This window comes from Aulonocara sp. 'chitande type north' Nkhata Bay, linkage group LG22, assembly GCF_057382095.1.
Source record: "Aulonocara sp. 'chitande type north' Nkhata Bay isolate Kocher_YH1m ecotype deep benthic linkage group LG22, A_spYH_male_GT1.1, whole genome shotgun sequence".
In the NCBI taxonomy this organism is placed as follows: Eukaryota; Metazoa; Chordata; class Actinopteri; order Cichliformes; family Cichlidae; genus Aulonocara; species Aulonocara sp. 'chitande type north' Nkhata Bay.
The window spans coordinates 20367834-20512012 of NC_141364.1; the positions used below are offsets into that span (position 1 = coordinate 20367834).

General features: G+C 41.6%; 2 protein-coding genes and 2 long non-coding RNA genes across 8 annotated transcripts in view; 2 read left to right on the forward strand and 2 right to left on the reverse strand.

The window, feature by feature from the left end:
• Positions 1-669: 669 nt before the first annotated feature.
• Positions 670-106276, reverse strand: elmo1 (engulfment and cell motility 1 (ced-12 homolog, C. elegans)). 5 transcript variants are annotated; one of them, XM_086279163.1, is made up of 23 exons: positions 106163-106276; positions 61524-61675; positions 55608-55648; positions 55364-55436; positions 55218-55268; positions 54948-55117; positions 51594-51629; positions 49803-49902; positions 49151-49302; positions 48960-49038; positions 47951-47992; positions 47633-47683; positions 47097-47219; positions 46457-46585; positions 44285-44389; positions 42824-42932; positions 27219-27355; positions 11331-11494; positions 9085-9197; positions 5433-5540; positions 4961-5043; positions 2941-3018; positions 670-2284 (listed from the first exon to the last, which is right to left on the reverse strand). In XM_086279163.1, exons 2-23 carry the CDS (start codon positions 61599-61601, stop codon positions 2084-2086), a joined length of 2223 nt encoding a protein of 740 aa, XP_086135289.1. In that variant the 5' UTR covers positions 61602-61675; positions 106163-106276; the 3' UTR covers positions 670-2083. The 5 variants fall into 5 exon arrangements, with proteins under 5 accessions (XP_086135289.1, XP_086135290.1, XP_086135291.1 ...); XM_086279164.1 differs by lacking the exon at positions 106163-106276 and adding an exon at positions 74187-74375; XM_086279165.1 differs by lacking the exon at positions 51594-51629.
• A 6944-nt stretch (positions 106277-113220) lies between these two features.
• Positions 113221-121671, reverse strand: rp9 (RP9 pre-mRNA splicing factor). Its single transcript, XM_086280646.1, has 6 exons — positions 121344-121671; positions 121109-121139; positions 120867-120996; positions 117787-117878; positions 117307-117368; positions 113221-114361 (listed from the first exon to the last, which is right to left on the reverse strand). The coding sequence occupies exons 1-6, from the start codon at positions 121487-121489 to the stop codon at positions 114151-114153; spliced, it is 672 nt and encodes a 223-aa protein (XP_086136772.1). The 5' UTR covers positions 121490-121671; the 3' UTR covers positions 113221-114150.
• An 11112-nt stretch (positions 121672-132783) lies between these two features.
• LOC147304111 (uncharacterized) lies at positions 132784-136035 on the forward strand. The gene is made up of 3 exons (XR_015127003.1): positions 132784-133489; positions 134613-134641; positions 135062-136035. It is a non-coding gene; the product is annotated as an uncharacterized LOC147304111 (long non-coding RNA).
• Positions 136036-144163: 8128 nt separating this feature from the next.
• LOC147304112 (uncharacterized) overlaps positions 144164-144179 on the forward strand; it is a 2213-nt gene continuing 2197 nt past the window's right edge. The window contains exon 1 of the long non-coding RNA XR_015127004.1: positions 144164-144179. This exon is cut by the window's right edge and continues 518 nt beyond it. This is a non-coding gene — a long non-coding RNA (uncharacterized LOC147304112).

Sequence of the window (144179 nt, forward strand, 5' to 3'; positions counted from 1 at the left end):
TGAGGATTTAACCAAGACATCTGCAGACTGAGATGCACTGGAGAAAAAACCTGGTTAACTCAAGAACCAAGAAAAGGACTGAGGTGAACAGACTGGAAAACACCCACTTAACTTAGTTGCAATATGTCTGGTCCAGACAAGTTGGTTTGGCGAAATCTTGTATCACATATCAAGAGCCCAGAAGAACCCTGGTGCTGGATCTGGGTTTATCAAGCAAACTTTAAAGTTTAAAGCCAAGAATAATTTAGGACCATATTGTGATACTTCATCAAAGTCTGGTAACTTCTCTTAAAATGGTTTTGCGTTAGTGTAGCTGTTTGACACTGATGATCTTAAAGTCTGTGTCCAGATGCAGACTGACACAAAACTCCTTCATATGCCTGTGAATTGAATCCTGCGCCAACATGCGATTTGGTCAGATAATATCGAAGTGCTTTCATTTGTGTTATAGTTAATCTTGTTTTATCTGTTCCATTAAAAACAGATTGCCTCCAGGACCGTTACCTATTAATTATAGCGATGTGTCTTTCATTGTTAAAAGGATTCGGCCTGAGTGACAAATCAGAATAAATGTCTCAGTACAGAGTGAAATTACTATTACTGCTTTTCATCACGAGTCATGTCGTGGACCCTTGCGGTTGTGCTTTGTGAATGAAGAGAGGCACAGTGTAGAGTGGTTACAGTTCTTAAACCTTTAATGTAAACAGCAGTTTTGAGGGGCTTTGAAAAAAATCCTAAAGAAAAAAACAAAACAATCTGAAGGCATTAAATAGGAAGGGGGAGGGGGGAATATATAAATCATACTTAGAAATAACAACCACGATCTGCTTTTAAATTAAAAAAATACATAAACTCTCAATTTTGTGGCCATATGGTCCTGAACATACACAAAAAATGTCAACTTCCCTTGATCAAATACTAACTTACATTTTGCAATACTAACTACCCGGCACGTTCACAATTTTTGTTCTTTTTCGTTTTTCTAAAGCAAAATCACTAAATCGTAGTCATTTTACAAATGATAAACGAAACAAAAGGAAAAAAAGCTAAAATATTGCTTAGGAATGTTGTGTACAGCAGTCTTTACAACGAGAGACCCAAACGAGCGGGAGACAAGTGTGTGTTTGAGCGCGTGTTGCACAATGGTGGCGCTTTTACAGTTGTTCTATGGCAAAGCCACTGTGTAGGTGTGTACAATAAGCAATAAGCAGTGGTGGGATAATTACATTTATATTTCAAAAAGAGGCTTTTTACTGTGGTACAGTGCCTGGATTTCAAGGATTGACTTTTTCTAACAGTCTCTATTACATGTGAAGCAGGGCAGAGTAGACAGACGACACTAGTTTTTCTCTTTCTGTTTTTAAAAAGTATTCATCTTAAAAGGTAATTCAGCCTCTTGGGAAACACTTAGCTGCAACAATTGTCCTACTGTAAGTGGGAATGTGACAGGAAATACTACTGGGAAGTTGACGCCCCCCTCCCCGTTGACGCCCAATCGTCCTTCCCTGCTCTTGAATCCCACAACCACCATCTTGATCCCTATAGCCTTCACCCCCTAGTGACAAAAGCCCTGAGGAACAATAATAACATGAACATAAAGGAAGGACAATCCAATGGAATTTCTAAGCTTTTTTTGTCCACAATATTCTTGAAGCAAAATGACAGTAAGCGCCGCAGCCAAGAAGAAGAAAAGGGTGAATGTCTTCAAACACCAGACACTGGAGGAGAGTGAAGAAGGAGGAGGAGGAGACGTGGGACGACCAACGACAGGCCAAACAAACACTTCCTGGTTTCTCTTCTCCATGGCAACGTGATGACTCTGCATCGACCCCCAAGTCCCTCAAGTGCAAACAGTTATCGTTAATACGCACCATTTTCTCCCTTATAAACATCTAGCAAGAAGCAAGAGGAAAATAGTTCAAGAAATCCTTTTTTTTCTTTCAATCACAGTTCATTTTTTTATATTATATGTTTTGTTTTTGTTTTTTTTATTCTTGTTCCAGTTTATAAGAAAAGGGGACCGGTCCAGTGAATACAGTGGGTTTGGGGTTTGTTTCGGGTTCGGGCTTGTGGGGTCGTACACCTAGTTACAGTCGTAAACGAAGTCATAGTTGCTAGGCTCTTTGGGAATCGGGGGCGGGGCCTCTGGAATCTGGATGTTCTCTAGATCCAAGAGGCGAAGCTTCATCTCCATAGAGAGCAGGGTGTCCATGTCAGATTTGGTGTATTCGCTGGTCATCTCCTTACCCAGGAGGGCATTCAGACCATCTGTCCACACACAATACTGCGGAGAGACGGGCAGAGGCACGTTAATTAGAATATTCATAAGAATGGTTAAAAAAAAAGGTACGGCACAAAGAACAAAACCTCTAAAATCTACTCTGCGAAACAGAGAAAACACCTTAAAAAAAAGGCAAAAAGTTTCTACATTCCTCAGCGAAAGCTTTCAGGCATTACACCTTTGTTTACAGTGAGTTATATTTGGCCCCAATCTATAAAAAACCACCAACATTGCAATTCTATTTGCCACATTCCCCAAGGACTATCAGATATTTATAAGTAGAGCTGTCTTAAAGCCTTTTGGGGCAAACTAAAATGAAGTCAGGCAAACTGGGTCGAGTCATTGTTAAGTCAGAAGTCCAAATAAAGTTCATTCCAAGCCAACGGCAAACAGGCTGGTGCACTATGAACGCTCATCATTTCATATGCAACGTTTAAACAGTTCTAGTTATGCTTTACACGTCAGAAAACATGTTTTTTTCACTTTACCTGCACAAGCTTTATACTTGTTTTTCGATGAAATTATATCTGTCCATAAAGGCATCTTTCCACTATTTAAGTGTCAGCTCTATACCTGCATAAACCATGCATTGGATCTCTATGCGTAATCCCACACGTTCATTCTGTGTGACACTGTCAACAACTGCAGGGTCAGCTTACCTCATGCTTGTCAGGAGCGATAAAATTTAAGTATTCGTCCGACTCGTAGAGGACAGAGAAGGCCAGCTCTAACACCTCCTGCAGAGAGGACAGAGTGAAAAGCAGAGGGAGAATATGAGGCGGAGAAAATGGTGCAAAGACCGAGTGAGAGTGGAGGAGGTGGGACGGAGAGAGAGGTAGAAGCAAAAAAGAAAAGAAGAAGAAATACCAGGTGAGATTTACAGTACAATGCTGCCATACTAGCGCGATGCTGCTCTCCTCCACGTCCCATCACCATCTGTTATATCAGCTGCACATTAACTCATCCGGTACCGGTGAGATATATGTAGGGATCTTTTTATATTAGCTACTGTAAAATAACAGTAGGGGCTGGGGATCGGGGACAAAAAAGACAAATTCACTTCAGTCTCTTTTATGAAATTAACTGGACGGAGAAGGAGGACAGTGTAGTGACAGAGCCAGATTTGTAGATGTATGCAAGTAATTTATCTGTGTCAAATTAGCGTCTGGTTTTACGAAGCCAGTAGGGGATTACTCAGTCAGAGGCTGAGCCTGGAGCCGAGGAGAGCTTAAAAGAATCTGTGGTCAGATTTGACTCAGAGAGGGAAAGAAAAACAAAGTAGTGCTGAGAGTAATTCTATCTACTCTGTGCAGCCGGTTTAAGCTGCACACTCACACAGTGAGCATCTAAAAGGGCAGTCGTTACTATATTTACCCTCTTGATTCAGTAAAGAACCTGTTATAATTACTTAACTCAAAGAACAGCTGATGGAGTGACTGGTTGTTGGATACTGTAGATCAAGTTATTCCTGAGGATGTCCGTGCATTTCATGAAACAGTTGTTGAGCGTTTCAGCGGTAAGCAGGAAATGAGTGTTAAATGAACAACATTGTTAGTTTTTCCAGGTTTATGACCTCAAAGCTAATTCCTCTCTTTTTTGGTGCAATTAAAAGACAGATCGTGTTCATTTGTTACCGCTCTGCTTTTCTTTTTATGAACTTATTAAGTGCATGCACCTTTTACTGGTGCTGCAGCAGTCTTTTTGGTAATGGGTTAATTTAATTTCCTCTTTCCCACAATATATATTTTTTTAAATAATAAATGTGCACTTGCTTTTTAGATGATGATGATTTTTCCCCCCCACATAAACTGGTCCCATTATAAATCGCTGGAACATTGTGGAAATACAGCAAAGCATGCAATCATCCACACTTGTCATATATCCTCCAATCATTTGTGTGATGCTGTAACGTAACATATCTGGAGGAATTTGGGAGATAATATGGAAACACTTCACACTTCTCTATTCTTCCAGTGTCCCACAAACGGTGCACTGCCTGCTCTGCTCTCAAGTCTGTAGAGGTGACTTTGGCTGGTCTTCTAACAGTGAGTAATGAAATGTGCTTATGTTCTCATTCACAAGGCTGGGACAGGCCTGCTAGACAGCCCACAGACCCCCCTCAGGTCATTCTCCTGGACCTGCGCTTATCGACAAGGTAATAAAAGAGACAAAGCAGAGAGGAGGCGTGCTCCTTTGTCTTCAAGGCTATTTATCCAAGATCCAATATATCGGAGTCCCGTGGGTGGGGGCCGAGGGTTTGCAGAGGAAAAGTACGAACGAGGAAGAGCTGATGTGTACACAGATGCAGACATGATGGCTCTTTCACCCTGGTTGAGGCACCGCAGAGGGCGCGCCCAAACGTTACTATCACACCTTCACAGCGAAGAAAAGATGCCAGCACGTTTTTAGCGCCTCTGGCGTAATTGTCGTCTGTAACTAACGGACTATTCGGTGACTTATTTCTACGCGAGGCCTCTGACGGAGACGCCTCTGTGCAGAGCGCTGAGACGCAAGTTATTGTGTTATTTCCTAAAGCGAAATTATGTAACCGACGTCCTCGTTATGCAACTCTCGCATACACAGGAACTCATTCTCTCGCCTGGATACACACCCACCCGCCCACACACATGCACATGTGCACGTGCATGTGTGTGCGCACGTTCACACACAAACACATACCTTGTTTTGCTTCAGGGCTCCCTTTTCCTTCATGTGAGGACAGTCTTTGCCAGTGATAACAGCTTTGATATCAGCCACAGGCACTGCAGAGAGGACAGAAGTGAGTTTACAACAACGACAACAACAACAACATCATCATCATCCTCTTGACAACTGTGCTATTCCATATGGGTTCTTGTTTTTTTTTTTTTTCCTTTTTCCTTCAAGTGATTAAAACTTTAAATTTTCCCCAAATCTGTCACTGTGCAAGGCCCACAAGAAAAACTGATGTTAACACTGTCTGTAAAAAGCCAACTGTTAGTGTCGGTGACTGCTGCTCGTCTCTGAATTCAGCAAGACACACATTTTTGCAGGAAATCAACATAAAATACTGATAAATATTTTCCTCTGCAAGTCATTGGGAAAGCAGTTAAATAGAAATTGTGCTAAAATACTGTAAAAAATCAAACAAACTATTAAAGGTTTTACTCACGTTTGTCCTGTAAAGAGTCATGGGGCACCTCGCCCTGAGGGCTCTCTTCCAGATCTCCGTAGTGCAGGACTTTATGATTCGGAGACAGACGGCAGTACCAAAACTTATCTAGAACAAATGATGAGAAAGACAGGAAGACAGAAGGGAGTAAGAAGCAGATTTAGAGGTGTTATGAAATAAGCAGTAGCTGGCAAAGGCATCACATGGGTATGGATTTGCATGACTCATCAACAGCAGAGAAAATTAGCATGGCAAAAAATATGTGTCAAAAAATAAAACAGCCTTGAGGAAAATCCACAGATGGGCAACGATGATCTCCACTAAGGGAGGGAGGGAGGGATCTGGAGGGGAAACAACAAAACTGGCGGCCTTCTTCACCGAACAATGACTCAACAGCAGAAAACACGGTCGATTCAAGATCACAAAAGGACATCCAGGTTTCTTTAACTCTCACTCAAAAGGCTCAAAAGAGCATGAACCCTTAATTGTGACCTGATTAAACGAAGTGTATATCGGGTCCTTGGCAGAGACATGGGATCCAAGCTACTTTTCTGTGAAGACTGTGGAAATGAGGTAAAAAATGACAGTCTTTTAATATCAAAAGCTAAGGTTCTCTCTAAAAGGCAATCAAAGCTCACATCCAACATTACAAAGGCTGTCAAAGATAAAGCATCAATTATATCAGCTATATACGACAGCAAAATATTATCTGATTTTTTTTTTTAAAAAGTGGCCTAAAATTAGGTGAGCAAAAATTTTTACTGTGCATAGGTTGTCACATCATTGTAACCGTTAAGAGGACCCTTCAAGTCAAAATCGTGTTGGTGTGTTTTTCTCGTGGACGCTCTCCTGAGCAATCCCCCAGCAGCTTCAGCACCAGTTGTGTCTGTACACACTGCTGGTTATTGTCTCCATCAGCAGCCTCTGCCTCCAGCCTGGTGTTTGTCGGCCGTTTCCTGGCAAGGTGGGGCATCGAGCTGAGCTGGCAGAAAGAGTGCACAGACTGGGGAGTTCGGCTCGGTGCGTGCACAGTCCAAATCCTAATTGTTGAAAATAGACAGTCGGTGCTGCCAGGCCATTGGTTCGAGTGGAACTGGTCCACAGGGAGCTGAGAAGAGATCTGCGCAGTGGCTGTGAGGGGATGGGAGGCTCTCAAACTGCTCATCTTAACTGATAGGGTGTGTCTGTGCAGCAGTGCATGCTCGTCTTCTTGCTGTCTTTGATGTTAGACTTATCTCTCGTATCACTTGTAACATTCACAAAGTCAGCAACCAGAACATTGGTGAGCGATAACGTTTAACAGAATTAGGTCAAATTTTAAAGTTTACTTTTGCATTTACACAAAGTGCCTGCAGTATCCTGCACTTAAGACGGCACACATAGCACTCTTTCTAACTTTAAAGTGCCATCAAGCTGACCTTTTAAAAAGTGTTTTCCTGTAATGGGCAGCATGGGGAGTAGAGAGAGGATTCAAATGCACTGAAGTCAGCTTAATTAATATTTTATGTCAGAACGAGAGTCTTTGAAATAATCACACAAGAAGCCGTGGAGTGCTGAGGACTGCGTGAGGGGACAGTAAGAGCCCATCTAACTTACTGCATGTATAAAATAAACACTTCCAGCATACAGAGACTTAATAAAGTAATAACTGGGAAATCTGTCTAAGAAAAGCACCAAAGATAAAGGAAAATTTTGACTAGGTAAGCATGATCGCCTCGTAGTGGCATTGCTTTCTTAAGCTTTGCAAGAAGAGGAGCTTCTCACTTTTCAATGCATGAATTTGCTGTCAGTACCGGCACGAGAACAAAGCCTTAGAGATTTAGATAGAGTGGGAAAACAGATAGGAGCAACATGTATTAATGAAGGAAGAAGTAAATAAAGAATGCATAAATTCACACGTGCAGAGGAAGGATACAAAGCAAGCCACAGAGAGACGCTGATGAATGGGGGTGCAGGAGTGTTGTGGATAAACGGCAATCTCCTCAGAGTCCTCAGAGGCGATATCAGCTACAGCTAGCTTGTAGCAGGCAGATGACTTGGCTATAGTTAGCGCACTGTTGCAGCAGATTAAAGCCGGTGGAACCCCACAGGCTGGTGTCAGATCCAGCAGGGCTCCAAAATAGCTTTACATATACTCGTGTTCTAAAAGGGTCCAGCGTGCTTTCTTTTTGTGTAGGATCCACATAGGCTGCGTGTTCCCAGTTCCACTGAGAAGCTTTCTAGGATCTCTGTGAAGTAATGATGACCATGATATGGTAATATGAGCTCAATCACAGCATGCTGCTCCGGAAAACCTAGACAAGCGTAAATCAGTCGGCCACAAGCAGCGAAGAAGATCAGACACTTAATCCGGCTGACGGTTTCCACCTGAACGTCTGTCCTGAATAATCTTTTTAACTCAATTGTTTTTCTCCCTCACTTCTGTGCTTCTTTTCGACTTCTCCGTTTCCGTCATCCGGCTATGACAACATCTGGATGACAGCTGCCAAGATGAATGCATCAGTGATCAGGTTTTAAAATGCCAGAATAAATTGGTGCATGGAGGGGAAAAAAAGAAAAAAGAAAAAAAGGACGAGGTCTAAACTCAGTCAGTCAGTTTGATTTGCCTTATTGAAAAGTACAGTTCCTGCAGGGTAGCTTCTGACAGCAATGCAATAACAGCGAACCAAACCACATCCTAAGCTTGTCACTGGGCTCCTTTTTTTAATTTAATGTATTTGTAGAGGCAAAAGTGGCAGAGAGGGGTTATGGAAAGGTGGGGGGACAGAAGAGTGAAGGGATGAGGCCTCAGGCAGATTAAATCCTCTGTGAGTGAAGAGCAGTATATTATACCTGCTACTCCTCTCTTTCCCGCTTCTCTTATTCCTCTCTGCTCCTTCTCTCTCGTGGCAGCGAGTGTGAAATGCGATATTAGGTGGAATGATTTGAATGCAAGCAGTCTGCCGGATTTTCAATTTTTATTCCTTTTGCTCTCATCTCCATTGTGCTGCTTTAAATGGGAGCGTCCTAATATCTCCTGAACAACACACTCGTGTTATTCTCTAAAGGCAATACACCGGGTTGATATTTTCACCACATCCTCTGTAGTGTAGAACTGGGGATTATCACAGTCATCTTTCATTCTTTCCATTCAAAGCTTTCCCCTCAAATGTGTCTGAAGAAGAGCAAACAGAAGTGTGTTTACAGGGCTTTTGGCTTTATGCGCCTTTGCATTTGTTAGCGCGCCCTTTCCCTGTATGTGCAGAAGCAAAAGGAGACGGAAGACGCCGCGCGTGCACCTCAAGGCAGACACGCGTGTTCCTGCTTTTCTGTATGCAGCGAGGAGAGAGGCAGAGTTTCACTATGTGTCTGCCTCAAAGGCTCAGAGAGCCAGAAAACTTCTGAGCGATCATGACGGCAGACGCACAGCAGTCCACAGCTTCAAAGATCCCCCTCAGATAAAATATCTCCCGTGGTGTTTTCACATGGAAAAGAGAATAAGGCGATGGAAACAGAGAACAGAAGAAGACAAAGGAGGAAACAGAAGCAGATCTTTTGTGGATGCAAGAGGCGTGGCAGTGGATTCTGATGCGTATGACCAAAAGTCAAGTTTGTAAGGTTGTAAATTCGTGTTTGCTCCTGTGCGCGTACATGTGTAAATGCTGCGCCTCACCTTGCCTCCTGCGACTGCTGATTTTCCTGAAGCAAGTGCCCTCACACAGCCTGTTGAGCCTCTGCTGCTTGATCAGTTCCATGATCTCCGGCTGGATCTTTTCTCTCAGCTCCCTGCCGAAAAACAAGCACACACCCTTGCTTTAAGAGAATTGTTTAAATCCCGTTAACCGCACCCGGTGTGGCGAGCCGGTGACAGCGAAGTCACAAGACCCTCCCAGTCAATAAGATTGTTGGAAATGAAACAGAGAGGGCCAAAACACACAGACATACACTTTCACAGCAAATATGTCACAGCATCTCGTGAGGTTGGATCAGCGGAAACCTGTGTTTCTGAAGCATCTGCTCGATTTCCTCTCGTTTATTCATGCAGCTTCATGTATGTGTGTTGTTTCCGTTGCATACGAATGCAGAGCACACAGCACCGGTCAACATGAATTATGTATATCATCTGCCTGAGCAGTGCCGCTCTCCATCATTATTACAGCCGAGTCCTTTCTCATCACATTTACTATGCATTTGTTTTCTACCGTCGAAATATTACTGACTGTGAGAATTTTATGTTTCGGCGTTCCTGATCGCATCGTCGTCTTCCTTCGGGCTCACTCGCTTATTCCTCCCTTCATCCGTCTCCCTGCTTGGCCCTCCCTAGGCATGTATTTGCCTCATTGGTGATTCCAGTCATTACACCGATCTGTGTTAGGACATTCGCTCTGACATCTTTAAAGAAACAGCTAGTGAGAAAGGCATGGCTGGGAAAGGATGGATGACGATAGCTCGTCTTTACCACTTCATGCGCCGCGCTCATGACTGAGGTCGACACGGGCGAGGCTGCTTTTGCCTGAGAGTTTCAGATTACTTTGTTGCTTCGTCTTTTCGGGAAGCAGCTCCTCAGTTTTAATTTGAATCCATTCACCGAAAATTGAACGTCTTGTACGAACAGACCTCCGCAAAAAAGGCACTGTGGTTGTTAACAAGTGTTTAAATGATGAAAGCAATGAGGCACGGGCCTCCTGGTAATGTACACTTGGCCACTTATTACAATTGAATTAAGGTGTAGATTTTGTACATCTCAAATTACATAAAATAATAAGCTCAGAACGTCTACAAAGACGGGCAGCTTTGAAGTGAAGTGAAAGTGTCGCTTCACCTTCTTTTCATTTAACTCATTCCCCCCAATAATTTGTAGTAGAGAAGTGCGAGCGGTCGCAGCGAGTAAAGCAGGGCTCGTTTAAATATCTGGTCTGACGTGCTCAGCTCATTGTGTTTACAATTCTTAATCGTGCTGCAAAGATTAGAGGAAAACTCCGACGGCAGTCTTTAGAAGAGGCTCTGCGATGCTCAGCTCTTCTCCACAGCTGTGATACAGTTTTAAAGTGTGCCGTTTCATTTTCACTTGGCTTTAAATCACTTCACATAGACTGGGTGCATCTCATCTTTTCCTCATTAATGAAGGACGCAGCAATGAATTGGTGTGTGCTAGATTAACCAGGAAAGTGATTCAAACCAATCTGTTAAATATGATTATATAACAACTTTTGTGCAACTTTCTTTATTTTGTGTTGCTTTTTTCACCGGGTTTAATTGCTTACTAAAGTTTGGTCTCTACCCCTCCAATATTGATTCAATAAGCCCTTGCCTAAGGCATTGTTTACTCTTCAAAGGGACAAGCTCTCTTGATGCAACGATTTTTCAATAGTGCTACCTACTCCATTAAATACAGGCAGGACAAAACAATGCTCTTCATTACCGGACCTGCATCATTGAATGAGTGATCTATTACGGGCTAGCTCTCCGAGCGCAGTGAGCAGGAGGGTCATTAATGGAGTATTCATTTGGAATACCTTTTGCAATCAATTTGAATTTTATGTATATTTTCAATTACAAGAGCAAAGCGCAGACGCAACCTGCTGTGGGCCAAGTTGGAGATCAGGAGAAAAGTACTACAGCTATTTGTAGACACATATTATGCTCTCATGCACTTCCATATACCAGCAGGAATATCACCTAGCTGTAGTTTTCATTGTTTTCAGAGTGGCTTTTCCTGCAAAGCTCTACAACATGAATGAATAAAACATTAGTAGCTACTATTCATATTAAATAAAGCATTTGGCTGCTGCTTTTGAGAGCTTTGGTGTAACACTTCAAACAATATAACCCTCTGTCAAATGCATGCTTTTGTAAGTTTAGAGTTTATGCAAAAAAACAAAACAAAACTCAAACAAAAAAAATGACTGCATGACTCACAGGATGGGGCGGGACTGGAAGTCTTCCTGATTCATCCTTTCTGACTGACGTATCTTCAGGATCTCTGTGTAGCTCAGGTTCTGCAGGCGGCTCTTGAACTGGTCCAGGGAATTAGGCTTGGCAGTGAGTGCTCGCATGATCTGCTCCCTCACCACCTGCATTACCTGCACAGCAGAGCAGAGAAGCAAAAGAGCGCAAGATGAGATTATAGAGGGTGCAGGAGACATAATGGGTGAAGACAGAGAGCGTGTACTACATCTAAAAAGACACAGGAAGTCAAAATCACCCCCCTGACTCTAACCCCACCCAAATTTTAGGCTCAGGGGAGCGTTTCACTCCAAAAGGATTTATGCCTTTTATTTTTTCCAGAACTTGAGCTTCTAATCCAGTCTGGTTCATTGGGCATCAAGTAGAAAAAGAGCAAAGGAGATCAGTTTAGCAGTGGGTAGTCGAATAAAAGTATCGTATATCGGGGAAATACATGACAGAACTTGTTCACAGTATTAAAATTCAGCTAAAACCAGTTTTTTGGAAATGGGTGCATAAGCGTGATAGGAGTGCTCTTCAAAGTCATCAAAAGCATTTCTGGATTATTTATTTTAGAGCATCTGCACACTGTCTGAAGTGAGCAATGACAAAAGAGACAACAGAGCCAGATCAATAAATGACCTCTTTTAACTGCTCGTGCAATAAAAATGAAACGCAGTAATTGATGTGTTGGTGTGCAGCACACGCAAGAAAACTCAAAAAAACACACGCAAGGAAATTCTCTGACAAATGAAGAGCTTACACAAGTTTCTATCATGACATAACAAAAGTGCCAGAAACCATAAAGAATGGTTAAAATCACACAAAAGCTAGGACGAGTAATAAACCAGGTTTATGACAGTAACACGCTGGCTATGCATATAAAAGCTCTTCATCCTTCTCTAGTCACACTGAAGCATTTTAGAAAATGAGTCCTGTGCTCAAACACTCGATGACAGCTGCTTCCATTTAACTTTGTGCTCTGACAAGTGATGTGCAGTTTGCATAATTAGAACGTTAACACTGGTGTGATCCAAAGATCCTGAATTTTCTTGATCTGCGAACGCATTTTCCCAACACACGAAAAAGGAATCTGACTGAAAACGTCCTGAAAAGTTTCAAACAGAACTTTCAAAAAGAGAGCAGCTTTCATTCAAAAACACTTTTTACCGTTTCTCTCTGGCTAAGCACTGCTCCTCCACTAACTGGAGATGATGTGACGGCAGATACGATGACAGATCAACTTTGTCAGAAGCGCCGTTTGAGCCTGCAGATGCTGATTCACTAGATTGAATCACACTGAGGTGATGCAAAGAAATAACGTCCGCCTTCTGTTCTCTTTGATTTGGCTTGATCGAGTGCTTAAGAGCACACTTGTTTCCAGCCTCTGGAGACGCTTTCTTACAAACTTTATTAAATTAGGAGATGATGAGAGTTTGAGATCATGTTTTGTGCTAACACGTGCACAGAACAAATGGATACTTCTACATTCGTGATCGGTGAAATCTTTCAGCTTCCCATTCTTAACAGCTATGCCAAAACCCAGCTAAGATCCCAAACATCGTCTTACGTAATATTATTCTTGTTTGTTTTTACTGCAAAGCGATTACTCATCAACTTGCTAACCTGTGGCCTCACACTACTCAGATCTAGGGGTGAGGGCATTAAAAATAGGTTGGACTTGGTGAAAGTGTAGCAGGCACAGAATAAACCCCAGCTCGGCACCAAAAAACAAAAACACTCCAGATGACGCAGGCGATTGAAGTTAATCCTCTTAGATCAGAATCAGCAGTACTCTGTGTTAAAAAGCATTAAGAGGAGGCCTTGTGGGGAAGTTGGAGCAGCTCAGCAATATTGCCAGAAAAAGAACTTAACCCATGTCTAATTCTAGATCTGATGGAGTCTCGTGGTAAAATGCTGGTATTAAGCTTTCACCACAAAAAAGTATTTTTGTAACCGATTACAAACTTTAATCTGGGGATTAACTTTTGGAATAAAATATGTTTGGAGGCGGTAATGACTGACTTCCAAACTAATGGGCAACAAATTAATCCTGGGAACTAAACACATGCAAAAAGGTGACAAGCACGGAGACAAGGAGTGTCAGGAGGTCAGAGAGGGAGTTACACAGAGCCGCAAGCACACTGGCAATGTTACAGCTGGCCTCTGAAATTAGTACATTTAAGCGACCAGATATGACAGGCCAATAGATTCCTCTGAAGAATCACTTACAGAGCTGAGACTTTGACCATATGCAGTGTGATTCATTTACAAAGCCCAGACACAGACTCGCATTAGTGGATTTGTGGTTTTTCTCTAATATAATCCAAATCTAAGTGGCACTATAACTAATGCAAAACATCAACGACTGTACAAAAGTGCATCCTTCAAATCCCCCCTAACGGAGCGCATAAAAGCCAAAATCAGGATCTTTGGTTGGTCACAAAGAAGCTCCATACTGGATGAAGATAAAGCCCATTTATGCAACGTATTGACCTCATTATTTCATTTTCATAACAATCCCGACAGCTGTGCACGAGGGCTCTTTGAAACCAACATGCTCACTGAGTAAAAATGTTATGATTTACTATATTTAAAAAGAACTGCATGGACAATGTGGCTTCTTCTAGTGATGAGATATGAATCTCTTTACTAACTGATGTGCAGTAGTGCAACATGAACAGGCTAAAAAACGTAAACGCCCCCCCCCAAAAAAAAAGTGTGTCCACTAGAGGGCGAGTGTTGACGTTTTCCCTCTGCACCAGTCGGGACTAAATTGACATAAATCCATGCACATCCATATTCCCACTGTTGGATGACTTCTCCATCTGTTTTTCCATGTCCTGTCCTCACCTGTGCATCCTCATAACATGAATGCCATATTTTCACGAGGTGAAACAGGCGTCCAGGTTGTGACAGGTTTACAGCACCCCGAGACTGCCTTTTGAGCTTCAGCCCCTCACCCCAGCCTCCTCCTCATCCTCCTCTTTGAGCTGAAAATTGCAAATGGATGAAGCCACAACTTGCAATCACGCTACCAGAGATTCATCACTTCTTTCCCCTACTTTTAATCACACCCTCACCGACTTCCCCATCATTTTTTGCACACACACGCCTATAAAAGTGATAATTAAGCCTAAAATGAATTTATTTCCCCATTAGGATTACAAATGAGGTGTCAGGTTGCCATTAAGGAACATTATGTCACTAAGAATCTTTTTAAAAATAAAGAAAATAATAAAACCGTGACAAAAACAGTTGCAGTTGGAATCTGGAGTACACTGAAGACCACCCCTGAAATGACGTTTTCTAATCTTCTTGTCACCTGTAGCCTGCTTTCTCACCTAATCTCAATCTCCAGGGACAGACCGCCATCCAGCTCTGGTGTTTCAGCCCAGCTGTCTCTGGGGATTGTTCATTAATATGCCTTGTTTGCAGTCATGTCTTCACCGGGAAAACAATTCTGTTGGCCCATGTGGCTGCTCTGATGCTAATTAACACTGCGAATATTCATCACATTTAATACGAACACATGGTCCTTTCACAACAGGGCATTATGAATATTTTATCTTCATCCTTCTCTGTTATCCACCGATTGCTCAGAGAGCACCTTGGCAGAGGTGAGATGACGTCAACGCTGAAACAAACTTTTTACCGCCTGAGCTGAGAAATCCTCAGCACCAAATTTAGGCTCCGCTTTTGGAATGGCGTCATCTTAAAGTACACTTTAGATGATTTAAGTGGCCAATCGTTCATCCCGGTCGTCGCCTCTATCTTTATTTCTGCCTCTCTCCATTTTCCCCCTCATGCACTAATCTATTCTAGACAACAGTCAGTGATTCTTACTTGTAGCTCTTTGCAAGAGAGAAGTTGGACAGCAGAGCAAGAGTTGGCAAAAGTAATTAAATGCTATCCCATGAGCCATCAAGTCCATGTAATGAAGAGCTGGCCACTGACGCGTCTACCACGCTCCCATCTCCTCGTCCTTCTCCTTTCTTCTAGTCGGCTTCTCCATCATCGGCCGGAACAAATTACCTTCCCCCTCTCAACGACCAATCGACTGTCACCGCCGTTCCATTTGCCTGAGAGATGCTAATGACATCATTTACCAGCTGCCAGTCAACTGCTCACCCGCCACTCACGCCTGTGTGGTAAAAACTGGAGATTGTCCTGGTAAGACTTTGGTGGGCAAAGTAACAACGCAGTAATCACAGAATAACGACTTCGCTGATAACTCAGTGAAAGCAATCAAAAAGTCGATCTCACACGTTGCCAATGAGGCCGTAAATGAAGAAGACTAACCATGCACGCTTGCTCGCATACAAAAGGAATGTACGCCAGCACGTGTTTGTGCAATAATTATCTGCGCATACAAGTTCATTCCTGTCACATTTGGGGTTTTTAAGTGACTAGCAGAAAAAAAATTAATAAAGGGGATCATTCATTACATTTCTCCTCCCTGCAACGATGTCCCACATTCAGTAAACAATTATCTTCTTGAGAGCTGACCATGATGTCATTGAAAGTAAAACAATGCCACAGAGATGGACATTAAAAGATGCCCGTTTCTTATCACGCTGCCTGGAGAGGGGAGGTGGGTACGGTTTGTATTAAATTTAAAAGCTGATAAAAAGGCAGAGTTTAAAAATAAAGAAAAAATATAAATCTGTATGTGGTTGAAGATTTATAGGTAGGATACGACTTACATCAAAGCTGTAAAACATCCTGGGAAAAAACATCAGTATCGATGATGCAAGCTGCCTAGTTTATTAAATCCATATTAAGACGAGCTTCCTTTGTGAATACAGACATTGTTTCACTCTGGTTTCTGTTTCCGAAATCATAGTGACAGTAATCTTTGCCAACAATGCCAAATGTGCGGTTTCTTGCTCTAACTCAGCCCTGCAGCCTGTGTGAGAAGACGTTTGGGGAGGCACGACAAAACACAGATCTCCGTCTGACAGGAGTCAGACAGCACAAACACACTGGCATAGTGTTGTGCTTTAACTGCTTCGCACTGGTCTGGAGCACTGAAAGCTTGAGCTGAAACAACGACTGCGTGCTAGCTGCTGTCAGTGGCATACATGTGCTGGTTACAGAGGGGACAACTGAAAGGAACTTGAGAGGATATATCTTTAAATATCAGTAATAATTATCATAACTGGGATAGTAATGTTCCCTTTGTGCAAAAGTCTCAAGTCACCCCTCATTTCTTTAAGTATGGAGGAGGTGATGAGAGAGTCTACAGCCATCTGTAAAACACGGTGGAGGCACCGTCATGGTTTGGGGCTGCATTTTAGCCAGTGGTGTTGAAGATCTTTCATCAAAAGTGATGAAATTATGAACGCAGAAAAGTACCATTGGATTTTCCACCATGCAATACCACCTGGAAAGCCTTTGAATGGCAGTGGGTTAATTTTTCAGCATGGCCCCTGACATTTCAATAAATTGCTGCAGCCATTTGCCATTTTCCTGGCAATATCTAAAGAAATAAGGGGTGGCAGAAGTCTTTTGACAGCACTGTATATAAGGAAAATATTAAGAAAATCACTGGAGTTACCTTAAACAAACTGCTCGGCAACAGAACAACGAGGCAGTCACAGCACCACTTCAGCCTTTGGTTTTTCTTAGACTCTACTGACAAACTTTGTCGCGGCTCTATGTTAACTCTGCTGAGAGGATAAGGCGCTAGTCTCATCCATTAAAATTTCAATCATATGCCAAACCCCCCTACAGCTGACATGCAAGGAGTCATGATATCTGGGTATTTCAATGAAATAAAATAGAGTGGTACGGGGTAAATGCAACTTTAAAAGCGCAGGGAAAAGCAGCTCCATTCTCTTTCAGTCAATGCCTCGGGGACCTATTTGACAGCATTACTGCACCACAGAGAAGCACACATACTGTACTGTAGGCAAAACACTTCTACACACTCCCAATGTGCACATTTAAAGTGCACATACGCTGCTGTATTCCTCCTCTCCCAAGCATTACTCAGTAGGAGCAAGCACCACTAGTGCACACAACAATTAGTTGAGTAATTAATGGAAATTCCTAATATTTCCACGTACCCGCAAACCACATCTGAAGACCTTCCTTTCATCGGTTCTAGTCTTCCTTCCACATGAGTGATACTGGGTCGACACCGGCTGTTGCTGTTGGCTGCTGTTGTTGCCATATTTAGAGGGCTAGCAATGCATGCTGAGACAAACTGTCAGAGGAGCTCTTTTTCAACAACCAGCTCTGTGTGAGGCGCAGCACAGCCCATATGGATGACCGCAGAAGAGAGTCGCTTGGGAAATCGCCACTCACTGCAAGTCTATCAAGAAATGCTGATGAAAGCCGAGCGCTGACCTTGGCTTGTGTACAGCGTTGCATTAATGAGTGTATTATTATGACAAAGTTGTTGCTGGAAATATGAACATTCTGCATTAATTGTCCCACAGGCGTGAGTAAATTGGTGGTGATTAACAATCTCATCAAGGACATAAAATCAGGTATTATTTAATTATATGAAGTAATGCATAAGGGGGGGGGGGGGGGGGGGGGGGGGGAAGGGCCTAAGAGCACTCGTTCATGCATGAATGCTGGGTAGACTGAAGTTGTCTGGAAAACTAAATCACACAGCTTCCCCATTAATAATGCAACCAGCTCCTACTTAGGCCAGTTACAGAGCTTTTACACTAAAAGTGCAAGTTTGGCACTGTACAGAAAAGCATATGGAAGACGCTGCAGAAGCCATGCAACAGCAGTGATTTTCTACACACAGTGGGATCCAGACATTGTCAGGACGTAAAGTTTATTGCGCTTCACTTAATTTAGAACGGCGGTGGAAAAATTGATTTGTGCAAAACAGGCTTTATGCCATTACGTATGCAACCACTGTCTCCTGATGCGGCTTGAATAGAAATTCTCACCTGCTGCAGAAAATATCAAATAGAAGGAGGAGAGCAGAGAGCCAAAAAAAACAAAAGAACAATATGAATCCTTGTGCACATGATTTGCTCTTGCATATTTAGTCCAAAGTGGTAATTGCAATCATACATCTTGTCTTTTTGTTGTCGGCAGAGGAAAGTGAGGTACTGAAAAAAAACACCAGACAGAGAGAGATTCTGGGTTTGTCTCCTTTTCCCGCACACGAGTATCAATCCGCAGACAGAGGAGGTGCTTTAAATTAATCACTGATAATTATTCAATATTAATTACAGGGCCTTCAGCACATATGCACAATAAGTCTCACCCACACACAACCAAAACCTTTGTAGAGACTTTTCTTGAAAGAAGACTTTATATACTGCTGACTGCTGGGCACACACACACAGAGACACACAAACACACATAAATAAATGAAGAGATAGATAAATAACCGCATCAAAAGACAAGAAAACTGGAGTTTACTCATCTCTTCCCCTGCTGATTTTCAGTGTGTTGTTGTTGTGAAGATGAGACAAGACTATCTCTATCCTGACACAAAGCAACAAAAACAGCAACAACAAAAAAATGTTAGCTCTGCATCTCTGCCTGTGCAGCTCAGATGGTTTGATGCTAATGACTGATGATCTCTCTGGTCTGATTAGTGAGCTTAGCTTTGGTGTTCTCAGTGTGAGTGGGCCAACGTTGCCTGACATCAGAGATACCCCCTTAGGAACACACACAGTCATGAAAAACTAATGTACTCATAAAAAAAAGAACGAAATCCCAGCGCAGAAACACAGCTAAGCATCCGGACCGTCCTCCTGCTACAAACTCAAACCATGTGGACAACAAAAGCACACACACACACACCAAGCTAACGCAACCTCATGTGCTCTGTAGAAAGACTCAGACACAAATACGCCACTTTGCTGCGGCGCATTTACAAACACACATGTGTGCGCTCGCTTTCACGTGCACCCAAAAAAGCAAAAACAATAAAGAAAACCTTGTTAAGGGAGTGGGAGGTGAAGCAGCCAGGCAGAAAGATATAAATAGCCTGTCTGAATTCAACAATAGAGGTGGTGGTGGTGGTGGTGTAGGGGGAGAAAGGGGAGGGGTCAAGAGACACGACTAAGGAGGAGGAGGAGAGAGAAAGACAAAAAGAAATCGAGGGAAGGAAAGAGGAACGTAAACATCTGCAGAGTTGCTGAGGTACGTAAAGCCAGTGTGCTATAACAAAATGAGGAGGGGTCTCGCTGTGGGAGAGGAGTGGGGGAGGTGCCCTTTCGCCATCAGACGTATCATTTCCATACAAAGCCGGACAGCAGCGGTCACAGTTGTTGGCATATTGATGGTGGTGTGTGCGAGCACTTTTCACCAACTGTCCCGAGCCGCTTTCTGGAATCCAAACATGGCACTCGCCCAAAGCCTTCGTCACCTGCACTCACAATTATTACTGTCACATCACTTCTGACTGGACGCACCGGCACACACTCGATTAATCAAGTATGCATGCATCTATGGGAACCTTCTGGCAAAGTGAAAGAAGTGTCCGCTTGCTAAAGAGCACAGTCAGAAATCATTTGCATTGATTTGCATTAAGCGGCCTTAGCTGATCTGCACCATTAAATAAAGCTGAAATAGTAGCTAAAAACCACATTTCTATGTTCTAAAAAAGCAAGCGATTTATCAGGGTTGGGCTGATGAGAGACTCTCTGAACTGCAGTTACAGTACCAAGGGCTTTTGGGGATTGCTATGTGAATAATCCCACTTGGGATAGTCACTCTTCAACATGGCTGAACAAAGCAGATTATCTACTCTCCTCTATATCACCACAGGCAGGAACAGAAATGTCAAACACCAATAAAAAAAAAAAGGAAAAGAGGCTTTAGCTGAAGTGCTACCTTCACCACGCTCGAGGTCTCTCGTTCAGCTTACTGATCACCGATAACCAGACACATGGATTTCGTGATAGAGCTCGGCTTGTCACTTAGAGAATACAATCATTAACAGGGCTGAAACTGCAAATAAACATTTCCAGTATTGATTTAAAGTAAGACATGCAATGCTTTCGTTCTGAGAATTGATGACTTCAGAATGAAGCTCGATCCAGGACGCAGCTGGCATAAATCCCGGCCCTGGCAAGAAATACTCTGGTAAATCTAGAGTGGCTCAGTATTGCATGTTTATTTTAATTGCTCAAAAAAAATATGACAGAAAATTGAAATGTAAACATATAAACAAGCATGATTTAAGGAGAATCCCACACTGACTGAGCGTATTTTCAAAAATATAGATGGACTTTTAATTGACTGTTTCATGCTGTGTGGGAGACATTTTTTTTTGAAGTGCTTAGAAATGTGTATTGGTTGTGGTAAAACCCTTTTACTTTAATCAGTCATTACCAAACTGGGCCGCAGACTAAGTCGTGACCCTTGATTGTTCGAGACAAATTTCAAACACATGCCTCAAAATTCAGATTGATATCTCAGCGTGTTCACTAGTTACAGGAAACCGTTGTAGAAGACAGAGATTTTTCTTAATTAAATGAACAAACAAAAACCGACTGGGAAAAGGTACAGTTCCCTGAAAGGGTCATGTCGGAAACATGTGTGTAAAATCAAACATGCTGATCTATCCATTATGGCAAAAACCTGTGAATAAAGAAGCAGCTGAAAGATGTTAATACTACTGATTTTATTTCTCTAGCGCCAAATCACAACAACAGTTAACTCAAGGCACTGTAAGGTAAAGACTCGACAATAATGCAGAGAAACCCCGAACAAGCAGATGATTCCCTATGAGCAAGCACTTGGTGAGAGTGGGAAGGAAAAACTCCCTTTTAACAGGAAGAAACCTCCAGCACAACCAGCCCATGGGAGGGGCAGCAATCTGCAGGAACCAATTGGGAGTTAGGGGAGGGTAGTTGGGATAACATGTCAAAGTTTGATGATTTGCTGCAGAAAGGAAGAGGGAGAACTACATCCTACATATAGCATTGGTGTACATTAGCACCAAAAAAGGGCAACAAATCCTAACATTTAAGAGACTTCAAAAAGCGTGATGACTTTAACAAACTACCTAAAGTATCTAGTTCTCGATTTAACTTCAGTTAGTCAGCATATTAATTTCACTGATTAATCATTTCAGCTTTAACCTCAGCAGCGTATAGTTCACCCGACAGCTAAGATGCTATCCATCATCACAATAATAGGGTGAGCAGCACAACATGTGACCGCAATCCTCTCTGCATTGTGTCCCAAACAAATAAAATCAGGTACTGGCAGTACTGCACAGACGCCTGCTCTACAGTCTGGGGCTGACCTCGCTCTAATCCTGTGTCAAACCCCTCTGGCTAAAACACTGGTTGAAGCTCATCCAAGGCTGAGAGAGACAGTGTGGAGTAGAGGAGAGCAGTAGTAGTGGCATTGAATTCCTCTGGTGACAAACAGTGGGTGTTGGTAATGTGGAGTAATCCCATTCACAACAACAAAACCCAACCCCCAACACACACACACACACACACACTCACTCGAACAGGAATACAGATGATGCCTGGAGTCTAATGGGGGGGTAGGTGAACAGGGAAATGTGCGCATGCAGTGTAAGTAGCTGTGGGTGTGAGCTTATAAGACAGATTATATTTGTGTGACCGAGTGTGTGTCTGTTAATGAAAAGGATGCGATCTGGGTCCCGGTCTAACCTGTTTACGCCTCGCCGAGTCTACATGACCCCATCTGTCCCTCCCCTTTTCTCTGCCGCTCTGCCCCGTCCCATCTTCTCCATCTATGCCTGCCTTTTCTACTCCTTTCCTCAATCTCTCCATCCTCCGCCGCCTCCTCCGCATCCAGGCAACAACACAAACAGTCCCTCTTCCTCCCTTACTACCACCTCCCCTCGCCCCATCCGTGCAGGCTAATTGCAAACCAGCCTCTCTTTCTCATTCTCATTTCCATTCTTAGTACTTACATGTCACCTCCATGGTTCCAAGCGTGGTGTGATACTCTCCACAGTGGCTGACGAATCCTCGTGCTTTTGCCAGGAAACGGGAGTTTTTAGAGCTCAGCGAGAGAGGGATGGACGGAAGGACGGACGGAGGGAGCAGATGGCTCCTCGGAAGAGCAGTCAAGCTGACTGTGGACAGTTAGCTTTAGCGTTAGCCACAATAAGGGGAGACTTGTCTGTCAACACAGCTTGTGTACCACCTCCGGTTTGCCTTTTCGAATCTGTTTATCCTACTAAATCAGCTTTCCTGCTTCACTCGCTGTTTCAGCATGTTCTCTTTAATTTAAAAATAAAAAACCCTGCCTTCTTCCCCTTCATAAAACTTTACCCATCTCAATTCTACTATATTTTTGCATGCCTCTGTATTTGCCTTCCTCCCTCCCTCTGTGACTCTAAGAGCATCAGCCAGGCTGCTCTGCTTCACTTAGGTTGATCTCGGGGCTTATGCCCTGATTGGACACACGCCACGATCAGAGACACCAATCGTGGTGCAGCAAGTGGATCACATGATAAGAGTGTGTGCGTGTGTTTGTCTGAGAGCAGTTTGGACGAAGAGGGAGGGAGGAAAGGATAAGAGATGGGGAGAAGGAGGAGGAGGGGTTTTGTGAGTGGCTGCAAGCCGCTACATCACTGAGGGATTTTTTTTCCCAAGAGCCTGAGCAGAGAGAGAGAGATGAAGGTGTTTTTTTCCCCACTCCTGTGGAGAAGAGGAGGAAGAGGAGCGGCGCACAGCACAGACGTTTGGATGAAGGCACGACAGGCAGCTGTACAAGACAGTCTCTGATAGATGCTGTCGCACACACAAACGCAAGCGTGCACGCATGCACACATGCACGCATGCAGCACAGTGGCTCCATCTTACCGACACAGAGCCAGAGTAGTGCAGCACAGCAGAGGTAATTGAACAGCGGTTGCTATGGAAACAGGGGAAACGGTTGCTGACGGTCGGCGCTGTGCCCTGGGAGCATCAGACTTGCCTCTATTAAACATACATACATCATGTACTCACAGCACACACGCCTTTATGCTCTCATGTTTTGTCTTTTTTTTTTTTTTTTGAACATTCAAAAAACCAATAAGGCAGAATGTACAGCTGCTCTGCAGTGGTGCTGTGTGCACGGGCTTAACCGCCATAGTGTTTTAAGCTTCTTTTAAGCCTTGTGCCTTTGTCTTAAATGAGCTTAAATCCACAGTTTGTGTGTGTGTGTGTGTGTGTGTGTGTACTGGGCAGATGCTCCATCGAGCGTGAAGATGCAGCCACTGAAAGAACCATCGAGATTTACTCACACACTTCACATCCAAACGTAGACAAAACCTGACCAAGGATTTTTTTCCCCCAACAAGTATTCAGCACTTCAGAAAGCTGACTGCCTGGCAAATGTAGAACCTACAGGAACATCTAGCCATATGGGAACCTTATCTAAAGTGGACGCCCTCAGAATTACACTTGACACATGGAATTATCCACCCACACATCCATGCGTCCTCTCCAAAGAGGATATACCCTCCTATATACTGTGTGCACATTTGGAGCTGTGGCACACATCTACACACTATAGGTACGGGCTGGTCCTTTTATAGCACAGCCATATCTGCTTGTTCAAGAGAGCGTACCTGGGCTTGAATGTCTGCTATTTACTTATTTATTTGTGAAAATCATTCCTTCATAGGCGATAAAGACAAACGGCAACAAAGACTGATAATCTGCATCCATATACTCCACATCACTCGGCAGAGCTGCATGTGAGAAAGCAAATGTCTGACTCATTCACACGGCATTAAATGGTCTTTACGCCGTGAGCTGCCTCGTACACAAAGTTCACGCAATGCCTCATTACGTCCATGAGAAAATAGCGCAGGTAGCCAGTGGCCATTATGTTTCCTGCCTCCTGCACTCTCTGCAAGAAAGCAGCTGAATTAAAGCAGGACATATCTAGAAAATTTGTCTCTGGCCTTCTCCAAACTATACATTTTCTTGCTCCTTTACTCTTCATTTAAAGAAATTCTCCTACTCTTACTCCTTAAAAACACAGGCAATAATAAAAACAAGACATTTTCCAAATGCTAATACCATGCCTCTTTGCAATTGGCTGAATTACTGCAGTAGATCTCTCGGTGTTAATGATCAGCGGGCTCATGTACTGAGACGTTTGTCAGAGAGATACGTTTAAAACATTCAAAAGACTTTTTATGACTTTAAATGTTAATTTTTTGTGATTTGTAATTTTCTTTATTGCCTTTTAGCGATATATTGGATAAACTGCTTCCACTAAATTGTTTCGTTCTTGTTCAAAGTATCACGTTCTGATTTTAAACTGAGCAAGTTGAGACTTTGCATTTAAAAGGATCTGAGCTTTCCCAGTGTGAATTTTCCTCTTCTCTATCCTTTTGCTTCAGCTACAGATAAAAACAAAAAACTAGATCGTTTTTTACCAAATTAGGTAGAAATGACAACTTTTAAATATCATCAGGTGGGGTAGATGTCTCAAGGCTTCCTTTTAAGGTCATAGGGGAAATAAGCAGAGGATGCAAGCACTGACCTCCACACACCCCATTTAGCTGACACACAGTCCTTGAGACCAAATGGTTTTACTATCAACAGCTACTGCTGAATTTCAAAGTCATGCGCAATGAAAGACGAGGCTGGGGAGGTAAGCATCTTCTGTCTCTATCAGTTGAAACTGATTCTAGCTTCAAGTGAACGATGTGAAGGGAAGGGGACTGGGTAACAGGATCACTAGCCAGTTGTGGTGTTACAATAAGTGTCAATTAGGAGATTATTCCATCACTCTGTGTCTATTATTAAATAAAGCCCAAGTTTCAGTCTATTAGACAATCAGGTGACATAACAAATCTCTTGTGTAACACTGAAAATCACTCATTTTCCATTCGGTTGTGAATGGAAAACAACAGCAGGACAATCACGCTGTCAAATTAACTGGAGATAAAAACACAGCTGCTGGTGAGCACATCAATCGACAGTAGGTGGCTTTGACATTTGCTCGAATGCTAAAAAGGAGTCAACAAGGTTTTTATTGTTTCGGTCTCAACACGGTGTCTTCCTAAAGCCTCTCGCATTGGATCAAAACAAGTCTGGAAACAACACCGACACATTTTCCATATCACTTCTCATTTCCTCTGTGAAAGTTGAACGTGAGAGTTTTCCATCAATTTTCCATCTGAACACCGAGTTACATTTGCGCTGACACTGAGACCGGCTTATGAAACTCCCACTGCCGTCTTCCATCATTTGACTCTGCGACGAAACACCTGAAGATGATGCAATTATTCATGCACACCAACTCCATTCAAATTCAACCAAAAACAAACTTTGAAGATATATTTCGGGGCCGCTTGAGGTCTGAGTTGACAGTTAGAGTGTCACCATTATGCAGCACAGTGTGTGTCTGCTTATGGTAGAGTGAACCACACAGCATCTACCCTTGGAGCTGAAATAAGGGCTGGTTTCTTCAGTGGTAAAGCTCGTACCGGTTTGGCATTTGACGTTGTAATGTAATCGTAACTTCTTTGATAAATTAGAGAAAAGACACAGAGCATCTGCTGTCTGCTACAACTGATGCCCAATTGACTTCACAACATACAATATCTATCATAAACACCTCATTACCAACACCGTCTGGCCATGCACCTACATAAATTTCCCGTGTGAGCCGATTCAACATTAGCCAGCTAACAGGAAGTATGTCATCTTCATCCAAACTCCACTGATCCCCAAATGAAGATGTAGGGCCTTTATATGGGCTCTCTCTGCCAACAGAGAAAGCTAATGTTTTATACCAGAACCAGAGCAGAACAATGCAGGAAAAATATTCCAACATGTGTGCAAGCTTCCTTTCTAAATCTGCGGCATCTTGTTTGAGAAATCACACCTTTCACATCCGTCACATCTTTCAGCCCTTTGTGTCTAAGTTTTATTTTACATATTACGAGAAATAAACGCATCTTAGCAACATTTACCGGCAGTGGGGTGCACAGCCTCCTTGTGTTCTCAGTTTAGCACTGGCTACCATCATCAGCCCCCACTTCACAGGACCTCAGGGGGTCTAAAAGGATATATGGCATTAATAGTTCACTGATATACTCTGAAGCCAGACCACTCAAGGCCTTATAGATGAGGAGGAACTGAAATTGAATCCTAAATTTAATCAGAAGCCCGTGTAACGACATCAGACCTGGCGTGATATGAGAGCTATACGAGGTCTTAGTGAGCAGCCTTGCTGCAGAATATTGAACTGAGTGCAACTGGGTAAATGTTGGAATAATGAGTATCACAAGAGCATGGATAACTGTAAAACTGCAGCATTTAGGTTTGTCATTTTTAAGTGGTGCGCTAAGTTTTGTAAGATGCTCCTTACACCAGATTTCCTCTTATTTAAATGAAAAAATCCACTTCTTAATCCCAGTAGGAAAATACTGGCGAAAGGCAGTGCTACCCCTCGGCCTCCAAGTAGGCACACCTGTGGTATCAGTTTCAAAATCCTCCTAGAGAATTGCATTCACAAGGATTTCAGAAAACAAGGTCAATGACATTCAAACTCATCTGAGATTTTTAGTAGAGGCATCTAGGGTATCAATTTGAAGCTCCTATGTCGCCTCTTTTTTGACTAATTGTATTCACAAACTTAGTCGACAATCCCCCATCAGCCTTTTTGTGCCTGAGGGGTAATAAACTAAAGAGGTCTCCATGCTTAATGAATAAATAGAGCTGTGCATGAACTTTGCAGTAATGATGAAATATACAAGCACACTTACTTGCTTTTTCCAGCTGTGACACATCTATGTGGAAAGCTCAGTACAAAACCAAAACCTAGGCCCAATAATATTCATGAATACTGTGATGTTTTGTCTTCATCTCAACCTTCCTGCTCCCTCAAAAGAAAGAAAGAAAAAGAACAGACACACACACGCACGCAGCATACCTTGTTGAAATCTTCACTTGTGGCTCTCATCTCCTTCCAGGTCTTGTTGAGCAGCTGGATGCAGATACAGAAGAATTCTTCAAAAGCGCGATCGTGGGTGAAGAACATGGGGTGGAAGTCATGGCAGTTTTCACTGGCTGTGGACACAAAAAATACAGATTCTTAAGTACAGAGGAGATAGCTCTAATCTGACTAAACCCAAATAATGCTGCATTTAACTAATAAAAACAAAGCTCAGAAACATGACATACATGACATTTTATATACAGTCTGTATGTGTGCTTGACCCTGTTAGCCGTTGGCCCCGTTTCCACTCTTTATGCTAAGCTACGCTAACTAGAAGACGGCTCAGGCAACATCTTTGATATCCTGACATGATGCCTGGCAAACAGCTTGTTTTGTGCAAATACCACAAGAGCGAATCATCTTACATTAGTCTGGATATTTTGTTTGTAACTGTGACTTCTGGTACCACTGAACTCATCATTAGATTTATAAATATTTTAAAAAGTGTGATCTTGTTAGTTAACAGATAGCCTCAGGCACAACAAAATGCCAAAGGATTAGCCAGTTGCTGAGCAAAGCAAAGGTGCATTTATTTTAACCCAAATGCTCCTTTCAATTAAGGACTGTGGCCTGAAGCTCGAGTCGAGACACCTGACAGAAGCACACTGGGACGGGCATCCCACACAAACAACCACGGCAAATAAACATCACTTAGCTAGAAACATTACAAATAAAATCATACACTAAAGGTTCTGCTTTACACTGACAAATGTGTCTGATGATCACAGAGACGCTTAAGTGTGAAAGCAGAATCATCAGGTTTGTGTATATTAAAGAGGCACCTTGAAAATAATGTAATTTCCACTAGCGACAGAATATTATGGAATATGACACACGGTTCATTAGAGAAAATCTAAGAAGCCTGATAGGGATTGTCTGCTTCAGCGTTGCAGACGTGGCAGGAAGTTGATGTGTTTATAAGGTTATTTCATTAAGAAAAAAAAAAGAAAAACACTACAGAGAAACAGATGCAGTTTCCCAATGAAGCAAAACTGCGTGTTATTGAAAATTTCGCCACTCATCAACTTCAAACACAAAAATGCCCCTCAGAGGCAAACTGTGACCTGCAAACGGCTCCAAGTGGACTACGTCGAGACTTTCCATTTTCCAAAGCCAGAGGTGGTTTGTTTTTTTTATTAGCGGCCCACTGAAGCATTTCAATCCTCACCATTTGTGCGAGAGCATGTACGAAATAAGAACGAGAGGGAAGAGAGAAAGCCGAGGCTCTTGAGTGCCCAAACCGCATTAACCAAGAGCTACAATAACAAGGCTTGACATTCATTTGAACTAAATTCGTCTCCCTCTCGTCTTGCTGAGATGAGTGGCGGCCCTGAGCCAAAGGTTGGTTCATTTAAAGAGTTTCAGAATGGAGCAGCGGGAGCACTCGCCCACCAGGAGCAGCCATGAAATTGGATGGAAGGGGTCAGGCTGCAATTGAAACTTCACAGTATAATGAGTGATGCCCTCAGCCCACGGGCACAGCGACCTGAGCCTTGATTTGAAGCGATAGATGCGAGATTAAGGGGAGGGCGAGAGGGGAATCCGGGGAAATGTGTTACCCGTGCCAGTAGTCAATCAGGAAGCTAATAGAGGTGAGCCAAAACAGATGCTGACTACCTGCTTAGTCTACAGTCTTTCTCTCGGGGACAGGAAAAAAAAAAGAGGAAAGAGATAAAAAAAAAAAGAAAGGACAGATTACAAAAACTCCCTCAATAATCAAGTACAGCCCCCCCCCCCCCCCTTTTTTTTTTTAAACCTGGCAAGGACAAGGTGTCGGGAAGGCTGAAGTTTGAAGTGACCTCTGAGCTAAATGGGTTATTTATTGATAGGACCAACAGAGCCCCAAGGTGCCAAGGTGAGGGGAATTACATGTCAAGGTTTATTCTGGAGATACAGACAGCGAGCTCTCTGGTGTGATGCTGCAGAGATTTGTCCATCTCTGGGTTTTGTAAAGCGTGCTGAGTCGAGGGTGGTTTTATTACCTCCAGAAGCACCGATGCTAAGGGGGGAAAGTAAAACATGGCACTGTGCGGATGGCTCCAAATGGTTATAAAGAGCGCCGTTATCCAAATGCTTACAGAATGCGGATGGTTGAATACAAACACACTTAGCTTAGGGTAAGTGGGAAAAAGCAAAACACCAAAACGTGCACTTTAAGATGCCGTTTAGTCGACATTAGGAACGAGCCTTAAATGGTTCTCATGCGACTGTAGCAGAGAAATGGCTGCGATCCTTAGTCTGTTCATTCGAATTTAAATACATCACGTTTACATATAGATGCTGTTTTCAGCTTTTTGATATTTGATTTTTTGACTGCAGAGTGCTGTAGTTCATATGGAGGGAAATGCTGAACAATTTAGTACTTCCCTTTTTTCAGCTAGCTGAAATGCCACTGAATCATTCTCAACACTGCACAAAGGCACTTAAAATTATCCACCTGAATGGAGCTGGAACTGTGTGAGTGCAAAGTCTTGTTGCCATGATTAGGTAACTAGAGCTTTAAGCCTTGCTAGCCTTAACAAACCTTTGTGTTTTTTTCCCTAACCAGAGCGGCGGTTTAGCATTTTTCTGAGTGACACTATGAACACAATAACGAAATGAAAATAGAGGCGCAATAAAACTGTATTGCCCATTATTCTGACTTAAGGGGCTATGCAGCTGAAATCGATGTACAGTAGTATTTAGCTTCTTGTTACTGCTCGTCTCAAATCATGCACACGACCTCGATTTGAAGCTGAGAGACATCACGCTGTGTGCATGAAAGGAGGAATCCATTAGAAAACTTCTTTCAGTGCACAGGCTGGCATTACTGACCTGACATTAAGGAGTACTGGTGAATGGAGCTACCTTTTAAAAATGTCCTTCTAAAAGGGGAAACCTGCAGAGTCACGCAATAAACTTTTAATTAAAATTTAGAATGGATGTTGAGAATACTCCAAGGTAATTTACTGAGAGACTTGTTTTTAGCTGTGATACGATCAGTTGTATCCATATAAAAAATAAATATACAGTAAAGATCGAAATTGTGATTTTATGTCATATAAGATCCACGTTTTAATCACTTACAATACTGCCTTGCACTGAGTAGCAAAATCAACTAAGATGATAAAAAAAAAATAAAACTACTCTCAACAGCTGCAAGTGAAATCAGAGCCGGGAATCAACGCGAACGGCTTATTTCAGTCTGACTTTTGACAGCAAACAGACTGGATCAAGCCTCCAGGTTTGAAAAGTGAAGCCAATGTCAAAATCTGCATTCATTCAAATGGCCAGAAGGAGGCGACTCTTCTGGTTGCAATCTAATTGATAGAAGTTTATAAGTAAACGATCCCATTTCTCACTTGAATTACGGCTCCACTAAGACGTCTTTTGAGCTAAGAAACATCTCCAAACTGCAAACTTTTTTGTCTAAATCTGAGTTAGAAATGATTATTCATGTTTTATTTCTTCTCGCTTAGATTATTGTAACAGTCTTTGTCTTTGTTTGAGCAAAAAGAATCTTCACCTCCTCCAGTCAGTCAAGAGAGCACATTACACCATTTTTACGCTCATTACACTGGCTTCCAGTACATTTTAGGATTCATTTTAAAATCTTAGTACTGACTTTTAAAGCTTTGAATCATGACGCTCCTGCCTATATTTCTGATCTTTTAGAACCTCGCAGCCTGAGATCATCCAATCAAAGGCTGTTGGTAGTATCCCGAGCACGTTTTAAAACCAGAGGTGATAGATCTTTTAGAGCGGTGGAATTCTCTCCCTCCATCTCTACGTTGCCTGGATTGTATTCATTCTTTTAAACATCATCTTAAGACTCACTTATTTAGACTAGCTTTTAATTAGATTTGTGCTGTATGTTTAATTGTACTGTTTTATGTTATTGTGAAGCACTTTTTGTTTTTTATCCTGTGAAGAGTGCTATATAAATCAATAAAGTAAAGTTAGTAAAGTAAAAATTTTCTTACTGAGTTTAATGTCTCAATTGCTGGTTTCAGCTCTTTTTTATTAAAGCAAGACGTTCATTTTCCATAATAAAGTCCAGACCATTACAACAACAACTTCCTACTTAAGAGTTCATCTGTATTCTACCAAAAAAAAAACTGATTTTTGGTCTTTTTCCATTAAGAAAGTTAGTGTAAATTTCATATTTCAAGTAACATTTTACTCTCTCTCTCTCTCTCTCTCTCTCTATATATATATATATATATATATATATATATATATATATATATATATATATATATATATATATATATATATATATATATGTGTGTGTGTGTGTGTGTGTGTGTGTGTGTGTGTGTGTGTGTGTGTGCGTGTTTTGAAAGTAAATTACACCATGAGTTTATATTTTGATGACTTTATGAAGACTCACATCATTGAACACACACCCAGATACTGAACTCTGCTTGTAGCTGGCTAAACACAGTCTGAAACAGCAGGGCGGCCGTGAACTCATACTCAGTTAAAGTCACAATTTATGACTCTTTCTGGCCAAGCATATGGGGCCACAGCAGACACTTGGAGTGATATTATAACCCAGCTCTAATGAGTATTCTTTGTCCTGTGTGTGTTTCATCCATCTGCATATACAGATGTTCAGTGCCTGTATCGCTCAGAGTAAGTAACAGGACACTATAATGGCTCATTTAAATCATGCTTGACCATATGCTCACATTGGTCAGCAGAACATTGGTTCAATACTTTTTTCAACAGAAAATGATGAAAGAGCATCTTTGGTGGTACAGATAGTTGCCTTTGTAGTGACTGATGCCTGTTTCTTCCTGCTTGAGGCTATGCAAACAATTCTATGCTCTGTTTCAATCACTGCCTGTTAAGCTATTTTTTCCAGATCATTGAAATCCCGAAGAGAACCGGAAGCTCAGTGACATGATAGCTCAATTCTGACCAAAACTGTAGGAGAAACAATGATTTCTATGAACTGCGTCGGTACGGACAGACACCCTGACGTCCAGCTTAGCTGAAGGACTGATGAACTGAGAGAGAGTAACACCCATCACTGGCTAAACGTAGGTCTTCAAATTATTATTAAATCTGAAAGACAGAAACATCTGGGCATGCAGATAATGACCCAAAACAAAAAGCCATTGCTGTGAAAAACCAGAGAGGAAAAACAAGAAGTTCTGCAACTTAAGATGAGGCCCCTATAACAGCTTTGATCTCATTCAGATTAATGAAGAGACAGCGACAGCTGACAGACAAAATATACAAGAAAGAACTGAAGGTATAAATTTAGCTTTCAAGTTAGAATAGAAAAAAGAAGCAAACCAAAACAGCACGATACAAATAGAGACTGCACAGACTGGTTTGTGGAAGCCTCCGCTTTAGCAAATCAGTCTGCCTGCTAAGCTCAAAGCACTCACAGTTGTGTAGGTGCACTGGACCGACACATACCTGCTAATTAGTGCTAAATATAAATAAGTATAGAATTTCACCTACTGTAAAAAAACTGGAGCACACACTTCTCGGACAGTCCGTTATTTCCAGTAAATGCACAGCAAGCCATTTATTTAGAAAACTGCATGAAAAATTCACCAGCACCCTAAACACGTTTTTTTAGTCATGAGGTTCAGTTCAGCGACTCCAATTAGCGGAGGTGAAACTTAGCAGACAGCTAATATCTGCAGATACCTGCGTCTGCAGCCACCGGCCACTAAAAAGATGCATAACCATTAAAAATGTAAACGAGCGAGTTATTAAAAGAAATTCATGCCCATGCAGCTGTCTGGCTACTGAGACAAGTTTTGTTTTTTTTTCTGTACCAGGCTGAAAGCATATTTATTTCTGCTGTAAGCCTTGGCATTTTCACATCTCTGGCCCTTTGAGGAACTGCACTTTTTGACACGTCTGCATCGACTCTGCAGCTTCACAGGCTGCCACTTGTTCCTGACACGTTTTTGCTACATTGTTTTGCCATCTGTGTAGACGCACCATCTTCATCGGCTCTTTTTAAATCATCTATACCAATTGTAATAAAATAATAAGTAGACTTCTGGTGCTGTAGGAGCAAGTTTAGGCTTTTTGAATGAATTTTTAAAAGAACGTTGATATTTTTATAGTTCTTTTCACCAAAGGGAAAGCAATATTATAAAATACTGGAAAATGTATAATTCAGAATCACAACTCGAAGGCGTATGTGAACTTTTTTTTTTTTTTTAACACTGCTTCAGTAGCTCATGGCCTGACTGATAGGATGTTAAAGTTCTGTCAGCAGAGAGGAGTTCAAAGCCATTGGCTGCAGACTAAATTAGACACATCGGTACAGTGATGTTCCACGACATCAACAAATTTAATCATGAAGACGAGGCCACTCAGGGGGCTCGGGCAGTTCTCCTCTCCTTTCATCCATCTTCTGGGACGTGGGCTGCTTTCAAGGGTCACTGTCACGTTCCTAAAGTGGACTTGTGTGCGCGTTTGCGTGTGTACGCCGCCATCACCCGTCATGTTATTAGAGTCCATTCGACGTGATCGCTCCGAGGACTCGGTGACATCGGCTGAAAGCTAATTACTCAACTGGCGACCAAACAGATGAGTCGTGGACATGAGGGAGGTGACTAAGCATTTGCCCAAAGAGAATGAGCGCACATCTCTATGCATGTGTGAGAGGAAGACAGAGGCTGAATGCCATCCTGACATCTGTCAAGGTCTGCTGTGTATTTGTTTGTGTGCATGCGTGTCTGTGAGCGTGCACAAAGCAAGCACAACAACTCTCAGAGTCACCTTGCAGCTATGCCACATGAATACACAGCAAAAAGTGTCATCCCCACTCTAATTACAATACCAGCATGGCCTCATGTCCAACTGTGATGAGGGGAGAGCGTGTGTGAATGTGTGAATGTGTGCATGCGTATGTGTGTGTGTCCAGCAAGCAGCGTCAGCATCATCTTTCGGATCCAGTCACTGTTTGCGTGAGTGTACAGGATGCCAAAGCAGCAGGTACACAGAGATGCAAACCACAGCTGGCTGCATGACTGTGTATTTCTACAGCACAGTGTCACTAAAACCACATAAGTAATGGATATCAGGCTTAAAATAAACACATCAAAGCTAACCTATATGCATCAAAGCGTAGCGTTTCTACTAATATACTGGATCTAAGGGGAGAGAGCTTTTGTAGATCCATCTATGTGCTAGACTGCTACATGAATTCAGCAGGGATTTTAATGATCCTACGAGCCTATTAAGACCCTGCCAAATGTTATAGGGTCAGTGTGTCCCTTTCAAATGCACGGTCAATGAGATTTTGGGGCGGGAATCTATGTGAAATAACAATAAAAACTTTACAATATCTGGGCCAGACCAGCAAGGCTCTGCTCTGATTAAAGTATCTCAATCATGAAACTAATGATCATTAAATAAGGATGCCAGCAGAAAGGGGGTCGCTGGTCCAAGGCTCTGCTCAGGAATGCAAGATTAAAAAAAGAAAAGAAAAAGAGGCAGTGCAAGAGATGCAAGACATAAACGGGAAACCATTTGTTCAAAATATTACATTTGTTTTATTTGGAATCTCCTAACAACAACAACTGTGCCATTATAGGGAGGGATGCAGATTAGATAAGGATGAAAAACAGGGAAAAGTCGGAGCCTCGAAATTCGGGGGCTTTCATTTGCATAACAAAACCACTTTAGCATGTGGTGTTGCTCACAATGGTCAAGAAGCATTAGAGGACAGGGGAAGAGCAAAGGATAGGAGGGTAACAGATGGAGAGAAAGGAAAATGAGACAGAGTGAATCCATCAGCGCTGTGGACTGAGACAGAAATCCAACAAATTTCACAGCATCTGCTCGCACAGACTTCCTTTCTCAGCTACAATGAGGCTTGCATCCAGCTGTGAGTTTTGTGAGTCTGCTGTGCCTGGGTTGCAATTATTAAAGGTACTAAACACAACTTATATCTTAATATGCAAAATATGGGGGCTAAACCATGCACTCTATTATGCCTCGTGCCAGATTCTTCTGAAGGAATATCTCAGATGGCGTGAGTCATGCTTACGTAAACAAACACACAATCTGTCTGCGGCGGTCCAAATGCAAAAAACCAGAATTGTTTGTTAATCATTACAAAACAACAGAAAATGATCCAGCTTACATGCACATATGTGTTCGCGCATTAGTGCGGTATGCACACAAACACAGCCTGCACGAGCGAACGAAACATATTCATACACAGGTACTGTGCATCGAGTAAAAATAATAGACTTATAAGATTGTAGCTGCGTCAGGTGCAAACGATAACGTGCATTTTCCTTTTAATCTGGGAATGCCCTCACTTTTTGGAAAGGAACAAATGCTGCGTAACGCCCCAGGCATGCAGGCCTAGAGACCCAGCAGTGGCCATCTGGCAATCAGTGGTCAAAAAGATGTATTCCCCAATTGGTTTCATTGATTGCTAAAGCCCCATTTACCCACTGGTCACTAAGGAAAAAAGCTTTATTCCCCATCTGGTTGACAACTGGTTGCTGGCAGTCACTACTGTGAAAGTGATGGTAAGGCTCTGTGCTGAAAATCGCCCCATGATTACTTCAGTTAGAGTAGGTTGTATGAAAGACATCAACTGGTCTGCAAACACTTGCAAACTGCTCACCAAGCGGTAGAAACCTGTGAAACCTGTGTCACAAACTGGAAAGAGAGAACTTTTGCTTTTACTTTGAAGCCATATTGTCTCAGTTTAGGTCGTGTTGTACTTTTTCATGTTTCACTACAGCTCGGGGAATAAATGCCAAATATTTGCAGACAAGCCGCATCTTCCATGCAAACTACAACTAGCTAGCAACCACAATTTAACCTCCAAGCGCAGAAATGGCCTCTTTTGAATATTTGATTACACTGATAGAATTTTGCATTTGATCTCATTTTGTATCTGATAGGAAAGAAACGTGCATTTACACCATATTCACATCGTCCTTCATTTTAACAGCACAGAAAACTTTGTCCCGTTTGTAACTCTCAGCTTCCGCAGCAGCTACCTTTTGGTGCTTTTACAACTATATAAAGACGCTAGACCTCAGCGGTTTTGTATTGTCTGATTTCACCCTCGACAGCCTGCCAGTAAGAGGTCTTTTGGGGAAACAGATTGTTGAGAGCATGGTTTGCTGGTAAATTACATCCAAGGACCTCCAAGAGCAAAAAACACATACAAGCAAAATTTAGATCGGCAGCACTTGCGTAGGCTGGCTTATGTTTCATCCACTGAGCCACTTTAGTATATCACAACATGCTGAGAACTGACAGGGGACGGGAGTTTCTGGAAAATGCCAATGATGCTCAAAAATTGAGATTCTCAAGCACCCATCTGTCAAGTTTGTTGTTGTTTGTGCTCTCAAATTTACAATCCGTTTACTGGTGTATGCCCGAGGCTATGAAGTGGAAAACCCTGAAGAATGCTATCCTCCCCCCAGTTAACACAAGCCTGCAACTGACAACTGTGAGAAGTGGCTGCTGACTGCCAAATAGATGCTCATGTCATGACTCGAGGGATACTTGGGATTCTGCGCTTGGCCTTTACATCCTTCTGCCATCATCTCCTCCTGATTCACTGAGGGAGAATTACAAAGGAGGTGGCTTGCAGTGGCAGCTGTGATTTGACGATCGGCTTCCACGTCAATGCACAGCTAAAACTTAATGTTTGTACACTTTAATACTTGTAGTTGGAGAAGTTGCTGAATTTGGAAAATGCCTCGTCAAATCAGAAGTGTGAATAATGCTATCAAAAGTGAAATGACTCAAAATCGATTACTTCTGATGTGCTTGGACTCATGCTAGGTTACAAGTTTTAGGCTGGAAAACATAATCCAAAAGTCTCAAATCAATCCTGCAGAGCAAACTCTGCTGCTAGGCACTAAAAATATCCCAGCATTAGGAAATCTCCAGAATATCAGAAACATTTTATGATGAAAATAAATACCTTGCGAGCTGAGTCACGGATACTTCAAGGACCATTTACCGGTGGCAAGTTTGAGCTTATTCTTGTTTGATATGATTTTCTGAAGTAGTGACACTGTTGAATATTTGGCACGGCTTTATTGCTCTTATGCTGCGTTGGCCTCCCCGCAGCGTGTGACATACGAGCAGGAGGTAGAATTTCATCCCTGAGCAATGCGTCCTCTGTGCTTGTTTTACTGTTTTATGCACCACATGGTGTGTAATGCACGTTCGTCCCTCAGATGTGCTCACGGATAGAAATTAGTTAAGGTACAGATAGCAAAGATAGCGACTACAGACACTAACGTGCCATAGAAAACAATCAGAAACCATAAAGTCGTAATGAAATACATTTTAAAGCTGTGAAGCTGTTTCTTTCCATTTGAAACGGACTGATTAAAAAGCCTGAGAATGTGAGATATGATATTTGTGGCTGCTATTTACTCTTCTGCATGAGTGTATGGCTGCATGTCCCAACATGAATATCCATTTCGCGGCTGTGAGTGTGTGCAAAAACTACATCTCACTGGCACACTGCGGCCCAGTCCGAACACATAGCAGCCTTTTAATCTCACACTGTGTTACCTCTCAAGGGTTGTACGTGTATGTGTGGAAGTGTGTGTGTTGTTTTTTGGGTAACAGCAGGGGAGGTTAATGAGTTTGGATGACTCTGAGTCACCTGCTGGGCTTGGACATACTACATACACACAAGTCCACACACAAACCTTTGAGTGACTGGACTCAACTAGCCATATGTATCACAACAGCCCCGTTACTCTCTAACTAGCGTCACTTAGAGTTTATTAGAATATTAGAAGGCGGTGCAAATATATGAACAGTATAATAAATTTTTGCTTAAAGTAAGAGATACACAGATGAGGCGATATAAACAACAAAACTGAATTAAGAGAATTTTGTAAATGTTCCTTATTGCGATGCTGCTCATGTGCTGAAATGTACAGTGAATTTGACCAAAGTGCTGTACACGGCCTTTTGTTCTGACCTTGGCTGATGGCTTTCTAAAGAAAGACACAGAAACAAACCTGAAGAACATCACGTGACCGTCAGTCTGCCTCTCTCTGTGTTCTTAGAAATGGGGTTTGGTCTCCTTTTGATTTTGGCATCCGTGTCTGCTAGCATGCGTGCGTCCTACCTGGACCCGCCATGCCTCACCACCCAGCTCTCCATCTCAGCACAGAGACGACACACCGTGAATCACCAAGCAGGGCCATTACTCACCATGCCTGGCCTGTTCTAAATAACTTCATAAATATTCCATGGGCCGGCTTAAGCGGGGAGAGAGAAGTCATGGCTCGGCGTCTCAAAGACACAGATTCCATTAGGCCCCGTGTTCCAGCAGAAACACTGTTGGGACAATTAATCTTTTAGGATCCGAAGCGAGGCATCAGAAATGGAGAAATAGAGCCAGGACAGGTATGTATTAATGGAAGTAATTGAGAAAGAGAGACTGGGAGGCAGGACAGAGAGTGACACCTGCTGTTATGAATTATGTAGGCTCTATCAGCGCTGATATAAGCTTGCCTCCTTTGTGCAGATCAAATATGTACAGTGACATCTGAACAACAGCAACAAAGGCAAAATACTATAAGGTCTCAAAACACGGATAGAGTGGAATAGAAAAACAGAATAGAAGAAAGTTTGTTCACCTGAGCGAGGACTAAGAAAACTATCACTGCAGATTCATGAGTGGATTATATAGTATTTCTTTTAGACAATGGTATAATGCTACTTTCTGGTGTGCTTGTGCCATTTTTGTCAAATTCATGGGAAAAGACAGCAACCGAGACCATAAAAGCAGGAGAAAGGACTACAAGTCTGAGCGGGACAGATGTTCTTCAGACACACCAAGAGGGACAAATAAAAAAAGGAGGATGCATGAAAGCAAGAACGAAAATTGAGAAAAGTGAGAAAAATGTGGTTAGAATGAAAGCGCTTGAAGATGCGAGCAGGGAAGAAAGGCAACTTCAGCAGGCCCCGGCAAATCCAGAATCCCTCCGCGTTTCATCCTCGTGAGAAAACAAGAAGAGAGCGTCTGCGTGCCAGAGCCATACTTGCATTTCACACAGATGGAGAGAGAAAATGAGCCACAGAGACGTCGCTGCTGTCACCATTAATCCACGGTCTCTTTCTTCTGCCTTTATCCACAAAGGGATACAGAGCAGATTTTTTAAAAAAAAGAAAAAAGAAAAAAAAAAGCGAACACTTTTTTCCTGTTTTGCAGCTTTGCATCAGCGTGTAGCTCGGTAGCATCAAAGTTTTAGGGAGTACAGCTTTCTCAGTGTATCAATTTCTTATTTATCTTCTGCAGCACTAAGACTGTGTGGTGGAACATTATTCACAAGAACATTTAAGTTACTGTTTTACAGTGATGGATGCAGACGTTCCAGCAGCTCGTGTGCAACTGTGCTTACAGGAGTCAGAGTGGTGCTTTGAGATGAGTGGTGAAATAGCTTAGCAGCACACTCATAATAAAAGCATCACCATGTAGATGGCTGGCAAAAAACAACACCAGCCATTACTAAATTTCTTCATGTTTTTCAGTCTTTGATTGAACTACTGGGCTGTAGCGATGGGGCTGCATAAAAACTTATAAGCTCAACAAGGTTTTTACAAAGCTTTTACAGTTTATCTTGACAGCAGGATGCAAGTCAGCGCTAAAAATCTGAAACCCATTCATCTAATTATCCAGACATTTAGCAAACACATTCAAGCTACCAGTTAATCTTCTAAGAACTAACCAGACTTGCTAGCGTTAATGTGTCGTGTTAATAGCATAGTACAAAATACACAGTAGCAAAACATCAACAACAACATAAAAAAATGTTCACAGCCACAGACTTAATTTAAAATGTAAGTCCTAAATTAAATAGGTGATGTTACTATGGCAACTCCACCTATGTTAGATGCCCTATCCAAAACTGTTTACCAACTGGCCAAACAACGTTGCCATCTCTAGCACCAATGTGGTCTGTCATTTACAGAGGTGGAGGTGTCACCACTTTGAAAGTGACCAATCACATTAGGGCCTTTGGGCTCCGCCCTCCAAACTGTCAAGAGTCAGATTTATTCGTCCATGACTTAGTTTTCATACTTTTTTGTAGTGAACAAGAAACAGACAGTTTTTTCCACAGTACAAACGCTTACAATAAAGAGAAACGTCGCTGTTACATTTTAAGTTACTGGTGGAACAACGCACAACAGTATGTTGGCTTAAATACCATCAAAGCTGATAAAAAGAGAAAAGTTCTAACATCCTCATTAGTGTCAGGTATTTCACTGTTTCTCCAACGAAAGGTCAACCAAATGATGTCAGTGTAGAGCCAAGACTCATTTCTCCACCATCATCTCTCTGGGGAAAGTGCTACACGCACGCACGCACACTCTATTAATGACTAGCCGTCACTCTCTAAGCACCTGCCAGGCCCATGTTACATTTGTCCTACTCGTACGTTCATTAGTGTGTGTTAATATACACAGGGCTAATGGGGTGTGTATGAAAATGCACTTAGCTCACTACAGGAGAAAAGCAATGCAGCTTATGAGTACTCTGGGGCACAGTGGCATCCTCTCATAAGGATTGGACTCATACAATGTTCAAAGAGTGTGAGACTGAGCAAATATTTACTGGAGCTCTGACGGAGATGGATGAGAAGATTAAGATTTAGAGCTCAGTAAATAAAAATATATCGAAATGTTGTCTTTTCTCTCCTGTCCCCAGTGTTTGCCTTGTTTCCTTTCATTCCCTCTACATCCATTTTTTTTAAAACCTTGTACCCAACGATGGCCTACTTATGTATAAAGCCATCGTGTCATGTTTTAACCAGGCGTATGTGCCGTTATCATGTCAGCAGAGCATAATATCGCAGATAGATCGGTCATTCTCTGCAGGTTATGGGTTCACCTTTGCAATTCTTATCTGCCCTCCCATTTCACAAATACATAAACACAGTCTGCTGCATCATAAATATTAATGGTATGTTCAGTGTCCCAGACTAACACCCTCAGTAAAGGGGACATTATACAGCCACTGGGGACTGAAAGGCTGAAAAGTACGAGTCAAGGTCACTGCTATAATTCAACTAGGGCATCCGGTCCTGGAGGGGAATTTTTTTGTGTCATAACATAACAGTATCATCAGCTTAGTCGCATCCTTCGGGCTAAAGAAGAGAGGGACCATCCGGCTCGTTATGAGTGCACAGTTCAAAAGCTGGCATCACGGCTCTTACATTTCAAAGTGAATCCCAAATCTTGTTTTGGGAGGGGGGGAAATTTGGACTGTATTTGAAGGAGAAAGTCTCTCAAAAACAGAAAGTTTTATTTATAATGACAGTCTGGCATTCATCCCAGGGATCCAGCTCTGTTGCATAAGCCCTTCAATTCGAAGCTTAGAAAAAGCCTTAGAGATACACATGTTTCCCTATTTAGGGACAAGTCTGGCTGTTTCATCTGTATTTTGGTACGAATGAGGTCAAACTGATATTTCTAAGAGAGACTGAAGTGAAGAATTTCAGTCTGCTAAGAGAAAAGGCCTAAAGGGCACGTGGAGTGAAGCACTGGATTTAAAAAAAGAAAAAAAAGAGCACTGACATACACGGAATATAAATATAACCCAGAGATCTGCTGCAAAGAATCATCAGGCAAACACAGAGTAGAATGAAAGTGATCACTGAAACATGAAAAACTAAAAGCTCAGCATGTTTTCACACACCACCGGTGCCCTGCACTCACCCAGCCCATCTCTCCCGGTCAGGACGTGTCTACAGGTCATTCGCGGGATAAAAGTAGAGCAGGCAGAATGTGACCAAGGTAGGAAAGTCGGGGATAGAAATGTAGCGTTAGAGCTCAGTCTGGCAGAGATAAGAGCATGTTTAAAATAGACAGGGCAATTACAATACGTTTAAAAAAAGCAGTGTTTCCACACTTTCTTATCTGGTATTGAAACCTAGCTTGGTACTTTTATCGGGACAATTTTCCGACAAGAGTATAAAAAAACAAAAACCTGCACTGCAGCCAACTCCTCTGGAAAAAAAGAATATAAGCAGAAGAAAAGGGCAGATCTGTTTAAAACTGAGCTAAAAATGCCTCCTTCCTCCCCACAGGCAGCAGCAGGGGTCAGTCTGGATTGGAACCGAGACCAGCTCAGCAATTTAAACAAGTAAAGACAGATGAAAAGGGCACATCAATTTGAAGTGGACGTAGGCACAGCGTCTCTTTCTCTGCGCAGTGTGCCGTCCAGAGGCGGCATATTAGGCTGAAAAGGGGCTCCGTGGGGGCGAGGTGCATCACTAAATAATGAACTCCTGGCAGCACAATTACAGGGCATAATGGTTGCTTTCATCTTAACAGTTAGGGGCTGTGTGTACTTGTGTCTCTGGATGTTTGTATTCTTGCACACAACTATATGCATCTCTGCATGTAAAGCATCTTGGGTTTTTTTATGTCTTTATTCAAAGTGTGTGCAAAGTGTGTGCAAAGTGTGTGCAAAGTGTGTGTGTGTGTGTGTGTGTGTGTGTGTGTGTGTGTGTGTGTGTGTGTGTGTGTGTGTGCGTGTGTGTGTGCGTTTGCTGATATAGACTTACGGAGCTCGCCCACTTTCAGTATCTCGCACAGCATCTTGGTCAGCTCGATGCTGCTGCGGCCGAACGGACACTCGTGTTTGTCTTCTCGACTGCTGTTCTCCAAGACAATCTGGAAACAAGAGGTTATAAAATAAGCCAGGCAAGAAATAAGGACTGTATTTCCTCAGGGCTATAAAACAAAAAAAGACATTTCTGGTGAGTGTGTTGCCCGAAGGCTGAAAAAAAAAAGCAAATTGCTCAGACTAATTAAAAAACTGAATGTTTCCTAATTTACAGAAATTTTTTTTTTTTTGTTTTGTTTCTTTTAATTTTTGCTTCTATATATTTGATAGAAAAGTTCATGATTTTTCACTGTAATTTCGGGGTTTTTTTTAATCTATTACTTCATTACTTTGGTGCAGAATGAATAGCAGTGAGTGGTGTTTTTATCAGTAGGAAAAGCCATAATTTATGTCCTCCTTCGTATATTCCAAAGCCATCCAAGGGGCCGGATGGGAGTCTTTGCTGGGCCGATTCTGGCCCACAGATCCTATGTTTGATACCCCAGCTCTATGTGAAGAATAATTTGTAATGTTGCGCTGTGTTCCACTCTGACAGGTTAACTGACAGGAATTAATAGCATTTACTGGGTTTGGTTAAAGCAGATTCACTTGGAAAAGCGAAAAGTCGCTGGTTTAATTCCAGCCTGGGAAACAAATGCCCTTTGGAGTTGTGTCAGGAAGTCTATCCGGTGTAAAATCAAACATTCAGAGCTACCTGCTGCAGTGACAGGTGAGCATTAGCACGCATTGCATTTTTGACACTAATTAGGTGCAGGGGCCTTAAACCCTTTTAAAAGGGTTCAATGTCACACTGAAGGTATTTTACTAATAAACACTGAGGTAGAAACTATAAGTCTTTTTCTTGACCTTATCTGACCCCTTAGAGCTCGTGGATTAACATAAATTAAATCTACACATAAAAGTCATCAGCAAAAAACCCCACTCTAATTACGTGGATGGTGGCAGCACGCCATAACCGAGGCCATCAAGGTCCCAATCATTTTAGCTGGCGACAGTTTCATTTGTGGAATTGAAGGCTGTGTTTTCTCCCACTGTTCGTCTGATAAGGGCTGAGCGGGCACCACTAACGCTTCTCTTTTCCCACAATCGTGTCTAGAAACCGTCACACACATAATGATGAAAGCTGTATAAAATCATGCTGGCTATCATGAAAGGATGACAAAAAGCACTTAATGTCAGTGCAGCATTGTTTAGAGACTGGCGGTGAAAGAAATTAAATAAGTTTTATCGTCAGGGCTGAGAAACCTCGTGAAATGCAGTTTTACTGAAAGATGTGTTGAGAACGAGCCAGAAACTTCAGTGACTGAATGAGCTGGAGGGAAGTGAGGCTTTTGTAGGACACTACAGGAATCTCTGTGCGGCATTTGTGTGTGCGTTAGGGTTGTACGTGCGTGCTTACCCTGATGTAAGCGTCCTGGTGGTGCCTGGCAAAGTACAGCATGTTATCCAGAGCCAGCATGCCTGGAGGAATCTGGGTGAAATCCACAGCTGGATTCACATGGTTCTGAGAAAAACAGAGGTGCAGTGTGAGACATGTTTTTAAACACATTTCACCAAATCTTCTTTTTAACCTTTAATCTCTTTGATATAATCGATTAAACATCCCATTTCCCCTTTTCCCCCCCAGCTGAGGGATCACATGCACAACATAAACACTCCTTCTGTCAGGGAGGAAACTTGGAGTTTTAGGGCCGCATTAGTGGAGCAGGAAGTCATCCTTTTAAAGCCCCTCAAAGCTTTTGATTCCATTAAAGACAATGTTAATAAAAAAAACACTAAACAAACAGTAGAAAAGTACTGAGGAGTGTGTGGGTGTGGATTGATCTGATTTATTCGCAGCAGGCTGGCAGTCTCAAATAACCCACTGTAATTAGATTTAGGTTAAAATAATGCAAAATTATAATTGGTGCAGACTTTATTTTTAAAACTAGAGCTCTGCCCACTTGAAATCTGTTAAGTAAAAACAAATACACCACTTGTCGCTGATTATTAAACAGATACATGATCTTCACACTCATGGCTGATACCCTGTAAGATCTACTACAATGGAAACTACTAAAAAGGTTGTTTTCCAAGCCTTGCTAGGTGTTTATATATATATCTGTCTGTTGAGAGTCTGAATATCTTCTACTAGTGTATAAACACTTAAAATATCTTCCACAGTAGGTGAAATGCAAAAGATTATTGGGCTAAAAGTTGACATTTTGGAGATGGATATCGTAGTTACGACACTAAACTCAAGTAAATTTCGAAATATAGTAAGTAACTCTAACTGGAAGCGAAGGGCCATGGGGAAGGAACAATATGAAATATTAACTTATACTAAAATATTCAACAATATTCAACAATCAGACTCAAAACTTTTAAATAACAAAAACACAGGCACTACTTTTAACATCTAAATATTGCATCAGACATGCAGGAAGAAACCGTTTGTGCTGAAAGTCTGTCAGACGTAATTATTTCCAGACATTGCAGACGACTAACAATTAAATGCACAGATACACGCGAAGACGCGTCACTCCGAGAATCTTCTTGACTTTTAAATGTGACGCAGAATACTGAAGAGGACAGCAACAGGAAGACGAGTAAAGGAAGCGGAGGATGAAAGAGAAATGGAGGACAGTGAGACCTGGCTCATCAGTTTTGTAATTCTGCCTGACAGCAAGCAGACTTATAGGCTTAAACCAGAAATAGACTACGTGGCACATGCATATCTAATCAAATGTGAACAATCTCCCAGCATGTCCAACAATATCTACTGCATAGAAGTTGCGTATATTAGAAGGTAAACAACTTTTCTCAGGAGTGATAAGGCTGATCTAGAGAACGATGAGTTTTATATGTGTGCACGCGGAGTATGTATGTGTGTGTCTGTGCAAACTGAGGTGCACTGAAAGCAGACTAAGGATTTTTAGGGTGGGTTTTCTCCACACAGTGGAGACAAGACAGGCCAATTTGGCCTTATCTCTACTGAGCACACTGCAGTCGGAGTGTGAATGGGAAGAGCCCCGAAACGGCTCTGGGCTTACACCAAGCCACAGTGGCTTTGCTTAAGTTCTTATGCCATAGTTAGACTGCTGCATACAACACAAAAGCAACACATGAACACACACATTCCACAATACTATACTTATTTTGGTACATTGCATCCAAGGCTGTACAAAAAACGTAGCTACTGGGTATGAACAGCAAAGCCAAAGCATAAGCATGATGAGTTTATAGTCACAGGTTAATACAACATGATAGTCCTTTTCTTCTTTTCATTGTCAAAGAACGATGAATCAGTAACCTTTGGGTCACGACTATCCTGTGTAAGTGTGGAACATCCTCAGTTTCTCAGTGAGATCTCCACTTCACTTGTGATATGTGGCTTTCAAAGACCACAGGAGCCAAAATCATTAACTTTAGGAAGTTTTCAAACCAGTGGGTGACATCATGTCAGCTTTGTTTATCTTTGATATACAGCCTGTTATTGCACTAGCTGCGATATGTTTAAAAGAAGCTTTTTTTACCAGGAGGATAACATCAGAGAGGAAGCGGATTAACGAAGCCCTCTAAAAAGACTTACAATAAAGCCAAGCTTTTTGTAGTCGCGGGTGTACATCGACTTGCGTTTCTCAATGCTGCCGCTGTTGTTGGGCTCCAACTCTACGTCGAAGGCGATTCTCCGAAGCTCAAAGATGATGTCTCTCTGAGCCTGCACACACAGAGAGGAATGTTAAAGCGCTGCTCACAAACCCATCAGTCTTTTCTTCCATTTACCACTTTACAGTCTTAAAATCTTTCACCCTCATTCTCCATCGTCTGGGGTCTCGCAGCTCCCTAGGCAATCTGGACAGTAGCCAATTCCCCGATTTAAATATTGAGCCAAAATTATTATTATTTTGGATGCTTCCAGCCCAAACAACCCACGAGCCACTGAACAGAAGATTAATGATTGTAAAAATGGGGGGAGAGGTACAAACACACATGGTAACAGAGTATATACGGCAAAAACAGAGTTTGTACAATTCCAACGAACCTGAAAGTCAGTCTATGATCCATCCAGTCGTTACAGTGTTTTTCTATTCAGGGATGCTTTTAACGTATTAGCAGTCTGTTTGGGATCTTTGTTGAGCTGAGAAATGAAGCCGCTGCAGATGATAATCTACCTCCCTCCCTTTTCACACCCACCACCACCCGTTTTGATTGACTGTCCCACTCCACACCTGGTCCTGAGGATCCATCTTGGTCATCATGCGGTCCTCGAGCAGGTTGAAGTTGAGAACCTGCAGCACGTACAGCTGATGTGCCATCTCATCATTAATGGGCGTGTTGCTCCGGATCACATTCTGCATGGCGTAGAGGACAAATGGGAAAAGTAAAGGAGAGGGGAAAGGGTTTAGGGTCAGAAAGGCGAGAAGTGGATTATGCCGGAGGACGACAAGATATGACAAAGAGGAATAAGAGGATTTGGATGTGAATGGCGAGGATTAGAAGGCAGATGAAGGAAAAGGGGACGGAGAATGAGATTTCACACAGGAGAGAGATGATGAAGAGACAAAAGGGAACAGGTGTGGAAAAAGTATCCACAAGAGATAACGACCAAGGGGGTGAAACAGAGAAAGATGTGGCAGGTGTCATTTTTGTTACAGAAGAGAAGAGGTTGAAACTCGAACAGCAACAGGGAGAGACAAAGACAGAGAGGAGGAGACAGAGGAAGACACTGGAGGGGTAAAGAGGAGAAGGGTATGGGTAGACTTACACTGAGAATGATGGAGCGCAGCTGTTTCTGGGCAAGAATATGGGCCATCTCCTAAAGGGGGAGAAAGAACAGTGGGGAGGAACAGGGAAGAGCGGGAGAGAGAGTGAGACACAACGCCATATCAAGACAAAGCGTCTTAGGATTGTCCATGCTACGATGAGGAATTAAGACGGGTAAAAATGAAAAATACATAATTAATTAATTAAAAAAGTAAGAAAGCCATCCGAAAAAAAGGAACTTAAGAAGGGATACTAAATGCACTAACTGTTGTCTTCTACAGTGCAAACTACAAAGGGTGCTAATCAAGGGTGCACTTACTGTCAGGGGACAATTTAGGATGTCCACAATGTGCTCATCATACTACCATATCGTGTGCAGTGAAGAAACAAAGTCAGAGACAGAGAGACAGAGAGGGTGAGTGAGTGAGTGAATGTGGAGGAGAAAAAAAAAGTGTGAGAGGAGGTTAAAAAAAACATTTTCTGTCAGCCGAGCAGCCTGTGGCGAGAGGGGAGAAAGGGGGGTGGGGGGCAACAGAGTCAGCAGAACGGTGACAGTCTGGGGGTTTGTAATAATAGGTCTACTGATGGTCGAGTCCTTAACGCACGCACACAGACACACAAAACACTCTTGACCTTAGAGGAAAAACAAAACAAAAAGAGTGCAGCCAGCACCTCACATCTTCTGCATCACGCTGAAATAAACGATCAGGATTAGTGTTAGTTTGTGGTCCCACAGCCCCACGTTTTAAAAGCGGCCTGTTCGCAGAAATAACACAAACACGTAACCTGAGCTAAAAGAGAAACAGCTTGCTTGTCCCCTAAACAGAGTCTTATAAAACACAACATCTTCTCTGAGCAAGATCGGTGACAAAAAGTGTTAAATTGATAATAAACAGCCACACGCAGTCTGTTTTCAGCACTGCGGCGAAGCTCGTTTCGGTCTAGCGTGCCTTCAACTTTGTGCGCTGCGCAGGAGAAAGGCTCTGTGTTAGCATCATTCATTATTAATGTCAGAGCGCATCCCTGGACCCTATGATGCTGGGGCAAGGGATCATGTGATGAGCTACAGGGCAACGCGTGACATGTGTGAGAGAGCGTGTGTGTGTGCGGGAAAGACTGGAGAAATGGGAGCATGGTAGCACTTCTTTACACTCAGGTTTTATTTATTGCACTACACTGCAGATGTTTTATAGTTTCGTATACAGATGCATACAAAAGACACAGTTAGACACTGTTAGAGTTGAAAAATGCTGATGACTGCAACATGAAATGATGCACGATACAGTATATGCAGTGTATTTGTGTGTGTGCGTGCACCGCAGCCTCACCTGTCTCTTCTCCTCAGGAGCTTTGAGGAATAAAGCATTGATGACAGCTATAGTGTAGGTCTGAATGTCTTGATCAGTCCTGTGATTAAAACACAGTCCAAATAGGAGGTTAAAGGCATTTATCACTATGAAGCTTTTCAGAAACCAGCGAGCTCGATTAATGTTAAAAAAGAAGAATTTCGTTCACATACCCCTGAAGATGCGGGATAAGCTGTCCAATGGTGATCTCTTGTGCCACCTTGTGGTAAAGATCCTGACTGTTGAGCACCATGGACTCCAGGATCGCCAGGGAGCGCTGCAGCACTGCCGTGTCCATGGCCGTCTTGTTCACGAAGCTGGCAATCTGAAAAAAACAGGGCAAAGCGTTTAGAGGATCTGTCGCAGACACGGTTAAATTTTGCATAGCAATTTTTGATTGAAAATTAAGGCAATAGGATCCTGGAAAAATAGGATGGAAAAGATTTCATAACTTTTAAAAGTTTAAATTCAAACTTAGGTACAAACTCTGAAAACATGTTTTACAAAAACACATTTCATAGAGGTCACAAAGGTAAAAAAAAAAAAAAAAATAGAAACACTTTGAGATGAGGGAAAAAATTAAACACACATCTCATAATGAGTATTTTTGCCTTTAATGTTTATGTCCTGAAAATCGAACCATTGCCAAACACTTTTATAGACATTGAGCTTCGGGACATTATCATAGGACAAGCTTCATTGCAGAGGCTGTAAATGTCATGATGTAAATGTTCGATCAAAGCTTTATTCAGCGAATAACAACAGCACTCTGAATGCCGTTAATAAATCAGGGCTGCCTTTAATGAAACGTTTTCTTGGTCTGACCTTCTTGATGAATGCCACAGAGAAAGTGTCCCAGGAGACGATGCTGTGGTCCATCAGCTCCACAAAGGCCGTCAAAGTGAAGGACAGCAAGTCTCCAAAACTAAAGGGCAGGACACACAGAGACACACGCAAACCATAGGACGCTTCTCTCTAGCAGATGGCTTGGAGCAGTGTATAATCTGCAAAGCCCTGATGGCTTGGACGGCAACAAGGGGCGAGCGGTAGGCAGAATCAGAGAAAATGGTGCATATGAAAATAAATTCAATGCCGCAACCAGGCTGGCTGAAGAAAGACAGAAGACAGGCGGAGGGGGAGAGAAGAATAAATGGGGACAGAGGCTTGAGATGCAGTGCAGACAAACTGGCCTTCGAGAAACAGCAGGGGCCATCAGAAAATCAGCAGGAGCCGGGCAGCACAGGGCGGCGTTCAATCAGGACCAGAAAGCTATGTTATAGAGTGAAGTCATGCAGTTACACAAATATCAAGAGAAATCAATCAGCTCTGCAAGAGTCACAGGGGGCCAAAGCAAGGACCACATTAAACAGCCTCCACTTCATATTTCTGCTGCATGAACTTAATGAGAAAAAAAAAAAATCGCAAATGATGAAATATAGAAGCTTTTACTTCCTCATAAATCACAGCAGTAGGAGTTTCTGGAGTTTCATTACCTTTCTACTTAACTTTTACATGAGTTTTGGGATTTCTGGCCTTTTATTAGTTTCACCAGTAGCTTTTACAGTACTTACAACTGCTTACAACTGGCATTGCTCAGGCAAATACTGTGACCTGGCCTAAACGTGTTGCTCATTGTTTATCTTACACTGATTTACTGTTAGGTGCTTTAGTAGATGCAACATGAAAATATAGCAAACCCCTATGAGGCTATAGTCAAATACAATAAATGTTTGACTAAAAAATGTTGGCATCTTTCCTGAAACTTCTATCGAGAAGAAAAAAAAAAGATACACTTTTTACAAAAGTGAAGATCGCCGTTTTAAACACAACAGAGTGGCATCGACCGTCAAATCAGCAAACCAGAAACCGAAGATAAAATGATAAGAAATGCTTTCAGCACACGGGTCAGTACTGCTGCATGGTACATGATTAGTAACAGTCATTAGTAACCCACAGCTGAAGAATGAAGAGGCCTTTGCAGATGGTACTGGGCATTTTGATGTAGTTACTGTAACTAGTAAATGCTTAATGAAATCGAGGAACACTGAAATTAGAGGATAGATTATTTAAGATAAAGAAAGAGAAGAAAATCTTATTTGACAGATGGATGATGATCCTAATGTGTGATGTCTTCATGTGTGATGTGCTATTGGCTAATAATGTAAAAGTAGCTGAAGTCTAATAGTGAGTGCAGAGACAATCCCCCTCACCCTGAGCACTATTTAGGAAAGAAGACCAAGATTTAATTCAATGTAAGCACCGACTAAAACTAATAAATTAGCTCCGCTGAACCCCAAATGGCCATAGCCATATCTGATCGGGTTTTTATAGATTTCTCACGGCATTACATTTTTAGAAATAAATCATGGCCTTCCAACAGTCTGAGGCAAAGACGTAAGAAGATTATTTTGCCCAAAACCACATGCAAAAAAAAATAAAAATTTAAGTGCAAAACTGATTTCAAAACAGAAGCCTGTAAATGGCTGTGTTAAACACATAATTATAGTAATTCCCCATAAGGCTTTGGGGCCAGAGTCTTCATCATGCAGACTCAGGCAGCAGGTTAGGAAGAGCACAGAGTCAATGACGTTACCCGGGGGGATGGGAGGGGCTTACCATGGCTTCATAATCTTTTGCAGTTTCTGATAGCGCCTGTAAAGAGAAACTTAGGTGTCACAGGTGGGAAACACACAACAAAACCTTAAAGTCTCAGCAGGGAGCAACACAAATCACAATCTTTTAACAATAAGCATCCCTCAAAGAGACCAGACTCTAAGGAGGTCCACTCTCATACACAGAAGAAGGATTCCTTACTGTGCAAAAACAAGTCTCAATATAAACAACTTTAATACACCGACTCAAAATAAACACTTTGGATCGCTAAGGTGCTCAAAGCATGCCAAGCAGAAACGGCTGACAAAGCGGCTTGCTGCAGACCTAATGTGCCACAGGGAGCATAACGAAACGGAGTTTTGCACATTTCAAAAAGCAGAGACCAACTTGTAAATATGTGACAGGTGCAGTGGGAGAAATGCCTTACGCTAAACAAGCAAAAGGAAGCAACATCTGCAGAGAGTTAACTTTCCCTGAATAGATTCGAGATGACAGGTGCACTCATGAAGTTCAGCGATACTACCCATGTGTGCAAAAATCAGCTAATATGAATGAGGTTGTCTCCATGTGCACCTCTGTATTGCTTCAGAGATCTGGCAGTCTGCTTCCGACCACATGCATCTGGGCTCTGGGATTTCAGCATGGATCTCAAACTTCAGCTTCTGTGTCCAACTGATTCAACCTTTATGTCGTGGATCATCACTGCTAGGAAGATCCAGGTCTCAGACTAGACTAGCTGAATAGCTCAAAGACATTTGATAAGCATGCACTGAGACAGGAGGGCAAACATGGGTATGGAGTGAATTCACCATGAATTCATCTCTCAGGGTCAGACTGTTAATTTGGAGAAATCTGATAGAACAGGATTGGTCAGAACGGGACTTCCTGGAAGCGATCTACAAACAGCAGCAGCCCTGGAAACGAGGGCCAGGTCCAGAAAGAGACAACCTTCATGGGATTTAAACAAGGGACATTTTTTTCTGCTCTTAATGGGTGGAGTTGCAGAACTTCTTAATTTCACCTGATAAAATAAACAAAAAACTGTTTTAACAGTGGAGTTTGATTTCAGTATCAGTGTTCCTTTTACTCTGTAAATCCAGTTTTCAAAGGGATGACACTGCTAATAAGGTACAATTCAATGGAATAATGTTTAGAACAGGTTTTGTGAATTTAACAGCCAAGATTATGCTGGGAGCTAACAAGACAAAAACAGAAAAAACATGAATGACAATATCAAGGTGGCAGCATATGTTAAACCTGGTCAAAGAAGACCGAAGTTGATAGTAAGTCTGGCGGTGTTAATCAGTTTGAAGTTGCACTGTACATTCTGAACGTGTGTCAAACCACAGTATGAGTTGCTCCATGTTTTTGTCAGTAGAGGGCAATGTCTGCCTTAAACTTGGAGTTTAGCTGGGCAGCTGATCTACACATGAATATTGTGCAGCATCTTTGGCAGAAGCATCAGATCACAGAACTGCTCTGCCCTCATGAGTAGTCTCGAGCACAGAGCCTCTTGAATAATTACAGTTCACCAAGTTGGTTGGCAGGCACACTAATGAGTGTGTGTGTGTGTGTGTGTGTGTGTGTGTGTGTGAGAGAGAGAGTGTGTGCATTAGCCTCTGATACCTATCTGCATGCCTGTTTCATAAGCTCCTTCTGTTGAGATGGAAATGCAGCAGAACCACTCGCCCTGCTCTCTTTTGCTTACACGCGCCGCTCAAACTCTCAAGCCCTGAATAGGATTTGATGGGAATTTAGATGAAAAACATATTTAATCAAAGGGCCAGGAGCAACAGGAGGAACCTCGGTGCTGCTGTGACAGCTCCTTGCATTAAGATCAAATATTTGCTAATTTGAACATCATATTCAAAAAGGAGAAGAGGCCTCACTGATTTCCTGTCAAGCTGTACCCACAAACACTAGATCACTGAGTGGTTTCTGCTAAGAAAAAGCCATTACATGTCTAACCAGAATTTGAACCTTCATTTAAAAGCAATCATGAGCGTGACAAGACGACACCCGCACAAAAAAACTGCAGTTCTTACTTTGGGTTTTCACTGCTCTTCTGTCGGGACACGCTGAATGTCGTGTGTTTATAACCACGCATTAGGTGCAAAACAACTCCTCGATCTATCGTTTCTCCCCCTGGAAAAAGAAGGGCTGGATAATGGGAATTGCACGAAGCAGAAAACGAGCACGTCTCGCACGGCTGGCCGCTCCTGCCCTCCCTGCCAGTTTGCACCGTCCATCTACTTCTGTGTGATTGCGTGCACGTTTTGCACTCATACTGTAATTCAACTCTTGGTTCTGGCGAGCTCTTTGCACTCCCCACAGCACGCCACTGGCACAAACCCCATCTCCCTCGCCCGCCCACTCCCCTCCCCTGGCATCACGGCTGAGAAGTTTCACCTCAGCGAAAAAAGTCCTCGCTTTAACCTTCAGTTGAGACGGTCTCCAGGGCACTACGCCTGCCCTCCACCCCCCACCTCAACACACACTGTGAGTTTTTGGATGTGCTGAACATGCAAAAGGCAGAGTATTTCCTCTCAGCTGTGTGCAATATCACTATCATGGTCACCAAAGATGAACAGGAGCTGCTGGGCACTGTGTGAACCTGTTCTTCTCTTTGCAGCACAGGGTAGCATTGTTGAACCCGAGGCAAAACTTATGCACAAGGTTAGGGTTTTCATTCAGCGCAAATGTATGACTGATTATTTCATGCAGTGCATATAATGACATTTGCTATATGACCTAATAACATCCGCACAACTCTGCAGCACGCTGAAATAAAAGCGTTCCACATCAAAGGCATCTTCACAAAGATGGCGATGACACGAGACACCAGTAAAATAAATCCAGCTTAACAGAGTGAACTGAGGAATGTCAGTGAATGAGCGGCCAGTCAGCTGCTGTAAATGCTTTGAACTTAACCGGTCAGACTGCACAGTGCAACTCCAAAGATCCCCTTTTATTCTCACTGAAATCGGAGATCCACCTGAATACCATCCAAACCTGCAGCCCTTTTAAATAACGCCGGGGTCTTGTTACAAATTTGTGGTTCGTTACATCAGGCCTGTGAAAAATAATGTCAGCGATATGTGAAATTAAATATGGTAAGATTTGAATTAGGTATCCCATCGAACTGGAGTCTGTGTTTGCTAGTTTTGATGGATCACATTCTTGAGTCAAAGTCTAATATTGCCACATAAATCCAAAATCCAGAGGAAAACATTGGAAGTGTGTACTCTTCCCTGCTCCCTATAACACACATGCACAAACAAAAAAGATGCTGCAGGGGAAAACGGTGCAAACAAGGCAAATCCAAACAGCAAAAGAAACAGTCTTCTTCTCACTTACTCAGTCCCACTTTCCACCATCTGAGTGAGCAGCGAGATACCGTCGAGGTTGATGAACTCCTGGGCAAAGGTGATATCCCGGGACGCGTTAGCCAGGTCCTTAAGAGCCTCCAGCTTGGCGTCCATGCTTGATGACTGGATCCGTTCATGAAGCTGCACTGCCGTCTGGTACTGGAGGGCAAAAGGGAAAAGGAAACAGGACGTGTCCCAGATTGTGAACGATTTCATACGTATTCACAGAATTTGCTTTTTCAAATGGCAAAACACTTACAGGAGAGGTGGTCAAACGAAGGATCGAGCCGTTCTTAATGTCGCTGCGATTCTGTGGAGGATTACAAGGACACAAGCAGAAGTTAGTGTGCACTTCAGGCCTTTATATCCCCCTCTTGGATACAGCAGCTTTGCAGATGAGCAAACCTTTTCTGTGATGTAGAAATTTGTCGCGTCAGCAATCTGCAGAGCAAAGTTTTCAGGGCTCCCCAGGGACCACCTAAAAGGCATTGGATAGAGACAAAATACACTGTGTACTTGGTTTAAAAGTGCATTAAAAACAGCAAATAGAATTCAAGTATGGGGGTAGGGGACAGTTAAATTCTAATCCAAAAGACATGAACTAGTGCATACATTAAAAAAAAAAAAAAAAAAGCAAATGAAGACTTACCCCTCGCATACTTCTTTAATGATGGCTGAGAGAGGCTTTTTCTGGGAATTAAAAAAAAAGGCAAAACTACATTTAGTTCACAGTCTAGTACTGAGTTCCTAAAACAACAGGCAATTCAGAGAGGGCTGCAATTATTTTATTTTGCGGGACTGGCACAATGAGAGGCTGTTCTTCAGGAGCCTGTATTTATCCAACTGCTGATGTGGGATCATCGACCATGGCTGCTGCACCGCTTCATTCATTATTAGTGATTCAGTGTTTCTACAGCGGTGCAGAGTACATCTTTTCAAGAACCACATTTACAATTTCACAGCTAAAAAATTGAATGACGATTCAATGAAATATACAGAAACCCCTCAGTTCCCCAGGAAGCCTAAAACAAGATACTGTCTAAAGTGAAACAAGTTTCTTAATCTAGATCTGGGGACATCTAATAACAGCCTTAGTATACCATCAGTGAAAGATTTAGCATTACAAGTCAACTCATGTTGAGGCCAACCTTCCCCCCCGAGGGGCAAAGGTTACACTAAAACTTTGATGTTTTATGATGCTGACGTCAGCCTGCTTTCACAACAACACGCTGATGTCTAACCTTTGACCTATGATCTTGAAGCATTACAAACTAAAATGGAGTATTTTATTATCTTTAACCATATTATTGGATTAAAACTGGCTGTAAAACTTGAGATTTTATGGTGTCATTGAAAAAATTAAATGTGTGTTGTACAGCTCTCTCCATGCCCTTTCATATGATATATTACTCAGTATGGTTTGTTAAAAAAGTTTTCAGTGTTAACTTTGACCTTGGGTGCTAGCTATAAAGTAGCAGAGCCAAATGCTCAGCTAACCTATGTACTCTGGTCCTCCAGGGCCTGGTATATTGTTGTGAAGTTTGAGAACAGACAAACAAACTGAGCCAATTACACAATGTTTACTCATTACGTAGTTGGGGCAGCACCTTTTTTAAATGACTTTGATCAACCAAAGATAATAAAAGTACAGAAAAACAATATCAGGTTCTGAATCAGGATACTTCATTTTCTGCTGGGCCAATTCTAACCACTCTTTTCTTTAAATTCTTCCCCCCCCAAACGCATGAAGATGGATTCGTTTGAGTGTCTATATATCAAAATATACGAGCATATTGCATTATTGCTTTTCTGGGGATTAGCCCAGACAGTGAGAGAAGCTGCGGTGATGAAGACAGACAGACAAAAGATAACGATGGCAGGATGGTGGGCATATATGACAAGGAAAGAAAGGCAGAGTGGTGACAGAAAAAGAGGGTGGGCTGTTTGTGAACAAAAGGGAGAAGGGGAATAAACAAAAGCAGGAAAAAGTATGTGAAAAGAAAAAGTGTACGCATAAAAGGAGTTTGAGTCTTTTTTTTTTCCTGCTCTCAGTGTACTTATAAAAAGCAATGCAGCTAATAACGAGGACAACAAACAGAGATGGACACAGAAAGATGAAAAATTAGGAGCATGCAAGATGTGTATGAGGAGGGAAGCGAGATAAATAAAAGCAGCGTGTGCACGAGAAATGCACACGCTGCTTGCTTGCCACTGCCATCATCCTCAGGCTCTGTGGGAGATACAGTATGCTGCTAGGCTACATGCATAATCTCTATACAAACTCACGCAAGCACAAACACTCATAAAAGTACTCGACGCTACAACCACGTTTCTAAAAGTTTTCAGCTATTTAAACCCCATATTTACCTTAACCCCCCCCCCCTTCACAAAAACAACATTTTAAATGTTGCATCAAAGACATTTTTAATCATTTTTGGGAAAAATAAATGCTCTTAGAATTTAGTGCCAGTTACATGTTTCAACCAGAGGCATGTTTTCCACTGTGTTGCATCACTTCTTTTAAAAAACACTCAGAAGGCATTTGGGAGCTAAAAGGGACCGATGCTGTAGCTCTGAAAGTGAATATTTTCAGTGGTGACGCTGACAGACATGGATTGCAGAGAGTCCCTCTTTCATTACAGATCATGCTGCAGTAACACGAGCAGAATGTGGTTTGGCATTTCAGGAATAAGCAAACCCTTCCTAGAAAATGTTGCTCCAAAACCTGCATACGTGCAACGTTTGCATGTCGTCCAAGCCGCTGCGCGCTAAGGAGCCATCGTGGATGCTGGCTTGTTATTTTTCCCACGACAGCAACTGAAGCTCAGAGGATGGAGCATTCATGATTAAAAAAGAAAAAACAAATCTGATTTTGATTACTTCCTTGCTTACAGAGATTTCTTCAGCCTCTCAGAATCATTCGGTTTTTGCAGATGATGCAACTTTAGGATTAAAAACTTCATTGTTAAATTGCTGAATTATTTGGCAGCTCTTGACAGAGTAGTAAAACCCTTCCCATGTTAACTTCTCAGTGAATCATCCTCTCTGGTAAACTCTTTTTATACCCAGTCATGCTAATGTGAAATAAGAGAGAAACACAGAGATGCTTCCAGTGACCCTACTTTATATGTTGCCTATTATGTACCTATAAATACAAGCAGTTCTCCAAGCTTTAAACTGACTCTGTTTCCCCGTCTACCATTTCCCTGTCCAACCTCCCACTACATCTTCCTCTCCTTTACTATTACTTTCAACCCACACGAGCCACTTTGTTTAACTTACTGTAAGCCCAGTCGGGAGTACAGTTCAAGGGTAGCACCTACATAACCGGAATTCACTTTGTACAAAGGTGAAAAGCAAAGCTGTTCTCTATAACATCCTATACCACCCACTAGATTTCAGCTCCTGTTACACCACACAATAGTTTATCTAAGGAGTTATTCCACTTTAGCACATTTGGTGGTTATTCTTTTTTTTTTCCCCCCTCCGAGATCATTTATATGCAATAAAGCATGACCCGCTAGAACCTGCTAGCCATTTTTGCACATTCACTGAAGGTATTTAGTCTTATTTCACTCAAGGAAACAGTTTAATACATCCCTCTGGACTTTTCTTCTGTTAACCACTGTGCTTAGATGCGTGCACACAAGCACACACCAAAATATAAATAAATGCCTTTATTTTTAGTTTTCTATCTTTTAACCACAGCAGTGACACTAATATAAAACCAATTTTAGCACATTACCTAAAACTAAGTGGGCTGTTAGTCTTAGAGTTTGTTTCTTGCCCCTTTCCACCTGCAAACATTCCTCTCATCCCTCTACTCCACCAGAAACCCCACCACCCAATCCTCCCCCAGTTTCTCTATTGCCTTTCTGATAAACAAAAAGCAATTAAAAACACTTAAAAACAACTGTCTAAACTTGTAGCGATTCCCCCGCATTCCTACATAAAGGTTGGACTTCTGTGCCTGAAGATGTTTGGAGAGATACAGAAATCACAGAGACACACACCGAAGCAGATGTAGCCTAAACACACTCACGCGTGCACTGCAGAGGCGCATATACAAACAGACAGAAATAATAAAAATACACATATTTGTCGGCATGCACATGGATACAGGCACATGCATGCACACACACAGCAAATGAGCATGCACACGCATGAACAGTAACAACGATCCATGTTGCCACACAAACACACCCACGCACATTTTCACATAAGCAGAATTTTACCTGCGTAAACAAAATTTACACATACAAGTTTTCAGGCATGTACACACACATACACACACACTTTCTCTGGGTATCAAAACAGCTCGAGCTGCAGAAGCCCACTCCCCGTCGCATGAGTCAGACAGCCATATGCTGCTGCAGGGCCTATTGTACAGAGGAGATGCAGAGGGAGGAGGAAGAGGTGGGGGTTGATGGTGGAGGACAAGAGAGGAAGAGGCACAGCGCGCGCAAGTTTCGCAGTCACAACAAAACACGGGGAGGAGGAGTGCGAGGGGGGAGCGAACAAGAGCGAAAGCAAAGAAGGACAAAGAGGAGGAAGGCAACACAGAGGTGGAACAAGAGGAAGATGACAGGGAGAGATAAAAGGAGGAGGAGGAGGAGAGGTGGCTTAAAGAAGTAAAGACAGACCTAAGCAAAGCTAAAGGCAATCTACTCAGACTGGAACAGCGCTGCTGATAAGGGGGGGGGGCATTTAATACAAAAACCACACCCCCTAAATCTCTACTTAAGTGTTTAAAGCACCAGAAGCACATGTACTTCACAGTTCAATACTTCATTCACTAGTTCATCCATTGAGAAGGGCAGTTGTGACTCCGGTTACCACGGTGACTCATAGCTTTTACAATCATTAGCCCATCTGTGAGTCACACAAACAACAAACAGGCCAATTTATAAAACTGTATGTGCAATCAAACAAAGTAACAGCAAAAATGTCCCCCCCACACACACACGGGGTAGTTGCTGTTTGGGCTAATTATTTTATTAGCATGTAATCTAGCGCTGGATAGACCCCGACAATCTGCCGACATACGGCATGGCCATTATCTGTGGGCTCGTAATGGATGCGAGCTGCGTGCAGGCGAAAGCAGCTGCGACGCAAATCTACACAGAAGTGCAGTTTCAGTTTTAAAAAGCACACACCAGTGTTGTTAACTGTTGAGCATAAACGTAGCAACTGCATTATGTAAATCAGTGGAATATATAGCTATGCACTGATGAGGTTTCATAGCGCTTTAGCATTGCAGCTATTTAATGTTACAGTTTTTAAAAAACAAACGATAAAACCCTCCTTACAGTCGTGGAGCTCCACCAACCAATCAAGTTGCAGTTTAGATCTGTGTTTGTCCAGATGCATGCAATATATCAAGTGAAGACTTGGAAGAAATTTAATAGTGAAAACACTGCAGATTGAAGAAAGAGGAAGACCACAGAGGAGATTCATGGATGTAGCAAAAAAGTTCATACAGAGGCTGGAAGAAGAGGACACTAGGGGTAGGGTGAGATAGCGGAAGAGAGTGATGGTGAAAAGAAGAAACCGAAAGAAGGCGAAGAGGGTCGCAAGATCTCCTCACGCTACCGAGTTACAGTGCAATAATCGCCACAAACAGAACATTGTGATGCTGAACGTCTTGGGTAATGGCCCAAACTGCGTGACATCACAATGATCCTTGACCACGACCATTACTTTAAGTGAACATTTGTGTCAGATGAAGCGAAACTCGCTCGAGGAGTTCCTCAGACATCACAGTCAAAAGAACAGGAGGTCACAGAGACCCTGACCTTTGACAGGCAAAGTTAATCCATTATTCCTTTGAGCTTTTGTCCAAACCTACTGAAATTTCCCTGAAGGTGTTCAAGAGATATCACATAATGCCTCTGACCACAGCTGTGACCATTATGTTTTACATTTTAAAAAACAGCATCACTAAGATTCATTGATATTGTAATGTGACAGATGCATAAAGCTTTAACTGAGTTTGTTTTCCATAGCAGACAATGTAAGAGTGAGAAGGTTGCTCACCTGTTTTGTACATGGTGTTGTGCTTTATACCAAATCTCACCTCCAGTCATATGAATACTTTTTGCTCTGACAGTGAGCTAAACAGCCCAGGTATTTACCCACAAACATCCATATTTTTTGTCACTTTTCTTAATGACAGAGCCAGCCTCTTTGCATTCAGTGAAATTTCTTTAAAGCTATGTCAAAGCTGTGACTAACTGTTAAACATCTTTAATCAAGGCCACATCCTTGAGGCTAATTAGTATAATTGATGGGAACAACGCAAAAGCTGCACCAAGCCCTGAGCACATCCGCCCAGCCGCTCCAGAGAGAGACACCTACAAACATCCAAGCGATTTCATTATATACACAGCAACGGATTACTGCGCAATAATGTGTTCATACAAAACACGCACTGTGATTATGGTTTTTAAATCTGCACGGTGAGCGTCACAGACCCCAAACATTTTTTACTGGTTGTGCTGGATTTAAAGGACAGTAATGTCTGCAGGTGAGATGACGGTGTCTTTTGTTGCACTGAGGCACATACCTGGTCTATCTCCATGAGCTTGGGGAATGCCCCCGGCCACTCAATGGCCACCTTGACAATATCTGCCGGCGGCGGCATGGCTCCCAGGGTGGGGGTGAGAGCCTCACTGCCTCACACCTCTGTCAGTACTGCTGAAGATGGCTCATCCAAACCTGTAGGGTAGAGTGAAGGGGAACAAAAAGAAGCAGAAAATGAGGCACATTAGTCACTGATGTTTGCTTGTGTTAGAGTTGTTGAAATTCAAAGACTATTTTAAGGCCAACAAGGACAGCGCTGAAAAATAAGACACAGCGCTCTGGGGGGGTGAGCGCAAGCAAATGAAACTCATCTTCAGGAGAAGCTAGTGAACTGCTAAAACCAATAAGATCACTTTCGTATAGCATTTAAATTTTTAGAGGAAGTTAGTCAACTGACCTACTTACATCAATTTACTATAATTTGTGCACCCACAAGAAAGTAAACACTCTGGCTCTTTTTATTTCGTACCAAGAAATCATCTCAGGTAAGGCTGGCCAACAACAGTGGGGGGTTTAGCATCAGTACCAGTTTAAAAACCACAAATACACTGCATGCTGTTCATTAGCCCACAGCTAGGACAGGCTCTTCAGTTAAGAACTATGCTCTGCATGCTTATTCCTGCAAATACTGGCACTGAAAGTCATACGTGAATGCAGTTAAACTTCTATCGCTTATGCAAACTAAGGCAGGCAGACTTTTTATTTGTCCTCTGAGATCAATTTTTCCAGGGGTAGACTAATTTAAAGTTGGAGTGTGGTACATTTACATATAAATAACCATCCAATAAATTCGAGCCCTTGCCAAACAAGCTCATACAATGCTGATTAAGCCTATCACAGCCACGTAAATCTCTCTGTATTTTGCAAAACGGGAGTTTTAAATGTGGTTACTGCAGTTACTTTCTGTACAAGAATTCAGAAGGACGTTAGAGCAACTAAGTGCATTTACTCCCACTGCCAAAAGGGAAGACAAAAAGTCCACACATCTGGATATATTCAAATTGTTCACTGGTGTTCGAGTCAAAATTCAACTGCTACTCTTGGTTCTATTCTCAATTCAGACATTTTTGTCCAGCAGAAAAACCATAAACCACTCAGCAGCATCTTCCTGTGACTCAAGCAGTGGAACAGTTCAGTTTGAAAGTCCCTTTGGACATTTTCACATAATAGTTCCTGTTGCTTTGGAGAGAGGATGCAACTGCCACATTAAACCACATTAGCATGAACATAAGAGTCAAAAGCAAGCGGTTAAACACGTTAGTAGCGCAGAGCTTCTTCCACAGCCCTGTGCAGTAGCACTTGCTTCAAGGGGTATCCCTTCAATTTAGCATATAAAAGGTCAGTTTACTCATCATGGGGCGCATAAAACAACCTTAAAAAGATCTGAGCAATGTCTTCTGTTATTCTGAGTGAGCTCTGTCAAGTCTGAGTAAACTACTTAAGTGACATGACCCAGATATCTTAGCTTGGATGGATAAAAAGACTTGATTAGCTGCAGATTAAAAAAAAGCTAAAACAAAAAAAAGTTGATCTGCAAAAGGAAAGCAGAAAAACGATGAAGCACAGATTAAAGAAGATGGATGTTAGTACTTGGCTTGGGGATGGGTCACAACGTAACTGAATTTTACAATTATACCTTGAATCTGTACAAGCAACCATGTGAACTCTTGTTCATAAACAAAGCAAAGGCAAAAGACGTCAACACTCACTCCACTTTCATGCAATTACCCCTACGCTAACACTGAACCTGTAATCCTCCTCCCTGACCCCTCCTCACAGCCCTTCAGGGCACCAAAAACGGCATGATATCTCACATAGGAGACGACAGCCAGATCGACCTGAAAGGCTGTGGATAAGCCAGTTTGTGCTTCCACAGCTTAAAGAAAGGCAAATCAGAGTCACCCGGAACCGTGCGGGGAGAGCTGAGCAAAACCACTTCTGTGTCCTTGCAGGGGGTCTAATGAAACCCGCCAGTGGACGAGTCTCGAGTGGGAAATGTAGCATAGAAATCCGCATAATCAACTGAGGAAGGCATCAATAATTTACCTTCTCAGCTTGTCTAAAAAAACTCAGATAATCCTAGTTCCTGGTGAAGAAGTCTGATTACATATTTAATTTGAAAATGCATATTGTATAATGGCTGGCTCAGACTAATTCCTGGGAGAAAACTGCTGAGCGGAATATGGTGTTATTATAGTGTTAATACACATGGCAAAAGCACTTGTGGATGGATGACTGGAGACGTGTTTACAAACACTGACCACATGTAATCTATGCACGTGTGCATTTAAAGAGAGTGTGTTAATTTAAGGACACCGGCCTGACGTTGTGTGTGATTCACCCCATAATAATCCACATAGCCTTTATTCAAGGGCCCGTTGCCATGGCAGCTGCTGCATCAATAGCTTGAGATGTGGATGCATTTTCTTTCCAAACTGCATGCCCATACTCAAGTCACGTTTGTCACAACTTCACAAAAATGAGTCACTCCAGCCCTCTGCGTTGAACGAGCGTGCCTGCTGAAGATTAGAACGGTTTCTTAATGCATGTTAAATACTTTCTGATACACTTTGCCTTCAGTGATGTTCAGTAAATTAGTGTTTTGCTCCGCTTTCCAGCTCTGTAACCTTACGCAGAAAAGATAATGCCACAAAAGATGAGGAAAAACAAAATGGAAAGACAACACTGAAAGAGATCTATGTAAACATCTGGATAAACTGAATTCTTGAATCCTGCTTTTCTATTTGTTCACAAAAATGTGCCTTTTAAGAAAAGAAGAAGAAAAAATTAATTTCAGGCTCATCCTGTTTTTTCCATGTTAAAAATACATGTCCCAAATACAGGAGCCTTACTGTACTAACACATGTATGATTCATTCAGTTGCATTACACAAAGAAACTCGCATTAGTCATCTATGTACAGATAATCATCCCTCTCAAAACTGACCCGAAGTCACAGAGAGACAGAAAATGAAAGCTAGAAATCTGCTGTTCTTGAGACTGCCGTCAACATTTTTAGCCCTGATATTCCAGTGATTTTAATGTTAGTCCACTGTTTAATTTGTCAGTTTCCTCAGGTTAAAATATCACAGCAACGTTTAAGTGAAATATCTCAACAGCTGTTGGATGAAGAGCCATAACATTAGCTAAAGCTTGTACATTCACATGCTCTTCAGATGCTCCCATTTCCAAAGTTTTCCTGATTATTCCAGCACACATACAACACAGTGCATTAAAGACCCTCATGAGATGAAGGGTACATGCTAAACTTTATCCTTTAAGGTTAACACACCATCACAGTGAATCTAAGACTTTAAGTTGACACTGTTTTCTGCACCAACATGTTAGCATTATCTAAATATCAGGGACCCCCAACAGAACCCAGTTGGGGTTTTTTAGGTTCTAAGCCTATATTAACTATTTGATGATATTCGATGGTACTGGCATTTATAACATCTAATAAATGAAATGTGAATAATGAATTGGATAACCATAAAAAAAATGGATGGCTGGATACCAGAGTGCAACGTTGGGTTTTTAAATAATTTCTCTAATCAACAATCCCCTTTTTGTCTTTTAAAAACACTCACAAAAAGTAAATAAGTAAAGCAGTTTATTTGAATGTAATTGTTTCGTATTGCTTTAACTAAACCTACCAGTGCAATTTCTGGGACTTCCAGTTGTAACTAAAGGCAAACAATAAAGTCCACTGGGACATATTTCTGTTGATGTTATCACAGACATAACAGGATCTGATGAGTAACATGAAACTGGAGTGCATAAATGCCAAAGATAGCTACTGTGATATGTTTGCACCAAGACTTAGGCTCAGTTCACCGAGTACCCTGCTGTGATAACACAAAGAAATAACCAAAAATTACAGGAAGATCCATTAAGTGAAGAATTCGAGAGACTTGTTTGTACCTTAAGTCAGAGCACAAGCTCATTCTCCTGACACAGGATTTGGTTTTTCCAATAAGGATGAGAAGTGTGTGCGTGTTTGTGCGTTTGTATCTGTATGTGTGTGTTCCCAGCACCTTGTCATCATCTTCCAAGAACTTCAGATGACTCAAAGATGGACTGCCTTGAGGCATATTGATTGGAAATACACACATGTGCACGTACCAGGCCACACACACGCACACATTATCTAAAGCTTCAATTTAATTGAGAAACACAACGTTTCAACACACATAGCACACCAGAGCTACAAGTGGTCCAGGACTCATTCGATCAACATGTTTTTCTAGCGATCGACACGCCGCGCTCCTGCAAACAGCTTCTTAGAAACAAGCTTTTCACACCAGGATTATGTCTGGCGTCCGTATACGTTTGCCTTCATATCTACAAAAGATCATGATTTACATGAGCCATGTGGTCTGTGTATCAATTCCCTTATCTGTCACTTTGGCATCTCGCTGCAGCCTCTTTACACTGTAAATGGAACCTTGTTATCGCGCTAGCTGCTGTCACAGCTCATCATGTCAGAGCAGGTGATTTGCTGCAACCTGGTTTAGCTGAGTTTGAGTGACTGAGTGTGTTTATTTTACACTCTGCTAGAGGGTTAAGCAGGCCAGCGGGATAAAGAGCTCATTCCATCTTTTTTTATCTTCTGGATCTGACCCCGCTTCTTTTCTCTTCTCTGCTTTTCTACCGCATCTGATGTTTTATTGCTTTCATCGACCTCTTTTTCCACTCCGTGCTCTGCTTCTCTCTCCAGAAACATATTATTTTGCAGAATTTGACCCAAATAATACATATACACTCACCGGCCACTTTATTAGGTACATATATTCAACCGCTTGTTAATGCAAATATCTGATCATCCAATCAAATGGCAGCAACTCAATGGATTCAGGCATGTAGACGTGGTCAAGGCGAATAAGAATGGGGAAGCAGGGTGATCTAAGTGCCTTTGAATGTGGCATGGTTGTTGATGCCAGACAGGGTGGTCTGAGTTTTTCAGAAACTGCTCATCTACTGGAATGTTCCCTCATAACCAACTCGTGGGTTTACAGAGAATGGTACAAAAACTGAACATATCAGAATCAGAATCAGAAAGGGTTTTATTGCCAAATGTTGAGCAGGTTTACAACATTAGGAAATTGCTGCGGTGCTTCAGTGCAAACATGCTGTCATAAATTGCGCTTAAATAGACATGAAAAAATAAAAGTAAGAATAAGAATTAAAAGTGCTACGTAGAAAGATATATACATGAGTGCAGGTGGTGATCAGTGCCAAACATGGAATGATGCAGTGAACACAGCATAGGGTCATGAGTTAGTGGTGGGAACAGTCGTACGTTTATTGTTCATGTGTCCAACAGCAGAGGGGAAGAAACTGTTCTTATGGCGAGAGGTTCTGGTGCACTTTACAGGAAGGGCCAGAGTCGTCTCTATTTTTTGAGGCGACTGAGGTCCTTCAACATCTGCCAGAAAATGCTGAGGATTTTCTATGAGTCTGTTGTGGCCAGTGCGATCCTCTATGCTGTTGCATGCTGGGGGAGCAGGCTGAGGGTCGCAGATGCCAACAGACTTAATAAACTGATCCGTAAGGCCAGCAATGTTGTGGGGATGGAGCTGGACTCCCTCAAGGTGGTGTCGGAGAGGCGGATGCTGTCCAAGATAAAGACAATGTTGGATAACACCTCCCACCCACTCCATGACATGTTGGTCAGTCACAGGAGCACGTTCAGTGAGAGACTGAGATTACCGAAAAGCACCACTGAACGACACAGGAAATCATTCCTGCCTGTGGCCATCTCCCTGTACAACGCATCCACTTAACACACTGTTTGCTGCTACAGCTACACATGTTTCTTTTCCAACTATTTATTTATGAGTGACTTATGTATGTATGTATGTATATATATGTATATATTGTACTATTCTTAGTTAGCGTATTGTCTGTCTTGTCTTAATGTTGGTTTAAAATGGAGCACTGTAACAAAAAATAATTTCCCCCAGGGATCAATAAAGTATTCTGATTCTGATGATTCTGATTCTGAATGGACCGGAGCCTCCTGCCTGAGGGGAGCAGGTCAAACAGACTATGTCCAGGGTGAGAAGGGTCAGCTGAGATCCGAGCTGCACGCCCCAGTGTCCTGGAGGTGTACAGGTCCTGCAGAGATGGGAGTCTACAGCCAATCACCTTCTCAGCAGAGCGCACAACACGCTGCAGTCTCTGTTTGTCCCTGATAGTGGCTCCAGCGTACCACACGGTGATGGAGGAGGTGAGGATGGACTCGATGATTGCGGTGTAGAATTGCATCATCGTCCGTGTTGGCAGGTTGAATTTCTTCAGCTGCCTCAGGAAGTACATCCTCTGCTGGGCTTTCTTAATGACGGAGGTGATGGTGGGCTCCCACTTCAGGTCCTGAGTGATGGTGGTACCCAGGAAGCGGAATGAATCCACAGAGGTGATGGGGGTGTCAGTCAGGATGATGGGGGGGAGTGGAGCTGTGTGCTTCCTGAAGTCCACAATAATCTCCACTGTCTTCTGGGCATTCAGCACCAGGTTGTTGTGGCTGCACCAGGACACCAGACGTTCAACCTCCCACCTGTAGGCAGACTCATCCCCGTCCGAGATGAGCCCAATAACGGTGGTGTCATCTGCAAACTTGATTAGCTTGACAGACTGGTGGGTGGAGGTGCAGCAGTTGGTGTACAGGGAGAAGAGCAGAGGAGAAAGAACACAGCCCTGAGGGGAGCCGGTGCTGATGGTCCGAGAGTCCGAGACATTCTTTCCCAGCCTCACATGCTGCTTCCTGTCCGTCAGGAAGTCGGTGATCCACCGGCAGATGGGATCAGGCACATTCATCTGGGAAAGCTTGCCTCGGAGATGGTCTGGAAGGATGGTGTTGAAGGCAGAGCTGAAGTCCACAAACAGGATCCTGGCGTAGGTTCCTGGGGAGTCCAGATGCTGCAGGATGAAGTGTAGAGCCATGTTGATGGCGTCGTCTACAGACCTGTTGGCTCTGTATGCAAACTGCAGGGGGCCCAGGAGGGGGGCCGTGAGGGTCTTGAGATGGGAGAGAACTAGGCGCTCAAATGACTTCATGACCACAGATGTCAGAGCCACGGGTCTGTAGTCATTTAGTCCAGTGATCCTAGGTTTCTTGGGGACAGGGATTATGGTAGAGGACTTGAAGCAGGCAGGCACATGACATGCCTGCAGTGAGGAGTTGAAAATGCCAGAAAACACTGGGGCCAGCTCGTTTGCACAGTGTCTGAGGGTGGCAGGAGACACGCCGTCTGGGCCGGGAGCTTTCCGAGCATTCACTCTTAAACTGCTTCCTCACATCTGCTTCATGAATATGAAGAGTTGTGGTGGGAGGAGGTGGTGTGAAATCCTCTTTTGTGTGGGGTGAGGAGGGGGGTGTTGTAGGTGAACAGTTTGAAGGTGGTGATGGCTCTATGGAGGGGGGAGAGGTGGGGGAATTAGTGTCTAAAGTGCCTCTATTGTTGGGGCCGTTGGAGGTGTGAAGGCTGCCTGATGGCTCGTCAAAACGGCAGTAAAAGTCGTTGAGGGTGTTGGCTAAGAGCAAGTCATCAGTGGAGTGGGGGGTTTTAGGCTTGTAGTTTGTGATATTCCTAAAACCTTTCCACACAGAGGCCGAGTCATTCTCTGAGATCTGCTGCTGCATCTTCTCAGAGTGCTGATGTTTAGCAATGTCCACTTCTTTAGTGAACCTGTACTTGGCCTCTCTGTAGCAGTCCCTGTCTCCGCTTCTGAACGCCTTTCTCTTTTCCAGCCACAGCTTTTTGAGTTTGGGAGTAAACCAGGGTTTGTCATTGTTATAACTCACCCTGGTGCGTGATGGCACAATGCTGTCCTCACAGAAGTGGATATAGGAGGTGACAGTGTCCGTAAACTCGTCCAAGCTGTTAGAAGCAGCCTTCATTGTGTCCCAGTCTGTAGACTCCAAACACGTGCGAAGCTCCTCCACAGCCTCGTTGCTCCACAGTTTTTTTGTCCTCACGACAGGTTTGGAGAGCTTCAGCCTCTGTCTGTACGCGGGGATTAGGTGGATCATGACGTGGTCAGAAAGTCCGAGTGAAGCGCGGGGCACCGCGCGATAGGCCCCGCTGATCGTGCTGTAGCAGTGGTCTAATGTCCTCTCCTCTCTGGTCGGGCATTTAATATACTGCTTAATATACTGCTTATATTTCGGAAGCTCATGGCTCAGATTGGCTTTGTTATCTACTGAGCCGCAGTTTTCTGGATAGTTGCTGCCAAAGGAGAGTGGCCAGACATCTTTGAGCTACAGTTGCTCAAATAACCACTGAAGGTATGCAGAAGAGCATCTCTGAACGCACAACGTCAAATCTTGAAGCAGACGGGCTGCAGGACAGAAACCACACCGGGTGCCCCTGCTGTCAGCTGAGAGCAGTGTTTAAGAACAAAGAAAAACTGGGAAATTTGCACAAGCTCATCAAAATTGGACAACAGAAGATGAAAAAAAATATACTGACCGGTCTGAGTCTGGGTTTCTGTCACAACATTCAGAATGTAGGGTCAGAATTTGACATGGTACTGTAAGTCGAGGACCAGAAAAGCCTTATTGGATGCTCTCTTTTTAATTCTCTTGGTGCAATCTTCATATTTACACGTTGTATTCAGCACCATGACGCTTATACAATGAACCCGCAGTCTAACTGTTCCAGAGTCAAGCCCAAAGTTATTGTAAGCTTTGAAAGTACATGTGTGCAATTAATCTGTCCTTATACACTCGCCCACCTGCTGTTACCAGGAGGCATTTAGTGCTGGGTTACAGTATCTATCTTCCCCATGATTACATATAAACAGAAGAAGCTAGAGCCTTGTTGATACTGGAATTTTGGAGAGGGTACCAGTTTTCTTTAGAGAGAGAATATTATTTGATTTAAGTAAAAAAATCAGAGAAAAGGATTATGACTGTTTTGCTTTTGAACATTATTTAAACCCAAATAAATGACAAATACAAAAAAAAGACTGAGACTGTGAAATTATCAAAGTACAATTTATGCATCTTTCCATTTATAAGTTTAATTTAATCATATAGTCCATTAAACAGTTTATTATTGTGTGATTCTGTCACCTGCCAGAGGTAGAAATTAAGGAACAAAGCCATCAGTAAAGAGAAGAGAGATGATGACAGCAGAGGAAACAGAGGGGAGAGAAATCTTGTGTTTTGTTAGGCAATACTAGGTTTCACCTCAATAATTCATGATGTGTAATAGGAGGGTCCCACAATCTGTGGAGGGACGAGGGGAGGGTGAAGGTGAAGGCAAGGGAACATGAGTAGGAACAGAGGTAGGAAGGCTACGAGAAGCAACGTAAATGAAAGCGGGGCCGACAGCGTGTCAGAGAAAGTTAAAATGAAGGGTACTGATAATAAATAGAAAGCCAGAGAAAATGTAATAAAAAACAGAAATAAAGCAAAAAAGAAAGTAAATCAGCACATTATAGACATCTGAGAAAGTAGAACAAAAGAAAAGGAGAAACAGAGGGTTAAAAATAGAAAGACAAGGGTTATTATCGCATTATATGGACGTATCAGACCGCAGGATGACTTGTGCTAGAGTATGGTGAGACTGGGCTGCTCCACCAAGAAACTTTCTGTGAGAGCGTCAATGTTGTGACAGAGACCATGAGACGGCACTTTTTAAACACCGTGATGTGTCGCCTAGCAGCACTTGATGAACGTCAGACGCCTTTAACACATTTACCTCAGTGTCGCTCTCAAACTCGGACATTTAAGTGGCATTTAAAGCAGCACGACCTGAGGAGGCTGTTATGTGCAAACACCCTCACCCAGGATCAGGACTGGGCACATTAGAAACTGGGACTGTTGTGGAGGGCCGAACCCTAGGAAAATAAGCCCCCATCCCTGCATTACACAGTCTGATCGGGTAACACTTTTACATAGTTTTTATTTGGTTATTAAAGTCTGGTTAAATACACAGTTTAATAATTAATGCATTTACCTTTTTCTTTTTTAAAAAAAGAAATAATTTAAAGTTGTAAAAAATGTAGCCAAATTTCTCCACTCTCCAAGACAACTCTCTATTTGACTCATCTTACTTGTCATGATTGTAACAAGTTTCTTAACTGCTCATCATTATAACTTCAACCTCTTACAACTTACATAATGGAGATCTGTTATCATTCTGTGGTTCTACTAGAGTTCAAAGAAGTCCCCATTTCTTTCGCTAGGCCTTGGCACAGCACATCACTTATCGTCTGACCAGCTCCTGGTTCGAGAGCCATTCCCACTACCTTTCAGCCACATTTATTCTGATTGGCTGACCCTTGTCAAAAGAAGGCTTGAACAGCAGGTGGGTGGGGCTTGACCGATTGCGATTTATTAAACTTATCAGCAAATAGCTGGTACGTGACATATAATATCATCGTGGTCTTTACTGCGCTCACCTTCATCATACAAAAGAGCAGAAAGGGACTGATTGGAGCGGTCTGAATCAGGGCTTACCTGCACATGCTGAACAGTATTAATTATGCTTCAAGAAAACCAAAACGTGCAAGTACTAACAAGACCTTTTTATCCCCCTATATCCACAAAGACCAAGCAAAACGCAATGTAAATGTAAAAAAATCCTATCATAACACATCTGGTCACCCAAGCTCTTGTGTGCCTGAAGTGTGTCTGCACCACAAGGTTTCACGGTATCATGTGAACTATTAGTGTGGGAGAGGTTTCATGTTTATTGCTTTCGCATGAGAGCTTCAAGAATTGTATATGGAGAGATCAGTAACTTTGTCTTTGTGTGGGTGTGTCTGTATTAGTCTGTGTGCTGGCTGGATTTCAAAAGAACCCCTTCAAGCTCTTCATCTGATGCCTCTACAAAGGGCCCGCCTAGCTGCAGGGGTTAGTGTCTGTGTATATATGTGTGCGTGTGTGTGTGTGCGTGTGTGTGTGTGTGTGTGTGCGTGTCTTCAAATAGACCACCATCTTTTATTTGAGTTGAGACAAAAGGCCACAGTCGTGCTGCAGAGGACCTAGAGTTATTGTCGCTCTAAAGGTGACACCTTTAGACATCTACACACAGTAGATGTTCACGTTACACTTATTGTGAGCGTACATACAAAACACACCCTGTAGTTAAGGTAAATCAACTATGAACACCATCTGACGCTTCATGTTCCAAATATGTTACTTTAACTTGAAATGATTGAATTAACGATACAGAAGTGTGCATAATAGTAGTTATTACAGCTCAGTTACCTTTGCACTATTACTGCTGGCATAAATTAAACACTTCAACCATTTAGGAGGTTGGAAAAAAAAAGAAAACTCGCCTGGCTGGGAATCACTGATGAATAGAGTGTCAACACAAAACAGAGCACAGTCCCAAGAGCCATGAAAGGCATAACAGCAAGAGTACACTTAATCTTAAAATCTTCATGCTTATTTAGTTGTTTTCCCATTCTTCCACAACACACGTATACCTAACACCCAGTCGACAGGAAAAACCACTGATTGGAAGACAAAGGGCTGAGAAAAAGGCTTCAAATAAAGGACAAAGACATAAAGGGTAAAGCTAGGGACAGGGTTGAGAAATGTGGCATCAAGATTCAAACAAACAGGAAGCGTCACGTTCTGAGGGACTTCGCATACCAGCAAGACAAAGAAAACAATCTAGCCAAGTCATTTTTTAAAAATATTTTTATTATGTAATAGACCATTTTCTAAAATTTCTAAAGTCTCTGTGCGACCCATGTGCCTCTCAGCGGGCCTCTGTGTCACAAACCGCCTTTGCTCACACAACACTAGCAGGATATCCTGTCAAAGGTCGCTACCAGCTGCTCGTAGCAACTCTCAGCAGCAGCCAGCCAATCTCTTTCAAGGCAGTTATGCCGCTAACACCAAGCTGACTTTTGCATTTATGAGTTTACATGTGCCACTCAATATATGGGCTCTGTGTTTTTTTAAACATAAATCTACACACACAAGAAAAGAAATGAGCATGGAGCTATGATGCACCACCAAACACAGAACAAACATAGCCTAAGTATAGCGCTCGGAGCAGAGCAAGCTGGCAAATTAAGGTAAACAAGTGAATCAGAAACAATTAGAGGTACTTGGATGATATTCTGTAAAACCAAGTAATAAAAACACGGAAATTATTAGTGATGAGGAGACAAAAAAAACAGAGACAGAGAAATAGAAAAAAAATCTAAGGCAAAATTAGGCCCCAAAGCACAAAACTAATCCTTAATGTTTATCGTGAGGGAACATTCATATTGCCAAGTAATTACTTTCCAATGCAGCAGATTTATCAGCTGTGTAAGCATACACTTTCTTTAGCCAATCCAAAATCATAAACTACTGACACCACATTTCCATCCCACCAAATTACGAGGCCACAAGGCTCAGCTGTCTTTAAACTCGTCCGTTCTTTGACAGCGCAATTCTTCTTTGGTTTGCTGGAGGAAAACCCACGAAAGTTCCCTGTTCTTGGAACAGACATACCAAGACTTTTACCACTCCAGACGGCAAACATCCTACCGCACAATGGCCGTGCTTAAGGAGGTGGCACACTGGAGATTAAAGGAGGCAGGGGAGCACACGGAGCCACACCCTGAGGCCTACTGCATCCTGTGTAGCCTTTTAAAGAGTGAAAAGTACTGAAGACTTGAGGACTCACCCGCAAGACATCCACCAGTACTCTTAGCTTTCTTCCCAATCAACCTGCTTCTTGTGCATGCGACTACAATAACAGGATGGAGAGGGCGACTTCGGTGTGACAATCTGCCTCCAAGTAAAGTGACTTCAGCATCACAAGCCACAAACAAAAAGTTCACCACGGTCTGTGCAGTGCTTCGCCTGAGGCAAAAGAACAACCGACAGAGTGCTGAGACAGAAGGAGGAAGTAGAGGAAGTAGGCGTTTTTCGAGTGAGGAGGAAACAGGTCTGTCTGTTAAAGAAAAAAAAAGCGGTAAATTCAAAGATAAGACGACAACAGCCGAGAAAACTTAAAGCTCACATGCAAGGAAAGACAAACAATGCATCTGTTTCAAGCCTAGGAATTAAAAACACACTCAGTGAGGTGACAGGATTACTTAAGGGTAATTATAGCTTATGAATATGCCATCAGTGCCCCCCTACTCCAGCTCCACTGTGTTAGTCTAAACTGTTGAAGCCTTAATAGCCATCTACAAGCACAACAAATTAAGCCCAAGACTTATTCTGTGTGTATATGTCAGAGTAGACAGCTAACCTATCAGTGACATTTAGCACGCCAAAAATAAAGAGCAAGGTTCGCCCTTGTTCAAGAGCCAAGCTGCTGCTGCATCTAAAATGTTGGCATTAAAACATGGGCTGAGAGTAACGATGAATTCATGTATGGATTCAGATATCATCAACCAGTGCAGCTCACACTTTCACTTCCACCTCTCGCTCCCCCTAATTACCACAGTCTGCAACAACAGAGTGACTCAGATGTTTTATACTGTCACAAAAGATCGCTGATCATCAGGCCAAACGCCTAAATTAAACATTTACAGCTTGTGCAAGACGATGACATCTTCATCTCCAGCTGAGAGCTTAACAGGCCATCTGTGCAAGCGACACATACAAAAAACAGATGTTTGCTCCACCCAGGCTGAGGTCAACTTTGGTTAGAGTCAGCCCCATAAATACAAACAGTCGGGACTCTCGGTTCTTCCAGGGAGCCTCCGAAAGGCGAGCGCCCAAGCGGGAAAACATTTCAGCTCAGCCACAGCGGTGAAAACAAAACATGCCAATTGAAATATATCATATCCTCATTTAAGTCTTTCATGTTCCAAGACACGGAAATATGACCAAGATGACAGGCCTGCATGCGAAATGAGCGGTCATGTGATCGGCCGTGCCGTCAGAGCCTAACTTGGAAACTATCCTGACCTGAGGAAGTGAAAATATTTAGAGGACCTATGTCCTGGCTATAGAGCTAAGAATATCTGGGATATACTCCGACTGTCAGCAAACTGTGACAGAGGGACGAAAGCTAGCAAAGAGAGAAGCACGCCAGAGCTTTATTAATCTGTCCAAACTATCTAAACTCCTCCTTGAATGTCCTGACTTTGTAGTCGCTTTAAGCCCTCATGATTCATCCAGGATGCTACGACATATCTGTCGAGGTTGGCGAACGTGACATTTCTTCCATGTCACCATCTGCTGACTAAAACTCAAAAACTGCACAACACTACTGAAGAAATTACACCACCCCATTCTTTCAGAGTTAAAAGTCTTATGATCTGAAGTCAAACTCTAACGAGCTCATTTTGGCATATTTCCACAAATGCAGTTAATATGCAAATCTCTCTTCCAAAATGGAACAAAAAGTCCAAACCTACACAACCTCAAAAAAAGGAAGAAAAAAAGAAAGAAAAAAAACCACAACGAGGTGGAAATATTTATGCTCGGACCTTTCTGAGCATGTGGACAGACAGCATTTCAGTAAACTATTTTGTGCAAGTGTTTTGAGACGTTTACGTAATGATGAACAAGAATTTAAGCCGCCCGTAAATGTTCCTCGTTAACAGAACAGAAAAGGCGCTAAATGGTACCACCCAAAATTTAAGCATGTAAGTGACGAGGGGGTCGATACTCAAAACTCTTGATTGACCTGCTGCAATGTTTACACATACATTTTTTTTTTTTGGTTAGTTGATTTTATGATCTCTGTGTTAGATCTGAAATGTGTCGAGTTTATCCAAAAGCAGCAGACTGACTGAAGCAGTCTCCTCTGTTTGTGGCTCTAGTCTTGGGCCATTCAGCCTTAGCTGGTTTTTTAAAAGAATTTCAAAAGCCAAAAGCTTTTGAAATTCTTTTAAAAAGTGGTCTTGAGCAATAGTTCTGCAGACTTTCAAAAAGCCTTTTTTACTCACTTTCCTACCAGAGCATTGTCAGTTTAATGTTGTGAGGTTGTTTTTTTTTGTTTGTCTTTTAAATTAAGCCACTTAACACTGAAGCACATCAGAGCACATAACTCCACGGGATGAGCTAGTTTTGTGTCTATCTTTGGGGACTTTTGTAACTAGCAGCCTATCACATACATTTATTTTCCCCCCACTTTTTTACCTGAATTTACTAACAGTCTCAAAAATAACAATGTTTCACAGGCATAAAATAGTATTTTAACACCAAAAAGGTGATTCCCTATTATTATTAAAAAGCTTGTACACTTAAAAAACTTGTATGTTTTTTGGATGGTTTGCCGAGCGCCCTCAATAATTTTGAGGAAGCTGGACAAACAGAGGACAAAAGAAGAAGTAACTATAAATAACTGTTTATACCAGACGAAAATACACACAGTCACAGCAAGACTTCAGACACAAAACCCCGAGGCTTTCATTATTATATCTGGAGACTTTAACCATGCCACACTGGATTCTACTCTGGCTGCTTTTCACCAGTTTGTGAATTGTCCCACAAGGAGCAACAGGACAATTGACCTACTGTATGCTAATGTGAGAGATGCATACAGAGCCACCCCCCTCCCCCCACTAGGGAAGTCAGACCACAACCTGGTTTACCTACAGCCACAATACACACCCCTCGTCCAAAGGCAGCCTGTCACAACGCGCTCCATCCGGAGATGGACCCCAGAAAAGGAGGATGCTCTGAGAGACTGCTATGACACCACAGACTGGGATGTGCTCCTGAGCCCACATGGTGAGGACATAGAGGGGGCGACACACTGTCTTACAGACTACCTCAACTTTTGTGTGGACACAGTCGCCCCTGCTAAGACGGTACGGTGTTATCCTAATAACAAACCGTGGGTAACACACAGGAAGTCAAAGCTGTCCTCAACATGAAGAAGAAGGCTTTCAGGAGCAAAGTGAAGGAGGAGATGAAAGCAGCACAGCGGGAGGTGAAACGCTGCCTGAGGGAAGCAAAGGACACCTACAGGAGGAAGGTGGAGCAGAAGTTGGAGAGGAACAATATGAGGGAGGTCTGGAATGGTGTGAAAACCATCACAGGCCACAACACCAAGAAAAGCACAGTGGGGGGGACTGTGGAGAAGACAAACGAACTCAACAACTTCTTCAACAGGTTTGACCAGCCCACAACCCCCCCACCCTCACCCTCACCTTCACTACAGAGTCCTCTCCCCACTCTCCTGCCTCCCTCGCTTCCCCCCCTTCCTGACACCATGACACCCCCCTCCTCCAATCCCTCTCTCAGCAGCAAGACATCTCCCCCCCTCCCCTCCTCCCAAACATCTCCCAGTGTCACAGTGGATCAGGTCAGGAGGCAACTGAGGAAGCTTCGCCCCAGAAAGGCAGCAGGCCCAGACAAGGTGTGTCCTAGGATGCTTAAGGCGTGTGCTGCTGAACTTGGGGAGCCGCTACAACGAGTCTTCAACCTCAGTCTGCGACTGGGGAGAGTGCCCGCCCTATGGAAGACATCCTGCATCGTCCCGGTCCCCAAAAAGAACCGGCCCAATGAGCTGAATGACTTCCGACCGGTGGCACTGACGTCACATCTTATGAAGACTCTAGAGCGGCTCTTCCTCAACCTCCTCCGACCACAGGTACAACATGCCCAGGACCCACTACAGTTTGCATACAAGGTGGGTGTCGGAGTGGAGGATGCCATCCTGTACCTCCTACACAGAGCCCACTCACACCTGGATGGGGGAAAAGGCACGGTCAGGATCCTGTTTCTTGACTTTTCCAGTGCCTTTAATACCATCCGGCCCTGTATGCTTCAGGAAAAACTGAACAGGATGGAGGTGGACCCCTGCCTGGTGGCTTGGATCTCCGACTACCTCACCGACAGACCACAGTACGTCAGGCTGAAGGACATCACGTCTGACACAGTGGTCAGCAGCACAGGAGCACCACAGGGAACTGTGCTGTCCCCTCTTCTCTTCACCCTGTACACCTCTGACTTCTGCTACAACTCTGAATTATGCCACATTCAGAAGTTTGCAGATGACACGGCCATCATGGGGTGTATCTGGGATGATCAGGAAGAGGAGTACAGAAGTCTGGTGAGGAACTTTGTCGCATGGAGTCACACAAACCACCTGCAACTCAACACCTCAAAGACTAAGGAACTGGTTGTGGACTTCGGGAGGTCCAGAGAAGGTCCACTGCCAGTTCAGATAGAGGGGGAGGAGGTGGAGGTGGTCAACAAGTACAAGTACCTCGGGCTGTGGGTGGACAATAAACTGGACTGGTCATGCAACACAGAGCACCTGTATAAAAAAGCCCAAAGCCGACTGTACTTCCTCAGGAGGCTGAGGTCTTTTAACATCTGCAGGAAGCTCCTGAGGATGTTTTACCAGTCAGTGGTTGCTGGAGTACTTTTCTATGCTGTGGTGTGCTGGGGGAGCAGCACAGCAAAGAGGGACTCATCCAGGCTGGAGAAACTGATCAGGAGGGCTAGCTCTGTGGTCGGCATGAAGCTGGACACTCTGGTGACAGTGGCAGAGAAAAGGACATTAAAGAAACTGATGGACATTATGGACAATGCTGGGCATCCTCTGCACACGGCCATAAACAATCAGAAGAGTCTGTTCAGTGACAGGTTGCTTCTCCCCAAGACAAGAACTAACAGACTTAAAAACTCCTTTGTCCCACACGCCATCAGACTGTTTAACTCCTCTCTGGAGGGGAGAGGGAGGGGAAACAGGAGGACAAAGGAGGGGGGAACAACTAAGCTGCAGTGCCTCTGCACCTCACTGTACAATACCTTGTGCAATACTTTTTGTAAATAGTCAACAGTGCAATAGACTCAATACTTGAAATGTGCAATTCACTTGTATTTTTATTTTTTATTCCTATTTATTCTATTTATCCCCTTTGTATATTTTATTTATATTTGTCTCTGTATTTATATATGTGTGTGTGTGTGTGTGTGTGTGTGTGTGTGTGTGTGTGTGTGTGTGTGTGTGTGTGTGTATATATATATATAACAGTTCTGTAACTGTAACTTCGGTCGTTGCTGTGCTTTTTTTGGAAGTCGAATTTCCCAGAGGAACCCACCCGAGGGATTAATAAAGTTCTATCTTATCTTATCTTATCTTAACAGTAGCTGAAAATTAAAAAATAGGGGAAAATCCAGTGAAGACCTGACACCGGATACATGTGGCCCTTCAGTTGATCTGTGCACTGAAGCCTCATCAGAAATAGTGTCAGGGGAAGGGTGACTGTCAAAGAAGGGAAACAGGCAGAAAATGATGAGGTATGCTAAATTACACAAGAACTGAACTGAAAATCAACAGCAACAAGTCTTATGGAGTAATGAAACCAAGTTTGAACTGTCTGATTCAAATTGTCACTGGTATATATGGAGGTGATGAAGAGTTTACATGCATGACAATGATCCCAAACACACAGAGACTGCAGAAAAAGCATAGCTGGATATAAAAACACACACTGAAACACTATCGGTCATGGATTGGTCTCCCCAGAGCCCCGACCTCAACATTATTTAAGCAGTGTGGGATCATCAGAATGGAGAACAGAACAAAAAGCAGCCAGCATCCAAAGAAAAGCTTTGACTGTCCTTCATGAAGCCTGGAGAACTATGGACTAGACTTTTGCAGAGTACTGTGAGAGCTTAAAATCAGCTATTACTCAGCGGAAAAACAAAGAATTTGGCATATTAGAATACTAATAATTTAAAGCTGATTGTTTCATTTACCAGCTATGCTGACCTATTTCTGAAAAGTAAACAGAAGTTTTCACATACATAGCAGCAAGATGTTGATTAACAACAACACATGGGCAAATATTCAAAACAAGTGTTACTGTTTATAAAATTCAGGAGCTGGATATCAGTCAGCAGCTCTATGACCATGGCCTAGATAACCACTGTTTGCGAGGAATGTGAGCTTGTGGATGCACTTCTTTCTACATGGTTGTAGATCAAAGCGTTAACTGAAAATTTAAAGCAAATGCAGGTTTTAAATAAAGTCAGGGAGGTGCTGACGTCATCCAATTGACTGGTGTTTCAAAAGCTTCTTTTCTTATTCACAGACTTTCTCTTTTTTAAACATAAAATGAATCGGCACATTCCCACATTGTGCTTGCAGAGGAGGTTGTCAGGCCAAGATAATTCCATAACACTTCGGGGGTTCATCTATTATTCAAAGCCACATCCACACTTATTCCACTTAAGAAGAGTAACACGTTTCACTTGCATGATCAAACTACAGCCGTAAATGAACACAAGCTATTAGCCTGCAAAAAAAAAAAAAAGAAAAAGAAAAGAGGAAAGTCCTGGGGTTTGAACGGGGCACTGAGAAAGACAGACTTCCTGCTTTAGACTCTAAACTAGATAAAATGCAAAGAGAGATAACCTGTAATGGAGTTATCGTGCACCAGTAGACCATTCTTACTGGACAAAGAAATGAATTACATCTTGCCAGTCCTTATCATCATTAACAATGCTCCATGCATGCATATGCTAGGTCTGTAAACCATCAAGATAAACAATAATCTACAGTTACGCGATGACAGCGTCAATCAAAGTAATGTTATTAGAACACAAAAATATAGTCGTCATTATTTTTCTACAAATGACGCTTTTAAAGCAGTGTGTCATCAACCGATTAGACCACAGAGAATATTGAGGGTGGAGATGAGACGGAGACAGACGATCTGCTGTGGTGGTGACCCCTAAAGTGACCCGCCAGAAAAAGAAGCAGAAGCAGAAACAGCAACAGTCTGCAAAACCACAGAAGCAAAATTAATAGGAACAAAATTTTCGACAGCAGCTCCTTAATTGGTCCAAACGCAACTGGGCGTATTTTAATGCAGAAAATGTCAAATGTAAATACAGTGTTTTAGCTGAGTTTCACTGCCAAGTTTTGTGCAAGTATCCACTTATTATCTTATGAATAACAATGACTGGAACATCGTTGCACACGCTAATGTGCTGCTGACTCCTTGCTTGTCTGACAGTAGTAATAGCACACAGGTTCAGGGGCAATTGACTAAACCTGTGTGTGCAGCACACCAGACAGGTGTACTGTAAACCCAAATAATCTAAATACCAATTAAAAGTGGTTTTTGTTTGTTTGTTTGTTTTTTCCTAATTCAGTCTAAGTGTGTGCATCTTGGTCCTGTGATAGATGAGTGATAAGTCCAGGGTGTACTCTGCCTTGATAGAACAGCTGGAATAGTCTCCAGCCTTCCTGCAACCCTGGACCGCATAAGTGGAAGGAAATGGATGGATGGATGGATGTCTTGTGTCAGTAATGTGTAGTCAGGAAAGCATTCAGCTCTTTTATCTAAACACAGTCAGGCTGAGAAAAATATGCATGCAAGCACTTACTGCACTTAATATGATCAAGAAAGACAGGAAGAAGATGTTTGTCTGCTAGAGTCTGCACTTATCTATTAATATTGCAGCGTGCATGTCAAGGAAGCTCAGAGCTTGCAGTTCATAATTATGCCTGTTCTGTTTTCATGACTGTTTTATGTTTGTTCCATTATGCTTACAGTTTATTTTCTCAGGCTTTATTTATTCCCTTTATGTGAAGAAAGTGAGCAGTGACACCATTGTGCATTGGGGTTTTTGATTATCGGCGTGTTGACACAGATAAGAGTCTTATGCGACTGAAATGGAGGCAAGTCGGCTTATTTTTTAGGTTCACATTTCATTCATTTTAAAAACTGATAGAGCCCCAGGTATTTAACCCATAGTGGGCTTCTCCTCTTGGAGGTTGCCCTGTTCACACCTCTCAGTGATACAGGCAGTGCCATGACCTGGATGACTGACAACCCACATGCAGATAAGAGAGTGCAGAGTGATGCTCTGCTCAATTTATTAATAAAGTCTTATGGGGCAAATCTCAAGCTATCGAGAAAAGGTCACCACTAAAGCCTTATGCAAATACATTTAATAACCAGTATTCTCATTTTAATATGAGTAACTGTAAGTAAGTGCCCACTATTATTTAAATTAACAGGGTTACTGTGACACAAAGGAAGAAATTATTACAAATTGAGCTTAGTTAGTATTAAAAAGTTTATTTATATCATTTTTTTAAGCTCAAAATGGGAAAGGTCAAATATTTATGTTAACTAAAAGTTTCTTAAACTCTGGCGTAATTGAAACTCACTTGTACACTATTGTTTTGTGTATAATGATAAATTGTTTTAATTGCCCATATCGTTATCTGTCTGCACAATGCTGCAGTCAGCACTCTTCACAGACCATCAGTCACTCTATCATCTGCCCTTTCTCTATCTGTAATGCATGAAAAAAAAAAATAACACAGTTACATTTTAATAATGCAAATGGCTCAGGCGCTTAACCCATGCCAACTTTAAACTGAGGATGAAAAGGCAATGTTGGAATTTAAGAAAGTAAGTCATGCACTGTACTGTGTTAGCCTTGTTCAGTGCACTAACTGAACAAGGCTAACACAGCGTATCATATGAAGGCTCAATTACACAGGTCTGGAGACTGGCCAGTGATCTCCCGGTAACCTCTGGTTGTCAGGAAAAAAACAGTTTTTGCCAGACGGTTTTGCAAGTGGTTGCTGGGTGTCACTGGGTGAAATTGGTTGCAAACAGGGTGGCAGTTCTGGTTTGTGTTGCAGTTTTTTAAGTTTACTTACCACTTGGTGGTTGGTTAGCGTTTGTAGACAAACTGGTGTCACAACCGCATCAATCAGTCTAGCAACCAGAGCAACTGCAAGGAGATTTTTGGTGCAGCACTGTATACCTCTTTGCAATCAAATTCATCTACCAGCTACCAGCAACCACTCAACAACTGGTTGGGGATTTAACATTTTGCTCTGAATCTTCCTTCCCATGATTATACTTTTAAACACAACTCTAAAACATAGACAAACAAATGAGAAGTGGCCCGATAACAGATGCAAAAAGTTGCTATGTATGTACTAGAGATGGACCGATCCGATATTACGTATCGGTCCGATACTGACCTAAATTACTGGATCGGATATCGGAGAAAAATAAAAAATGTAATCCGATCCATTAAATATCACGAAAGCACCTCACAAAACTTGCAACACGCTGTAACTCACCTCAGAACGTTAGCACGTCGGAGCAGTATGCATCACGTGATAGAGCGGCTGTGGCATGCCGGACCTGTCGGTGGTCTGGATAGCATGTGGAGCTTCGCTAGCAACCCGGCATTTCATCTCCGACAAAGTTATCCCCGAGAGAAGTAAAGCAAGTGTGTAAGTCCATCTCTGAATGTTTGTAAAGCATTCCTGCCTTAAGCTTAACAAGCGACTGCCTCTCCTGCTGCTACTTCAATCGTGAAACTGCTTAAATGATCAGCTGATCGGCTTTTCTGTCGCGAGTCCGTCTCTCTTGTTTGTTTTTGGCCCACTTTGCACCAGAAAGAGGAAACCAGCGGCTGAACAACAGCAGCACGTTTAAGCTTGATAAGCTGTTGTTAGAATGTATTTAATATTAGTTTCTACTCGAGGATCTTTTCCTACATAGCTGACGCTGGTAACTGAGCAGGGGCGGATCTAGCAAAGTTTAGCCAGGGGGGCCGATAGGGCATGAACAGGGAAAAGGGGGCACAAAGACATACTTTTCTTTCTTATTCTCATTTAAAATGTCGAGCTTTTAATAAATAATTATCTGACACCCAAAGTTTTAATTTGATGTAAAATGAATAGAAGTCAATTACTGTATATAGTGACTATTAAGTCTAATATATATACCCTAGTAAGCTATAGTACTTTTTACTTTGGGAAGGTACCATCTGTGCAGTCTGCAATTTTGTTGAAGAAAGATGTTGAATCTATTTAATATTTCTTGAAAAATAATTGATTTCTGTGCATTTTTTTTCACACTGCATCAAATTAAGGTTGATTACGTCGATTAAGCATCATGAGGTGGCGCGTGAGGGGTGGTTCCTTATTTTTTATTTATTTATGTTTGTTGTTGCTGGGAGTTGGAACCCTATTAGTTAGGTTGCTTAATATTTACGCTAAGTACTCTTTAAAATACCAGAATAGGGAGGATGGTGTAGGTCTAAGTTTATTAGATTGATCAGTATTGCTGAACTATGAAATATTTTTTTTGTATACAGGTATAACAGAATAGCTTTAGTGTAGTTGTTGTTTTAAACTTGAGTATGAACTTGCAGACTTGCAAAATGCAGCAAGATATTTTAAAAAACAGTTTTGTTGATTAAAAAACACTATATCGGATTCATATCGGTATCGGCAGATATCCAAATTTATGATATCGGTATCGGTATCGGACATAAAAAAGTGGTATCGTGCCATCTCTAGTATGTACCTTCATCTCTTTACCAATGTAATGAGTAATGACTGAATGTATTTATTTATCTAATTATATCAGGTGTTTACAGCATCCATGCATCATAAACTGCTGAGAAGTGAACAGATAAATATGGTGACCCACTGATCATGAATGAGGTTCCTCACTGCTCTGTGATCAATCTAAATGGAAAGTGTGATATTTTAGGATATGTAAGCGCTTATGAAACATGATCTGCATCATCAAAAATACCCCTGTGTGTATATTTAAATCAGCACTTACAGTGCGCGTTGTCAAGGGTGTTGCATAAGGTGACTATTACACGTTGTTTTTTTTCCTTACTGATACACAATAGGCGATGTGCTCTGTTCAAACACAATCCCTTTTCTCTGTAGATTTAAAAATAACATGCCATCCTCGCCCATTACATAACTCAATATCAGTCAGCACCAAGGTCGGCGGTGAGAGCTTTAAAACAGAAAAGAGGCGCGCAATTAGGTGTTTACCCCGGAAGCCTTTCCACTGCTGGCTACAGGAAAAAAAGTGTGTGCGAGAGTGTGAGAGTGACCTTCTGCTCTTGGGCTTCTTAGCAGCCTTTCCAGGTCAAACACACAGTCTCCACAGCTTATTTATTCCAAACAGAACAGAACAGTAGGACTGAGTTATGGAAATACTTTGTGATCCAATATTGTCTTTAAAAGTAGATCCAAACTTGTAATCTGTCGCAGCAGTAGGAAACATTAAGTTTGCTGGGATCCAGCTGGGTTGAAACCCATCAGTGTGCCGGATGGTTACCACTGCTGACGTGTGCAATCAGCAAAGAGACCTTAACGTCTACTTTAGTGGAAGGCAGGCTTAGACCCTTAGTAATAATAATGGGATGCATGCTTAGAATTATTATAAAAACACAGTACCATCACAAATTCCTCCAAAGAAAATTCCGCATACTCAACCAGTGGTCGGTTCAGACTTCACCATCGGGATTTTTAAACGGACCTCAATGAAATCCTGAGGTTGATAACAGCGGTTTCTGAACCTTAAATTACCTCAGCTAGAGATTCTGGTTAAAGAGATAAAAATGTCAGTTATGCTATGCATGTCTCCAGTCTCCAGTGGCTGGTCTGGCTGTAGGCCCGCAGGGTCTGGGGTGTAATCAACTTACATATTTTGGACTGTTAGAATGAAGCAGGAAAGAGGGGGCTGGATACTTAAAGGGACAGATTGACTACTACTGATGTGACTACATTTATAGTCATAACAGTAAAAATGGCTTTAGGTAAGGTATTCAAATGCACAAGCACTATTTAAATGTCATGTTCTAAATATATTTATTAGAAATAAACGGCTCCACAGAAAACTCACGGGGTGTAAGCAAAGAAAGGGAAAAAAATGTAGTTGCTAGAGTCTTATAATCTCAAACCTTTGATGTTGAACAAACCCTGACAATGGTGCCGACTGACTTTTTACAGTATGTAATAATTGCAGCACAGACATATAACAAGTTATTTATTACAAGCTAACTAACTGCTTAGTGAGACAATATAAGATAAAGCACTCAAAGACCTGAAGAAATTGAAATCTATGGGAGATAGAAGACTGTTTAAAAACCTATTTGGGGAAAATTCAGTGAAGTCTTTATGCTGTGTTTATTAGAGTTGACTTGTGAGGATATAGATGCAGTTCATTTAGATAAATCACTTTACAATAACGGCCCAAATGTGATACCATGATGACTATCAAGTGGGGAGTAGGGATGTCTTCATAACAGAAATTTAGTAGTTGGGATCAACAGAATTACACGATTCTTAATACCCAATTCAATACCAACAAAACAAAACAAATATAGAATCTTACAAAAAAAAGCAATTCTGCAAACAAAAAAAAAAAAAAAAAATCAACAACAGCTGAAAAGAGAAGATGCTAATATTATATTTTGTTTGCAGGACACTGAATGAAATGTTTGGATGGTTGCCGAGTAGCCTACTATAGTTACTACAAGGCACAATGTTAGTTACATTACATGAGGTTAAGTATTACACGTTAGCCATTGCAAACATTTGAGCCTATCCAACATCTAACAAAAATGGTTAGGTATATTTCAGAATTACACAAGAAGGATAATACTTTGGATGCTGTTAGTGTATTTAGACCAAGTGTCGTTCAGTTTCTCAAGCCAGCCAAACTCGTATTTGTATGATCGTATTTTATAAATGTGAGTTTACATTTGTGAATTAGGCGTACTACAATTATGTTGCAGCAATCATAGCAGTATTAACAAATGTGACCAATGACCATTTTCTAAGTCTCTCATATCAAGAGAAAGAACATCACATGTAAATCTAATACAAAATATATTCTTTTGTCTTTCTGTCTTTTACATTTTTAAAAACTGAGGTAAAACAAACTTTTGGCTCAAAAATAAAGAAATAAATCAAAAAACCACTGCGGAAACGTAAATGTCCGTTCGCTGTTGACAAAACCAAATATGAAATCTCTTCTTCAGCGCCATAAAAATGTGTGTAACAGTTGCCAAAGCCACAACTGTGTGTGATGAAGAAAAGCATTAAAGTGCAATGCTTCAAAAGCGGCAGAGAGTTGGGGCAGAAAGAGTTTGAGCAGAGCTCCCCTCTGACTGATCACTGCAGACAACAAAGGGCTGGAGCCTCAGGGGCCACGCTTCAAGGAACAAGCCATCCTGAAAAAGTTCCCTTGACCCCCATCTGTGTGTGTGTGTGTGTGTGTGTGTGTGTGTGTGTGTGTGTGTGTGTGTGTGTGGAGGGTGTTTAGTGGGGATGGTAGGCACACAACAAAACCCTGTCAGGTCACATGACCAAGGCGGGGGTCTATGGTGCTTTTCGATTGGATAGAAAGGGAAGTTATAGAACTAGGTCTATAGTCCCATTGTCGTGCGAGGTATGTGTTGGAGGAGGTGGAAGGCGTTGTAACACAGGGAGGAAACCAGCGCAGCATTTTTCATTCACAAGCAAAAAAATCTAAACCCGCCTCCATCATACAGTGACCTTGACTACTCTAGCAGAACACTGAGCGCATCCGAGCACCTCTCTATCACACAACCCTCCCACCCCTCGCTCTAGGTGGGCGCATTTTAGAGAAGCAAACAACCACGTAAACATTTTGCCTATTTTAAAACACTGACACGGTTGAGGTTATGAAACTGGCCTTCATTGAAAAAACAACCGACCAACCGAATTTAGGACAGGGAACAAGTTATAACAAGCTCCAGTTTCAGGCTATGTTACCAATCAACCCTCGTTTCTGGAGGGCAAATCAATAACTCAGCTTTTCCAAATGCCAGCTAATCTGGCTCATTGAAACTGCCACTGAGGTCATAAAAAAATCCTAACAAAAGCAGCAATTGGATAATTAAATTGCTTCCTGTCGTGTTAAAAAAATATCTTAAAAAGGTAAAACGTTCTTCAAAATTCGTTCAACAAGGTCAGGCTAAAGCAGTCTCTCAAATGTGCAGTTTAGCAATAATCAGCCCTGAAATTTGTGTTCCTAAAATGCTAAAATTATACACCAGACAGCAGGAAAGAAATGCACCGGACAAAAGGTTATTACGGAAAACATGCATACATAACCACAAGCAGCGCACACAAGCTGGAGACAACAGACATCGCACTTGTCTTTTATAGCCTCCTCTGTGAGGTTTCTCATTCATAAAACACAGACGGTAGTTATCTCTTCGCAGCTAAGTGAAAACTGCTCTTGAAGGGTATTCATCTCTCAACAGGATTATCATTGCTCGTAAGGAAGGAAGTGTTGGTACGGCTTCTGTGTGCTAAACAGCAAACAGAAAAGACAGATGCTTTGGGAAGTTACTTGCACACTCAGGATCCTACGAAGCTGCAAAAACAGAGCACACGCACTGTTGCCGACCAGGCGTGAGCTAAGTGTACACCTCAGAATAGAGCAGAGGGGATTATGCAAGAACAATACTGTAGCTAAAGGCTTAGTTTCACTCATTTTGGAGAGAAAAGAGAGCGGCACTGCCCTAGAGCACGGGCAGTATGGCAATGTTATGCTAATTACTGTGAGTGTTAGTCTTAATGTGTCACGCAGCCCACCTTGCCAACAGAAACAACGAGGACAGATGAAGATACTGTAACCAGGAAATATAAGCATAACTTTAAACTGCTCATCTTTCTGCTACTATATTTTATTTTTGCTGCTTGAAAATGTGCAAAGTAGAGAATGTTCTGGTTGTTCTGAGGTTACTGACAACAACTACTTAATACCATGTATTGTATTTCAGAAGCAAGTCTCACCATTCGCCAGCCATATTGGTATTATCTCTTGTGTGGGCAGTTTTATTTAAGGAAATGTCTACATTAACTTTGATTTCAATGGTCACCAGGACATTAAAAATACTGACCAGTGGTACCTCTCAGCCTCCTAGTAGATCCATGCATGGTATCAATTTCAAAATCCTACATTGCCTTGTTCTCAAGTTATTGCATTCACAAGGTTTTTCTACCTCCTTAACGTCAAGGTCACTGAGAGTCAAACTTGTCCAAGAGTTTTAGTAGACACACCTATGGTATCAATTTGAAACTCTCATTCACAAACTTGGGTGTCCATGTCGCCCGCCTGCAAGGCAGGGTGATGACAATACCCCAACAGCCTTTTACGGCTGAGGGATAAAAAAAACAAATGACTCGAATCTGATTTAAAGAAATAAAAGACGGTTCATTCTTTCCTCTGACCCTGATTTCTAAATTATCTTAGAGCAAACTTTCTCTTCTATAACCCCTGTGGTTCAGGTAAGGGAGGGATTACATGTCTGCTCGCCTCCACATCACGTAGATTTAATCAGATGTTGAACGTGAGGGTCCGTGCAGATCTCGGCGTGCCCGTGTGTGTTATTGTGACTGCGCACACTTCTCCGTGGAGAATTTATATTACAATGCACCAAGTACATATTTGCTCAAGTGGCAGACTTCAAAGAAGTACAACAGGACTAATAACTACTCGGCCATCTGATCTCCAGCTCTTCTTGTCTGCAGCTGAGTAAAATTGAGGCCTTAGGCTGAAAAAGTATAACGGTGTAAAGTTCACTCTTTTACACTATATACGCTGACCGTGTAAAACACGGACGTAGCTTAAACCTGGATTTTATCTGAAGGCCACTGGATGGCGACAGCTGTAGTTGCTACACGTCTTCTGGTCCCATAAAAGTCTATGGGGAAAAGACTTTCTGACTTGACCTCAGTCAGAACTTTCCTGCTGAGTTTATGGCCTCAGTCACGCATTTATATCATACTAAAAAACACTGACGGCTGCTAATGCTACACTTCAGCCTTCTAGTAGATGTGGTATAAATTTGAAGATCCTCTGTAACTTCCGTCTTGACTTTTATTGGATTCAGAAGATTAAAAAAAAAAAAAAACAGAAAAAAAAACTCGACCTCTGACCTTGACCTTGAGGCTGAGGTCACTGTGATTCAAACTCGTCTAAGATTTTTAATAGAAGCACTTGTGGTACGAATTTGAAAATCCTACATCGTCTCGTTCTCGTGCTCACAAAGTTGAGTGTCCACGTCGCTCTCCCGCCCAGCAGAGTGATGATAATACATGATTATGGCTGAGGGGTAATAAAAAAAATAGCTGCCTTGGATAACGACTTGCGATTGACAAGTTGTTAGCCAATGAGCAAGCAGTTTCACAGTCAGACCCGCCCCTCTCATCATCTTTTACACCGTCTATGGCTAAATGAGAAACAACTGCACCCACTTCATGTGCGCTTTAAAATATCTTTGGTTATATGCCTAAACCATGACAAAAGAAACAGATTTATGAGTGGTCACTGAAAAATATAAAAAACAAAACAAAAAAATTACTTGTTGCATTGCATCATACACAAACAGGAGCGAACACACCATTCAAGCCCAGCTTTCAAATAAATCCTTTCATTTTTAGCGAATGTGTGCCTGAACAGCCACAGTTGAACAGCTCTGCACCTTACACGCTGGTCCACAAGTTAGATCTGATGATATAACCATCCTATTCCTATTACTGTTGTTCACATACTGGAATGTTTGACTGTGATGCTTTGAAAGGTGCTGGTGTTCTACATCTTTTTCAGCAGCAAAAGAAAAAAGCTGTCACAACAGTGAGAGCATACGCTGACTTACAGAACCAGAACTAGTCGTGGACGCTTTGAACAACTCATCAGGTGGAGTGTGGCGAGGTAACAAACAACTGAACAAAAGGAGGACTGGCTGCCTTATTATCTGCTGAGGTATGTTTGAGATGATTTCAGATTTAGGTTAACCATTTACAAAAAGACAGGAACTATAAAATTGCTCATACAGCATATTATTTAAAAAACTAACAAAAAAAGATATAGATATTAACAGTGTGATGAGAAAGGCATTACAGATATGACTACAGTCTTCAGGTTTTAAAATGAAAGGTTACTGTTAAGCTGATGACTAGAAAGCTCTTTCAGACCTGTTTTGTTACATATTATGAGCTTAACTCTCTTTGTTCACTGCGCTGGCAGAGTTGGCATGTGCTCCATTGAATCAAATGGGATGTGAAGGACTGGGCATCCCGGGTCAGGGAATTTCCATTGCAAATGATTGCTGCTGAGCTGCTAAGGCAAGGCTTTCTTTTTGTTCGGCATTTAGACAAACATACAAACCGGGACTGCTTTCAGACGGTATTGTGTCGGCGTCAGAGGGACCCACACAGATGCGCACACAGGAAGATGCTGGATGTTCTCCCTCAAACTCAGACTGCATTGTAAAGTTTCCCATGAAGCATTGATTGACTGTTATTGGGTTGTTCAAACGCAGAATTCAATGTTTGTGTGCATGACAACACACATACACACACACTGAACATTGCTCAGGTAGGATTTTTTGGACACTTTTAATCATAATTTTAAGGTAATAGAAAAGTTCAGACATGCAGTGTTACCCTGCTACAGGTAAGTTTCAGCGGGGGTGGATCAGCATACTTTGACACCAGTTTCTATGCTGGATGCTTTTCCTAATACAACTCTCGTGTGGTTCTGTGTTTCCTAACTTTCTCGAACTGGGGATCTTTCATGCGTTAAGTGAATGTGTTAACCTCCACCCTATGAAACCACCGCAAATGAGGAAAATATTGTTTGAAAATCTGAAGTTTTTCCAGTTCCTAATAAATAATGCGAGTTTTCCTTGATTAAAGCTCATTTTGTTTTGGCTTTTTACTCTTTAGTATTCAACACTGTTTTTTCTCTCTCTTGCTAACACACACAGACACATATTACTTCTATTTTTGTTTCCCGATTGTGAAAAGCCTGTCATGCCGTGCACCACAGTTTTGTCATTTACTGATGCAATGTGGGGACAAATTAGAAGCACTTGGTTTAATGGGTAAGAGCTGTTTGCTGCTCCCTAACAACTGCAGAACTGTTGCCATGCAAAAACAAGTTGACATGAAATTATGGATAAATGAATCGTGCAGCACTTGGGTTACATTTCAGTCATTAGTATTTGCACCGATTTCACAACAGCAATATACATGGAAAATATCACGGGAATTGGCCAATTCTAAGTTCTTTGCTGAAGAAATATGGGAATAAGGAAATGCTAAAAAAATAAAGCAAAAAGTTAATATAAGTACTTTTAAGTCTGCACTATAGTGTAAAAAGTATTCCTTGATGTGAATATGAACTTGAGCGATGTCCCATTCTTGATATATAGGGTTTAATACGATGTTGGTCCACCCTTTACAACTGTAAAAGCTACAACTCTTCTAGGAAGGCTTTCCACAACGTTTAGAAGTGTTTATGGGAATTTTGGATCATTCTTCCAGAAGGGAATTTGTGTGGTCAGATACTGATGGTGAACAAGAACGCCTGGTTTGCAGCCTCTGCTCTCATTAATCTCAAATGTGTTCTATCAGCTGGAGATCAGGACTCTGTGCAGGCCAGGCAAGTTCTTCCATACCAAACTCGCTCCCTAAACTGTTCCCACAAAATTGGGGCCGTGAAATTATCCAAAATGTCTTGGTACGCTGAAGCATTAAGAGTTCCTTTCACTGAAACAAAGGGACCGAACCCAACTGCTAAAAAACAACCCCCCCTCCACCAACTTTACACTTGGCACAACGCAGCAAGAAAAGTACTGTTCTCCTGGCAACCACCAAACCCAGACTCGCCCATCAGATTGCGAGACGGAGAAGTGTGAGTCATCACTCCAGAGAACACGTCTCCGTCACCACAACAACCGACACTTTGCATTGCATTTGGTGATGTAACGTTTGGATGATTGGTCATGGAAACAGATTCCTTGAAGCTCTGTACACGTTCTTAAGCTAATCTGAAGCCTACGTGAAATTTGGAGGTTTGTAGTGATTGACTCTGCAAAAAGTTGGCAGACCTCTGGGTCTACAACTTAGTGGATTAGTTGCTGAGATTCCCATCACTTCCACTTTGTTATAATACCACGAACGCTTGACTGTCCAATATTTAGTAACAACTGGACTATTTAGACACGACTGGACTTGTTGCACAGGTGGCATCCTATCACAGTACCATGCTGGACTTCACTGAGCTCCTGAGAACGACCCATTCTTTCACAAACGTTTGTAAGAGCAGTCTCCATGCCCAGGTGCTTGATTTTATCCACCTGTGGCCACAGAAGTGATTGGAACACCTGAATTCAATTATTTGGATGGGTGACTGAATATTTTTGGCAATATAGTGTCCTTTTCGTTTAGAGTTTACATTTCTGGATTTTAGCTCAGATCAAATAGTTCGTGTGTGTTTGTGCGCCCGCACGTTTGCAGAGTTAAATACAAGTCAGCTGCTGCCGCTCATGCCCCTTTGAGGATGAGGTCTTTGAACGCCAGACAAGAGCAGCAAATGAGAGCAGCACAAGCATATGCAGATGAACATGTGGAAGCTGACACAGATGTGAATGAGACATTCACTTTTTAACGTCTCTCATTTTACATAGAGCCTCAGCAGTATTAGCTGAGGTTTATGGAAATTTTTTATGCAATGCAAAGCACCGAGGAAAATGACTTGCAAAAGAAGTTTAAGATCAACATGTAGTTAGTATCCTGCATTAGTATATCCTAGGTCAGAAAAATAAAAAATAAAGAGCAATCCAACAGATGGAAGGGCATAAAGGCCACTGAGCTCACTCTTACAACCAACAGCTGAAGATTTTCTATTTGCTGTTAACTGAGAAATTTTAGCGCTAAAAGAGCCTTTTCTTCTTAAGGTGACTTAAGGTTCGACAGAGGGCCCAAGCGGGTCATGCTGTGAGGGTGGCTGAGGGCGTTGACTGTAAATGTGTGAATGAATCTTAAGGAAGTTCTGAGGGTGCGTTTGGCAGCACACATTGCATACATACTGATTTTTAAAATGTATTTCTCCATCAATTGAGCGTTTTTATGCTTTCACAGTATTTATATAGCACCTAGGCACAAGACACCTAAACAACACAACTTCCTACCATGTGCATCCTACATGAAACAATTGCTCTTCCCCCGCTTGAACGTTGCTTCTCATCCCTGCACTGAACAAAAACCACTCTGTATCGTACTGTGACATTTCAGGGGAACTGATAATTTGGTCTGCAGCTGCTACAGTGTTGCACACTTAACTTCAAAAGATACATCTTCTAACGGAAACATGGTCTGCACTTAAACTAAAATCAATTGTATCAGAGGATTACCATCTCCACTGAAGCATGTAATAACCAAAGGGTCGTATTATCATCATAACTCAACAAATCATAATCCGCCGCTGCACCTTTAATGGCTTTTAAAAGTATGTCAAAGTCCAAATTGTTGCCACCAGTCATGTATTTAATGACTGTGCCCCTCCACCGAAGTGCCAGTTATTCTGCCCAGCTTTGAATGCTCTATCCCCTGTTGGGTTGTAGCCTAGATTGAGATGTGCAAAAAGCCCGAGAACATTTGAGATTGATTCATGGCTATTTTTACTTGTCCTACTTGAAATAAATGGTTCAGATACTCACAGGAAGATGTCAGGCACTGAAAGGGCTTATTGAACTCATAAAAAAATATCACTGGAAAGCTAAATGGTGTTGGAAGAGGGTATGCTTCAGTGTAGAGGTTTCAAAGAGGGGGAAAAAAGCACCTTTTAATAGTAGAGAACAATAAGCTATCCTCTATCCATTAGCCTGTTACTGAAAGACTGCTGGTATTCTGACGGGTGAAAATGAAAACGTTGGAAAATGTTCATGCGCGCAAACGCACACACACAAACACACAACCAGAGGGCTTTAATAAAAGGTGTGGTGAAGAAGACGTCTCATGTGACCTTGCACCTTGACAAACTCAGTCCACACGTTAGCAGCGTTTCCAGCAGAAGCCACACACATGCAGAACTCCTCTCCACCAGAGCAAAAATTACTCCTCTTATTAAGACATAACTCTGGAGAGAACACAGGCCCTCAACAACACTCATTACCTTAGCATATAGCAAGCACGCCACTGTTCAGTGTTGCTGGCGCTACAATTATGTTAGCGCTGATGACTATCATCACAAGCATAATAAACGCTCTACAGGAACACTGGCATTATGGAAGATGGTTATGGGCTCTCCTGTGGAAATCTCTTGCCGCCATTGCCACTTCTCTGTTGCATAGAGTCACACACACCCTGCCTGCACACACACAGGCTGAGTGTAAAGCTAAACTGTGTATCTGGTCTAGGTGCTATGAAAGGATTCAGTCACTTCACACACCAGCCATCTACTTGCTGTGACTGGCACAAGTGAGTAGGAACAAAGGAGTCACTGTGGCTGTCACACACACTCCTCGTTACACTCACCCTTTGCCCTGCCAGCTGTCTCTTCATCCCCTCCCACTGTCCCCCAGCTGTGGCTATACATCAAGCAAACCTCAATTCCACACGCAAACACACCCAGCATCTCCTGGGTGGCTTCAGGACCTGGTCTGACCAAAACACTCTCTTCCTCCCTGCTGCGTGGTCACTGCCTATCTGCCACACTGAATGACTGACTGACCGCACTGTTGGGGGGCACAATGTTTTTCGCCATCCACCAACGGTTCATCAGCGTCACACCACTGCACACACCCACAACAATGAACTCATGTGTGCCACGGAAAACATGGTGAGGCTTATTTTTGAGAATATTTTCCACATGAGGCAGTTTTTTTTTGTTGCTTTTAAAGTCTCCAAGATGCTTGTTATTGTTGTCTCTCTTGCCTGCTAGACTTATTTCCCCAGCCACTTAGGGCGTACTACGCCCTTTCACCACAATGCCCTCCCCCCTCTCCTGACAGTTGCCCCGTGCCCCACCACTGGGCTCACCCTTTAATTTGTTAACCCCCAAGCGTTGCCCTAAGCTTCCCACTCTCCACCCCCTTCCTATTATTTATTTACCCCCCCCACCCCACATCTTTTTTTAACCATATGCTACAACCATGCCCTCCCCTCAATATGTTTACCCAGTGACAGCCCTCAGCCTGGTCTGGTCAGTCTCAAACCAGTGACAATGCCAGCTCAGCCTCCACCCTAGCAGTGCGGTGACTGGCCACGGCTAAAACACTTTCATCCTGTATGCATCCCCAGCCCAAGTCATACAAAAGCTATTCATTTGGGCTTCACCCATGCCCTATAATTGTCAAGCTATGTAGTAAAATTGAGGGGTGAGGGCTTTGCTTGTGGTACAGTGGCAGCAAAAGCAGAAATGAGGCTGAAGTCTTGCTATTTATAAACTGGGGCAAAGGATTCAGAGGTTCATGTTTGCCTTTTATGGGTTAATTGCTTGTAACCCACATTTTTGCGAAACAGAGACAGAAAAAGAAGGAAGAGGAAAGAGAGAAAGAAAAACACCAGTGGTGGGCATTCCACAGGCCAGGCTTTCATTGCTGTGGGTGCGATGTCATTGGAATGATGTAATCGGTGCATATCAAGCCCTCATACTGTACATCTTTTCACAGAGTGTCTGGAAACAGACACTGTTTGTTTCAGCTGGTCAGGCTGCCCTGCAATTCACACTGGAAGCAAATTAATATCTGATAACATTGGGCTGTGTAGTTCTGTCTGTGCTTTTTGACCTTTGTCTACGTACTTTCTGTCAACAGGAAAAGGATTGGTTTACACGTGGATATCGACAGGAAGTGGCTCACCTTGTACCTTCTGTTCAGATGAGGTTTGTGCTATATAGTAGCTATAAGAGCAAACCACAGTAGCTCTTCTTAACCCCAATGGGAAATCGCACTTTGCATGTAGCAAACCTTCACTGCTTTTACAGAGTGTCCTGCATCTGACAGTTCCCCTATTATTGTAAAACTGCCCTCAGTATTTCCTGTACCTTTCTTCTACTTTGCTGTCTGGGCTGGAAAATGCAGCTTGACAAGTCAAACATGCACACACACACACACACACACACCAAAAATACAAACACTGGGTGTTAAGCTTCCCCTCCAGACAACAAAAGAACAGACACAGCAACAAGCCCCGAAGGCAACATTAAACCCAGCTTGTCTGCCACTACAATACCCCTCTTCTTTCAATAGAGAGCCATGCTGTGACCAAGCGAGCTGAGCCGTATGTGTTATTCCTCACTTCGACATAGCAGGGTAAAAGATAAGGGCTGAGCACACAGTCGACGTGTGACATCCACAGGAAATGGAAAACTCTGATGTGTGGCCAGCACAGACCAGCCAGGGTGACACGGGGTAAGACAGGTGGTTTACAGATGGAGAATCTGAGCGAGCCACAAACGGCAGAAGAATCCCGAGCTCATCACAATGATTCAGCCGAGTGTGAGAGCAACAAAAAACACGGTGTTTATTCTCAGATGGCACGAAGAACTCGTGTCTATAGACACAACAGTGTGACTGGCAGAACTAACAAGAAGCAGAAACTCTGATAAGAACTAAACAGAAGACAAAATATTTGTCTCTGCCAAAGAAAACCATCTCCCACATGGGTGTCTTGACATAGGCATACTCTGCTTTTGACAATGATGCATTAATTTTGTTGTGAACTCAGCTGGCACTCTTATGCTGTACTAATTACTCAGCTCACGAGGCAAGAAAGAGACACACAGAGGCGTTTTTCACACGTATTTCTGATCAACTTAACAAACCTGGGCAGTTACGTAAAACTAATATGTCTTTCATAGTTCACTGAGGTGGGATGAGGCAAGTTTGGACCAAGCATCCATTAGCTTTCCGTCTTAACAGCCTCCACTAGTATCTGCTCAGCTCAGCCTTTATGGTTTTCCATTAGGTGTTACTACCTGGTACCAGGTACCTTTTTAGTGCCTACTCGTCCGGGGTTACAAGCTAGCTGAGTTAAGCTGAAAATGTGACATCGTCAGACTGCGTGCCACTGATTGGCCAAAGATTGTCATCACTGGAGTGACTCCTTAACATGAATTAAAGCCGGCATCTTTGAAACCTGCAATGAGGGAAATAGCTACACACAAAACAACACTGTGGTTCAAGGATGAGGCGTAGACGTTTTGCAGCAGAAATACCATCAATGTCCTCTACTGTTGTGTTTGTGTCACATACAAATGACGACACGAGACTTTTGGCAATAATGACCCCACGCACATTGAGGCGGTACTCAACTGTAATAGAAAACTGCCCAAAGAAAGTAGAGTCAAATTGAACCGAGCCAAGGTACTATTGGAAAAGAGGTAAAAGAGCTTCACCATCTGACCTGATGCTCTTTGACAGCTCGACATCCCCCTGAGCGAGGCTTTGGGAGGCCTTCTTTTCGCTGTGGCTGTTTTCCAGATCAAATACCCTGCTTGAGATTTTTTCTTCCTTCTAACAAGCGATAACGTTGCCATCAGGGTGTGACAACTAATTATGGTTTGTTGTTTTCCCGGCTGCTTAGAGCCAACAGAAACTCACCTCAGGCTGCTACTGAGCTGTACAGTGGCAGCAAGAGAGATGACCAATGAGGCTTGGAGCAATGATGCCCTGACGAATGCTGCTGCTGCTGGTCAGTGTGTGGGTAGTGAGGGTCAGAGACTGGGCAATATGAATATGTGGAGCTGTATAAATGGAGAAAACATGACGATAGAAGATAAAGACGAGTCAGAAACACTGACAAGAATGCTAGAAAAAGAGGAGGAATTAAAGTCTTTAGGCCAATACATCGTCTTCATTTGCGTAGCTCTCCACCTACATGTTGGATAGAGAGTGGGATGACACACATTTAACCAACACAAAGGCTATGGAGATGCACTTGCATGAAGTCCTGCAGTGAAAAGTTCAAGTAGTAATTGGGTAAAGGGTTGGCCTGAACTGGAAAGACATCAGTCTTACCAGAGTTCACCAAAAGGAGGAAGCAAAAAAACAAAGTCTGATTACCCCTCCTCTGCTGAAGCAGAGATAAAGGACTACCACAAACATGAGCAATAGTGGCCTTTGTTTGTAGCTTTTCCACATATTTTTTAAACTGGTCCCGAGTACCAGCAAACTGCTTGAACAGGCAGATGTGCATCTGCAAAGCCCAGCCCAGCTCTAAATCAGAACCACTCTTTAAAAGAGCGACATAAAGATTGGGTATCCAAGGGATGCAACCACGAGAGGGTGAAATATCAGAATGCTCTGCTTCTCGTACGCTCTTGCGCGTTTTGATTTATTCAGAGAGCCAGAAGCAGCTCCAATATAAAGCAACATATCTTCAATCCAGCGCTTGTAGTTCCCGGGCCTGGAGAGAACGAGCGAGCTGGTGACCTTGGTATATTACGAGAGGCCCTCCACTCCTACATCTCATCTCTGTAGATGTAGCCTTGACTTGTCTAATAGAAAACACTCCTGCTGCACTGACATCAGAGGCATCAAGCCAGAAAGGGATAAAATTCACAATCTCAGCCCATACATTAATTATACTGTTCATTTAGCCAAGCGTTATCGCACCGTTCCCCTCACCTCTATTCTCACATTAACAGAAATAACCAGAAATGAAAAAGCTCGCAGCAGCAACAAGAAATATAGCAAGCACCCAGAAAGGCTAATACCTGAAAATGTGTTCATATTTGTGTGTTAAGGCTTGTGAGGCATAAACACCATTTAAAAACTGCAGCTACTCATTTTAACAGTATTGTCCTCTTTTTTTTTTGCTTTCCTTCAAAGCATTAAATTAAGTCTTAACAGAGTTGCTTTTAACCAATACATAAATCAAAGAAAATTCAGACTTTATAATAATTGCTCAAATTTACTTTTAGAAACAGAAGAACAATGAAGACAGATAAACCCACAAAAACACAACAACACTGGAGATGAAGGGTGAAATAGGTTTGCGGGTTTCTCACCTCAACTGTAATTCACTCTTCTACAAAAATGCAAGATTTTTAAAGGCCATTTTTGGGTAATTCCTTCAAGCAAGCTCTGCTGGATTTACAGAGAGTTCCCAAAGAAAACCAAGAGAGCCTAAAGCTCTTGTTAAATTTACTGAGGGACTCGTGAGGACTTCTCGGGACTTTGCTACCTTCTATCTCATCCAATAACTGCCGAGCTTAAAACGTGCAGCCCTGAAAAGCCGTTTTCCAACATGCCCTTAAACTTTTAACAACGTCACTTGACAAGCGGCACATGTGAGAATATTAAACGGTCTTTAACGTGCCAGCTTCTTAGGACGAAGTCTGTGTGACATGTAATTGCACCCTTGTGAGAACAGCACGGGTGAGCGGGCGTCCTTCCTCATGCACACTCTGTCCAGGTAGCGCTCGTCCCTTTAAACCACAGTACTTCCACTAGTGGGAATCCCTCTGAAATGGTCATTTTATGGAGTTAAAGTGTAAAAATGGCTGAAGTAAAAAGTAGAATAATAGAAAACTTTGGTTTCTATCATTTTACTAAAAAAAAACTCTACTTATTGCAGCACATAACACTCTCAGACCCAGTAAAGGACCGTTTAAAGAACTGTTAAACTCTATGCAGCAGAACTTAATGTTTTCCTTACATTACTTTACCGTAATAAAAACTCGCACCAGCACCAACAATGAAACAGAAGGGCCACAGTCAGTCTGGTCAGAAATTTGGGTTTGTTACGCTGCATGTGGAGTAGCATGGAGCCACTAGTCTCAAGCAGACAGAGGTCTAAGAGGTTTGATACCAACCGAGTATCTAAATAATCCTCAGATTCCACGCAGCTCCCTCTGTATCCAAAAGGCCTTTATTTATGCTTCCCCCCCCCCCACTTACGTAATAGTTCTCCAAAACCAACGCTGACATTTGCAACTGGTGGGGCTCCACTTTAAAGAGTTTACATCAGATGAAAGTCAAATAAATGCATCAATAATTTTTCGTTATTTTAGTACGATGAAGTGTTTGCCTTTTATGTGCAAGGCAAACAAGTTCATAAAAGTCTCTCTCTCGACTTCCACAAATCTAACATCAAAAGGATAATAAAAAATCAAAAGCACAGTTCGGGGAGAGCAGGGCTGAAAACTAGGGCACTTCCATCAATTCACGCTCACTTAAGATCCAAGTGGACAAGACACTTAGGGGCACGTTTAAGAACCTAAATCCTCGAGTTTTTATCACTGAGAACAAGAAATGCACTTCTTAGCTTGGTAACGGTCTTTATTTTTTTAGTGGATAATAGTTTTTTTAACCATTAGGCAGGGGAGAGCTATAATTAGTTTACAACATAATAAAACCTGGTTGAAGCACCTGGGTCATACTGACACACGAGCAGCTGTGAAAATGACACAGGCAAGCAGTGGAGAGAAATAAAAACTGACGCAGCAGAGAATTTTGCAAATCTTTGCAGCACACGTGCCATAATTCATGCACCGAGTGATGCTGAAAACACAAAGCACGTGAGCACGATCCAACTACAGCAGGGACTAATGCCTACTCACAGTCGGGCCATCTGAAAAAGTGGCCAGCTATAAATGTAAAATCATCTCGAGCCTCTCGCACAGCTAAGTGGGGATATAGTAGACAGAGAGGCTATCTATTCATTTATCCTACTGGGTCAGTAGGCTCTAAGCCTGAGAGCCTCTTAGCTAAGAGATGCTAAATACCACAAACACAGAGCAAGAGAGCTGGCTAACCTCTCACTCAGTATTTACAGAGCTCTGCGGCAGAACCACGGCTGGAATGCAGCGGGCAGAGCAAGCATACAGAGGGATCCGTATGAGTTTCTGGGTCATCTAGGGCCGCTTCGTGTCGCATGAAGTCTAGACTTGGACCGAAAAATTCACCAATGGATGGTCTACGCTTAAACTGATTCATATTCTGAGAATGGATGGGCTCGGTGCCCGAGGAGCAGGATATGTATAGTTACACAAGCCCAACCAAGGTTAAGGGTCAAAACGTACCCACGAGCATGTTGCCTTATGCAACTGCCAAGACATCACGGTTTGTGGTAAAAAACAATAAGACTCTCCATCAGTTTTTTCTCATTTACTCTCATCGAGTTGTTCGGCTCTGAACTTAGCCCGAAGCAACAATCAGTAAAGTAAAGAGCAGAACATGGCAGCAGTACCGATGAGATCTCTTCTCACCCATCTATGTGTGATTGGCTGTCTGGCACTTCCCCACTGCACCTTCAGTACCTACGTACTGTTTTAATTAACTTCATACCATAGGGAGCAATTATGCAAGGCAACATTCAACTAATTTGGAACTGCAAATTAATCTCCCCTGAAGCTGTACAATGACAGGCCTATCTATGACCAGTGGAAGCAAGGATAACAGCAAGGATCTCTTTTTAAAGAGACTTTTTGTTTTAATAATAATGTTAAACGTCTATTAAAAAGGCATAGAAAGTTGTGAAGCTTTTTTAAGCTCAGTTCATATTTCACAACCACGCTAATATGTTTTTGCTCTAAAACACATGACTTTTACTGTGTTTACGCAATCCTGCATTTCAGAACTCCCAAAACTGAGACTTTTGGAAATGCTACTTCCTTTGTTTCAGTTTGAGAACTCCAGGATAGAGTTTTACTGGCGTCACACAGAAGCAGAGAGTATTTGGACAGAATGACAGAGACCGATGGGGTCTTAATAGTCAGTTTGTGTCCTGCATTTTCACGAGTTCACTGTACCTGAATGGCAGCTCACTGTAATAGACCGAGATTGCTTTTGAACAGGTGCTAAAAGCACTCTTGGGATAAAGATCGCTTCAGTTTTAAAAGCGTTGTTTTAGGAACAACTTGCATTTACGTGTTTGCAGCTTAAGATGAACAAGCAGTAAGCTCGGGATACATCAGGGAGAAAACAATTTACATACCTCGGCTTCCCTTGGGGAGCAACAACAGAGAGTGAAAAAGTAAATGGGGGGGGGGGTGCAACGTGAGAGTGCGCAGCTGAGAGGAAACTGCAAGAGACGGATTGCATGTGTGAGAAAGGAAGCATAAGCGAGGGAGCAAGCTAAAAAGAAAAAGGCGAGGGGGGGGGGGGGGGTTGTCAGACGTGAGGAGTAGGAAATTAACAGGGTTGCACTTGAGGAGGTGGTGAGAAGATGCCAAACAGTAGGGAGCGTCAAATGGGTACAGAGAAGGATCTCACATGTGATGCGAGTCAAAGAGGCGAGGGCAGGCACCCATCCTCTCCCCAAATGCCTCTCCATCTCAGCCTCTGTGTACTAATCTGATTTCCTGGATTATATTTCGGGATTAAAAAAAAAAAAAAAAGGCCCATGTACTCAATTTTAATTCCATCAGTTTGTTTGGTGAGTCACTGCTGCCGCATTTCATCATCCAACTTTGTTTTGCTCTTGTGTTGCAACACTCCATTTCTGCTGCTGATTTTTAAAACCCTGCAGAGCTAAAGAAATATTTACTCGGCGAGGGGAGCTAACAAGAAATGAAGGTTTGCCGCAGCTGATAAAAACTTAAGCACACGAGTCCCTTGTGTGAACGTAAACCTAAAATATGACGCTGCTGGACTAACCTCACAGCCAGGGTGATGGGGCTACAGGTAGCGCTCTGTTCCCCAGTATGGCTCATGAATGGCCTTCTTTGAGTGGTAAAGCTGTGCCAGACCTCTGCTGAAAATCTCTAACTCACAGTCGTAAGAAGTCACGGGGTGCACATATAGGACAAAAGTGCAAAAAATGCATACAATAATATTCTTATGGACATTAATACTGGAAAAACGACTCCACTGAATCCCTTCTGGTCAAGTTCTGCATCTCCAGTGTAACGACTGCGTGTGTCCCAGTGCTTTTGCTTCTAGGCTACAATCTCACCATGACACGATGATGCCAACATGCTTGCGGTTCCATCACAACAGGGACGTCTTTGGCGGCTAACGGGGCGTATAAACGAGCTCTCACTCTGCCAGAAGTTGCCCAGAGGAGCAGAGGGTCCGAACGCAGACAACAGCGCAGACCCAGGGCTGCACGATGACTGATGCGACGAGGACAGCGCCGAGACACGCTGAGCTGTCTGCTGTTGAGGTCTTTTTAGAACAGCTACAGATTGAAGTGAGGTGGTTACAAAAGTGGGATTCGTGGCATCAAATTGGTAGATTTTCTCATCTTCAGCATGGATTCCATCCACCTCATCTTATCTCACAAGTTTAAAGCAATTGTCAGGGAAGCATTATGGAGCTGTTTCTCGTTTCACTGCGGGGAAAACAGTGCGATGGATTTGTTGCTGCACATTGGAATCAAGTCACAGCGATCCTGTTACAGGGGTTTTTTCAGATTTAACACCCATTACACCCCTTTAGCCTATGGATTCTGAGTCTGTTTTTCACTGATTTCTACCTATTCGTCGTGTACTCTCAATCACAGCATGAGGCGTTGAGATAATAATCACTCCAATCCACACATATCTGCTTATGCATTTATAGAATCTGCAGACAAGAGACAAGATTTCAGTGCCAGAAGCTTTTTCTTTTTTTGGGTTTGACTGCAAACAGTAAACAATCTGTAGGGAGAACTAAACAATAAATACATGCACCGGAAGAATCAAAGTCACAAAATCATCAGCTCTCCTTTGATTGGCATTTAGGCTTTTAATTACTTTGAGTAATGCATTTGGATCCGTTATTAGATTATGACCGCCGCACACAACAGGAAGCTTTGGGCCCAATACGTCCAGATATCCGCCGGCTACGCTGGAAGAACATTTGATATCATATTTTAATGAAATCAAAATTGATATACATCTCACATTAGCTGATCTACTCCACAGTCTTTCCTCGTAAGAGCAATTTGGAGACGTAATGCTTGGGAATGATGCACCCAGCCCCCGTGTTGTTTATCTACAATATTAACATACTTTCTGCGGTAATGAAGAAGAAGGGGAGCTACTTAGGGCCAAATCTTTGCAAACAGAGGTCTAATGTGGTCTAACGTCTTGTTTCTTGCCACAGGAGTAAGGCAGGAAAACAAAGCAGAAGGTTATTAAATCAGCAATGATGAAAAACTGATTAACTACTGTCTTTCTACCCAAAGAGATTGGATATCCAGCCAGTGCAAGGGGAGGAGTGACAACAGATTCTTCTTCTTCTTCTTCATTTTTTTTTTTTTTTTTTTTTGAGGGACAAGACTAATCAGAAGTTTGGGAAACAGCACTCAATAAAACGCATTGATTTGAAGGGGGAGGTCAGGTGAAAACCCACCGGAAGTGAAAAGAGAGAAGTGAAGAAGACCGCTTTAAAGGGTGTGAGTGAAGCTCATGTTGGTATCGCAGGTTCTGATCCGTTTTGAGGATAGCAGAGAGCTTCTGCATGAATCAGAGGCTGTCCGGCTTCTTCTCTCCCTCCTCTTGCCTAATCACAGGCCCGCGGTGTGGCCAGCGTGCAGGGTTGGAGTTACACACGGCGCACAATTAAAGCAGCTCTTTAATTAGGGGGGGGGGGGGGGGAGAAAACGTACAGCTTTTTCTTCTTCTTCTTTTTTTTGTTGTTGCATTTAGCCATCAGCAGCATGCACTTCCATCACACAAGCCGGGAAAAGCAGAGACCTCTGCTGCTTCTTGGCTGTATATCTGCAGCAAACACGCAACTTGCAGCATTGCTGTGCACTTGTTTCAAAAAAGGGGAAAACAAGAAACTAAACCGAGGACAAAGCCTGGATTTACTGGCACTTTCATTTATGCATCGCAGTTCAACGTGCATGTTAGAGAGAGAGAGCAGTGATGCTTAAAAAAAAGAAAAAAGAAAATCAGAAAGAGCATGTCAATAAAATAACAGCGCCCGGAGCCGCTGTGAGGCCACCGAAAACAAAGTAGCGACAGGCAGGAGGAGAGAGCCGTGAGCGCAGGCACACTCGCTGCCTCGCTCCGGTGTAACGCACAGACACTCGGGCACGCCGTGGCGAGAGCGCAGCGAGCACACAAAAACACTGCGAGCCACCCCCCAGGAACATTTAGCGCCACAACGCGAAGGAAGTGAGACGGAATTTCAGCAACAACAACATTTCTGCAGGAAGAAGGAAACGAGGCTTTCACCAACCTGACGACGCGAGGACGCTTCTTCCACTAAAAGGTCCGGAGTTGTGTGTTGTGAGTGAGAGAGAGAGTGTGTGTGTGTGAGAGCGTGTCACTCACTGGTGTTTCCTCTCCCTCTCTCTCTCTCTCTCTCCCTCCTCTGCCGTAGAGATAGTGCTGATGTTTCCACTTCCTCTTTTCTTCTGCCGTCTGCTGGCTGGCTTGTGTTGCCAAACAGAGGATGCACGAATGCACGACAGCAGCAGAACTCAAGCAGTCACTGGTTAACAGGAGGAAGGGGACTTTTTAGTAATTATTTATTTTTTTACAGGATGGAAAATCGTCATTTCATTATTTTAGCCCCAAAGCTCAGCTCGGTTTGGTAAATAACAGTTTTAAGTCCAGTGCCAACATACAGAAAGGGAAATGAAAACTTTCTTCTTGTTTTACAGAGTATTTCTGAGTGGAAACCTTCACTCTGTAAAAGTAATCCTCTCCTCACCCCCCCCTGTCAATTTATTTACCTAAACATGTAGTGAGGGAGTGTGTGGTGACAGTGGTGTGTATGGGTGTGTGTAGGTGTAGTGTGTTGGATAAGGATGCAAGAGCAAAATCACCTAACAGGAATATCACAGAAATGTGGAAGCTGAGGAAACAGGAAGCATCTTTTCTTATGAGTCCTTCAATAAATGTGCTATAAAGATCGATTTATCATCCCAAAAGCATTTGATATCAGTGTTTGATTAGATTAATTGCCAGATAAGCAAGAAGATGACCATCCCAGTTTGATTTTCGTTCATCGGTTATAACATTCTTGCACAGTCAAGCACACTTTCCGAGAAAATGACAACAAATTGTGTGTATTTGATGTATTTTCTTCTCTAATTTATGTTTGTTACTGTTTGTTTATATTCCTACAAGCAGGCAATCAAAAACTGACATTAAAACCCAATATGGCTCACGTGTAAAATCATGTGTAGGCTATCTGGCAGTTATTAAAAAGAGTAAAAAAAAAAACAGGCTGGAAGAAAACACTGATTAGAGAAGACAAGAGCAGAAGACAATAGTCTGTGTTGCATCATATACTTAAATGTTACTTCATGCTCTCGCTGATTTTCCCTGATGTCTTTTAGTAACTACGATCCTTAAAAAAACACATCATTCTTGATAAAGAAGGGACTGTCTCCTAAAGAGGACTAAATGTACTTTGCAGTTCATCATTAATGACTTTGCACAGAGAATTTACAAGGCTGAAAATAAATACGCGCTTATTTTTCGGCTGAGAATAATTTAGGAAAAAATGAAATATTAGAAAGGACTTCTGCCTCCCCGAGTGAGCCTACACCAACATGACAAATGGTGGGCCTGCTACAGCAACGATTGAACAGATTATACCTGACAAACAACTCAAATCTGAAGGAGACGTCTTTTTGTTTCACAGTAACTGATGAAACAAAAGCAGATCGGCCTTCAGTCTCTCGGGAAAGGAAAGGCAAACGGGAACAGAGCTTTCAATAATTCATGGTTATTGAATGTCCTCCTGTTTGGAGGGTGGGATTATGACCTTCTAGTGTTACTTTATGTCTGAGGGTATAATGTTGCAGGCACTCTGTAAAGACTGCAGCATCTCCGAGCCACGGTGTCCCTTTAATTTTGATCGTTAATTACCTGCTGTGCTTGGTACCAGAATGAGTGGCATTTGTGGCTGAAAGAGAAAAAGAGTGTGTGTGGCAGGCAGCTCTGCAGCTCGTCCTCGTCTCCACTCAGCGGGAGCAGCAGCAGGAGGATTAATACAGGAGCCCTGTTCGTCCTGGCAAACAATCTGGAGCGACACACCCAGCAGAAATCTCTTAGTCCCTCATTCTGTTTATTTTTCTCTCTGCAAAAACACAGGATGCAAAGCTCGGCCCGTTTAAATGGCAGCCCTCGTCCTCGACTTCACACCCAATCTGACTCCATAAATAGGCTGCGAGGACAGGCACACCTGACCCAAAAATGTAAGAGGAAGAAAACAGATATTTTTATGGGTTTTTCAAGATGCGTCAACACATTTTGTTTTTCTGTGCAAGCATACAGATTTGACTCAGATAATAAATCTTTGTTTGACCTATGAATGCTGCGTGATATGTAATATGGTATGTAATATATTCTAAACAGCACTTACTGCTGCTTTTCTTTTGGGGAAGCAAACAAAAGCATTCTTTTATCCCTCTGTGTTATTTGCATCATTTGGTCACTGTGACCTTTGGATCCCCGACTCTAACTCGAGAGGGCTCAAGAGCAAATCGAAGGGCTCAGAGATGAGGTCATATTTTCATCTTCTATTTCTATTTTGCCATATTGCTTTAAGACAGCCCACACTTCTAAAAAAGCATCACATGATGCGTTCAATCAAGTGGAAACTCACAGTGCAAGCCGGTAAAACTGCAGAGTCACTCTCATTTCTGGCGTTGCACTCAGAAGGTAAGCACTGGACAGTTGTCACTTGTGTAACTCGCTCTGATTTGGACACATCCTGTTTCACAAACAGCGGGCCAACCTCCGTTCATCTGCACGTCTGGTGTGAAACTTTAATGTCATATCAGATAACACTATCAAAACAGAGGGAAGCCTTGGTGCTGCTTAATTTTCCCTTTTGGCAAACATGGTTATTATTCATGAGTTAAGTGCAGCAGATCTGCTCATAAAGGTTTAATTGTCTACTTTCTTTTTTTCCTCCCATATTTTGGAAAGCAAATCCAGACCATAAGTATCTGAAGGGCTGCATATCTTTGCTTCAGATTTGATTTGATCGTTAACAGAAGACTGGTGTTCAGCAGAGAACGTCAAAATCAGATTTTACCTGCCTAAACACGATGCTCTTACCTTTAGACTTGTCTTCGTTCAAGCTGAGATCAAGTGATTAAACGGGCCAGGATTTAGGATCATTGTTTGTTGTTTGTTTCCATTCTTTTTAATGAAGCGTTGTCCACTGGGTTTCAGTGCATTTTGCTTAATTAGCGCACACAGAATGCTCATATAGACCACCCTGTTACATCCAGCAATAGACCAACAATAACAATAGATGGCAGCGTGCCAGTTCCTTTGGCAAGCCATACATGCTCAAACAGAAGCACCACCGAGTCTGATGATGAATGAGTGTTTCGGCTAGTGAGTCGTTCCTTGTTCTCTTCAGTTTGCTCTATACATGATTTGTTTTTGACAGATTCATGTTTTCTTTCAGCATCCCACAGAAATTGGATTCAAAATGATGCAGGGCTTTTTTTGTAATTGTGAGTCCTCCGAGGCTTCGAGGTCTTTGCTTGATCGTTGACAAGGACTCGTGACACATTGCAGATATAAAACAGGGTTTTCTTAAACACACAAATCCACTCATCCAGATAACTTTTATTCCGCTGTATAACATTTTATTATTTTCATGTGTTCACCTGCCATTTAAAAATTATAATGTGTACTTTATTGATCCCCGTGGGGAAATTCCTCTCTGCATTTAACCCATTCACTCAGTGAAGCAGTGGGCAGCCATTGGACGCCCAGTGTGTAGGGACGGTCCCTTCCTCATGGGTACCTCAGGGTGGCCGTTCAGCGGATTCAAACCCCCAACCTTCCGATCATGGGGCCACCACTCTACCTACTGAGCTATCCCTGCCCTTTGTTGTTTCTAAATTAACCCAGCTGCCTATTTTGGGGGAAATAACAACCTTTAATGTCTGGAAATACATTATTAACTTCAAATTACAAGTTGAATCCACACACAGCTAACCTAAGGTCTTATACTACCAGGTTGAACTCCCTTTTCCCTTTAGGAGTGCTTTAATTCTACAAGGTGCCGATGGATGACAGCATCACAAAGCTGCAGATTTGTCAGCTGCACATCCATTTGGTCAATTGCCTGTTACACATCCCAAAGGTAGAGTAAATTTATTGTCATGTTCAAGAAACCAGTTTGAGATGATTTGAGTTTTGATACAAGAAGCGTTATCCTGCTGGAAGCAGCCATCAAGAGATGAGTACACTGGGGTTATGAAGGGATAGAGATGGCCGGCAGCAATATTCAGGCAGGCTGCGGTGCTCAAATGATGCTCAGTTGGTACTAAAGGGCTCAAAATGAGCTACAAAATGATCCCTAGAATCATTATACCACCACTACCTGCCTGAACAGCTGATACAAGGCAGGATGGATCTATGGTTTCGTGTTGTTTAACAAATTCTGACCCTGTTTTTCGCAGCAGAAATCGAGACTCAGCAGATCAGGTAACGTCTCACCAGTTTTCTACTGTCAACTTTTGGGGAGCCCGTGTGAGTTGTATTTTCAGTTTCCTCTTTGCTGACATGAGTGGCACCCAGCGCGTTCTTCTGCTGTTGTAGCCCATCATTTTAAAGGTTTCACATATAGTGTCTTCAGAGATGCTCTTCTGCATAACTTGGTTGTAGCTACTGTTACCCTCCTATCAGCTCAAAGCACTCTGGACATTTCTCCGTGCCCTCTGGCAACAACAAGATATTTCCAAGCAGAGAACTGCCGCTCACTGGATACTTCCTTTTTTTGGCCTGTTCCCTGTAAACCTCAGAGACGGTTATGTGGGAAAACCCCAGCAGACCAGCCTGTCTAGCACCGAGCACCACGCTATATTCAAAGTCACTTAAATCACCTTTCTTCCCCATTCTGATGCTCAGTTTGAACTTCACCAGGTTGCCATGACCACATCTAAATGCACTGAGTTGCTGCCATGTGATTGGCTGGTTTGCGCTAACGAGCAGTTGTACCCAATGAAGAGGCCAGTGAGCGTAGGCATGAATGAAAACACTATCCTAACAAACTGATGTGAACTTAAAGATGAAACTTGGCCCTTTAGTGTATTTTTTATTTGATCTGAAAGTGAATGTTGCAGAGAGACGCCGAGTTTGAAGAATGAAACATGCAACTGTTCCAATGCTCCCAATCTGGACTGCATGTTGAGGCTAAAACACAATCAGCACAGAGATTCGGGTCTGGCAGCCTGTCTGACCTGCACCCTGTCCAAAAAGACGGAGCGCTTTAATAAAAAGCCTCTCCACTGACCAAATTCTCTCTACGTGGCATAACCTCCCTCAGAGCTGCTTTCTGTGACTGCACCTCATCTGGGAGATTCATTGTGCTACTCAAAGACGAAGCGAGAGACAGGGAGAGAGAGAGAAGTCAACACGGAACAAAATGTTTCAGGGAAGCTGATTTATCCTCGTTTATTGGTCCAAGCGTCTAGAAAAAAAGAAATTTGCCACAGAAAGCAAGTGAGAAGAGTCAAGTATGACGAGAGAAAACTTGGATCTATGCTCTCAATAAGCAACTAAAACGCTCTCATGGCTGCATTATCTGTTACTCTTTGATGGAGCTGTAATTTCTCACAAACACATACAGTCCCCTGTGTACGAGCTATTCAGAAAGCCTAAGTCTCAAATCTAAATGGAAATCTTGCCTGCTTATTCCCTGTAGGTCTACTGTAATTGTCTCTGTCAGGGTCATTAGGAAGAGGGAATGTGTGTAGTTTAGAAGAAGAGAAGCAGCAGACTTCCTCAACTGCAGCTTAAAGAGTAATGCTTGTTTTAAGTAGCTACTGTTGGTCTGCATGCAAATCTGCTCCTAGAGAAGTCAATTTGAAGACTTCTTGATGGTAGCTGAGTACAGAGAGCAGGGATTCCTGTCCAGTGTGTACTAAAACTATTCAGTTTAAGTATCGTCAGACCGCTAGCAGGACAAGATCAAAAGAAAAATGTTGCTTGGCTATAAAGGTCACCCCATTCCTGTGCTGTGTAATTTTTAATGGACAGCCTCTCTGTGAAGTTTCTAAAAAAACAAAACAAAACAAAAAAACATCAAGTCAAAGGCAACATGAGCTATAGAGTCAAAAACTATTATCTCACATGAAGGCCAGACAGTGTCGGAACAATCACATCCCTGAATCGCCCACCTGGAAACACTCATCCGGTTTCGGGAAGGAGTGACGCCCGGCGACAGCGCCCATGACACATGACAATAACTTTGTGAATTCCCTGAAATGATCCCTTTCTCACAGACTTTGTCACTATAGAGCTGGAATGTTTCTAGAGAACCTATTATGCTCATTTCCTGTTGCACATTTTTATGCATAGACACCACCAGATTTTCTTTGCATTGAAGTTTAAAAACATTCATTATTTACACCATACTTGGTGCAAACTCTCAGTTCATTCGCTGCCTGAAATGAGCCTTTTCCTCTCTCCTCCTTGCTTCGTTTAAGGCTTTTGATTTGATGTCTTTCAGGTAGTTTGAACAGTAGGTGGGTGGAGCTTCTGCACTCAGCTACAGCTGTGGTCTCCGACAGGGTCATATTAAAGACATCCCCTCTCACAGAAATCATCAAAAAAACCCAAACAACAACAACAACAACCCTGTCCACAGAGCAGGGGCAGAGGGAATCTCCCCTTTTTGTCAGTGTAAAGAAGTTGGACTACACATTTAATCCCTCAGATATCTTAATAGAAGAAAAGGGAAGTACAATTTCAAATGAAAGATCTGTCATCAAGGTCCTGAGTTTAATTCCACCATCAGGCCGGGGTCTTTCTGTGTGGAGTTTACATGTTCTCCCCGTGCTTGCGTGGGTTCCCTCCAGGTATTCCGGCTTCCTCCCACCGTTCAAAGACATGCAACTTGTGGGGATAGGTTAATTGGATAATCCAAATTGCCACTAGATGTGAATGTGAGTGTCTGTCCCTGTGTGTTGGCCCTGCGACAGACTGGCGACCTGTCCAGGGTGTACCCCGCCTCTCGCCCTATGACAGCTGGGATAGGCTCCAGCGCCCCCCCGCGACCCTGAAAAGGATGAGCGAAGGGCTGGATGGAGATCTGTCATCACGATTCTTTGGACTCGGAATTGTAAAAAATAAATGTCTAAGACTAGAGAAAAAGTTCTGATACTTCATTGTTTCATAATCAGTTTTTAATTCACAGAAAGTTTTCTGTTATGGTTTTATTCATCTTACTGTGGACTCATTGTAATATATAAATTTAAAAAAAAAAAGAAAAAAAAAGGGAATTTCTATTGGAATTGGTGAAAAAATGGGAACTTTTCTGTCATTTAGTTGTTTATTTTTGACATAATTACTTTGGTGTTGTATGAATGCTCATGAGGAAGGATTTTAGCAGTAGGAAATGCAGTAAAATGTATTAAAATACAGTGAAATTTAAGCCCTCCTTTACATTTTCCAAAGCCATCCAGTGGGCCGGATGGGAGTTCTTGCCAGGCCGATTCTGGCCCATGGGCCTCACATTTGAAACCCGATCTAGAGCATTGCAAAGCCTGATGGTTATACTTAAAGATGCCTTGAAAACTTTAGTACTGCAGTGCATGTCTCTGTATACGACTATACAGAGATCTCAAAAGATTCTTTCCACATTTCTGTGGCTTCCTCAGAGCACATAAGCATATTCCAACCTCAAATCTTTCCAAATGTTTATGTACAGTCACAAGCATTCAAACATTTTGGCTCGTGTGGAAAAACATTCTAACAGCACCCCAACGTTTACATTTTTTCCACCCATTTTCATTTAATGCACTCTACAATCAAAGTTTTTAATAAGAATGCAATGCCAGAGAAAAATACAATCTCTGAATATGACCTTACCAGAATCGATGTAAGAACATTCTCTTAAACCAGAAGGCTCATTCCATACTCGCTGAAGAGTCACTGCCCATGCAGCAAATCCTTTTTGACAAACATATGTACCAAGGCACACATTCATACTTAAGCTGCTGTTCCATCGGACTCTGTGCTGTGTGAGCCGACAGAGAGGACGTAAAGGCGAGTTGTCGCCCTGGGGGGGAAAGAAATGTGAGGGAGAAGTCATCATGCTTGGTGCATAAACAGCTTTTAACCTGAGGGGGAAAAGCTTATGGGGGCGTCTTCAGGGTGCAGGTCTCGCTGTGCTGCATTTCAGTCTCTTTCCTTTTTTATGTGCAAAACACGTAATACTCAAGTTCGCGTATCAGCATGCCCTCAGTCTGAATCGGAGGAGTCATTAGTTTTGGACTTGTGCTTTCGCTTCCTCTTGCTCTTCTTTTTGTCTTTCTTCTTTTTGTCCTTCTTCTTTTTCCTCTTCTTTCTGGGATGGTGATCAGAGGAGGAGGATGAAGAAGAGGAGGAGCTGTCTGAGTCGGAGGCGGAAGAGGAAGTGGTGTCCTGGAGCAGTTGCTGCAGCTGCTGGATCCTACAGACAAGGAGGGAAGGCAGGAGAGAAGAGGATGTGGTATTTAAGTCAAGTGCAGGGAGGAAAGTACAGCCGAGGCATACTGATGCCCAGGTTGGCAAGCATCTCAAATGTCACTGAGCAGCACACTGTCTTTGTCCCAGTACCAGCATTTCCAGAAGGCAGAGTGAGCCACGTGCCCGCTTGTGGTTGCGTATTTCTAGTAATGTTAGCAACCCTGTCCAAGTAACAATTAAAACTGCAGGTCTTGGGCACATATTTAGTTTTCAATTAATCTTTTTTAAAAGGTGTCCATTATTGCTTAAATCCAAAATGGAGGAGACAATAATGACTTCATCGTCAATTTTGTTTCAGGCATTTTTAAATGGTTTCTTCTAAGTTTTTTGGGAAGTCTCACAGATATCTTTATCTTTACCAAACAAGTAAAACTCATTTTAATTTAAATGTTCACTTTTGTTGGAGTGCTCAGTTTTGTAAGAAAATATTCTGCACACACGTATGATTTGGGGTTTAGTTTAATAAGAACACAACAAATCTTAAGACTACTATGGAAACATTCAAAAAGACTTACATATTATTATATCTTTAGCACCTGCATGCTTCGATGTATTCTCTTTTACATGAAACACACTGAGAAGACAAGTGCATCACAAATGAAGGCTCAGACTCACAGAACTGAGACTACTGGTGTCTCTAGCTGCTTTCTTAAACTGGGCTAGGCAGCCAATCAGACAACACAGACTGAAGGGCAGGACTCAAAGAAAGAAAAGTGTATTGGAGGGCCCTTCAGTGATGCAGGACACCCTTAGAAAAAATACACAAGCTCTAAAGGACTCTAAAGCAGAGTGGATGAGAAGAATTAGAATAATCTTCAGAAAAATTACAATGTCTTTGTCTAAACAGTCTAAAATGTTCAAAAAATAATCATCAGAAAGAAGCCAAAACAGCCATGTTTTGGTCTACATGTCTACATGACCTTTAAACTGAGGTGCTAAAACAGCTTTTTAGTTATAATTCCTTTACTTGATTGTGCTCACACTAAAACCTGCAGTACACAGAAAGCTAGGAAAAAACAAAAACAAAAAAAACAACAAAAACAAACAGGATTTAAACGAGACCAAGGCCAAAGACTCCTGTCACAGAGTCGGTCTTCTAAAGCCTGAACCATCCAGGTGGTGATGGTGGTGCTGGTGCAGGAGGTAAGGTCCTTCTAAAACAAGCTCCACCGCAAGATTTTAAAAGGTGATTTTGGGCTACTTGTCCAGTAACACCAAAGACTTCCTGCACATCCTGGCTATAATTTGGAACAGAATTTGTACTTTACAGATTTAACAGTGTATCTTTAATATTTTGTGACTTTGGGTTACAAAACATTAGATGATGGATACACTGTGGTCATAAAGAGATGGAAATGCCAACAATACTCAGGCAAACTGGATTTCAATGACGCTCATCTGGTACTCAGGGACCCAAAGAAAATATTCCCCCACACCATTACATCTCCACCAGCAGCCTGATACACAGCAGGATGGACAGGTGTACCTAATAAAGTGCAGCGGTTTGTCTTGTCCTCAAACAGACTCAATTTCTTGCTGCCTTGTACCAGATACAGAGTAGAGTTTGTGTGTACTGACGATGTTATTGGAGGAAGAAAGAGCTAGCAAACGTTGTCCACAGATTTCCACTGAGAAATTGCTTCAACTGGGCATCAACACTATGTCTGCAAAAGCCCATTTCTTAGAAAACAATTGCATCAGCTTGAGACACACTGCGAGGATAAGGCTGAAGGACACTGCTGTGCTACGATCAGTTGTGCGTACAGCAGCTGACAATTCAAGTGCAAAAAAAGACAAATGGCATGTGTGAATTATCACCAGAGTAAATTTAATAAATAACATGAAGCTAAGCAGGATATTTGTGCTAAAGAAGCTGCAGCACGATTAGATTTTGTTATGGAAGCACGTGTCAGAGTACGCTATTCAATGTCTGGCATAAATATTAGTGTTCATACTGCATTTCTGAGTCACGCTGTAACACGTGAGCAGCAAGGTGACAACAAAACTTACACGGCTCCAGTAGAATCCTTCTGCTGCAGCGTGGTACGGCACTTCTTTCCAGGGAAATTTGTCCTAAATGGACTGTAACTCTGAAAATACCACCCCTCTTTAGCTTAGTAAGACTGTTACTGCTTCACGTCAGGCTCAGCCAAACTCTGGAGTGAATTTCTGAACAGGATGGCGGCTTCAGATTTTGTCCCCTATTTCTTGAACTGAAGCGGTGCTCTGAGAGAAAAACGTCATCATATTCAACGCAAAAATGTGGCCCCCCCAAAAAACTATTTGGGCGACATATATGATAAAATTAAAAGTCATACACTCAAATAATAAGCCAAAAAGTAATTCTAACAAAAAAACAAAACTCTCATTTCCTAACTTCTTCATCGTTACCCAATTGTGACACAAGGCTACCGCATCAAGCACAATTTAATAGACAGCACCTTACATGCAATTAGAAAGCAGGCTGGCAGAGGTTGGACTGTTTCACTCCCCTTTCAAAGAAGATGCCAAAATGAATGTGGCACAGACACGCAAGTAAGACTTCAAAGCGCCACTGGCCTTTAAATAACCTTTTTGATATGCATGCAAAAATACACAAGCATGTGTGCGCGCACAATCGCGCACGCTCTTCTTCCTGAACTAGCCTCAAATTCAAACATCCCGGTGTCAAACAGTATTTGCTAGAAACTGGAACAAGCAGCCAGCAACCATGAGAGACTTTCCAGGTCATCTGAGATTGTCCCACTCCAGCGAGAGGACACAGTGGAAAACTGAGTTTTCAAGTATATGATCTGAGTATCACGAGTGGGTCCTTTAATAGCGGTGGAAAATTATGAGTCTTTCTCTGGGAAATTAACATGCACACAGCAGGAAAATGACTGTACATACCTGGTTTCCTTCTCATTCCTTTTGTTTTCCCGAATCAGGTCGTACATTGGGTCTTCGTGTGCCTAATAAAGTACACAATGTCACACAAAAGGAAGGTAAGGTGCTACAATTCACACTATATCCAGGAACTATACATTCCAAACTGTGTTGTGTCAGCACTTTTAGGAATATCGAGACAATAGAAGGAAGGAAAATATGACACAGTTGCATTTATGGTAATCATTGCAGGGGCTGAGCGTTCCTGCAGCGAGCACTGTTTCATTAAAAGTACACTGGAACGAGCTGTGTGCAGAGATCTGCTGCCCACATGTGTAAACTAAATCTGACCTTACTTAACTTTTAGTCTCAGACACAAACTGTCTCTGTCATAGCTCCACGACATAAACGCGACTACTAACTTTTTTCTACTGCATTCACGCATTTTTCTACTGCAAGGAACCGTGGGTGGGCCAACCATTCTACAGCAGTAAACAAACTCACCACTCTGAAGTGCTCCAGTTTCTGGTTGCCTGTGATGAAGAAAGGACACTCCCGATCACCTGTCCTGTGGCCGTAGCGCTTGCACCTCCAGCCTTTACAAAAGGAAACAAAAATCATTGTTTGTCTAACGAATCAGACATTTCACGTACATGGCAGCAGAGTTGCTATTAAACAGACGTCCCACGTAAAACTGATTTTCCTCATCTCAAGAACTTTAGTTTGCCAAAATAACCCGAACTCATGGTGCTTTCAACAGTAGTTCGATAGAATATGCTCAGTGTCATGGTTATCGCGAGTTGCCATAAATGACTACGCAGATGCACCAACTGGTCACCAATCATGTGGCAGCCATCATGTGCATTCAGACATGCAGAAATGATCAAGACAAGCAGCTGAAGTTCTTAATGTGTTTGAACGTGGCATGATTGTTGGTGCCAGATGGGCTCGTCTGAGTATTTCAGAAATTGTTGATCTACTGGGTTTTTCCCCAGACAACCAGTGTTGGGTCTGAAAAAAAGGGAAATATCAAGGGATTAGCAGTTGTCCTTGGTAAAGTGCTTTGTTAATGTCAGAGGAGAATGGACAGACTGCTTGAAGCTGATAAGAAGCCAACACTAACTCAATAACCACTTGTTACAACCAAGGTAAAGTTTACAAACGCTGGTGAAAAATGAACAGAAGAAGATTGGAAAAATGTTTCCTGGTCTGAGGAGTCCTTCTGCTGCAACACTTGGTCGGGTTCAGAATTTAGTGCAAACAACACAAAAGCAGGAATCCACCCTGCACTGTTTCAACAGTTTAGGTTGTTGTTGGTGTAATGATGTGTTTTATGTCTTCTTATGCACACTCTGTGCCTCTTAGTACCAACTGAGCATCATTTAAACGCCACAGCCAAGCCGATTATTGTTGCTGACCATGTCCATCCCTTCATAATTACAGTGCCCATGACAATAATCTCAAACATGCCAATCAAGTCATTTACTCCATGTAAATTTCACGACATCCCAAAGGTAGACTTTGGGATGTTGTGAAATTTACATGGAGGATGATCAGCCGCAACTGTGACATTACCACGTCAACATGGTTCTCTGAGGAATGTTTCCAGCGCCTTGTTGAATCTATGGCTACGTTCATGTATACTAACAAGGATTTTTCCGCATTCATTCTGAAAAAACATTTCGGTCCACATGAAAACACCAAAAACAACTTCAAGTGGTGTCAAGTGCTTTCCAAGCGAACATGTGGTGTTATAACCCCAACTGTACAGGAATACTGGCCAATCAAAAACCTTACAAACAATAACATGGCCACAGTCTGACGTCAAAAAGTCGCACACCTTTGATGTTGCAAGACAAAAATCCCCATTTTTGTTGTCCATATGTAACCGCAGAGTTACTGGAAAGCCTCACCCTGAAAGGAGCTTTTCAAAAGCTCAGTTTAGGCATCTAAAACTGACCGAACATCTAAAACTGACCAAAACTTACTGAAAAACCTACGTATGCAAAAATCCCTGTGTACATGTAGACAGGCCTACAGCATGATGAATCAAAACAGTTCTGAAGTCAAAAGGGGTTCCAAGCTGGTATTAGCAAAGCGTACCTAATAAATTGACTGGTGGATATGTATGTAAGCCCAGTCTAGACCACTCATCATCTAGCTAATAAAGCAAATCAAGGACAACTCAAACTGCATTAAAAGACACAAACTGTAAAAAAAAAATCCTGAAAGAAATATTATTTTATTAAATTGGATTTTGTTGAACAGCAGTCGGCGAGGGACGCAACAACCCCACGCAACAGCAACTCAAGAGTCGCACACGAAAAAACACGCTGCTCATGATGAGGCGCCTGATTATCAGTGACAGATCATCTCAAATTCATTATCACTTTTTCTGCCCTGAAAACAAATCAGCAATTTCTATCCAAGTTTCACACCGATTAACTGCTCAAGTGGCAGCGTAGCATCTGTGAACGACTTGAGTGTTTTTAATGCGAGTCTGCAGGAATTCTGTTCACCACGTAAAAGAAGTAATTTCTCGCCGTTCCTTTAAGCAGGACGACAAATGTACAAGTTTTTCACAAAGGATTGAGGAAAAAAAAAAAGAAAAAAGACACAAACACCACTTTTTTGTTTGCGTGTGCATGTTTGTGTCTGAGCTCTTGCTGTTCGCAGCATGAAAATGTGTGGGACGAAAGAATGAATGGACACTGAACATAATGACATTCATTGTTTTGGGAAAAACAGACAGAAGATAATCTCTGCAACACCAATTATTAGTCTTCGGTCCATCACTCTTGTCATAAAAACAATAGACACAGTGATAAATGTCAAGATCTCGCAGTTAACATTTATCACCTATCATAACTGCTGCCTACTCACAGTGGAGATTTACTCCCACCTACAGTTCCAGACCTATAAGTGCTGCTGGTACCTCACTAATAAACCGTACTCAAAACATTTCCCAGCATCCATGTGAGCTTGTTTAACAGATTTTTAATTTTTCAAATAATTCATTTTAAGTAAAGAAGCATGAGAAATAAATACTATCAATAAGATTACAATTTCTGTTACAGATAAAAATATTAATAAGGAGTGGAATGGCTGTACTTGAAATCATTTAGGTTCTCAGCAAACCACATTTCAAACATTTATAGGACTTGCAGACACCCTGTAGTGTATGCACTGTAAATTAAAAACATAAACTAAAGGACTGAAACTTGCCAGGCCAAAAACACTGCACAGCTCTAGGAGATTAATAATGAAAATATGTTAGAGTCAGCACTGAAGACAAGCATAAAATTTTAAAATAAACACGCTGAAGTGAGCAGCTGAGTAATCACTACTGTCATGTGTCTTATGCCCCCTGTTCTAAAGGCAAGAGGCTGCCTCCTGGGATAGATTTCCTTCTGTTTGCCTAATTAGCAATGAGTGTCACCTCTGATATCAACACCTAACTCCTGTAGCTGTGAAAAGATTCCCAAGGGATGTGAAAAACTCAGTTAAAGACTGCATTTGCATGAGCAGAACTGTAAACAGCATGTTTATTCCCGTCAGTGCAAACTCGGGCACACTATACTCACACTGCATCACCTTCACCTCCCTCCCTAGAGGCATCCACAGCCCTTTCGTGGGAGCGTGGGCCAGGAAGCTTCTGGCTTCTTCATTTCCTGGTTCTGCAGGGATACAGTCCTCTGGTTTTTCTTCATGCTCCTGCAACACAAACCGATCACTGTCACCAATTCTCACGATTTGTCTTTACCTGAAAAAAGCCACATGTAATTTACTTCTAACTCTTAGCTGTCTATTACTGCGAACACGTTACCTTAATAAATCCCGGTGGAGGTTTCTCATAGCTGCATGAGAGAGAGATTAAAAATGGTTAGTATGCTGCCAAAAACATTAAAACAAAAAATAACAACATGAAGTTGCTGCCCCTCGCTTATTGCGGATAAGCTTGATCAACTTGAAAATGGGTGTCAATTAAGACGCATTTATAATTCATGCACAAGTTTGCGGGATTAAAGAGGAAAAGCCAGAGTGAAACTGGAGTTACTCACAATGTCTCGATGTGTTTCAGTTTCTGGACTTCTTGGCTGACTTTTTTCGTGTGCTTCTTCAGTTTCTCCAAATCATCTTTTGGTATCTTGTCCCTCTTGTGGTGTCGTCTGTCCTCCTTCTCTCTTGCTCGCTTTCTGTCCGACATCTTGCTTTGAACAAAATGATCACCCGACAAAAAATACCGTTGTTATTAAAAGTGCATGCGGAGCTTTTACGTTATTAATTCCATGAAGATGAATCGTGCTAACATGCAGCTAACTAGCAAACGCCGCTCCAGCGCTTCTGCACTTCCTGTGCAGTCAGATTCGATTGTTAAAGTCCGGCGCCACCTGCAGGACACCGGCGGTAACACAGGAAGTGCGCCTGGATTCTCTTTCTCTCTCTTTTTATTTTTAAACACAAACGACAGTTTCTCTCAGCCGTAAACACTGATAAAAATGTTTATTCTTCCCTTATTGAATCCGTTTCCCAACCCATTTTCTATGATTTTCTAGTTTGGCAGTTTTAATCTTAATAACAGGATACTGGAAACAAAATGTCACTGTATGTTTTAGATCATCTGTGCCTCGTTTAAGTGACCTTTAACATCAACGGAACAAACCATCAGCGTGCGCCTTTAGCATCTTTTCATGCATGTTGCGTTTCAAATGCTTCCATTTGAAGGTAAAGGTTTGGCTTTCCTAAAAATTAGTAATAGATTCAGATGGCTCCAATCTGCTTATTGCGTTATTAAATAAATTTTGAATAATTTGAGTCATGGTAACATCGGAGTTCATTTGGATCTAAGTTTTAAATATATATATTACGTCGGACTAGTGTCTGCAAAGCCTTTTCCCCCATGAGGGCATTAAAGATCTCTATAAATACATTCTTTTAAAACTGCATTTAGGCATATAGACATGTTCAAGAGGACATGATGGCATATGTCAGAAGCTTCCGATCCACTCGTATTTTCCCACAGAAGAGTTTACTGACAATAACCTGAAAAGGAGAAAATATCCAAAGAGTATCCAACCTGGCACTAGCAAGGTGTACCTAATAAAGTGGCTGATGAGTGTATTTATTTCGTTTTTTTAAGCTAATTTTTCTAAAGTTATTGATCACACTTTTCTTGCAGCCATATCTTAGTGTCTTAAACATTGCTCAGTTTCTAGATTGTAGGCAAGAACTGATATTGCATACTGAATACCAAATATATAGTCATATAATATGTGCATTTATCAGCAGACAGTACATAAAAGCAGCAGTAAACAGAGCAACAAAGTAAAGAGCCTACTTTCACAGACTGAAAGTCACAGTTTTATTTCAGGTATTTCACAGTGAAATATAAATGTGAGGTATTTCAGGATTTAAACAAATGTGTGTTCACTGAACAGCTAATCTACAACCGTAAGTAATCAGACATTACAAAAAACACACAAGTCATATTTAATAGAGCAATGGTGCAAAAGCATGTAGCCAAAGAAAGTATCAAAAGAAAATGTAAAGTTTAGATGACACTAATTGTAAGTCTACAGATGTTTGGCAGATGTGCCTTTTCATTGTAAACAGTGACTGGTGAGTCCCATTCTGAATGATAATCAAATATTTAGTGTGAATGCTTGAAAAGCATTCACAGTATTGTTCTTCTAATCTTTATTATTATTTTCTATTCCGTACGTTTTTCGCCGACTATCTCCTTCAAAACCGTTCAACTTAGAAAAACCATTCAAACACCATTAGATTCCTATTCTTTTGGAATGGTGTGCTTCTATTTTTCTCATTTTTAACATTTATATTTTTGATTTTATTCAACTTTTTTCAACAAAAATTTCCCATGTATTTCAATGGGGAGACCCTTCAAATTCTCCTTCAACTCACTCATTTTTAAACTCTTACTACTTCAACATACGTTGACATAGAGCCACCATTCAAACTTTAAAACGAAGACAAGACATTCAACTATTCAACTTGTATTTATCTTTTCAATATCTATTATACTTTTTCTTCAGTTCCAGTTTAAGTTTCATGATGTTTTTTCACCCGTTTCAGAGTTTATAATGGGTGTGTATGGGACGGAATGTTGGGGCTAGAGTGAGACAGCTCAACTGCTAGAGTGAGAGGAGCAAAAAAATTAATCTTAAAATCTTTTTTAAAACTGCTGCTGTGTCCACAGCGTTTGCTCTACAGGTATGATTTTACCCTCAAAACGTAGCCATGGCTGTCCTCTTTCATCCAATGTGTTTACTATTGTACTAGGTGTTATGGTTCTTTCATAAATGTCACCAATGCACAGCCTCCTCCCTCCAACTCTTCCATAGACTCTAATGTTAAAATGGCTCAGAAGGTTCGTTTGAAAATCAGAAGAGCATGGTGTCTTTCCACTGTCACCACGTCCATATAATAAACTCCACAGACATGAAAACTGAGAATTAGGTAGACTAGACATTGCTGTCGCTCACGGTGAAAGAATTTTGTCAATACGACTTTTACTTTTCATTTGGGAGCGATTTGTTTCGGCCTGACTTTTCTGTTCATTTTAAGCAGCAAAAGTGAGGTGCATGTCTGTGTACGTGTGTATGGAGCCCTTGGGTGCAGTCACTATAGCAACCAGGCTCACACCTGCCTGCTTAACGAGCTCTCTCTCTCACTCTGCCAAGATTCATCTTAAACACTTCTCTTTCAACTGCTGCTGTGTCCACAGTGTTAAAGCCATCATTTTACCCTCAAAACGTCGCCATCGTTGTTCTCTTTCCAACATCTTGTCTTTCAAAGCTCAGAGATGTAAACTTTTTAAACTGTGTGGATCCAAGTGGAGGGATCACATTTTAGTCTTTCAGTGATTCTAAGAATATGACCTTTTAATATTCTTTCAGATGTTTTCTGACTCTAAATGTTCTTTTCTCATTTCTTAGGTTTTTCTAATTTACAATTAAAACATTTTCAGCTTTTTTCCAACTTCTTCTTCTGTGTAACCTTCAGCTTTTAGCAGTTCAGCACTTTTGTTTTCAGGTTAAATTCGGGTTTTTTTTTTTATCTCATTAAAAAAGTTTTAACTCAAAATTCAGCAATTAATTCATTTCAGTGCATACATTCAGATTCAAGCATTCACACTGCAGTTTCTTCAGAAAATGCACTTTCTAGTTATTAGTGTGAATGCTTGAAAAGCATTCACAGTATTGTTCTTCTAATCTTTATTAGTGTGAATGCTTGAAAAGCATTCACAGTATTGTTCTTCAAATCTTTATTATTATTCCATATTCCGTACGTTTTTTGGCATCTAACTCCTTCAAAACTGTTCAACTTAGAAAAACCATTCAAACATCGTTAGATTCCTATTATTTTGGACATGACTGCTTCTATTTTTCTCATTTTTAACATTTATATTTTTAATTTTATTCAACTTTATTCAACAAAAATTTCCCATGTATTTCAATGGGGAGACCCTTCAAATTCTCATTCAACTTACTCATTTTTAAACTCTTACTACTTCCACATACATTGACATAGAGCCACCATTCAAACTTTAAAACGAAGACAAGACATTCAACTATTCAACTTGTATTTATCTTTTCAATATCTATTATACTTTTTCTTCAGTTCCAGTTTAAGTTTCATGATGTTTTTTCACCCGTTTCAAAATTTATAATGGGTGTGTATGGGACGGAATGTTGGGGCTAGAGTGAGACAGCTCAACTGCTAGAGTGAGAGGAGCAAAAAAATTAATCTTAAAATCTTTTTTAAAACTGCTGCTGTGTCTGCAGCGTTTGCTCTACAGGTATGATTTTACCCTCAAAACGTAGCCATCGCTGTCCTCTTTCATCCAATGTGTTTACTATTGTACTAGGTGTTATGGTTCTTTCATAAATGTCACCAATGCACAGCCTCCTCCCTCCAACTCTTCCATAGACTCTAATGTTAAAATGGCTCAGAAGGTTCGTTTGAAAATCAGAAGAGCATGGTGTCTTTCCACTGTCACCACGTCCATATAATAAACTCCACAGACATGAAAACTGAGAATTTGGTAGACTAGACATTGCTGTCGCTCACAGTGAAAGAATTTTGTCAATACGACTTTTACTTTTCATTTGGGAACGATTTGTTTCGGCCTGACTTTTCTGTTCATTTTAAGCAGCAAAAGTGAGGCGCATGTCTGTGTACGTGTGTATGGAGCCATTGGGTGCGGTCACTATAGCAACCAGGCTCACACCTGCCTGCTTAACGAGCTCTCTCTGCCACTCTGCCAAAATTAATCTTAAACACTTCTCTTTCAACTGCTGCTGTGTCCACAGTGTTAAAGCCATCATTTTACCCTCAAAACGTCGCCATCGTTGTTCTTTTTCCAACATCTTGTCTTTCAAAGCTCAGAGATGTAAACTTTTTAAACTGTGTGGGTCCAAGTGGAGGGATCACATTTTAGTCATTCAGTGATTCAAAGAATATGACCTTTTAATATTCATTCAGATGTTTTCTGACTCTAAATGTTCTTTTCTCATTTCTTAGGGTTTTCTAATTTACATTTAAAACATTTTCAGTTTTTTTCCAACTCCTTCTTCTGTGTAACCTTCAGCTTTTAGCAGTTCAGCACCTTTGTTTTCAGGTTAAATTCGTTTTTTTTTTTTTGTTTTTTTTTAATCTCATTCAATATTTTTAACTCAAAATTCAGCAATTAATTCATTTCAGTGCATACATTCAGATTCAAGCATTCACACTGCAGTTTCTTCAGAAAATGCACTTTCTAGTTAGTGTGAATGCTTGAAAAGCATTCACAGTATTGTTCTTCTAATCTTTATTATTAGTGTGAATGCTTGAAAAGCATTCACAGTATTGTTCTTCTAATCTTTATTAGTGTGAATGCTTGAAAAGCATTCACAGTATTGTTCTTCTAATCTTTATTATTATTATTATTATTATTATATTTTATTCTGTATTCCGTACGTTTTTTGTAATCCTATAACTTCAAAACCGTTCAACTTAGAAAAACCATTCAAACACCGTTAGATTCCTATTCTTTTGGACAACACTGCTTCTATTTTTCATATTTTTAACATTTATATTTTTAATTTTATTCAACTTTATTCAACAAAAATTTATAATGTATTTCAATGGGGAGACCCTTCAAATCCTCATTCAACTTACTCATTTTTAAACTCTTACTACTTCCACATACATTGACATAGAGCCACCATTCAAACTTTAAAACGAAGACAAGACATTCAACTATTCAACTTGTATTTATCTTTTCAATATCTATTATACTTTTTCTTCAGTTCCAGTTTAAGTTTCATGATGTTTTTTCAGCCGTTTCAGAGTTTATAATGGGTGTGTATGGGACGGAATGTTAACGAGCTCTGCCTGCCACTGTGCCAAGATTCATCTTAAGCACTTCTCTTTCAACTGCTGCTGTGTCCACAGTGTTACAGCCATCATTTTACCCTCAAATTGTCGCCATTATTGTTCTCTTTCCAACACCGTGTCTTTCAAAGCTCAGGCATTTAAACTTTTTAAACTGTGTGGATCAAAGTGGAGGGATCACATTTGAGTCATTCAGTGATTCAAAGAATATGACCTTTTAATATTCATTCAGATGTTTTCTGACTCTAAATGTTCTTTTCTCATTTCTTAGGGTTTTCTAATTTACATTTAAAACATTTTCAGTTTTTTTCCAACTCCTTCTTCTGTGTAACCTTCAGCTTTTAGCAGTTCAGCACCTTTGTTTTCAGGTTAAATTCGGGGTTTTTTTGTTTTTTTTTAATCTCATTCAATATTTTTAACTCAAAATTCAGCAATTAATTCATTTCAGTGCATACATTCAGATTCAAGCATTCACACTGCAGTTTCTTCAGAAAATGCACTTTCTAGTTAGTGTGAATGCTTGAAAAGCATTCACAGTATTGTTATTCGAATCTTTATTATTATTAGTGTGAATGCTTGAAAAGCATTCACAGTATTGTTCTTCTAATCTTTATTATTATTTTTTCCTATTCCGTACGTTTTTCGCCGACTATCTCCTTCAAAACCGTTCAACTTAGAAAAACCATTCAAACACCATTAGATTCCTCTTCTTTTGGAATGGTGTGCTTCTACTTTTCTCATTTTTAACATTTATATTTTTAATTTTATTCAACTTTATTCAACAAAAATTTCCCATGTATTTCAATGGGGAGACCCTTCAAATTCTCATTCAACTTACTCATTTTTAAACTCTTATTACTTCAACATACGTTCACATAGAGCTACCATTCAAACTTTAAAACGAAGACAAGACATTCAACTATTCAACTTGTATTTATCTTTTCAATATCTATTATACTTTTTCTTCAGTTCCAGTTTAAGTTTCATGATGTTTTTTCAGCCGTTTCAGAGTTTATAATGGGTGTGTATGGGACGGAATGTTGGGGCTAGAGTGAGACAGCTCAACTGCTAGAGTGAGAGGAGCAAAAAAATTTATCTTAAAATCTTTTTTAAAACTGCTGCTGTGTCCACAGCGTTTGCTCTACAGGTATGATTTTACCCTCAAAACGTAGCCATGGCTGTCCTCTTTCATCCAATGTGTTTACTATTGTCCTAGGTGTTACGGTTCTTTCATAAATGTCACCAATGCACAGCCTCCTCCTTCCAACTCTTCCATAGACTCTAATGTTAAAATGGCTCAGAAGGTTCGTTTGAAAATCAGAAGAGCATGGTGTCTTTCCACTGTCACCACGTCCATATAATAAACTCCACAGGCATGAAAACTGAGAATTAGGTAGACTAGACATTGCTGTCACTCACGGTGAAAGAATTTTGTCAATACGACTTTTACTTTTCATTTGGGAACGATTTGTTTCGGCCTGACTTTTCTGTTCATTTTAAGCAGCAAAATTGAGGCGCATGTCTGTGTACGTGTGTATGGAGCCATTGGGTGCGGTCACTATAGCAACCAGGCTCACACCTGCCTGCTTAACGAGCTCTGCCTGCCACTGTACCAAGATTCATCTTAAGCACTTCTCTTTCAACTGCTGCTGTGTCCACAGTGTTACAGCCATCATTTTACCCTCAAATTGTCGCCATTATTGTTCTCTTTCCAACACCGTATCTTTCAAAGCTCAGGCATTTAAACTTTTTAAACTGTGTGGATCAAAGTGGAGGGATCACATTTGAGTCATTCAGTGATTCAAAGAATATGACCTTTTAATATTCATTCAGATGTTTTCTGACTCTAAATGTTCTTTTCTCATTTCTTAGGGTTTTCTAATTTACATTTAAAACATTTTCAGTTTTTTTCCAACTCCTTCTTCTGTGTAACCTTCAGCTTTTAGCAGTTCAGCACCTTTGTTTTCAGCTTTAATTCGGTTTTTTTTTTTGTTTTTTTTAATCTCATTCAATATTTTTAACTCAAAATTCAGCAATTAATTCATTTCAGTGCATACATTCAGATTCAAGCATTCACACTGCAGTTTCTTCAGAAAATGCACTTTCTAGTTATTATTATTTTTTCCTATTCCGTACGTTTTTCGCCGACTATCTCCTTCAAAACCGTTCAACTTAGAAAAACCATTCAAACACCATTAGATTCCTCTTCTTTTGGAATGGTGTGCTTCTATTTTTCTCATTTTTAACATTTATATTTTTAATTTTATTTAACTTTTTTCAACAAAAATTTCCCATGTATTTCAATGGGGAGACCCTTCAAATTCTCATTCAATTCACTCATTTTTAAACTCTTACTACTTCCACATACGTTGACATAGAGCCACCATTCAAACTTTAAAACGAAGACAAGATATTCAACTATTCAACTTGTATTTATCTTTTCAATATCTATTATACTTTGTCTTCAGTTCCAGTTTAAGTTTCATGATGTTTTTTCACCCGTTTCAGAGTTTATAATGGGTGTGTATGGGACGGAATGTTGGGGCTAGAGTGAGACAGCTCAACTGCTAGAGTGAGAGGAGCAAAAAAATTAATCTTAAAATATTTTTTAAAACTGCTGCTGTGTCCGCAGCGTTTGCTCTACAGGTATGATTTTACCCTCAAAACGTAGCCATCGCTGTCCTCTTTCATCCAATGTGTTTACTATTGTCCTAGGTGTTATGGTTCTTTCATAAATGTCACCAATGCACAGCCTCCTCCCTCCAACTCTTCCATAGACTCCAATGTTAAAATGTCTCAGAAGGTTCGTTTGAAAATCAGAAGAGCATGGTGTCTTTCCACTGTCACCACGTCCATATAATAAACTCCACAGGCATGAAAACTGAGAATTCAGTAGACTAGAAGCTGCTGTCACTCACGGTGAAAGAATTTTGTCAATACGACTTTTACTTTTCATTTGGGAACGATTTGTTTCGGCCTGACTTTTCTGTTCATTTTAAGCAGCAAAAGTGAGGTGCATGTCTGTGTACGTGTGTATGGAGCCATTGGGTGCGGTCACTATAGCAACCAGGCTCACACCTGCCTGCTTAACGAGCTCTGCCTGCCACTGTACCAAGATTCATCTTAAGCACTTCTCTTTCAACTGCTGCTGTGTCCACAGTGTTACAGCCATCATTTTACCCTCAAATTGTCGCCATTATTGTTCTCTTTCCAACATCTTGTCTTTCAAAGCTCAGGCATTTAAACTTTTTAAACTGTGTGGATCAAAGTGGAGGGATCACATTTTAGTCATTCAGTGATTCAAAGAATATGACCTTTTAATATTCTTTCAGATGTTTTCTGACTCTAAATGTTCTTTTCTCATTTCTTAGGTTTTTCTAATTTACAATTAAAACATTTTCAGTTTTTTTCCAACTCCTTCTTCTGTGTAACCTTCAGCTTTTAGCAGTTCAGCACCTTTGTTTTCAGGTTAAATTCGGGTTTTTTTTTGTTTTTTTTTAATCTCATTCAATATTTTTAACTCAAAATTCAGCAATTAATTCATTTCAGTGCATACATTCAGATTCAAGCATTCACACTGCAGTTTCTTCAGAAAATGCACTTTCTAGTTCCATTTTATTATTATTATCTATTCCGTACGTTTTTTGAAAGCCTACTCCTTCAAAACCGTTCAACTTAGAAAAACCATTCAAACACCGTTAGATTCCTATTCTTTTGGACAACACTGCTTCTATTTTTCATATTTTTAACATTTATATTTTTAATTTTATTCAACTTTATTCAACAAAAATTTATAATGTATTTCAATGGGGATACCCTTCAAATCCTCATTCAACTTACTCATTTTTAAACTCTTACTACTTCCACATACATTGACATAGAGCCACCATTCAAACTTTAAAACGAAGACAAGACATTCAACTATTCAACTTGTATTTATCTTTTCAATATCTATTATACTTTTTCTTCAGTTCCAGTTTAAGTTTCATGATGTTTTTTCACCCGTTTCAGAGTTTATAATGGGTGTGTATGGGACGGAATGTTCGGGCTAGAGTGAGAGAGCTCAACTGCTAGAGTGAGAGGAGCAAAAAAATTAATCTTAAAATATTTTTTAAAACTGCTGCTGTGTCCACAGCGTTTGCTCTACAGCCACCATTTTACCCTCAAAACGTAGCCATCGCTGTCCTCTTTCATCCAATGTGTTTACTATTGTCCTAGGTGTTATGGTTCTTTCATAAATGTCACCAATGCACAGCCTCCTCCCTCCAACTCTTCCATAGACTCTAATGTTAAAATGGCTCAGAAGGTTCTTTTGAAAATCAGAAGAGCATGGTGTCTTTACACTGTCACCACGTCCATACAATAAACTCCACAGGCATGAAAACTGAGAATTCAGTAGACTAGACATTGCTGTCGCTCACAGTGAAAGAATTTTGTCAATACGACTTTTACTTTTCATTTGGGAACGATTTGTTTCGGCCTGACTTTTCTGTTCATTTTAAGCAGCAAAAGTGAGGTGCATGTCTGTGTGCGTGTGTATGGAGCCATTGGGTGCGGTCACTATAGCAACCAGGCTCACACCTGCCTGCTTAACGAGCTCTCTCTCTCACTCTGCCAAAATTCATCTTAAACACTTCTCTTTCAACTGCTGCTGTGTCCACAGTGTTACAGCCATCATTTTACCCTCAAAACGTCGCCATCGTTGTTCTTTTTCCAACATCTTGTCTTTCAAAGCTCAGAGATGTAAACTTTTTAAACTGTGTAGGTCCAAGTGGAGGGATCACATTTGAGTCATTCAGTGATTCAAAGAATATGACCTTTTGATATTCATTCAGATGTTTTCTGACTCTAAATGTTCTTTTCTCATTTCTTAGGGTTTTCTAATTTACATTTAAAACATTTTCAGTTTTTTTCCAACTCCTTCTTCTGTGTAACCTTCAGCTTTTAGCAGTTCAGCACCTTTGTTTTCAGGTTAAATTCGTTTTTTTTTTTTGTTTTTTTTTAATCTCATTCAATATTTTTAACTCAAAATTCAGCAATTAATTCATTTCAGTGCATACATTCAGATTCAAGCATTCACACTGCAGTTTCTTCAGAAAATGCACTTTCTAGTTCTATTTTATTATTATTCTGTATTCCGTACGTTTTTTGTAATCTATCTCCTTCAAAACCGTTCAACTTAGAAAAACCATTCAAACACCGTTAGATTCCTATTCTTTTGGACAACATTGCTTCTATTTTTCTCATTTTTAACATTTATATTTTTAATTTTATTCAACTTTTTTCAACAAAAATTTATAATGTATTTCAATGGGGAGACCCTTCAAATTCTCATTCAACTTCCTCCTCTTTAAACTGTATCTACTTCCACATACATTGACATAGAGCCACCATTCAAACTTTAAAACGAAGACAAGACATTCAACTATTCAACTTGTATTTATCTTTTCAATATCTATTATACTTTTTCTTCAGTTCCAGTTTAAGTTTCATGATGTTTTTTCACCCGTTTCAAAGTTTATAATGGGTGTGTATGGGACGGAATGTTGGGGCTAGAGTGAGACAGCTCAACTGCTAGAGTGAGAGGAGCAAAAAAATTAATCTTAAAATCTTTTTTAAAACTGCTGCTGTGTCCGCAGCGTTTGCTCTACAGGTATGATTTTACCCTCAAAACGTAGCCATCGCTGTCCTCTTTCATCCAATGTGTTTACTATTGTCCTAGGTGTTATGGTTCTTTCGTAAATGTCACCAATGCACAGCCTCCTCCCTCCAACTCTTCCATAGACTCTAATGTTAAAATGGCTCAGAAGGTTCGTTTGAAAATCAGAAGAGCATGGTGTCTTTCCACTGTCACCACGTCCATATAATAAACTCCACAGGCATGAAAACTGAGAATTCAGTAGACTAGAAGCTGCTGTCGCTCACGGTGAAAGAATTTCGTCAATACGACTTGTACTTTTCATATGGGAACGATTTGTTTGGGCCTGACTTTTCTGTTCATTTTAAGCAGCAAAAGTGAGGTGCATGTCTGTGTCGTGTGTATGGAGCCATTGGGTGCAGTCACTATAGCAACCAGGCTCACACCTGCCTGCTGAACGAGCTCTCTCTCTCTCTGCCAAGATTAAATCAAAAATGTGTGTTATATCTAAGCAGTTGTAGTAAGATTAACTTTTTCAATAGGTACAATAAGACAGGTTTGACAGGCTTTTGCCACAGATTAACAGTATGTCAGTAGTTAGTATAGGCTAACTGAATAGTGCCCTGAATTATTGCCCTGTTAAATTCAAGTTGATTGTGTATTGGTGGACTTGTCTTCTCCACACAGGTTTTTCAGATCTGGGCAGTTTGAGTCAGTTGATGACTTTAAAATAATCTTTTCTGACTGGATAATTAAAGCTCACAGCATCTACCTGTCTGTAGTGTATTTTCCCACATTTTAAATAATCTAATCTCATTTAATGTCTCTGTTTTTAGTCTGTATAGTTTATCTCCCCACAAATACGCTCAAAGTAGTCTTAAAATAAAATCCATAAAACAGTTCAAGATGATGACTTTTTATTTGCTCATTTAATGCCAGTTGCCCTCTTTCCTGAGTATAAGCGAATGAGTGACATAAAGAGAAAAAGTACCAATTTGTATGCTGGTGAGTCTTGTGTATTTTTTTCTCTGTCTCTCTATGACAGAGAAATATATATGCTCATTATTGATGTTCAAACTGATGCTCAAATTTCCAAGCACCACCTGAACGCCTCATCGGTCTTTAACTAATCACTACACCAACGGTTGTCATTCCGCTTTGCTCTCTGCTGTGGTAAGTACAATACATTCAGTACAGCACTGTTTTAATTTTATGATGGTAAAAATACATGTTTGACATTTAAACTCACATATCAAGTCTTTTTAAAGTTCAACAGAGTTCAAAGAATAAAGAAAGCAAAAAAAGAATAACCTTTGCTACCATTTATATAGGTTTATGACTTTTGCTGTTAGCAGCAGTGCTAACGCTAGCTTCAATGCTAATGCTAGCTATAGTGCTAACATTAGCCTTAGCAGTTGTTAACTGACAAAAAGAATATTCTTGTGATATTCCCATGATATTTATTGGCGGTCAGTGAGACAAAAGTAACAAATGAGATTTATTATTGCCATTGTGGCTCAGTTTTAACAGTAAGAGTACTTCATGACTTTTGCTGTTAGTAGCAGGAATGCTAACGCTAGCTTCAATGCTAACGCTAGCTTCAATGCTAATGCTAGCTATAGTGCTAACACTAGCCTTAGCAGTTGTTAACTGACAAAAAGAATATTCCTGTGATATTCCTGTGATATTTATTGGCGGTCAGTGAGACAAAAGTAACAAATGAGATTTATTATTGCCATTGTGCCTCAGTTTTAACAGTAAGAGTACTTCATGACTTTTGCTGTTAGTAGCAGTGCTAATGCTAGCTTCGATGCTAATGCTAGCATCAATGCTAACGCTAGCTATAGTGCCAACACTAGCCTTAGCAGTTTTTAACTGACAAAAAGAATATTCCTGTGATATTCCTGTGATATTTATTGGCGGTCAGTGAGACAAAAGTAACAAATGAGCTTTATTATTGCCATTGTGCCTCAGTTTTAACAGTAAGAGTGCTAGTTCTACCAGCAGTGCTAACACTAACTGAAGTGCTAACGCTAGCAGGAATGCTAGCGTTAGCAGCGATGCTAAGGCTAGTAACAGTCTAACAGTAGCCTTATATAAGTACTTAAATAAATACTTCAGTTAATTAGTTTGAATTATAAAATGGCTGCTGTATCAGCTGGTGTGCTATATTACTCTATAATTACCCTGCTGACTATAAGTTCAGTGTATCATGTCGTGTGGGCTTTGTTTTTTTTGTTAGTCTGATAACACTGTACAGACAACTAACATGTTATTTCTCGTCTTACACTTTCAGGAACTTGACTCACATCTGTGCTTTGCCTGGTAGGTGTGCACATACTGTTAGAGAAGTATACCAAAATAAAAAAAAAAGAGTCTGACTAATATAAGCTTTAAAGTGATGGGTTCAAACTTTGTGCTAGACCTTTTAAACACATTTTTATAATAAATACACATAAGTTCAGCTTAACAATTGGGCTAAAATATTTTTTTCGTACATTTTTGCACATTACATGTGATTAGTTAACAATTCACTCAATCATATTTGTATTTAAAAATATTATTGCTGAATTTAATTAAATATTTATTCTTTTAAAAAGTGCCCAATTATGCAACTTTTTGCACGTGGCAGCCGACGGCAGTATATTTATTTTGTCCTTTTTCAGTAGTCACAATTAGTTTATACAATTACCATGTGATATCATTTTAATAAAATTATTATTTTTTCTTGTTTTTTGTTCACAGTGTGCAGAAGAAGAACAAGGACCAGATCTCCAGTCTTCTCTCTCACATCCCAACCCCCCAACCCCTCTATCCTCTGTCCTGCTCCACCTGTTGTCTCTGCCTTCTTTCCATCTGTATTTCACTCTGTGGTTTGTGAGAAATTTTGCCAAACCAAGAATCTTATTGCGGTTTGATTTAAAGCCGTGTCTCTCCTGCTCTGTCTGTTCTCTCTGCTAAATTTTCTCTCTACCTGTTTTTCACTCTTGGCTTGCTGCTGAAAAACGCCAAGCCAATAAAGCAATAAAGAGTGCATATTTTGCCTCAACCTATGAACAAACTGAACAAACAAAGAAAACTCTGCGGTTTGATTTAAAGCCGTGTCTCTCCTGCTCTGTCTGTTCTCTCTTCTAAATTTTCTCTCTACCTGTTTTTCACTCTTGGCTTGCTGCTGAAAAACGCCAAGCCATTAAAGCAATAAAGAGTGCATATATTGCCTCTACCTGAGAACAAACTGAACAAACAAAGAAAACTCTAATTCACGGTTTGATTGTGATTTCCCAGCCGTGTCTCTCCTGCTCTGTCTGTTCTCTCTTCTAAAGTTTCTCTCTACCTGTTTTTCATTCTGGGCTTGCTGCTAAGTTGTGCCAAGCCAATAAAGAGAGTGCATATTATTCTCTCGACTGACGAACAAACTGTCAAACAAACAAAGACATCTGTTTCTGAGAAATAAAAACTGAAATATAAAGACAAAGAAAACATCTGCTGTGTGCCACTCTTATTTTTCAAATACATTTTCTAAAGACTAACAGAAACACTTAAAGGTGTGTAAAAATGCCAAAAAAGCAGAAAAAGTCACAAGCTGCAAAACAACGCTGGAAGAAGTTCCATGAGTTTCAAAAAGTACCAACATGTGAACAAGCTGAGTGTGATTTTCCTCAGAGCTCTGCAGAAGACTTTGTGTCTGCAAAGACCAATGCTGATGGTGTCAAACAGGCAGGTCAACATGTTCCTGCACATGTACAACAGATATCCTATGCAGATGCTGTGAAGGCTGGATTGCAGCATGAATTTAATGAACATCTGGTAAACCACAGAGACCAACATGAGGTTTCAAGTGCCCCACAGGTGGGTTATGCTGATATTGTGAAAAGAGGCCGTCACAGTGATGTGGCAGGACCATCTCATGCAGAAAAAGTGAACTTTGAAAACCAGCCCTCTGTAACACATGTCTGTGCATCTCACAGCCAGGCACATCCGAAATATGGAGACTCCAGAAACAAGCAGTGCACATGTAACTCACTCACATTTCTTGGATTCCTTCATGAGAATGAAAACATGTCTACAGTTGACCTTAATCTGGTCTTGGATAAAGGTGATGTGATGTACAAAGAGGCCAAGAAAAGATTCCCCAAAAGTATTCATTTGGCAACCGATGAGCTGCCAGGCAAAGTTGATGCTCGCAGGTCTATGTATCATATCAACATGACACAGCTTTCCCGGTATGGGACATTTGAAGAACCTCCAGAGGAGGCAGTAGATACCTTTCTCAGCTTAGAAGCAGGACTGAGCTGCCTGTTGTCAGATGTGCAGTATGCCTTACTGATTATGAGTGGATTGTGTATTGCAGTGTTCAGATCCACATCAGGCAAATATGGGTTCTTTGACCCACACCCCAGAACACCCAGTGGTCTTCCTCTAGCACTATGGTCACGTAATCGTGGTACAGCTGTGATGCTGAAATTCACACTCCTCAGTGACATGATTAAGAGGCTCCAAGATTCTTATGAAATGATGGAGATATCACCTTCTTGTACCTATGAACTGAAGCCTGTGCAGTTCTACAGTATGAGCACAGTCAACCTGAGTGATAGTATCACAGACACAGTCTGCAGACCAACAGCTGCCACTACTGTGGCACCTACTGACTCTGATACAACTGTTGATGAAGCAAACTCCTCTACTCCAAGGAGAAACACAACCACTGATCTGACTGAGAACATCTTTTGTCAAATGTCCATTTGTACGCCACTGGTGAAACAAAAAGAAGTCCACATGACTCAGTTCACATCATATGAAGATCAGAATGAACCTCCTAATATACCCACTGACGAACTATGCAGTGAATTAAATTTGCTTCCATCAAATGATGTTTTTTCATGTCAATCAAATGCTGCAATAAACAATGTTGCTGCCTGTGACCTTTCTGATATAGTTTTACAAAAAGTGAAAAAAGTTAATAAACAACAAAGGCACAAAATGAAAAGAAGATTAATGGCATCAGAGAAACCCAGAAATCAGAGAAAAGAAAACCAAAAAAGGAAAGAACGACAAAAGTATGCTTCAAATAAAGATTACAAAGAAAAGAAAAAATCTTGCACAAGCAAGGCATATAAAAACAATCCTGAAGTTAGACAGAAAAAACAACAGTATATGAAAAGATGTTACCATGCGAATGCTGAATTCAGAAAGAAACAACAACAGTATGTTAAAAGACGTTACTGTGAGAATGCAGAATTCAGACAGAAACAACAACAGTATGTTAAAAGACGTTACTGTGAGAATGCAGAATTCAGACAGAAACAACAACAGTATGTTAAAAGACGTTACTGTGAGAATGCAGAATTCAGACAGAAACAACAACAGTATGTTAGAAGACGTTACTGTGAGAATGCTAAAGTTAGACAAAAACAAAAACAATATATAAAAAGACGTTACTATGAGAATACTGATTTCAGAGAGGAGAAAAAAAGCTACATCACTAAAAGGTATCGAGAAAACTTTGAATTCAGAGAGAGACAGAGACAACTGATGAAACAACTAATGCGAGACAGGTATCAAAGTAATCTTGCATTCAGGATTATGCACAACATGAGATGTGCAATGAAAATAAAAAGGAAATACAGATGGGTGAACAGACAAACCCAAGAGAGTGACAACAGTGTGATCAACGAGGCCATATCTGTGTTCAAATCACAAATCAAAGCTGGACCATCATACCCATGTACTGTATGCTTCAAGGCTTCATTTCCAAACCAAGTGCGACCCTGCACAAGGTCAAAGTATGTCAAAAACCCACATGTGGTTGCAACATGTTTGACTGGAAGATTTGTTCATGTTTGTGATGAAAACTGCAGAAATGAGCAGTGCAATGTTCCCGATGAGAGAAAGAGAGAGTGGATTTGTCACACCTGCCACGATCATCTTAAAAATGGATCCATGCCAGCGCTTGCTGTTGCCAATAAACTGGATCTTGCTGATACTCCACCTGAACTGTCTGATCTCAACATACTGGAGAGACATCTCATAGCCAAGTGCATACCATTTGCCAAGATCATTCCTCTTCCCAAAGGCAGACAAAGAGCAATTAGAGGAAATGTGGTCTGTGTCCCATCAGAGGTACAGGAAACTGTTGAAGCATTGCCTCGATTAAGAATTAATTCTCAGGTCATGAGAATAAAACTGAAGAGACGCTTGTCTTACAAAGGTCATCAGCTGTTTCAGACTGTAAGCTGGTCTAAACTTGTGCAAGCACTGCATAAACTCAAGCAGATTCATCCACAGTATAAGGATGTGAGCATCAGAGATGATGCTGAGCTGTGTGATCCAACACTTCCTGATGAAGATGATGATGATGATGAAAACATGAATGAGGACGATTATGATGAGGCTGATTTAATGGAAATTGACAGCTGTGAGAAAAATGCACTGAGTGAAGCACAAAATATAAATGAACAGGACATTGACATGTTACCCTGTGATGGTGAACAATCGCATGAACAGATGAGAGATGATTCAGAGCAAGCAGATGGACTGACTAATGGTGGTTTTGCACTCGAGTCCTGTTTGCAGCCCCCTGATGTGGCTGAGGAGATATTATGTTTCAGTGAAGGAATCTACTCTGTTGCTCCTGCAGAGAGAAACAATCCAATAAGTTTTTTCAAAACACCTAAACTGGAGGCCATGGCCTTCCCTGTGCAGTTTCCTACAGGCCAAAACACACTTGATGAAAGAAGGCTGATCAAAGTATCCCCCAGTGGGTATTTCAAATCAAGACTTTTCTGCATTGATGATCGTTTTGCCAAAGACACAAACTATTTATTCTTTGCACAGTTTGTGACTGAAATACACTTGGCTACATCCAGCATGACAGTACAGTTAAGGAAGGCAAAGCCTCTGACCAGAGATGGTAGAAAAATAACCTCAGGCATGTTACAAGATAAACATGAGGTGGAGAAACTGGTGCGAAATAAAGATGCAGTGAGATTCATGCAGCCTCTGAGAGGAACCCCAGCCTATTGGGAGAAAACAACAAGAGATCTTTTTGCCATGATCAGACAGTTGGGAACTCCCACGTTCTTTTGCACATTTTCAGCTGCTGAAATGCGCTGGCCTGAAGTGATCGAGGCAATAACAAGGCAGCAAGGTGAACAAGTGAATTTTGAAGGACTCGACTGGTCAGCAAAGTGTGACATCCTGAGAAGCAATCCTGTCACAACAATGCGCATGTTTGACAAGAGAGTTGAAGCATTATTCAGAGATTTACTCTTATCTCCCGCAGAGCCACTTGGCAAAGTCATTGACTACTTTTACAGAGTTGAGTTTCAGCACAGAGGAAGCCCACACATACACTGCCTCCTGTGGGTAGAAGGTGCTCCTGTGTTTGAGGAGGATGATGAGCAAACTGTTGTTGATTTTATAAACAAATACATCACAGCTCAGCTGCCTGATCCACATAAACAACCTGAACTGTACAAAAAAGTAACAGAAGTGCAAAAACACAGTAAGAACCACACAAAGACGTGCTTTAGGAGTTTAAGCTCCGGGTGCCGTTTTGGTTTTCCCAAACCACCCTGCAATGAGACAATGATCACAAGACCCAGTGAGGATGATGCACTGGAAGTAGAAATGGCAAAGAACAAGCTCAGACCACTGAACCAGCTGCTGAATGAACCTGAAACTGCTTCCATGAGTTTAGAGCAGCTCTTGGAAAGATGCAAGTTGACACATGCAGAATATGAGAGATACCTGAATAAAATGAACATGAGGAGTACGATCATACTAAAGCGTGATCCAAAAGACTCTTGGATAAACGGCTATAATCCACATCTGCTTGAAGCCTGGAACAGTAATATCGACATAAGCTTTGTTTTAGATGCTTTTGGTGCTGCAAATTATTTAATGAAATATATATCAAAAAAAGAGGGCGGGCTATCTGAGTACCTGAAAACTGTCATTGAGAACTCCCATAAGGACAGTGTAAATGAGTGCGATGAAATGAGAGCCGTCATGCAGGCATATTCAAAGAAGCGAGAGATCAGTGCACAGGAGTGTGTTGCTCGTGCATGTGGTCTTCACATGAAGCAATGCTCACGTGCTGTAATATTCATTCCAACTGATGATAATCCTGTGAAAATGAGTCGTCCCCTGTCAGTTCTGGACAACACAACACCTGAGTCTTCCAATGTTTGGATGACATCTTTGAATGACAAATACAAAGCCAGACCTGAAACACCAGAGTATGAGGAGATGTGCATGGCAGACTTTGCTGCTACTTGCAGGATTGTCTATGGCCAACAGAAAAAAGGTAAAGATGTTTTGCCCCTTCTCAATGAGATGGGGTTTGTGCAAAGGCGCAAAAACAATAAGCCTGCTATCATCAGATTTCACCGCTGCTCACAAGAAAAACATCCAGAGCAATATTATGGAAGACTGCTTAAACTGTACCTTCCTCATCGTTCAGACCACGAACTGAAAACACCATCTTTGCCAACCTATCAGGCTTTCTATGGTGCTGGCTGTGTACAGCTACCAGGTACTGATCGTCTTGAGTACGTGCAACACATTGTCAAAAGAAATAGAGAAAAATATGAGAAAAACAGTGAGGAGATCGAGAGCGCTGTTGAGGAATATGAGCAGAACAGAGGTGTGACTGACGAATGGTGTAATCTGGCACCTGAATCAGATCTCGTAAGGTTGCCACTTGTTGAACAAGAAAGAGAGCGAGACAATGAAAATGAACAGGAAGATGTGCCCGACTACAGCCGTCAGGCTGATGCTTCAACAGAAGTCAGAGCCATCAGGGAACCCCCTGCTATTGATCCCACATTGTTACGTCAGATGTTTCAAAATCTGAATAAGAAGCAAGCCTGCATATTTTATGCAGTTAGAGACTGGTGCATTAAAAGAGTCTGTGCTCTAAATCCAGAGCAGTTTTTCTTTTATATTAATGGTGGTGCTGGAACAGGAAAATCACATCTTATCAAATGCATCTACTCAGAAGCATCTAAGATACTGAGCAAAGTGCCCAGATATGCAGACGACGTTGACATATCAAAACCCACTGTCCTGTTAACTGCTTTCACTGGGACTGCAGCATTTAACATTTCTGGAACAACACTGCATTCTCTTCTCAAGCTGCCTAGAAGCTTAAAACCTCCCATTCAGGGACTTGGCAATCAGCTGGATGAAGTCAGATCAGAACTTATGAATGCTGAAATAATCGTCATTGACGAAGTGTCTATGGTGTCAAGACATCTCTTTGCATATGTAGATGCAAGACTCAAACAGATCAAAGGGACTCGGAGACCCTTTGGAGGCATGTCAGTCATTGCTGTCGGAGACTTCTATCAGCTACCCCCAGTGCGACAGTCTAAACCTCTCTGTGTGCACAACCCATCCGAGATCGACCTGTGGCGGGAGCATTTTCAGATGATCACTCTGACCGAGATTATGCGTCAGAAAGATGATGTTGTCTTTGCTGAGATGCTGAACAGAATTCGTGTAAAAGGAAAGTTGGATGAGCTTTGCGAAGCAGATAGAGATTTGTTGTTACAGGCCATAACTGAACCAGCCCATTGTCCGACTGATGCATTGCACATTTTTGCAACTAATAAAGAAGTGGATGCACACAACTCTGCAACACTGGCTCTGCTCCACACTCATGTCATTGACATCGATGCAGATGATTTTAGAAAAGATCCTAGAACTGGCAGAATGGCACTTCAAGACAGACCATTCAAAGGAGGTAAAAACGAGTTACCAGACACACTGAAAGTTGCAGAAGGAGCTCGTGTCATGCTCACCAGAAACATTGACATACAAAATGGTTTGGTTAATGGAGCTTTTGGAAAACTACTTAGAGTAGTTTACTCTGAAAACGACCAACACATCATCAAGCTTGGACTTAAAATGGATAATGAGACATCTGGAAAGAATAACCGCACACCAGCAGACGACATGGTGTACATTGAGAGAGCAGAGGAGAATCTGAAGCAGAAAGGAGTGGTACGAAGACAGTTCCCAGTGAAGCTGGCCTTTGCATGTACAATACATAAGGTACAGGGTATGACAACTACATCAGCTGTTGTCTCTCTTAAGAGCATTTTTGAGCCCGGCATGGCCTACGTAGCTGTCAGTAGAGTGACGTCTCTCAGTGGACTGTATCTTCTTGATATGGAGGAGAAAAAAATATTCACCAACCCAGAAATCACTGCAGCACTTGAGAACATGAGACAAGCCAACCTTGATGACATGATGCCTCTTCTACACGTGAGACAAACCCTCAGCAGGTCAGAGGTTTTCACCATTGTTCATCATAATACAGAGGGACTGCCAGCTCACATTAATGACATCAAAAGTCACCATGAATTGTGTCTAGCAGATGTTTTGTGCCTAACAGAAACACACCTGCGGGGCTCTTTTGTCGCAGAGAGTCTCCACTTGGAAAATTATAATTTGTTCAAACGCAACAGACACCTGTCCTACACAAACTTTCCCCAGATGGCTAACAGAAGTGGTGGTGGAGTTGCTGTTTATGTGAAAAGTGACATTCAAGTGCATGAAAAACAGTACATCCATAATGTAACTGACCTTGAATTTCTGGCTTTAAAGGTTGAAGCACCAGTCAGTGCTCTGATTGCAGTTGTATACAGACCTCCAGACTACACTCTGAGGCCATTCCTGAAAAACCTGGTAAGCCTATTAGACTCATTGGAGATCATGGACTGTCATCCCATCATAGTTTGTGGTGATTTTAATGAGAATGTTTTATCCAGTGCAAACAAACCAATCATGGAGTTGTTTGAGTCTAGGGGATACGCACAGGTCATCACTGCCCCTACCACAGAGAAGAACACACTGCTTGACCTTATTTTCATTTCTCAGTCAGATCGATGTCTCCATTCTGGAGTCATGAAGACATACCATAGTTACCATGACCCAGTATACTGTGTATTGTCCTGTGATGATTCATGATCTAGATCTTTGAATACAGTAAGTAATTTCTATATTTTTGAATGACTTAAGAAAGTAGAGCGCTATTTAAAAGTTGACGCCCTGCATTGCAGTATAATGTTTGAATTGTTTACATAAAATACAATTACATGAATTAAGTAATGATATCAGTAAAAGATGACAATTTTATTTATTACAGAAAATCTAAAATTCACTAACAGTAACCTATAAATGTCAGAAAAATCAAATATAGCAGTTTAAAATGAATAGTGTAGGCATATCCTCTCTGCAGCCAGGCTTCAACATCCTGCCAGGCTGCCCCAGTCTCACTGTGGCTGGGAGGGAGGGAGGGTGGACCAGAGGATTGCCCACACAACACATAAATGTTCAACAGCTTCTTCATTGTTTCTGAGAGAACAATAATGACTAAAGGTTGCTTTTTAAAAAAACAAACAAACAAACAAACAAACAAACAAACAAACAAACAAACCTAATTACAGCAATAATGACAGTTAAGCCACTTTATGTGTGCCTCTATTTTGAAATACTATTTACAAAAATATTATTATTTTGGTTTGTTATAAACTTTAAACTTTTTCAAAAGTACACAATTATATTTTTGGACCAATTTTACTATGAAACATAAATTTTTATGAGCTTTTATCATGTTTCTGGCCAGTGCAATCATCAGGGTGGGTCTGGGTTGATAACTGCACATTTCTGGCCAGAAATGTTTCAGCAGTGTTACATATGTAGTGCATATGTTACACTTGCTTTCTGTTACCAGCTGATACCCTACATTTGTATAGACATTTGATGGTGTGAGGTTGGGGAGTTGAGTGGGAGGGGGGGGGGAGGGTACGGTGGGAGTTGAGGGGGGGTTTCCTTTCCTGTTAGGTTTCCTTTT

Excerpts from the sequence above, each read along its gene's own strand:
- elmo1 (XM_086279163.1), bottom strand. The coding sequence starts at position 61,601 with ATGCCGCCGCCGGCAGATATTGTCAAGGTGGCCATTGAGTGGCCGGGG. Across the intron at positions 55,649-61,523 it reads AGCTCATGGAGATAGACCAG|AAAAAGCCTCTCTCAGCCAT; the intron begins GTATGTGCCTCA and ends TTTAATTCCCAG. Across the intron at positions 55,269-55,363 it reads ATTTCTACATCACAGAAAAG|AATCGCAGCGACATTAAGAA; the intron begins GTTTGCTCATCT and ends AATCCTCCACAG.
- rp9 (XM_086280646.1), bottom strand. The coding sequence starts at position 121,489 with ATGTCGGACAGAAAGCGAGCAAGAGAGAAGGAGGACAGACGACACCAC. Across the intron at positions 117,369-117,786 it reads AACTGGAGCACTTCAGAGTG|GCACACGAAGACCCAATGTA; the intron begins GTGAGTTTGTTT and ends GTACTTTATTAG. Across the intron at positions 114,362-117,306 it reads AGGAATGAGAAGGAAACCAG|GATCCAGCAGCTGCAGCAAC; the intron begins GTATGTACAGTC and ends CCTTGTCTGTAG.